At 46.4% G+C, this 112,040-nt stretch overlaps 4 protein-coding genes across 4 annotated transcripts; all 4 read right to left on the bottom strand.

The window, feature by feature from the left end:
• Nucleotides 1-7,051: 7,051 nt before the first annotated feature.
• Nucleotides 7,052-15,650, bottom strand: LOC125353722 (signal-regulatory protein beta-1-like). Its single transcript, XM_048349378.1, has 4 exons — nucleotides 15,578-15,650; nucleotides 9,848-10,205; nucleotides 7,814-8,127; nucleotides 7,052-7,401 (listed from the first exon to the last, which is right to left on the bottom strand). Exons 1-4 carry the CDS (start codon nucleotides 15,648-15,650, stop codon nucleotides 7,052-7,054), a joined length of 1,095 nt encoding a protein of 364 aa, XP_048205335.1.
• A 5,524-nt stretch (nucleotides 15,651-21,174) lies between these two features.
• On the bottom strand, nucleotides 21,175-36,024 carry LOC125353720 (signal-regulatory protein beta-1-like). The gene is made up of 6 exons (XM_048349377.1): nucleotides 35,952-36,024; nucleotides 28,180-28,533; nucleotides 26,124-26,441; nucleotides 25,390-25,707; nucleotides 21,948-22,054; nucleotides 21,175-21,210 (listed from the first exon to the last, which is right to left on the bottom strand). The coding sequence occupies exons 1-6, from the start codon at nucleotides 36,022-36,024 to the stop codon at nucleotides 21,175-21,177; spliced, it is 1,206 nt and encodes a 401-aa protein (XP_048205334.1).
• Nucleotides 36,025-41,846: 5,822 nt separating this feature from the next.
• Nucleotides 41,847-104,005, bottom strand: LOC125353719 (signal-regulatory protein beta-1-like). Its single transcript, XM_048349376.1, has 6 exons — nucleotides 103,844-104,005; nucleotides 73,677-74,030; nucleotides 47,833-48,186; nucleotides 45,796-46,113; nucleotides 45,067-45,384; nucleotides 41,847-41,962 (listed from the first exon to the last, which is right to left on the bottom strand). Exons 1-6 carry the CDS (start codon nucleotides 103,917-103,919, stop codon nucleotides 41,847-41,849), a joined length of 1,536 nt encoding a protein of 511 aa, XP_048205333.1. The 5' UTR covers nucleotides 103,920-104,005.
• Nucleotides 76,409-93,908, bottom strand: LOC125352406 (signal-regulatory protein beta-1-like). Its single transcript, XM_048347492.1, has 9 exons — nucleotides 93,897-93,908; nucleotides 93,472-93,479; nucleotides 93,168-93,189; nucleotides 90,978-91,212; nucleotides 88,918-89,235; nucleotides 88,135-88,452; nucleotides 85,264-85,370; nucleotides 76,621-76,681; nucleotides 76,409-76,494 (listed from the first exon to the last, which is right to left on the bottom strand). Exons 1-9 carry the CDS (start codon nucleotides 93,906-93,908, stop codon nucleotides 76,409-76,411), a joined length of 1,167 nt encoding a protein of 388 aa, XP_048203449.1.
• Nucleotides 104,006-112,040: the final 8,035 nt, after the last annotated feature.

Here is a 112,040-nt window from a genome sequence, read left to right as displayed (position 1 = left end):
CTCCAGAATCTGGTGGTCTCAACACTATTCTGAAAAGACAATAAACTCAATGGACAGGATTGAAACATGAAAAGGAGATCAGGGAAATGGGGTGTGCAAGGAGAATCTACTGTGATCTCGCTTTTCTGGTCAGATGCAAGTCTGAGCACAGCTACCAGGTTGTACTCCTGCTGAGGAAAGGCCTTGCAAGAAAAAAAAGAGTAAGCCAGGCCAAGTTTTAGAAATGCCTGAACGTTGAAAGCATTTTTTGTTTGTTTTTGTTTAGGTTGTTCCTGGAGTCTGATCTCAGGACCAGACTGCTTTCCTTGAGCTTTTTATTCAAGCCTAGTGCTCTACCACTTGGAGCCACAACTCCAATTCCAGTTTTAAGCTAATTCATTGGAGATAGAAATCTCATGGACTTTCATGCCTGGGCTATCTTCAAACCTTGGTGATCAGATCTCAGCCTCCTGAGTAGCTAGGATAACTGGTGGTGGCCACAAACCTGGCTGAAAGCACTTCTTGGACATTCTCAGTCAGAAGTCTTTCTTTGCGCAGTGTTAATTGTGTTGACCGACTTCACATGCTTTCGTCTGACAGCTTTCCTTCCTCTGTTAGAGCTCCAACACAGTACTGGAAATACTTGACAAAGCAATATGATAGGGGGAAAAAAAGGAAAAGGCCTGAAAAGAAATAAAAGTATAACTGCAGATGATTCATAATAGTCTTTGTAGGAATTTCCAAATAAAAAGCTCTCAATTTTCAGGTAAATGACCATCATACACAAATGAAGTACATTTGTGGGTAGAATAAGGAAACTAGTAAAAGCCAAAATTAAAAACCAAGGGAAATTTATTCATTACCTGACTTATGAGACAGTAACCCCTCTATATAACACTTTTATTGTAACTATTAAACTATGAAAAATACTTTTTAAAAAACCTTCATATTTGAATTGCTCAAACAAAGAAATCATAGTCAAAAATCTAAATAAATCTCTATCTCCATAGGTAAAACATGTTAAAACTAATAAGAAAGATGAAGAAATAAAAGAAGAAAAAGAAGACACTTTCCTCAAAGAAGAATCAAATATAATTAATCAGTGTTCTCTAGAGAAACAGAATGAATAGGATGAACAGATAGAAGGCAGACAGATGGATAGCTAGGAATATATAAGTAAATGATAGGCAGTACAGGATTCATGGCACTTGCTCAAGCAATTGCAGAGAATGAGAAATCCCATGATGTGCCATGAGCAGGCCAGAGACATGGGGAAGCTGGTGGCATAACTCTCATTCTGAGGTTGAAGATCTGAGAACCTGGTAGGGAGGGCATGAGATGCTGGTGCAAGTCTGAAAGCACCAAAGGCAGCAGAACCTAGGATTCTAATGTCCAAAGGCAGGAGAATATGGACTCTCAGCACCAGGAGAGAGAACAAGGTTGCCTTTCCTCTGTGTCTTTGGTTCTTTGGTTCTCAGCAACTTGAAGGTTGTCCATCCACATTAGGTGATGCGGTTTTTCCTGATTCAGTTTAGTGATTCCAGTGCTAACTTTTGGAGAAAATTATAGAGGCAGAAAAACACCATTCTCCTGGTGGCCATCTTAGCTTGTCAGTAGCGTGGGATCTGAGAATCATGCTTTAAAGCCGACTGGAGAAGACAAATCTGACAATCTTATCATTTAGCAAACAAGCCAGAAGTGGAAGTATTGATCAAATGGTTAAGCCAAAAAAAGTCAAGGGGGGATGGAAATATGGCCTAGTGGCAAGAGTGCTTGCCTTGTATACATAAAGCCCTAGGTTCGATTCCCCAGCACCACATACATAGAAAATGGCCGGAATTGGCACTGTGGCTCAAGTGGCAGGTGCTAGCCTTAAGGAAAAAAAAAACGCAAGTGAGTAATGGGGCTTTGCCCACAAATCCCAGGACCAGCAATCAACATTAGCAACGACGCAAAACTAGCATGCAACTCTCTTCCTTCCGTCAATCCTGGAATGGGCCCTACCCAGTCACCAAGCTTTTTTTCTTGAGACTCTCATACATAGCGGTGAACCCTTCACTACCCAAGCACTCCTTCCAATCAACTTCCCCACCCATGGCTTCTTTAGGACCAAGGTCCCCAGATCTGGGTCTCACTAGGTTTCAGCGCAAGCAGTCAGAAGAAAGTAAGAAAGGAAAGCAAATTCCATATATACATGCTTTGTGTGATAATGCCCAGATAACCCTCCTTTCTACCTGTGATGTCATTTCTCTATTCCATTTTCTTTTCTGGAGAGCTACATTCTATGCAGAGACACCCAGGCAATCTACTACATCATCCCACATTTCTTTCATGTGCCTCTAAGCTCTTTAGAGAGTGAGTGACAATGGACTAATGAGCAAGAGTACCAGTTTTGTGACCAGACACAACCTAGGTTAACATTCTGTATCCAGGCCTGGCAATGGTGAATCAATGCCTGTAATTCTAGCTCTTCAGAAAGCTGAGATCTGAGGATCACTCTTCCAAAGTGTGTGAGAGTGTTCTCTCCAATTAACCACCACAAAGTCAGAAGTGTAGTTGTGGCTCAAGTAGCAAGGGTGCTAGATTTAAGTAAAAAAAAAAAGAAGCTAAGGGATAGTCTCCAGGCTTTTAGTACAAGCCCCAGAATCAATAGAAACAAAAAAGTTAAATTTTGAATCCACCTGTGTGTAACTGAGTGATTTCAGTTCATGATGTGGATATACATTCTTCTTGATATCTTTATTTGTATACATCAACTATTCCAATATGAATTTTAGCACCTGTTCATATGTAGCCACCATCTCCCGCCTGATTCCTGCTAAGGATGTACTCATGACATTCTCCAGGATTGGTTAAACTCAGAAAAAAATCACTCACTCATCTGATCATGTCTACTGCTTCCCACCCATATTAAATTGACCTCCTCAGTTTCTCCACCACAGATGCATACACACCTTATGTAACATGAGCATTGCCCTACGTACGCAATGGTGCTTCGTGACTGACTGAGATGTGGTGAGGATCACCCAGAAGTGCTGGGTGGGACCCTCCTCAGGTGCACAGGCTGGGCTCATTCCTCACATCCTCAGTTTTGTGAGTCAGTTCTCAGAGCTGCTTTCATAGCTTCAGTTCAGGAGCAGATTGACAGATGTCCTGAGAGGAGAACATCAGGAGCAGAGTCTTTGACAAGTTCCTGTCTGCTTTTTACCCAAGGCTGGATGTCTCCAAGTGTGAAGGCTTCAGTGACAGAGAGTCCTGCGTGGCTGGGCTGGAGGAAGGAGAGCGCTGTGGAGGACACATCACATGAGTCCTGTCCTCCTTCGTGAATTGTCTCCTGAGTGCTCTTAGTTCCTGGTGCTGTCCACTCCTGGGTCCCTGTCCAGAGTGGACAGACAGCCATGGGACAGCACTCTTCCCTTCCCTTAGCTTCCTGCTTGCATCCTGACTTTTTGTGCATTCTGCTAGGTGGAATGGTTCTCACTCATCCATTCAGCCAGAGTAGGGCCTGCCCCACAGTCTCCCCACCTGAGACTTTCAATATTGCTCCACATTGCCTTCTTCTTGTCCCAGGGAGTCCCAGCCATGAAGGAACCTAGCAATGGGCTCCAACGGGACCATGGCTTCCTTTGTCCTTCCTCCCTCTCTTCATTCTACTTCCTCTATGCAGCCCCTCAGACCCTGTGGACACTTGTTCCATCCCCTTGGCCTCAGCCCTCCTGCAGCTCTCGCTCTTGCTCTGGGAACTGGGAACTTCTCAGAAGACTCCATTAGACTTCTGAGGTGGGGAGGGGCGTATGTCCCCTCTGGAGTCCATGGACTCTGACACTGTGTGACAGGTTAACTGGTGGCCTGCTGACCCTTCCTTGGCCTGCCCTCCCTCCCTTTCAGCTTACCATCTGCTTCCTGTGGATGTAGATGGCAGAGACTCCAAATGCCAGCAGCACCTTGGTGCCAAGGAACAGAATTGTGAGGAGCACAGCAGGATCAAAGCACATGGCATCTGAAACATCAAGCAACAAGAGGAGCCATTAGAGAGCCATGTGGAGTCCATTCCCACCCTGAGTCACCACTTGCCCCTCTGGGGTGACCTGGCCTACCACCCTCCGAGGACTTTCAACCTGGGCCCTGTCCTGGCTACCCTGGCTTCAAGCTGGAGGAAAAAGGAAGAGAAAAGTCTACAATCAGCACCTGAGATCTCCTACCTCACAAAACTACAAAAAGAAGAACAAAACCAACAGAATGCTAGAGAATAAAGGGAATAATTTCTTTACGTCAATGCAAGTAGAAGACAGAGAAACAGTAGATAAGATTACTGAAATGCAAAATTGGTGTACTGAAGAACCATAAAATTGAGATCTTCCCATATGACTAATGATGTCCAAGGAAATGGACAGGTGTCCTCCATCAGGATGGAGCCAGGGGATGCACGGCTGATTCTAGAGACGCCACCGGGATCAGAAGGATGCATGTTGAGGATTTCTTCATGCAGAAAGTTGACACCAGAGAAGAGACACACCAAAATTCATCCAACAGCACAACCCAACACATATCCCCAAATACGAAAGTAAGTAATGGGAATGGCTCTACTAATGTCTAAGAAATCCAACTTCAAAAGTTGAAGGATCGACTTTGGTCTGGTTTCAGGTCATGTTTCAGGGCTCTGTTGATTCTGCACACCTGGGGAGATAGACCATCCTGACTCTGGGGCCATGTGAACAGAAGGTGCTCAGGGTGTGTCATGGAGTTCATGAAGGGAGGTGGGGGAAGGAGCGTGGGAAAGGAAGGGGAACTGAGTGAGGGGAAGGGAGAGGCGAGACTGGAATGGAGAAGCTGGGAGAGAAAGAGAGAAGAGCTGAGGACAGGAAGGAGCACCCGGGAAGCTATTACCCAGTGACCTATCTCCTCCTGCTTGGACCCCATTTCCTAAGGCTTCCAGAACTTCCTCAAATGGCACCAGTGTCTATGGGCCATGTGCTTGACATATGGGGGAGCGCTCTGTGAAGTGGAACCTTAAGGGAAGCTGAATTTGTCATTTTAAAATGAAATGATTTGTTAATGCCCAGATGTTTCCACAGGAAACTGTGACAAAGAATTTTGAAGTTGAATTAAGTGGAGCAGCAGTAGTGCTTGCCTGTCACCCTAGCTACTTAGGAGGCTGAGATCTGAGGACCACAGTTTAAAGCGATTCCAGGCAGGAAAATATTGTAAGGCTCTAATTTCCAGTTTACCACAAAAAGCTGGAAGTACAGGTTTGGGTCAAGTGGTAGAGTACAATCCTTGAGCACAAAAGCTCAGTTCCAGCACCCAGGTCCTGAGGTCAATCCCCAGGATGGACACACACATACACTGGAGCACACAAACACACACTCGCACACGTAATAAAGAAATAAAACAAAAATTATTGAACAAAAATTAACATAAAATATAAAACATAAAACAGTAACATAAAGTTATTATTAAAAAATATATGTTCTTGTCTGGGAATGTGGCTTAGTGGTAGAGTGCTTGCCTAGCATACACGTAGCCCTGTCCTTGATTCCTCGGCACCACATAAACAGAAAAAGCTGGAAGTGGTGCTGTGGCTAAAGAGGCAGAGTGCTAGCCTTGAGCAAAAAGAAGCCAGACATAGTGCTCATGCCCTGAGTCCAATCCCCTACACTGCCAAAAAAAAATATATATATATATGCATATATATATCCATACAAACACATACATATATATGTACATTCTCTTTTTTTATTGAGTATTATCTCTGCACTGGGGTTTGCATTCAGGGTTGGGCACTGTCCCTTACCTTTTTGTTCAAGGCTAGCACTCTACTACTTGAGTCACAGCTCCAGTTCTAGTTTTTCACTGATGAATTGAAAACAAGAGTCTCACACCCTTTCCATCCTGGGCTGGCCTCAAACCACAAACCTTAGTCCTCAGGCTCCCAAATCTCTAGTTACAAGTGTGAACCATCAGCACCCTATATTCTCTCTTAGATGTGGAAGAATTAGTATAAAACATTTTCAACTATGATAATGATATTGGTTTTGTAGGATAATGTCCTTAATCACTTGGTCACCCAAATATGGACTTTGATTACACTGGATGTCCAGCCGGGTCATAACTCTTAGTGGACATGTTCATGCAGCGTCTGCTCACTTCTCTGGCAACAAAATTGTCCTCTGCTTCTTATTTTTACTTTTCCCACAGTCAACCCAGACACAGCACTTATGCACCAGGACAGTCCCACAACACGATGTGCGTAGGGAGGACCCTGGATATTTCAAAAAGAGGAAAAGTGTTTTGAATTCCATGACAGGGAAATACACAGATTGGCTCTAGAAAGGACTCTAGCCAGCCGCTGAGCAGTGACCACTGAAGGGGAACATTTCACTCATTGGCACAAATTTGCTTCACAGGCTGCTGGTGGGGAGTCTTCAGGAACTTCAGATGTCCCTTGATAAGCTTATGTAACCCCCTTGTCTAAGGACATCAGCAGCATCCCAACCATTCCCCAGTCCTGATGTCCTCGTGTGTGAAACTCCTAACTCCCAAGGAGTTTGTAGGTGGCAGTAGCTCAAAGAGAAATGTATCTTTCCATGTCGTGGATGCATAGTGAGGGCCCAGGTGGATTTGAGTTCATTCTCACAAATCAGGAGACACTGAGGCCCCGTTCTTGTGACTACCCAGGTTTCTACTTCTACCCCACAACCCCTAGAACGGCTTTTAGATTTAAATCAGCAGGTGCCAGCTTCTGCCAGGTGAGAATTTGGCTGTGTGTGAAAAAGTCTAAGTGGAATGGAGACTGGACAGAGGTGACGAAGACACAGGAACAAGGAGAGGGCCATGAGCAAGGAGAACAGATCGACTGTGGGGGAAGAAGGCAGGAGGCCGATGCCAGGGCAGGATGTCCCTCTCCTTCTCTCTCCTTCAATATCTGTTTATGTCCAAAGCTCCCTGGATCCCTGCACCAAGCTCCTCCCAGTGCCACTCGAGGTGCGAGCTCACTAGTAAACTCTTATGTTCTAGAGTTCTAGATGCATCTGCAATCAGTACTCTACGTTATTTTGGACATGGAGAGAGGTTAAGTGGAAATGACATCTAGTGAGAGCTCACCAGGGGCTGTGTCACCGGCCTGCTCCTCCTCCAGGGTGAGGTTGGCAGTGATGGCGGGCTGGCCCTCATGCTCCGCCTGGCAGGTGAGTGCCACACTCTCCCTTTGCCCAGAGGTGTTCACCAGTAGCCAGCTCGTGTGGTTGTGTGTCCCATCCTTGTTCTCTGAGGTTGTCCAGCCCGCTTCTGTCAGTGACACTTTTCCAATCTCAATCCAGCTCAGCCGCAGGCTCGAGGGGTAGAAGTTGGATGCCAGGCAGGTGACGTTCACCTGCTTTCCTATCATGGTGGGCTGCTGGCTGACCTCCAGGGTGGGTGGCACTGAAACAGCACAGGTAGAGCCTCTGACCTTGTGTCTCAGAGACCCCAGAGGAGGGGCTGGAGCACTGAGCCCCAACACCAGGGCATGGGAATCACCCAGGACAGTGCTGGGCACATGGTAGGGTTTCCAACACAAGGGTATGCACATGGACATAATCACTAAGCACAGCGCCTGCACAGTAGACCCACAGTAGGCTGCAGTGATGGCAGCAAAACCAATGAGAGCCACAGCACACCAGAGCTGGGTGTGCACACTGTGAGTACTTGTGCTGGCACACGTACAGGAAATGCAGCCTCCAACACAGGGCTGGGCACTGGGTTCCAGGCCTTTCAGACTGCAGAGCTAAAGCCCCGGGGAGAGACAGGCGTGGTGGGCAGGAGGGACCTTGGGCTGGGACTTGGGGTCATCTACCTCGGATGGCGTCAGACAAGTAGGCAGTCCCACGAAGAGGGCCCCCGGGCAAGGTGACGTGGGCCACCTCGCAGATGACCTGAGAGTGGACGTCCCCGAGGGCCAGCTGCACCCTGGCTGTGCTGGAAACGCTGTAGGAGACGCTCTCTCCCTTGGGGTCCAGGCTGGTGTGGGAGGCAGAGAGCCACTTCTCATTTTTGAACCATCTCAGGGTGATGTTCCGGGGGGAGAAGCCGTGAGACTTGCAGGTGAAATTCACTGTCTGCCCAGGTGTGGCCCTGGCTGCAGGGCCCACAACCACGGGAGGCGAAGGTCTGGCTACAAAGGAGGATTTACACAGAGATGTGATTGCAGGATGCGCCCTTCCGTGCAGGAGAGACGCCGTGAGCAGCTCTCCCACACGCTACTGTTATTACTACTACTGTACACTATTATCATTACTACTACTACTGTTATGAAAACTGAACCCAGGGCCTCATGAAACTAGACACGTGCTCTCCCACTCAAATTCTCAACCCTAGTTGAGTTTTAGAATCTTCGGTCATAATTGGAAGCTTTACAACAGTACCAGAACAAGTGCCTCTAAATTTCCAGGGTGCAGCCTGGGCCTGGGATTTGCTTCCGGTCCCTTGGTGATTTCAGTGAGGAGCCTGGTGGGGAGCCATTGACTCCCCCTCTGTCCCATTAACACTTGAGGCTCAGAGAGGGAAAGTGAACTGTCCCATGACTGTTCACGTAGATGAGGTCATTTCCTACAAGGCAGGCGATGCTCAAAGTGCCCCAGGCCTTCTGTCCCTCTGTCCTTCCAGACTCTAGGAGGGGCATCAGGGCCAGCTAAGGACACAAGGCCACTGTGTGCAGCACCTTGTTCCAGGTCACAGACTGACACCTGGCTGGACTGGAATGTGGGACCAGACAAGGGATGGGCTTCGTCTCTAGTCATTAATCTTTGTGCTACCGACACCAGTGATGACTCTTACACACTTAGTGTGTATCCCTCCATCCTCTCAGAACCCTGATAGTCTTTAGCAATGACATTGGTCATCTAATGCACATGGCGGTGACAATGGACACTTTGATGGAAGCTAAGTCCCATCAAGAACCATGCTGTCATGGGACAGCAGGCCCCTGTTGTGCTGAGGGCCTTAGCCACCATGGACTTGGCCCCTCCTATAAACATGGGGCTTGAGTTGGGTGATCTGATAGTTCTGTGTGCTGAGGATCATCAGATCAGGAGGTAGAAGGAAGATTGGAGGCCTGCAAGAAACCCAAGGGGAGCATGTCTGCTGCCTCACCTAGATCCCAAAATCCCCCAATCAGGAGAACTGAGCCTGGGTGGATGACCCAGCTCTACCCAGAGCCTCAGCACCCATGAGAGCAAGAACCTAATGCAGGGAGAACACACAGAGCAGGGCAGAGGCCCAACCTCACAGCCCTGACCACCAGGATGGACGCTCAGCCGGGAACCTGAGCCTGGGGAGTCTCCTTAGTGCTGCCTGTGAAGAAGACATCAGGAAATCAGGCCCTGCCCTCCCACCCTAGCCAGGCTGGTCCTCACTGGAGGGGAGAAATAAGAAGGGAGGGAGGAGGCACAGCTGTGAAGGAACAGAGCTTCAGCCTGGGCTGCTCCCTGCTTCCCGATGGTTTAGGGCAGAGCCTGACACACAGTAAATCCTCAGGCCTGTGGCATAGAAACAATTCTGTGCCACCGAGTACAAGTGCTCCCTGGAGACAGCGGGCCTTGCCTGACTGTGATGGGAAAGTCACTCACACTGTCTCATCTTCCTTCTTTGGAACCAAGGGGCTTGAGTGTGGAACAGGGAGACTAGGGGGCAGATGTCCCAACCAGCCGGCTATAGAAACTTGCAGCAGGCCGGGTGCACAGCAAGGCTTCACTGGTCCACATAGGGGAGATGAGAACACGAGCAGGAGCGGCCCAGCACTGCCCCTTCTCCTAGGCTATGGGTCACAAAATTGAGGTTGTTATTCTGCATTTATTGTCATACTCTTGGGGCAAAGGCAGCCACACTGTACTTACTATGCACAGACAGCACAGTGCCTGATCCAGATTTAAACTCCCTGTCCCCAGAGGGCATCTTCTGCAACTTCACACAGTAGTAGGTGCCCGCGTCTGCTGGGGTGACATTCTGGATGCGGATGGAAAAGTCCCTGTTTTCTCTCTGTGTGACATCTGCAACTGGTGTGACGCGGGGAGGGTATGGTTCTTTGAAATTGCAGATCAACTGCTGGCTTGGTCCTTTCCCCCTGAACCACTGGATGGGCCCCAGGGGGCGCAGGGAGGTCGCAGTGCAGCGCAGCATGGCCAACTGTCCTGCGGCAACAGACACCGCTCTGTCTGGCTGTATCACCTGCAGCTCATCTTCAGCTGCTCCTGGAGGAAACACCGCAGTGAATATTATTCATCCTGATGGGACCACGTGAGGGTTCTCAAAGTTACATCAACTGTGACTTTCACTGACTGAGTGTGCAATGTGAGCCCATCACACTGTCTGTGTGGTCAGGTTGAACCACCACATGGACTTGTAATACAAAGGAGAAACTGAGGCACAGCAGTAAATACCCATAGGACAGCTCAGCCTCCAGCCTCCAAATCCTCTGCAGTCCTCATGGTTTCTGTCCACATGGTAGGTTGTACTTCCTGTCTATGGTAGTAGGTGGGTCACGTGACTCCTGGGGCCATGAAGAAATGAGCATGGGTGGCAGCACAGAGAATGGGCCTGGGAGCAGGAGACCCAGGGTCAGCTTCCTTCCTCCCCAGAGCTGCACAGGTCCCAGGGTGGCTTTTCCCATTGGTCTGCAGTGACAGTGCTGCTTAGGACTCCCAATGCAATATCATGCCTGTTATGGAGAGGGAGTCAGAGGGACTAGCCCCCACCCCATGATGTCACAAAAATCGAGCAAAAATAAGTCCAGCACACGAACAAAGTGGGGCGAATTCAAGCTTTATTGCAAGCACAGAAGCTGACTGGCCAGGGACACGGTGCATACTTGGGAGTTAACATTCTGAAGCTCAACAGTCCTCAAGCTGGGGTTTATAAAGGCCAAAACCACACCCAGGTGGTTACAGATGGCTTGGCAGGGTAGGTTACAGTTTCTAAGCAGTATGGAAAAAAGTCTAAATTCTAAGTCTTATCATCAGCTAAGAATAACATATTCATTATAGGATGCAAATAGCAATATGGAGACAGAACATAGCCTTCACACACATGCAATGCAACATTTGCCAGGTAGGCCTGGCGATTACTATCCTTATTGTGACCAATTAAAAATATGGTATAGTCCAAGATCTTGAGCAGGCCTGACAAAGTAAAGTTCAAAGACACATTCCCATGGTTGCGGGTTTTATTTGGGGCCTATACTTTAGGCTGCTTGGCCTCAGGTACTGCATCTCAGATAAGAAGTATGCATCCCATCATCAATGCCAAGTCCATAGACACAAGATGTACAACTAACTCCACGTAGCTCTACTCCGTAATCTGAGAAAAGTCAATGTCTTTAAGCAAGAGGATGAATGTAGCTTTACCTCGTGCAAAATGAAGCAATTATCTCAAAATCAATCAAAGAGTTAATGTAAAATCTAAGATTGAAAAAGCTCCTAATTCTGAGAAAAAACTAAGTAAACTCTATATGACATAAAATTTGGTAATTTTTTCTTATACATGACAACAAAGTCACATACATTAATAGAATAAATTCATATGTTGAGCTTACCACCATATGAGGGATCAGAAAAGAGGAAAATACTTGCAAAGTATGTGTGTCAATAGTGACTATTACCAAGAATACATAACATACATAGAATTTAATGACAAAAATAAACCTCAATTCACTATTTTTTTAATGTGTTGCTTGTGAGCCTTGAACTCAGGGCCTGGGCACTGTCCCTGTGCCTCTTTGTTCTCAATACTAATGAATTATCACTTGAGCCACAGCCCCATTTCTCGTATTTCAGTGGGCAGTTGGAGATAAGAGTCTCATGGGGACTTTTCTGCCTGGGCTAGCTTTGTGCCACGATTCTCAGATCTCCCCAGGCCCATGTTCAAGCTCCGGACCCTCACCAAAACCCCATAACAAAACGAAATAAAAATCCAAAACCCCAAACCCACCACCTCATCTCAGTTTGTTTCACGTCCTGTTCTAGACCATGTGAAGGCTCCCATCTCATGCAGTGTGAAAGCCAAAATGATTGGCTACAGCAGAATGAAATTTACTCTCTGAGAATTACTTGTCTGTGCCCCTGCCGGGAAGCCCCTCCCCCAGGAGGCCAGGACCTTCACCAAGGCACCTGCTCTAAAGTTTTCCTCAGATTTCCCCTCAGTGATGACCACCCAAATGCTTTCCCTTTTGTGCATTTCTCCTGCAGTTACTCTGACCCTTTACTAGCTGTGAATTTGTTCCTTAGTACTCTTCACTTTTCAAGATACTCCACCATTAACCTTTTGGTTTATGCTATGAGAGGGGGCACTGATTCTTCTCATTATCCCTAGTAGAGTCTAAGCTCCACAAAACAATGACTCTGCTTCCTTTAGTCACCAGTGCATCTAAGTTCCCATAATGGTTACTGGCATGTAGTAGGTATGTAGTATACACATATGGTATATAATTTGGTCACTGTGAGATCTCCATGGGCCACTGGACTCTATGTCCAGTAGATATTTTCTGTGGAAATGACCCAGTTACAAAGTGAGTTTTCTATGTAAATACTTTGGCCAAAAGTATTTGGTTATTTGCATATATGCAGGAAGCAGAAGGGTGCTACCAGGAACACCACAAACTCACTTCCCTCTCCATATCATTGACAGAGACTGTTGAAAGATCATGCACCACCCTTGGGCCCAGTGTCTAAGATAAAGAATGCTTAGATCCACTCTCATGGGGTGTGCTGCTCCAGGCTTGTAAGCCCAGCTTACAAAGATCACCAGTCCACAGATCACCAGGGAGAAAGTATAGGACACTACCAGAAAAACAAACTTTAGAACAAATCCTGGGCATGTGGCTGAATTGATAACACACTTGCAACAAAAGCCTGAGACGCACATCTGGTATTAAAAGGAAGAAAAAATTAGCAATAAACACACTCATGATGAGCTCTGATTAGAATAGTTCATTGAGAGGCCTTGGAGCTCTTGGGTTCCTGTGTTCTTTTTGCTGAAATCAGTGGTAGGAACGTAATGGCCACACGAGGTGGAGAGTCATAAAAGAGATTGTCCAGGAAAAGTCACCTTAGATGATATGGGTAAATAGAGGCAGATACAGATAACAAACATGGATGCATTATAGATTGTGTTAGGCAATTTCCCATTATTGTAACAAATGCCTAAGGCAAATCAGCTTCTATAGTAATAAAGGGATGTCTCGGCTTGCATTTTCAGAGGATTGGGGGTGGGATAAGTTGACCATGTGGCTCTGGGGCCCATGGGGAGTCAGCACTTCACAGTGAGGAGGATGTGGGGATCCTGTTCATCTTGAGGCTGGAACTTGACACAGAAAGAGGAGAGGCCAGTGTCCCTCATCCTCCTTCAAGCATGTGTCCCCACCATTATCAAGGACTCCCACTGGGCTTCAAGTCTTAAAGACTCTACAGCCTTCCAGTGGGGCCACTGTGGAGACCAAGCCTTTCACCCAGGGGAGAGGAGAGGAGATTTCACATCCTAAGTATAACACAGAGGTAGGAGCTTCAGGCCAGTGCCTCTGCATCTTTCATGTCTTCCTTTCCTCCTCACCTCTGCCCTGCTAGAAGATGAACAGCAGCACACACACACACACACACACACACACACACACACACACACACACACGCACACTCATGGAGTCACAACTATCTGTAGCAGGGTTTTCTGCTCTGATAGTTTCTAAGGATTATTGGAGGTTAAATGAAACTACATATTGAAAATTGAATGCAGTGTTTGGCAGGAAGAGAAGACATCACATATATCACTGTGACACATGAAAACAACACTGGGTTTACATTTCCTTACTTTCAGAATTGTGCAATGGGCAGTGATCACACTTCAGGTTGCTTCCCTGTCTTCCCCCTGCTATTAGCCTACACTGAAAGGTTGAGGAACAACATGGCTACAAGAAAGAAGTCTAGAAAGGTCCGGGGCTGTGGGTTTAACCAGTGGTAGGATATGGCTTAACAGAGTGAGGCCCTTTCCTCAATGTCCAGCTGTGACAGAGAGAGAAAAAGAGAGAGAGAGAGAGAGAGAGAGAGAGAGAGAGAGAGAGAGAGAGATAGGCAAAGACATAGAGAAACAGACATAGAGAGACACACATAGAGACAGCAACAGGAAAGAATGGGGAGAAAGAAGAAAAATGATCGATAAACAAAACAAGGAAGGGAGGATGAAAAGAAACAAGGAAAGAAGGAACGAAGCAACAAAAGAAATAAACCTGTAATTACAGGCCTGTGTTTCAGTCTCACCATTCCCACTGACCAAGGGAGGTGACAGAGGACAAGTGCTACTCTCTGCTTTAGTTTTCACATCTGCACATGGGAAAACAGGAGGAGCTATCACAGAAATCAGGCAAGAATTCAACAAGTTAATAAAAAACAACAACAATGATCTGTGGCCATGCCAGCCCCCTCATATGGGCTCAGCCAATCACCTCTTACTGATCCCTTGGGTGCACTCCTTGTGTAGTAGACATAACTGTAAATGTCAGCCTCCAGTGAGCTGTATGGAGAAAGAAGGAGACAAAGGCAAAACAGCTTATTGGGGGTACTGTGATCAGGGAACGGGCTCCTGGCCTAGGTAAGAAAAGCTTCCTTCTTGCCTGCCCTGAAAGAGGGAAAACAAAGTTCTCATGAGATAAGCAAGATGAGCAGGGCAGTCTGAGGGGACCCATTCCATGGTGAGCTGTGTGTCCTATATGTTGAAGCTGTGAATCCACTTACCTCAATGTGACTGTACTTAGAGAAGGGTCATTGAAAAGTTACTAAGGTCAAATTAGGTTGTTGGGGAATGGCATCTAGCACGAATGGTGCTGTTAGAAGGAGATACACAGCAACACACAGAGGAAAGACCATGTGTCAGAGACAGAGACAAGACGCCAAGGGCAAGGCAAGAAGAGAAGCAAACCTGCCTACACACTGAGCTTAGACTTCCAGCCCAGGAGCTGTGAGGAAATACAGGCCTATTTCTATCCTCACCCAGCCCAAGGTGGGTTGTTATAGCCAGGCCTGGCAACTGAACACATGCGCTGTGAAGAGAGAAAGTGGGATGTATTAAGGAGGAAGAAGCTGTGGCAGAGTGTGTGTGCAGAGGGCGTCCACCAGGGAATGGTGGTAACTGAGCATCTAAGATCCTCAAACTCTTGAACATGTCACCATGGCTCCTTGACAGGCTTTATAACCTGAGAATGAGCAAAACATTCTGGCCTTGGAGCTAGACAGACTCAAGTGGCAGTTCTTGAGTTTCCTCTATACCATGGGCAGGTTGCTTCGTCCAGAGAGGAAGAATAAAAAGAATTTAAGTAATATTCCTATTGCAAAGCATGCTGTTAGCTGACATATTATACAGGCAACTATTGTTGGAAGCACCCTCTAATTGGAAGCCTCTGTTCACCTGCTGTAGGTGATAGTTCCTCAGACAGTGCTCAAGTGTCTGGCTCTGTAGGCCCTCAGTGCCCTGTTCTTGTGTTCTGAGGTGATGCCTGGGTTTATCTGGAGTTCTCCGAAGTCTAGGGTCAGGGCTGGATTAAGAGCTGGGAGAAGGAATTCTACCCCAGGGCCATGCTCACCTCTGAGTCCCAGTAGGAGGGTCAGTAGTAGGATGGGAGGAGGAGACTGAGGCCAGGAGTCAGGAATGAGCATCATGGAGACCCAGGCAGTCTGCTGCGTCCTGCTGTCTGTGTTGGGGAAAATCTAGACTCTGCTATGAGGCTGGACAAAGGACCCTGCCACTGTCCATGAAACAGGAAGTAGTTGGTCACAGAATCTTTCTCAATATTGGGAAATAGAAATCTGCCAGCCCAGGAAGCTACGCAAGGAGGGGTTGCCTAGTGTACACTCAGAATCATAATAAAATTCATCTCATGGAAGGAATACTTCTTCTACACTGGATTTTGAGCTCCATTCATTAAGACTTTTATACCATCTCAAGGTTTATGACATGTGACATAATCCTGAAATGCCACCCCACTACAACCATGTGCAAGAAAACTGGAGCACACAACCCAAAGTTGGTATAACATGGACCTTAGACATTTGGGTCTCTGTACTCAACAAAAGGCACTGTATTCTAATGGGTTCCAGGAAAGGAAGTGGGCTTAGACGGAGGAGTAGCTACTTGGTTGGATACGCTGGGGATTATGGGTTAAAATGAAAGTCTAGAGCATGCATATTGTGGCCAAGTCCTGGGGCAGGAATATCACCTCTGGGACTCTGTTCTCTTTTGTTCATACCTTATTCATTTGTTCACTGGCTAGTGCTCTACCAATATGAGCCACGCCTCCAAGTCTAGACTCTGTTATCTCCATATAGAAAGCACCAAGACCATTTCCCACAGTGTCAGATGATGCTGGGGAGAAGGGACAGATGAGTAACTGGGGACAAGGACCTGCCAAGGAGCTGAGCCAGTCAGTCCCTGTCATCTCGAAAATGGGGATGAGAAGTTTTCCTTTTCATTTGTTCTCCCTGCATTGTTTTACTAGAGCTTAAAGCCAACTATGTCAAGATTATTCATGACAGAATGAAATAAGCCATAAGTCATTATTGGTACAATTGCTACCAGATGGAGACAGGGAAGATGGGAAGATCAAGTATGGCTTTTCTTGGAGCTCCTATCTGAAAGAACAAGTTGCTCACTAGTGGCCTGAATTCACCTTTCTGAATTCCTATTCTCAGGCTGTGCCATGCCTGCCATGAGCCCTCTGAGATCAATTGTGACCTCCCTGATTTTATTCAGCACCACCATTCCTCATCGGTAAATAGAAGAGGCAGCTGCTTCAACTGAAGACTTGGCTGCCTCCTGGTTCATACTTTGCCAGATCACATGACTTGCATACCTGCAGGCTCAGGGATAGATGTCTGAGGCCTGCATGTGCTTCAACACCTCAGCTTTGCTGGTATTCAGGGTTGTGGGATGCAGTGTCCAGAACTGGGAATTTTCATCATTACTCTGTGGTGTGAACTGAATGGAACTCTCCAGATATTGAGGGGAAACCATGCAGCCTATGCTTCTTTGGCTCTGGCTTACTTCCCTTCATTTATTTTCCCCCAAACCTTTCCATTTCCTTATGAATGGTACAGTACCATTCTTTCTGGTGGATGAGCAGAATTCCCATGTATATATACACCCCATTTTCTTGCTTCATACATCCAATTAGGGGCATCTGAGTTGCTTCCATATCTTGTCTATAGTAACCAATGTTTCTATGAACATGGTTGTGCTGGTGGTTTTAGTGTGGCCTGGTTTGTGTTCAGTTGGATAAATGCTCAGGACTGGGATGGCTGAGACATAGGGAAAGTTGTTGTTTAATCCTTTCAGGATCATCCATACTGCTTTTCAGGATGGTGGGCAAGTTAACATTCCAATCTACAGAGTAATAACGTTCCCTTTGGCAGCATCCTTCCCAATATACATTGTAATTTTCAGTACCAATGAAGAGGTTTTCGTGGGATCAGCTGTAGCTGGACACATAGGAGACTTCCATAGATAACACTGGATACCATCGCCTCAGAAGCAGATAGGGGATAAGAATGAAGTAATCCTACTCTCAGTAGCAAGTACTGAGAGAAGTTCAACATTGCCAAAATCTGGTGGTCTCACACAATTCTGCAAAAGAAAAATAAACTCAATGGACGGGATTGAAACTTGAAAAGGGGAACAGGGAAATGGTGTGTCCAAGGAGAATCTACTGAGATCCCACTTTTCTGGTCAGATGCAAGTCTGTGCACAGGTACCAGGTTGTACTCCTGCTGAGGAAAGGCCTTGCCAGAAAAAAGTGTGAGCCAGGCTGAGTTTTAGAGATGCCTGAACTTTGAATACATTTCTTGTTTTTGTTTTGGTTGTTCCTGGAGTCTGATCTCAGAACCATACTGCTTTCCTTGAGCTTTGTACTCAAGGCTAGTCCTCTACCAGTTGGAGGCACAACTCCAATTCCAGTTTTATGCTAATTCAATGGAGATAGAAATCTCATGGACTTTCATGCCTGGGCTGTCTTCAAACCTTGGTGATCAGATCTCAGCCTCCTGAGTAGCTAGGATAACTGGTGGTGGCCACAAACCTGGCTGAAAGCACTTCTTGGACATTCTCAGTCAGAAGTCTTTCTTTGTGCAGTGCTAACTGTGTTGACATAAGTGGAAATGTAATGAAGTACATTTGCAAAATTTAACCTGGCCCTCCTGCCACTTATTATGATAAGTATATGTCCTGGTCACATGGATGGATGTGTGGAGTAGGACGGGTCTCAACTTCAACTCAGAACTCACTGAGCTCACACCAACTGACCATTTCCTAGACAACCCACAATCATGTCGATATTACAGCATCCCATTGAAATATGTATTGATTTTCCCATGTACTAACTGTCATCCAGAACTGTCATCCAGACTATTTTAAAAATGAAGAACAAAACATATGGCAGTGGCCTTTGAGCTCTCTTGTATGGTAGCTTCTTTGGGCCATTACACTTGCATTTAGATAAGGCTTAGTGTTGAACATAAGGGTTTCCCTTGGCTATGTGTGCTCCAGCCATCTACTGGCAGACCGGCTTCACATACTTTCTTCTCCTGACAGCTTTCCTTCCTCACTTAGAGCTCCAATAGAGTACTAGAAATACTTGACAAAGCAATATGATGGGGAAAGAAGAAAAGAAAGGAAAAGGCCTAAAAAGAAATAAAAGTGTAACTGCAGATGATTCATAATAGTCTTTGTAGGAATTTCCAAATAAAAAGCTATCAATTTTCAGGTAAATGACCATCATATGCAAATGAAGTGCATTTGTGGGTAGAAAAAGCAAACTTGTAAAAGCCACAATTAAAAACCAAGGGAAATTAATTCATTAACTGAATTATGAGACAGTAACCCCTCTATATATCACTTTTCTTGTAACCATTAAACTATGAAGAATACTTTTCAAAAACCTTCATATTTGAATTGCTCAAACAATGCAATCATAGTCAAAAATCTAAATATATTTCTATCTCCATAGGTAAAACATGTTAAAACTAATAAGAAAAATGAAGAAATTAAAGAAGAAAAAGAAGACACTTTCCTCAAAGAAGAATCAAATAAAATTAATCAGTGTTCTCTAGAGAAACAGAATGAATAGGATGAACAGATAGAAGGCAGACAGATGGATAGCTAGGAATAGATAAGTAAATGATAGGTAGGACAGGATTCAAGAGACGTGCTCAAGCAATTGCAGAGAATGAGAAATCCCATGATGTGCCATGAGTAGGCCAGAGACAGGGGGAAGCTGGTGGCCTAACTCTCATTCTGAGGTTGAAGATATGAGAACCTGGTAGGGAGGGCATGAGATGTTGGTGGAAGTCTGAAAGCTCAAAGGCAGAAGAACCAAGGATTCTAATGTCCAAAGGCAGGAGAATATGGAGTCTCCCCACCAGGAGAGAGAGCAAGGTTGCCTTTCCTCTATGTCTTTGGTTCTTTCATTTTCAGCAACTTGAAGGTTGTCCATCCACATTAGGTGATGCGGATTTCCCTGATTCAGTTCAGTGATTACAGTGCTAACTTTTGGAGGAAATTCTAGAGGCAGAAAAACAGCACTCTTCTGGTGGCTATCTTAGCTAGTCAGTAGCAGGGGATCTGAGAATTATGCTTTAAAGCCAACTTGATCAGACAAATCTGGCAATCTTATCATTCAGCACACAAGCAAGAATTGGAGGTATTGATCAAATGGTTAAGCAATCATGCTTGAACCAAAAAAGGCAAGTGGGGGGCTGGGAATATGGCCTAGTGGCAAGAGTGCTTGCCTTGTATACATGAAGCCCTGGTTTGATTCCCCAGCACCACATATACAGAAAAGGCCAGAAGTGGCAGTGTGGCTCAAGTGGCAGAGTGCTAGCCTTGAGCAAAAAGAAAAAAGTATAGAAGAAGAAGCCAGGGATAGTGCTCAGGCCCTGACTCCAAGGCCCAGTACTGACCAAAAAAAAGGCAAGTGAGTAATGAGGCTTTGCCCTCAAATCCCAGTACCAGCAATCAACATTAGCAACAAAGCAAAACCAGCATGCAACTTTCTTCTTTCCCTCAATCCTGGAATGGGCTATACCCAGTCACCAAGCTTATTTCTAGAGACTCTCATACATAGCTGATAACCCTTCAATACCCAAGCATTCCTACCAATCAATTTCCCCACCCTTGGCTTCTTTGGGACCAATGTCTCCAGATCTGGGTCCCACTAGGTTTCAGGGCAAGCAGTTAGAAGAAAGGAAGAAAGGAGAGCAAACGCTATCTATACATGCTTTGTGAGATACTGCCCAGATAACCCTCCTTTCTACCTGTGATGTCATTTCTCTATTCCATTTTATTCTGGAGAGTTACATTCTATGCAGAGACACCCAGCTAATCTCCTACATCATCCCATACTTCTTTCATGTGCCTCTGAGCTGTCAAGAGGGTGAGTGACAATGGACTAATGGGAAAGAGTTTAAGTTTTGGGACCAGACACAACTTAAGATAACATTCTGTATCCAGGCCTGGCAATGGTGAATCAATGCCTGTAATTCTAGCTCTTCAGAAAGCTGAGATCTGAGGATCACTCTTCCAAAGTGTGTGAGAGTGTTCTCTCCAATTAACCACCACAAAGTCAGAAGTGGAGTTGTGGTTCAAGTAGCAAGGGTGCTAGATTTAAGTAAAAAAAAAAGCTAAGGGATAGTCTCCAGGCTTTGAGTACAAGCCCCAGAATCAATAGACACAAAAAAGTAAAATTTTGAATCCACCTGTGTAACTGAGAGATTTCAGTTCATTATGTATATATATATTTTCTTCTTCATGTCTTTATTTGTATACATCAGCTATTCCAATATGAATTTTAGCACCTGTTCATGTGTAGCCACCATCTCCCACCTCATTCCTACTAAGCATGTATTCATTGCATCCTCCATGGTTGATTAAACTCAGAAAAAAATCACTCACTTATCCGATCATGTCTACTGCTTCCCAACCATATTAAATTGACCTCCTCAGTTTCTCCACCACAGATGCACACACACCTCATGTTACATGAGCATTGTCCTACGTACACAGTGGTGCTTCGTGACTGACTGAGATGTGGTGAGGATCACCCAGAAGTGCTGGGTGGGACCCTCCTCAGGTGCACAGGCTTGGCTCATTCCTCACATCTTCAGTGTTGTGAGTCAGTCATAAAAGCTGCTTTCATAGCTTCAGTTCAGGAGCAGATTGACAGATGTCCTGAGAGGAGAACATCAGGAGCAGAGTCCTTGACAAGTTCCTGTCTGCTTCTTACCCCAGGCTGGATGTCTCCAAGTGTGAAGGCTTCAGTGACAGAGAGTCCTGCGTGGCAGGGCTGGAGGAAGGAGAGCGCTGTGGAGGGCATATCACATGAGTCCTGTCCTCCTTCGTGAATTGTCTCCTGAGTGCTCTTAGTTCCTGGTGATGTCCACTCCTGGGTCCCTGTCCAGAGTGGACAGGCAGACGTGGGACAGCACTGTTCCCTTCCCTCAGCTTCCTGCTTGCATCCTGACTCTTTGTGCATTCTGCTAGGTGGAATGGTTCTCACTCATCCATTCAGCCAGATTAGGGCAAGCCCTCTCTCCCCACCTAGAATTTTCAATATTGTTCCACATTGCCTTCTTCTTGTCCCAGGGAGTCCCAGCTCTGAAGGAACCATGAGATGGCCTTCAAGGGGACCATGGCTTCCTTTGTCCTTCCTCCCACTCTTCATTCCACCTCCTCTCTGCAGCCCTTCAGACAATGTGGACACTCATTCCATACCCTTGGCCTCAGCCCTCCTGCAGCTCTCACACTTGCTCTGGGAACTGGGAACTTCTCAGAAGGCTCCATGAGACTTCTAAGGTGGGGAGGGGCCTATGTCCCCTCTGGATTCCATTGACTCTGACACTGTGTGACAGGTTAACTGGTGGCCTGCTGACACTTCCTTGGCCTGCCCTCCCTCCCTCTCAGCTTACCATCTCCTTCCTATGGATGTAGATGGCAGAGACTCCAAATGCCAGCAGCACCTTGGTGCCAAGGAACAGAATTGTGAGGAGCACAGCAGGATCAAAGCACATGACATCTGAAACATCAAGGAACAAGAGGAGCCATTAGAGAGCCATGTGGAGTCCATTCCCACCCAGAGCCACCACGTGCCCTCTGCAGTGACCTGGCCTACCAGGTACCCTCTGAAGACTTTGAACCTGAACCTTGTCCTGGCTACCCTGGCTTCAAGCTAGATGAAATAGGAAGAGGAAAGTTTGTGATCAACACTTGAGATCTCCTACCTCACAAAACTACAGAAAGAATAGCAAAACCAACAGAATGCTACAGAATAAAGGGAACAATTTCTTTAAGTCAGTGCAAGTAGAAAACAGAGAAACAGTTGATAAGATTACTGAAACGCACAATTGGTACACTGAAGAGCCATAAAATTTAGATCTTCCCATTTGACTAATGATGTCCAAGGAAATGGACAGGTGTCCTCCATCAGCATGGAGCCAGGGGATGCACGGCTAATCCTAGAGACATCACGGGGATCAGAAGGATGTGGTAAGGAATTCTTCATGCAGAAAATTGACACCAGAGAAGAGACACACCAAAATTCATCCAACAGCACAACCTACCATATATCCCCAAATAGGAAAGTAAGTAATGGGAATGGCTCTACTCATGACTAAGAAATCCAACTTCAATAGTGGAAGGAGTGACTCTGTTTCTGGTTTCAGGTCGGGTTTCTGGGCTCTGTTGATTCTGCACACCTGGGGAGATGGAACATCCTGGCTCTGGGGCCATGGGACAGAAGGTGCTCAGGCTGAGTCATGGAGTTCATGAAGGGAGATGGGGAAAGGAGAGTGGGAAAGGAAGGGGAAGTGAGTGAGGGGAAGAGAGAAGAGAGAGGAATGGGGAAGCTGGGAGAGAAAGAGAGAAGAGCTGAGGACAGGAAGGAGCACCTGGGAAGCTATTACCCAGTGACCTATCTCCTCCTGCTTGGACCCCATTTCCTAAGGCTTCCAGAGCCTCCTCTAATGGCACCAGTGTCTAGGGACCATGGGTTTGACATATGGGAGAGCACTCTGTGAAGTGGAAGCTTAAGGGAAGCTGAATTTGTCATTTTAGTTCTGAAATGATATTTTAATGCCCAGAAACACCACAGGAAATTGTGACTAATTTTGAAGGTGAATTCAGTGGAGCAGCAGTAGTACATGCCTGTTGTCCTAGCTACTTAAGAGGCTGAATCTGAGGATCACAGTTTAAAGCCATTCCAGGCAGGAAAAATTGTGAGTCTCTAATCTCCAATTTACCACAAAAAGCTGAAAGTACAGGTTTGGGTCAAGTGGTAGAGTACAATCCTTGAGCACAAAAGCTCAGTTCCAGCACCCAGGTCCTGAGGTCAAGCCCTAGGATGGACACACACACACACATACAAGCATACAGACACACACACACACACACACACACACACACACACACACACACACAAACATATCAATGAATTAAAACAAAAATTGTTGAGCAAAAAATTAGCAGTAACATAAAAGTATTTTTAAAAATATATGTTCTTGGCTGGGAATGTGACTTAGTGATAGAGTGCTTGCCTAGCATACACTTAGCCCTGGTCTTGATTCCTCAGCACCACATAAACAGAAAAAGCTGGTAGTGGTGCTGTGGCTAAAGAGGTTGAGTGCTAGCCTTGAGCAAGAAGAAGCCAGACATAGTGTTCATGCCCTGAGTCCAAGCCCCTGACTGAAAAAAATTATATAAGTATTTATATATACATATATATATATATACATAAATATATATGTATGTACATTCTCTTTTTTAATGAGATTTATCTCTGCGCTGGGGTTTGCATTCAGGGTTGGGCGCTGTCCCTTACCTTTTTGTTCAAGGCTAGCACTCTACTACTTGAGTCACAGCTCCAGTTCTAGTTTTTCACTGATGAATTGAAAACAAGAGTCTCACATACTTTTCATCCCACACTGGCCTCAAAACACAAGCCTTAGGGCTGGGAATATGGCCTAGTGGCAAGAGTGCTTGCCTCTAATACATGAAGCCCTGTGTTCGATTCCCCAGCACCACATATACAGAAAACTGCCAGAAGTGGCGCTGTGGCTCAAGTGGCAGAGTGCTAGCCTTGAGCAAAAAGAAGCCAGGGACAGTGCTCAGGCCCTGAGTCCAAGGCCCAGGACTGGCAAAAACAAAAACAAAAACACAAGCCTTAGTCCTCAGACTCCCAAATCTCCAGGATTACAAGAGTGAACCATCAGCACCCTGTATACTCTTTTAGATGTGGAAGAATTATTATAAAACATTTTCAACTATGATAATGATATTGGTTTTGTAGGATAATGTCCTTAATCACTTGGTCACACAAATATGGACTTTGGTTACACTGGATGTCCAGCCGGGTCATAACTTTTAGTGGACATGTTCATGCAGCGTCTGCTCACCGCTCTGGCAACAAAATTGTCCTCGGCTTCTTATTTTTACTTTTCCCACAGTCAACCCAGGCATAGCCCTTACGCCCCAGAAGAGTCCCACAACACGATGTGTGTAGGGAGGACACTGCATATTTCAAAAAGAGGAAAAGTGTTTTGAATTCCATGACAGGGAAATAGCACAGATTGGCTCTAGGAAGGACTCTAGCCAGCCACTGGGCATTGACCACTGAAGGGGAACATTTCACTCATTGGCACAAATTTGCTTCATAGGCTGCTGGTGGGGAGTCTTCAGGAACTTCAGATGTTCCTTGATGAGCTTATGTAACCCCCTTGACTGAGGACATCAGCAGCGTCCCGACTGTTCCCCAGTCCTGATGTCCTCGTGTGTGAAACCCCTAACACCCAAGGAGTTTGTAGGTGGCAGTAACTCAAAGAGAAACTTGTCTTTCCGTGTCGTGGATGCATAGTGAGGGCCCAGGTGGATTTGGGTTCATTCTCACAAATCAGGAGACACTGAGGAACTGTTCTTGTGACTACCCAAGTTCCTACTTCAACCCCACAACCCTAAGAACGTCTTTTAGATTTAAATCAGCAGCAGGTGCCAGCTTCTTCCGGGTGAGAATCTGGCTGTGTGTGGGTAAGGGTATGTGGAATGGAGACTGGACAGAGGTTAAAAAGACACAGAAGCAGGGTGAGGACCATGAGCAAGGAGAACAGAACCACTGTGGGTGAAGAAGGCAGGAGGCCGGATGCCAGGGCAGGACATCCCTCTCCTTCTCTCTCCTTCAATATCTGTTTATGTCCAAAGCTCCCTGGAGCCCTGCACCAAGCTCCTGCCAGTGCCTCTCAGGCTTCCAGCTCACTTGTAAACTCCATGTTCTAGACTTCTAGATTACTCTTTACTCAGGACTATACACTATTTTGAACATGTAAACAGGTTAACTGGAAATGACATCCAGTGAGAGCTCACCAGGGGCTGTGTCGCCTGCCTGCTCCTCCTCCAGGGTGAAGCTGGCAGTGATGGCGGGCTGGCCCTCGTGCTCCGCCTGGCAGGTGAGCACCACGCTCTCCCTGTGCGCAGAGGTGTTCACCAGTAGCCAGCTCATTTGGTTGTATGTCCCATCCTTGTTCTCAGTGAGGGCCCAGCCCGTTTCGGCACGGGACACGTTTCCATTCTCCATCCAGCTCAGCTGCAGCCTCGAGGGGTAGAAGTTGGTCGCCAGGCAGGTGATGTTCCCCTGGTTTTCTGCCATGGTGGGCTGCTGGCTGACCTCCACCGTGGGCGGCACTGAAACAGCACAGGCAGAGCCTGTGACCTTGTGTCTCAGAGACCCAGTAGGAGGGGCTGGAGCACTGAGCCCCAACACCAGGGCATGGGAATCACCCGGGACAGTGCTGGGCACATGGTAAGGGATCCTACATGAGGTTATGCACGTGGACATAATCACTAAGCACAGAACCTGCACAGTGGACCCACAGATGGCTGCAGTGATGGCAGCAAAACCTATGAGAGCCACAGAACACCAGAGCTGGGTGTGCACACAATGAGTACTTGTAGCTGGCACAGGTACAGGAACTACAGCCTAACCACAGGGCTGGGCACCTGGTTCCAGGCTCTACAGACTGCAGAGCTAAAGCCCCAGGAAGGGCAGGCTTGGTGGGTGGGGGGTAGGGGGGCTTGGGCTGGGACTTGGGGTCATTTACCTCGGATGGCGTCAGACAAGTAGGCAGTCCCACGAAGAGGGCCCCCGGGCAAGGTGACATGTGCAACCTCGCAGGTGACCTGAGAGCGGACGTCCCCAAGGGCCAGCTGCACCCTGGCTGTGCTGGAAACGCTGTAGGAAACGCTCTCTCCCTTGGGGTCCAGGCTGGTGTGGGAGGCAGAGAGCTGCTTCTCGTTTTTGAACCATCTCAGGGTGATGTTCCGGGGGGAGAAGCCGTGGGACTTGCAGGTGAAATTCACTGTCTGCCCAGGTGTGGCCCTGGCTACAGGGCCGGCAACCACGGGAGCAGAAGGTCTGGCTACAAAGGAGGATTTACACACAGATGTGATTGCAGGATGGGCCCTTCCGAGCAGGAGAGACGCCGTGAGCAGCTCTCCCACACGCTACTGTTATTACTACTACTGTACACTATTATCATTACTACTACTACTGTTATGAAAACTGAACCCAGGGCCTCATGCAAACTAAACACATGCTCACACTCAAATTCTCAACCCTAGCTGAGTTTTAGAATCTTCGGTCATAATTGGAAGCTTTACAACAGTACCAGAACAAGTGCCTCTAAATTTCCAGAGTGCAGCCTGGGCCTGGGATTTGCTTCAGGTCTCTAGGTGATTTCAGTGAGGAGCCTGGTGGGGAGCCATTGACTCCCCCTCTGTCCCATTCACACTTGAGGCTCAGAGAGGGAAAGTGAACTGTCCCAGGTATCATGGCCTGTGCCCATGACTGTGCACATAGACGGGGACAGTTCCTACAAGGCAGGCGATGCTCAAAGTGCCCCAGGCCTTCTGTCCCTCTGTCCTTCCATGGTCTAGGAGGCGGAATCAGGACCAGCTAAGGACACAAGGCCACTGTGTGCAGCACCTTGTTCCAGGTCACAGACTAACACGTGGCTGGACTGGGATGTGGGACCAGACTAGTGATGGGCTTCATCTCTAGGCATTAATGTTTGTGCTACTGACACCAGGGATAACTCTGACACCCTTAGTGTGTATCCCTCCATCCTCTCAGAACCCTGATAGTCTTTAGCAATGACATTGGTCATCTAATGCACATGGCAGTGGCGATGGACAACTTGAGGGAAGCTAAGTCCCATCAAGAACCATGCTGTCCTGGGACAGCAGGCCCCTGTTGTGCTGAGGGACTTAGCCACCATGGACTTGGCCCCTCCTATACACATGGGGATTGAGTTGGGTGATCTGATGGTTCTGTGTGCTGAGAATCATCAGATCAGGAGGTAGAAGGAAGACTGCAGGCCTGCAAGAAACCCAATGTTTGGGTGTCTGCTGCCTCACCTAGATCCCAAAGTCCCCCAATCAGGAGACTGAGCCTGGGTGGATGACCCAGCTCTACCCAGAGCCTCAGCACCCATGAGAGCAAGAACCTAATGCAGGGAGAACACACAGAGCAGGGCAGAGGCCCAACCTCACAGCCCTGACCACCAGGATGGACGCTCAGCCGGGAACCTGAGCCTGGGGAGTCTCCTCAGTGCTGCCTGTGAAGAAGACATCAGGAAATCAGGCCCTGCCCTCCCACCCTAGCCAGGCTGGTCCTCACTGGAAGGGAGGAATAAGAAGGGAGGGAGGAGGCACAGCTGTGAAGGAACAGAACTTCAGCCTGGGCTGCTCCCTGCTTCCCCATGGTTTAGGGGAGAGCCTGACACACAGTAAATCCTCAGGCCTGTGGCATAGAAACAATTCTGTGCCACCGAGTAGAAGTGCTCCCTGGAGACAGCGGGCCTTGCCTGACTGTGATGGGAAAGTCACTCTCACTGTCTCGTCTTCCTTCTTTGGAACCAAGTGGCTTGAGTGTGGGACAGGGAGACTAGGGGGCAGATGTCCCCCCCAGCCAGCTATAGAAACTTGCAGCAGGCCGGGTGCACACCTGGGCTTTACTGGTCCACATAGGGGAGGTGAGAACACGAGCAGGAGCGCCCAGCACTGCCCCTTCTCCTAGGCTATGGGTCACAGAACTGAGGAGGTTATCCTGCACATACTGTCACACTCTAGGGGCAAAGGCAGCCATACTGTACTCACCACTCACAGACAGCTCAGTGCCTGATCCAGATTTAAACTCCCTCTCCCTAGAGGGCATCTTCTCGAACTTCACACAGTAGTAGGTGCCCGCGTCTGCTGGGGTGACATTCTGGATGCGGATGGAAAAGTCCCTGTTTTCTCTCTGTGTGGGATCTGCAACTGGTGTGACGCGGGGAGGGTATGGTTCTTTGAAATTGCAGATCAACTCCCGGCTTGGTCCTTTCCCCCTGAACCACTGGATGGGCCCCAGGGGGCGCATGGAGGTCGCAGTGCAGCGCAGCATGGCCGACTGTCCTGCGGCGATAGACACCGCCCTGTCTGTCTGTATCACCTGCAGCTCATCTTCAGCTGCTCCTGTTGGAAACACAGCAGTGAATATTATTCCTCCTGATAGGACCACGTGAAGGTTCTGAAAGTTACATCAACCTTGACTTTCACAGACAGAGTGTGCAACATGAGCTGAGCACATTATCACTGTGGTCAGGGTGAACCATCACCTGGGCTTGTAATACAAAGAAGAAACTGAGGCACAGAGCAGAAAATACCCATAGGACAGCTCAGCCTCCAGCCTCCAAATCCTCTGCAGTCCGCACGGTTTTTGTCCACAAGATGGATTGTACTTCCTGTCTATGGTAGTGCGTGGGTCATGTGATTCCTGGGGCCGTGAAGAAATGAGCATGGGTGGCAGCACAGAGAATGGGCCTGGGAGCAGGAGACCCAGGGTCAGCTTCCCTCCTCCCCAGAGCTGCACAGGTCCCAGGGTGGCTTCTCCCAGTCTTCTGGAGTTACAGTGCTGCTTAGAACTCCCAGTTCAATATCGTGCCTGTTATGGAGAAGGGCTCAGAGGGACTAGCCCCCACCCCAAGACTTCACAAAAATCGAGCAAAAATAATCCAGCACACCAACAAAGTGTGGAGAAATCCAGCTTTATTGCAAGCACAGCAGCTGATTGCCCAGGGACACGGTGCATACTTGGGAGCTAACATTCTGATGCTCAACAGTTCTCAAGCTGGGGTTTATAAAGGCCAAAACCACACCCAGTGACTACAGAGGGCTTGGCAGGGTAGGTTACAGTTTCTAAGCAGAATGGAAAATAGTCTAAATTCTAACACTCTTAACCTTCAGCTATAGGATGCAAATAGCAGTACAGAGACAGAACTTAGCCTTGACACAGATGCAATGCAACATTTGCCTAGTAGACCTGGCCATTACTAGCCTTATTGAGACCAATTAAAAATAAGGTATAGTCCAAGACCTTGAGCAGGCCTGAGAAAGTACACTTCAAATACTCATTCCCATGGTTGCGGGTTTTATTTGGGGCCTATACTTTAGGCTGCTTGGCCTCAGGTACTCCATCTTGGATAAGAAATATGCATCCCCTCATCAATGCCAAGTCCACAGACACAGATGTACAACTAACTCCACGTAGTTCTACTCAGTAATCTGGGAAAAGTAAATGTCTTCAAGCAAGAGGATGAATGGAGCTTTACCTTGTACAAAATGAAGCAATTATCTCAAAATGAATCAAAGACCTACATGTAAAATCTAAGGCTGAAAAAGCTCCTCATTCTGAGAAAAAAACAAGTAAAGGATTTATGACATAAAATTTGGTAATTATTTCTTACACATGAAAACAAAGTCACATACATTAATAGACTAAATTCATATGTTGAGCTTACCACCATATGAGAGATCAGAAAAGAGAAAAACACTTGCAAAGTATGTGTGTCAACAGTGACTATTAGCAAGAATGCATAACATACATAGAATTTAATGACAAAATAACCCACAATTCACTATTTTTTAATGTGTTGCTTGTGGGCCTTGAACTCAGGGCCTGGGCACTGTCCCTGTGCCTCTTTGTTCTCAAGACTAATGAATTATCACTTGAGCCACAGCCCCAGCTCTAGCTTTTCAGTGGGCAGTTGGATACAAAAGTCTCATGGGGACTTTTCTGCCTGGGCTAGCTTTGTGCCACGATTCTCAGATCTCCCCGGGCCCTTGTTCAAGCTCAGGATCCTCACCAAAACCCCATAATGAAATGAAACAAAAATCCAAAACCCCAAACCCAACAACCCATCTCAGTTTGTTCCACGTCCTGTTCTAGACCATGTGAAGGCTCCCTTCTCCTGCAGTGTGAAAGCCAAAATGTTTTCTTATAGCTGAATGAAATTTACTCTCTGGGAATTACTTGTCTGTGCCCCTGTCGGGAAGCTCCCCCCCCCCCCCCAGGCGGTCAGGACCTTCATCAAGGCACCTGCTCTAAAGTTTTCCTCAGATTTCCCCTCAGTGATGACCACTCAAATACTTTCAGTTCTATGCATTTCTCTTGCAGTTACTCTGACTCTTTACTAGCTGTGAATTTCTTCCTTAGTACTCTTTACTTTTCAAGATACTCAACCATTAACCTTTTGGTTTTTCCTATGAGAGGGGGCATTGATTCTTCGCATTTTCCCTAGTAGAGTCTAAGCTCCAATGACTCTGCCTCTTTTACTCACCAGTGCATCTAAGTTCCCATAATGGTTACTGGCATGTAGTAGGTATGTAGTATACACGTGTGGTATATAATTTGGTCACTGTGAGATCTCCATGGGCCACTGGACTCTATGTCCAGTAGATATTTTCTGTGGAAATGACCCAGTTACAAAGTGAGTTTTCTATGTAAATACTTTGGCCAAAAGCAATGGTTATTTGCATATATGCAGGAAGCAGAAGGGTGCTACTAGGAACACCACAAACTCACTTCCCACTCCATATCATTGACAGAGACTGTTGAAAGATCATGCACCACCCTTGGGCCCAGTGTCTAAGATAAAGAATGCTTAGATCCACTCTCATAGGGTGTGCTTGTACAGGCTTGTAAGCCCAGCTACTGGGGATGCAGCAAGAGGATTTCAGTCCAAAGATCACCAGGGAGAAAGTATAGGACACTACCAGAAAAACAAACTTTAGAACAAATCCCGGGCATGTGGCTGAATTGATAACACACGTCTGGTGTTAAAAGGAAGAAAATTTAACAATAAACACACTCATGATGAGCTCTGATTAGAATAGTTCACTGGGAGGCCTTGGAGCTCGTGGGTTCCTGTTTCCTTTTTGCTAAAATCAGTGGTAGGAACATAATGGCCACACGAGGTGGAGAGTCATATACCACTTCTTTTTTGTTGTTTTTTTGTTTGTTTTTTGGTTATACTTCCTTAAAGAAGCTTTATCTGTCTTTATTTTTTTATTTTACTTTTTGTCAAATTGATGTACAGAGAGGTAACATTTTCATACGTTAGGCATTGGATACATTTCTTGTACTGTTTGGTACCTCCTCCCTCATCCCCCCTTCCCGTTCCCCCTTTCACTGTCCCCCTATTAGTTGTTCAGTTTGTTACACCCAACAGTTTTGCAAGTCTTGCTTTTGTAGTCGTTTGTCTTTTTATCCTGTGTCTCTCGATTTTGGTATTCCCTTTCACTTTCCTAGTTCTAATGCTAGTATACACAGTTTCCAATGTACTCATATAAGATACAGTGATAGTGGAGGTACAACCACAGGAAGGGGATACAAGAGGATCATCAACAATAGAAGCTACGGTTTCACATGGGATGTTGAAAGTAATTACAACAGTGATGTAACACTCATTTCCATAATATGGAGTTAATTTCACTGAGCATCATCTTATGTGTTCATCAGGGCATAGCTATTGGGCTCTTGTGATCCTCTGCTGTGACTAGCCTAAACCTGTGCTAATTATTCCCTATGAGAACTTAAAAACATGAAAATGAAATTAAGGCAGAACTAAGGAAATGGAAAAACCTCCCATGCTCCTGGATTGGGAGGATTAATATAATCAAAATGGCAATATTGCCAAAGGCTATCTACAAATTCAATGCAATACCCATTAGTATCCCAACACTATTTTTTAATGAAATAGAGGAAGCAATCCAGAAATTCATATGGAACAATAGAAGACCTAGAATAAATAGCAAAAACAATCCTAAGCAGAAAGAACAGTGCTGGAGGAATTACAATACCAAACTTCAAGCTCTATTATAAAGCCATAGTAATAAAAACAGCTTGGTATTGGCACCAGAATAGGCCTGAAGACCAATGGAAGAGAATTGAAGACTCAGAAATGAACCCGCAGAACTATGCCTACTTAATCTTTGATAAAGGAGCTAAAAAAAAAATAGTGTGAAAGAAAGATAGCCTCTTTAACAAATGGTGCTGGCAAAACTGGTTCAACACATGCAACAAACTAAAACTAGATCCTTATATATCACCCTGCACCAAAATAAATTCCAAATGGATCAAAGACCTCAAAATTAAAACAGATACCCTGAAAACACTAAAAGAAGGAATAGGAGAAACACTTGGGTTCCTTGGCACAGGATGGAACTTCCTTAACAAACACCCAGAAATGCTGCAAATCAAAGAAAGGATGGACAAATGGGACTGCATCAAACTGCAGAGCTTCTGCACAGCAAAGGACATAGCTCACAAGATAAACAGAAAGCCCACAGACTGGGAGAAGATCTTTACCGGCCATACAATGGACAAAGGCCTCATATCTAAAATATATGCAGAACTAAAAAAAATTACCTTCCTCCAAAACAAAACCTCAAAGAACCAATAGCCCCCTCAACAAGTGGGTTAAAGACTTAAAAAGAGCCTTCTCTGATGGGGAAATGAGAATGGCAAACAGACATATGAAAAGGTGCTCTACATCACTGGCCATAAGAGAAATGCAAATCAAAACAACATTGAGATTCCATCTCACCCCAGTAAGAATGTCCTATATCAAGAAAACTAACAATGACAAAGGTTGGAGGGGATGTGGCCAAAAGTGAACCCTACTTAATTGTTGGTGGGAATGTAAACTGGTTCAGCCACTCTGGAAAGCAGTATGGAGATTCCTCAGAAGGCTAAACATAGAGCTCCCCCATGACCCAGAAGCCCCACTTTTGGGCATCTACCCGAAAACCACAAACAAGAACACACTAAAGCCACCAGCACAACAATGTTCATCGCAGCACAATTTGTCATAGCTCAAATATGGAACCAACCCAGATGCCCCTCAGTAGATGAGTGGATCAGGAAAACGTGGTACAAATAAACAATGAAATTTTATGCCTCTATCAGAAAGAATGATATTGCCCCATTCGTAAGGAAATGGAAGGACTTGGAAAAAATTATACTAAGTGAAGTGAGCCATACTCAAATAAACCACTTCTGACAGTGTCTGACATTGGAGAGGGGAGTTATCACTCGGGAGATTGTCCAGGACAAGTGACCTTAGATGATATGGGTAAATAGAGGCAGATACAGATAACAAACATGGATGCATTATAGATTGTGTTAGCCAATTTCCCATGATTGTAACAAATGCCTAAGGCAAATCAGCTTCTATAGTAATAAAGGGTTGTCTCAGCTTGCATTTTCAGAGGATTTGGGGTGGGATAAGTTGACCATGTGGCTCTGGGGCCCATGGGGAGTCAGCACTTCACAGTGAGGAGGATGTGGGGATCCTGCTCATCTCAAGGCTGGAACCTGAGACAGAAAGCGGAGAGGCCAGTGTCCCTCATCCTCCTTCAAGCATGTGTCCCCACCAATATCAAGGACTCCCACTGGGCTTCAACTCATAAAGTGTCCACAGCCTTCCAGTGGGGCCACTGTGGAGACCAAGCCTTTCACCCAGGGGAGAGGAGAGGAGATTTCAAATCCTAAGTACAGCACAGAGGTAGATGCTGCAGGCCAGTGCCTCTGCATCTTTCATGTCTTCCTTTCCTCCTCACCTCTGCTCTGCTAGAAGATGAACAGCAGCACACACACACACACACACATATGCACACTCATGGAGTCACAAATATCTGTAGCAGGGTTTCTCTGCTATGCTAGTATCTAAGGTTTATTGGAGGTTAAATGAAACAACATATTGAAAATTGAATGCAGTGTTTGGTAGGAAGAGAAGACATCACATATATCACTGTGACACATGAAAACAACACTGGGTTTACATTTTCTTCCTTTCTGAATTGTTCAATGGGCAGTGATCACACTTCAGGTTGCTTCCCTGTCTTCCTCCTGTGACTAGCCTCCACTGAATGTTTGAAGAACAACATGACTACAAGAAAGAAGTCTAGAAATCTCCGTGGCTGTGGCTTTAACCAGTGGTAGGATATGGCTTAACATGAGTGAGGCCCTTTCTTCAATGTCCAGCTGTGTGTGTGTGTGTGTGTGTGTGTGTATGTGTGTGTGTGCTTGTGTGTGTGTGAGAGAGAGAGAGACAGAGACAGAGAGAAACAGACATAGAGAGAGACACACATAGAGACAGAGAGACAAGAATAGGGAGAAAGGAGAAAAATGAGGGACAAAAGGAAACAAGGAAGGAAAGATGAAAAGGAGAATGAAGCAGGAAGGAAGCAACAAAAGAAATAAACCTATAATTATAGACCTTGGTTTCAGTCTCAGCATTCCCATTGACCAAGGGAGGTGACAGTGGACAAGTGCTACTCTCTGCTTTAGTTTCCACATCTGCACATGGGATAACAGGAGTAGCAATCACAGAAATCAGGCAAGAATTCAACAAGTTAATAAAAACAACAACAACAATGATCTGTGGCCATGCCAGCAGCCTCACATGGGCTCAGCCAATGACCTCTTACTGATCCCTTGAGTGCACTCCTTGTGTAGTAGACATAACTGTAAAAGTCGGCCACCAGTGAGCTGTATGGAGAAAGAAGGGGACAAAGGCAAAACAGCCTGTTGGGGTGCTGTGATTAGGGAAGGGGCTACTGGCCTGGGTAAGAAAGGCTTCCTTCTTGCCTGTCCTGAAAGAGGGAAAACAAAGTTCCCATGAGATAAGCAAGATGAGCAGGGTAGTCTGAGGGGACCCATTCCGGAGTGAGCTGTGTGTCCTATATGTTGAAGCTGTGAATCCCCTTACTTCAATGTGACTGTAGTTAGGGAAGGGTCTTTAAGAAGTCACTGAGGTCCAATTAGGTCATTGGGGAATGCCGTCTAGCACGAATGGTGCTGTTAGAAGGAGAAACACAGGAACACACAGAGGAAAGACCGTGTGTCAGAGACAAGAGACAAGACGCCAAGGGCAAAGCAAATAGTGACACCAACCCTGCTGACACACTGAGCTTATACTTCCAGCCCAGGAGCTGTGAGGAAATATAGGCCTATTTCTATCCTCACCAGGCCCAAGGTACCTTGTTATAGCCAGGCCTGACAACTGAACACATGCACTGTGTAGAGAGAATGTGGGATGTACTACAAGGAAGAGGCTGTGGCAGAGTGTGTGGGCAAAGGGCATCACCAGAGAATGATGGTAACTGAGCATCTGAGATCCTCAAACCTGTGAACAGTCAAGATGGCTCCTTAACAGGCTTTGTAACCCCAGAAAATGAGCAGAACATTCTGGCCTTGGAGCTAGACTCAAGTGCAGCTCCTAGCTTGCTCTATACCATGGGCAGGTTGCTTCTCCCAGAGAGGAAGATGAAAAAGATTTTAAGCAATATTCCTATTGCAAAGCATGCTGTTAGCTGACATATTATACAAGTAACTATTTTTGAAAGCAACCTCTAATTGGAAGCCTCTGTTCACCTGCTGTAGGTGATAGTTCCTCAGACAGTGCTCAGGTGTCTGGCTCTGTAGGCCCTCAGTGCCCCATCCTTGGGTAATGAGGTGATGCCTGGGTTTATCTGGAGTTCCTCATAGTCCAGAGTCAGGGCTGGATTAGGAAATGGGAGCAGGAATTCTATGCCAGGGCCATGCTCACCTCTGAGTCCCAGTAGGAGGGTCAGTAGTAGGATGGGAGGAGGAGACTGAAGCCAGGAGTCAGGAATGAGCATCATGGAGACCGCGGCAGTCTTCTGCGTCCTGTTGTCTGTGTTGGGGAGAATCCAGAATCTGCTGTGTGGAAGGAAGAGGGACCCTGCCACTATCCATGAAAGAGGAAGTCTTTCTCGATATTGGGAAATAGAAATCTGCCAGCCCAGGAAGCTACGCAAAGAGGGGGTGCCTAGTGTACACTCAGAATCATAATCAGATTCATCTCATGGAAGGAATGCTTCTTCTACACTGGATTTTGAGCTCCATTCATTAAGACATGTATACCATCTTGAGGTTTAGGAGATGTGACATGATCCTGAAATGCGACCCCATTGCAAGCCTGTGCTGAGAAAACTGGTTCACACAACCCAAAGTTGGTGTAACGTGGACCTTAGACATTTGTGTCTCTGTATTCAATAAAAGGTATCATATTCTGATGGGTTCCAGGAAAGGAAGTGGGCTTAGATGGAGGAGTAGCTACTTGATTGAACAAGCTGGGCATTATGAGTTAATATGAAAGTCTAGAGCATGCATATTGTAGCCAAGTCCTGGGGCAGGCACGTCACCTCTGGGACTGTGTTCTCTTTTGTTTACACCTGATTCATTTGTTCACTGGCTAGTGCTCTTTCAAAATGAGCCACACCTCCAAGCCTAGACTGTGTTTTCTTCGTATAGAAAGCACCAAGACTATTTCCCAAGTGTCAGATGAAGCTGGGGAAAAGGGACAGATGAGTAACTGGGAACGAGGACCTGCCAAGGAGCTGAGCCAGTCATCCCTTGTCATCTTGAACATGGGGATGAGAAGTTTTCCTTTTCGTTTGTTCTCCCTACATAGTTTTACTAAATCTTAAAGCCAATTATGTCAAGATTATTCATGACAGAATGAAATAAACCATAAGTCATTATTGGTACAATTGCTACCAGATGGAGACAGGGAAGATCAAGTGTGGCTTTTCATAGAGCTCCTATCTGAAAGAACAAGTTGCTCACTAGTGGCCTGAATTCACCTCTCTGAATTCTGATTTTCAGGCTGTGCCATACCTGCCATGACCCCTCTGAGATCAATTGTGACCTCCCTGATTTTATTCAGCAGCACCATTCCTTATTGGTAAATAGAAGAGGCAGCTGCTTCACCTGAAGCCTTGGCTGCCTTCTGGTTCATACCTTGCCAGATCACAATGACTTGCATACCTGCAGGCTCAGGGATAGATGTCTGAGGCCTGCATGTGCTTCACCACCTCAGCTTTGCTAGTATTCAGGGTTGTGGGATGCAGTGTCCAGAAATGGGAATTTGCATCATCACTTACGTGTATGGAACTCTCCAGGAATTGAGGGAAACCATGCAGCCTATATTTCTTTGACTCTGGCTTATGTCCTTTCATTCATTTTTTTCTAAACCTTTCCATTTCCTTATCAATGCTATAGTACCATTCTTTCTGGTGGATGAGCAAAATTCCCTTGTGTATATACACCCCATTTTCTTGCTTCATACATCCAATTAAGGGCATCTGAGTTGCTCCAATATCTTATCTATGGTAACCAATTTTTCTATGAACATGGTTGTGCTGGTGCCTTTAGTGTGGTCTTGTTTGTGTTCAGTAGGATATATGCTCAGGACTGGGCAGGTTGAGTCATAAGGAAACTCGGTGTTTAATCTTTACAGGATCACCCATACTGCTTTCCAGAATGGTAGACAGGTTAACATTCCAATCTACAGTGTAATAACGTTCCCTTTGGCAGCATCCTCCCCAGTATACATTGTAATTTTCAGTGCCAATGAATTGGTTTTCATGGGATCAGCTGTAGCTGGACACATAGGAGACTTCCATAGATCAAACTGGACACCATCTCCTCAGAAGCAGATAGGGGATATGAATGAAGTAATCGTAGTCTCAGTAGGAAGTACTGAGAGAAGTTCAACATCGCCAGAATCTGGTGGTCTCAACAATATTCTGAAAAGAAAATTAACTCAATGGACAGGATTGAAACCTGTAAAGAGGATCAGAGAAATCGGCTGTCCAAGGAAAATCTACTGAGATCCCACTTTTCTGGTCAGATGCAAGTCTGAGCACAGCTACCAGGTTGCACTCCTGCTGAGGAAAGGCCTTGCAAGAAAAAAGTGTGAGCCAGGCCGTGTTTTAGAGATGCCGGCACTTTGAAAGCATTTCTTGTTTGTATTTGTTTTGGTTGTTCCTGGGGTCTGATCTCAGGACCAGACTGCTTTCCTTGAGCTTTGTACTCAAGGCTAGTGCTCTACCACTTGGAGCCACAACTCCAATTCCAGTTTTAAGCTAATTCAATGGAGATAGAAATCTCATGGACTTTCGTGTCTGTGCTGTCTTCAAACCTTGGTGATCAGATCTCAGCCTCCAGAGTAGCTAGGTTTACAGGTGGGGGCCACAAGTTTGGCTGAAAGCACTTCTTGGACATTCTCAGTCACAAGTCTTTCTTTTCCAGTGGTAACAGTGTTGACATAAGTGGAAATGTAGTGAAGTGCATTTGGAAAATTTAACCTGGCCCTCCTGACACCTATTATGATAAGAATATGTCCTGGTCAGATGGGTGGACATGTGGAGTAGGCCTGGCTTCAACTTAAATTCAGAACTCACTGAGCTCACACTAACTGACCATTTCCTAGACAACCCACAATCATGTCAATATTACAGCATCACATTGAAATATGTATTGATTTTTTTCACGTATTAACTGTCATCCTGAACTGGACTATTTCAAAAATGAAGAACAAAACACATGGCAGCGGCGTTGGAGCTCTCTTGTATGGTAGCTTCTTTGGGCCATTACACTTGCATTTAGATAAGGCTTAGTGTTGAACATAAGGGTTTCCCTTGGCTATGTGTGCTCCAGCAGTCTACTGGCAGACCGGCTTCACATGCTTTCTCCTGACAGCTTTCCTTCCTCACTTAGAGCTCCAACAGAGTACTAGAAATACTTGACAAAGCAATATGACGGGGAAAAAAGAAAAGAAAGGAAAAGGCCTGAAAAGAAATAAAAGTGTAACTGCAGATGATTCATAATAGTCTTTGTTGGAATTTCCAAATAAAAAGCTCTCAATTTAAATTTAACTGTATAGTATTTGCATTTAGGTTCTAAGGAAAATAATCTGTAGAGAAATATATGTAACATATAATTTGTCCAGATTCGTTTTCATTTGGGGAAAGGAGTGATTTGCCATGAGCAGGCCAGAGACAGGGGGAAGCTGGTGGCATAACTCTCATTCTGAAGTTGAAGATCTGAGAACCTGGTAGGGAAGGCATGAGATGCTGGTGCAAGTCTGAAAGCACCAAAGGCAGCAGAAAAAGGATTCTAATGTCCAAAGGCAGGAGAATTTGGAGTCTCCCCACCAGGAGAGAGAGCAAGGTTGCCTATCCTCTGTGTCTTTGGTTCTTTGGTTCTCAGCAACTTGAAGGTTGCCCATCCACATTAGGTGATGCGGATTTTCCTAATTCAGTTTAGTGAGTCCCGTGCTAACTTTTGGAGAAAATTATACAGGCAGAGTAAAAGCCCAGAAAAACATCACTCTCCTGGTGGCCATCTTAGCTAGTCAGTAGCATGGGATCTGAAAATCATGCTTTAAAGCCAACTTGATCAGAGAAATCTAAAATCTTATAATTTAGCAAACAAGCCAGAAGTGGAAGTATTGATCAAATGGTTAAGCAATCATCCTTAAACCAAAAAAGGCAAGTGGGGGGCTGGAAATATGGCCTAGTGGCAAGAGTGCTTGCCTTGTGTACATGAAGCCCTAGGTTCGATTCCCCAGCACCACATATATAGAAAATGGCCAGAAGTGGCACTGTGTCTCAAGTGGCATGGTGCTAGCCTTAAGGGAAAAAAACACGCAAGTGAGTAATGAGGCTTTGCCCTCAAATCCCAGTACCAGCAATCAACATTAGCAACAAAGCAAAACTAGCTTGCAACTTTCTTCCTTCCGTCAATCCTGGAATGGGCCCTACCCAGTCACCAAGCTTCTTTCTTGAGATTCTCATACATAGTGGTGAACTCTTCAATACCCAAGCACTCCTCCCAATCAATTTCCCCACTGGTGGCTTCTTTAGGAGATCTGGGTCTCACTAGGTTTCAGCGCAAGCAGTCAGAAGAAAGTAAGAAAGGAAAGCAAATTCCATATACACATGCTTTGTGTGATAATGCCCAGATATCCCTCCTTTCTCCCTGTGATGTCATTTCTCTATTCTATTTTTTTTTCTGGAGAGTTACATTGTATGCAGAGACACCCAGGCAATCTACTACATCATCCCACATTTCTTTCATGTGCCTCTTAGCTCTTTAGAGGGTGAGTGACAATGGACTAATTTGCAAGAGTACCAGTTTTGTGACCAGACATAACCTAGGTTAACATTCTGTATCCAGGCCTGGCAATGGTGAATCAATGCCTGTAATTCTAGCTATTCAGAAAGCTGAGATCTGAGGATCACTCTTCCAAAGTGTGTGAGAGTGTTCTCTCCAATTAACCACCACAAAGTCAGAAGTGGAGTTGTGGCTCAAGTAGCAAGGGTGCTAGATTTAAGTAAAAAAAAAAAAAGCTAAGGGATAGTCTCCAGGCTTTGAGCACAAGCCCCAGAATCAATAGACACAAAAAAGTTAAATTTTGAATCCACCTGTGTGTAACTGAGAAATTTCAGTTCATTATAGATATATATATATATTTTCTTCCTCATGTCTTTATTTGAATACATCAGCTATTCCAATATGAATTTTAGCACCTTTTCATGTGTAGCCACCATCTCCCACCTCATTCCAGCTAAGCATGCATTCATTGAATCCTCCATGGTTGATTAAACTCAGAAAAAAATCACTCACTTATCTGTTCATGTCTACCGCTTCCCAACCATATTAAATTGACCTCCTCAGTTTCTCCACCACAGATGCACACACACCTCATGTTACATGAGCATTGCCCTACGTACACAATGGTGCTTCGTGACTGACTGAGATGTGGTGAGGATCACCCAGAAGTGTTGGGTGGGACCCTCCTCAGGTGCACAGGCTGGGCTCATCCCTCACATCCTCGGTGTTGTCAGTCAGTCCTCAGAGCTGCTTTTATAGCTTCAGTTCAGGAGCAGATTGACACATGTCCTGAGAGAAGGACATCTAGAACAGAGTCCTTGACAAGTTCCTGTTTGCTTTTTACCCCAGGCTGGATGTCTCCAAGTGTGAAGGCTTCAGTGACAGAGAGTCCTGCGTGGCAGGGCTGGAGGAAGGAGAGCACTGTGGACGAGATATCACATGAGTCCTGTCCTCCTTCGTGAATTGTCTCCTGAGTGCTCTTAGTTCCTGGTGCTGTCCACTCCTGGATCCCTGTCCAGAGTGGACAGGCAGCCGTGGGACAGCACTGTTCCCTTCCCTCAGCTTCCTGCTTGCATCCTGACTTTTTGTGCATTCTGCTAGGTGGAATGGTTCTCACTCATCCATTCAGCCAGAGTAGGGCCTGCCCTCAGTCTCCCCACCTGAGACTTTCAAAATTGCTCCCCATTGCCTTCTTCTTGTCCCATGGAGTTCCAGCCCTAAAGAAACCTAGCAATGGGCTCCAACGGGACCATGGCTTCCTTTGTCCTTCCTCTCACTCTTCATTCTACTTCCTCTCTGCAGCCGCTCAGACCCTGTGGAAACTTGTTCCATCCCCTTGGCCTCAGCCCTTCTGCAGCTCTCACACTTGCTCTGGGAACTGGGAACTTCTCAGAAGGCTCCATGAGACTTTTGAGGTGGGGTGTGGCCTATGTCCCCTCTGGACTCCATTGACTCTGACACTGTGTGACAGGTTAACTGGTGGCCTGCTGACCCTTCCTACGCCTGTCCTTCCTCCCTTTCAGCTTACCATCTGCTTCCTGTGGATGTAGATGGCAGAGACTCCAAATGCCAGCAGCACCTTGGTGCCAAGGAACAGAATTGTGAAGAGCACAGCAGGATTAAAGCACATGACATCTGAAACATCAAGGAACAAGAGGAGCCATTAGAGAGCCATGTGGAGTCCATTCCCACCCTGAGTCACCACTTGTCCCTCTGGGGTGACCTGGCCTACCACACTCTGAGAACTTTCAACCTCGGACCTCTCCTGGCTACCCTGGCTTCAAGCTGGAGGACAAAGGAAGAGGAAAGTCTATAATCAGCACCTGAGATCTCCTACCTCACAAAACTACAAAAAGAAGAACAAAACCAACAGAATGCTAGAGCATAAAGGGAATAATTTCTTTACGTTAATGCAAGTAGAAGACAGAGAAACAGTAAATAAGATTACTGAAACACAAAATTGGTGTACTGAAGAACCATAAAATTGAGATCTTCCCATTTGACTAATGATGTCCAAGGAAATGGACAGGTGTCCTCCATCAGGATGGAGCCAGGGGATGCACGGCTGATTCTAGAGACGCCACTGGGATCAGAAGGATGCATGTTGAGGAATTCTTCATGCAGAAAGTTGACACCAGAGAAGAGACACACCAAAATTCATCCAACAGCACAACCCACCACATATCCCCAAATACGAAAGTAAGTAATGAGAATGGCTCTACTAATGTCTAAGAAATCCAACTTCAGTAGTGGAAGGAGTGACTTTGGTCTGGTTTCAGGTCATGTTTCTGGGCTCTGTTGATTCTGCACACCTGGGGAGATAGACCATCCTGACTCTGGGGCCATGGGACAGAAGGTGCTCAGGCTGAGTCATGGAGTTCATGAAGGGAGGTGAGGGAGGGAGCGTGGGAGAGGAAGGGGAACTGAGTGAGGGGAAGGGAGAGGAGAGACTGGAATGGAGAAGCTGGGAGAGAAAGAGAGAAGAGCTGAGGACAGGAAGGAGCACCGGGAAGCTATTACCCAGTGACCTATCTCCTCCTGCTTGGACCCCATTTCCTAAGGCTTCCAGAACTTCCTCAAATGGCACCAGTGTCTATGGGCCATATGCTTGACATATGGGGGAGCGCTCTGTGAAGTGGAACCTTAAGGGAAGCTGAATTTGTCATTTTAAAATGAAATGATTTGTTAATGCCCAGATGTTTCCACAGGAAACTGTGACAAAGAATTTTGAAGTTGAATTAAATGGAGCAGCAGTAGTGCTTGCCTGTCACCCTAGCTACTTAGGAGGCTGAGATCTGAGGACCACAGTTTAAAGCCATTCCAGGCAGGAAAATATTGTGAGGCTCTAATTTCCAGTTTACCACAAAAAGCTGGAAGTACAGGTTTGGGTCAAGTGGTAGAGTACAATCCTTGAGCACAAAAGCTCAGTTCCAGCACCCAGGTCCTCAGGTCAATCCCCAGAATGGACACACACACACACAGAAGCGCACAAACACACACTCGCACACGTAATAAAGAAATAAAACAAAAATTATTGAGCAAAAAATTAACATAAAATATAAAACATAAAACAGTAACATAAAGGTATTATTAAAAAATATATGTTCTTGGCTGGGAATGTGGTTTAGTGGTAGAGTGCTTGCCTAGCATACACGTAGCCCTGGCCTTGATTCCTCAGCAACACATAAACAGAAAAAGCTGGAAGTGGTCCTGTGGCTAAAGAGGCAGAGTGCTAGCCTTGAGCAAAAAGAAGCCAGACATAGTGCTCATACCCTGAGTCCAATCCCCTACACTGCCAAAAAAAAAAAATATATATATATATGCATATATATATCCATACAAACACATACATATATATGTACATTCTCTTTTTTTTATTGAGTTTTATCTCTGCGCTGGGGTTTGCATTCAGGGTTGGGCACTGTCCCTTACCTTTTTGTTCAAGGCTAGCACTCTACTACTTGAGTCACAGCTCCAGTTCTAGTTTTTCACTGATGAATTGAAAACAAGAGTCTCACACACTTTTCATCCTGGGCTGGCCTCAAACCACAAACCTTAGTCCTCAGGCTCCCAAATCTCTAGTTACAAGTGTGAACCATCAGCACCCTGTATTCTCTCTTAGATATGGAAGAATTACTATAAAACATTTTCAACTATGCTAAGGATATTGGTTTTGTAGGATAATGTCCTTAATCACTTGGTCACCCAAATGTGGACTTTGATTACACTGGATGTCCAGCCTGGACATAACTCAGTGGACATGTTCATGCAGCGTCTGCTCACCTCTCTGGCAACAAAATTGTCCTCTGCTTCTTATTTTTACTTTTCCCACAGTCAACCCAGACACAGCACTTATGCACCAGAAGAGTCCCACAACACGATGTGCGTAGGGAGGACCCTGGATATTTCAAAAAGAGGAAAAGTGTTTTGAATTCCATGACAGGGAAATACACAGATTGGCTCTAGGAAGGACTCTAGCCAGCCGCTGAGCAGTGACCACTGAAGGGGAACATTTCACTCATTGGCACAAATTTGCTTCACAGGCTGCTGGTGGGGAGTCTTCAGGAACTTCAGATGTCCCTTGATAAGCTTATGTAACCCCCTTGTCTAAGGACATCAGCAGCATCCCAACCATTCCCCAGTCCTGATGTCCTCCTGTGTGAAACCCCTAACACTCAAGGAGTTTGTAGGTGGCAGTAGCTCAAAGAGAAACTTGTCTTTCCGTGTCGTGGATGCATAGTGAGGGCCCAGGTGGATTTGAGTTCATTCTCACAAATCAGGAGACACTGAGGCCCCGTTCTTGTGACTACCCAGGTTCCTACTTCAACCCCACAACCCCTAGAACGTCTTTTAGATTTAAATCAGCAGGTGCCAGCTTCTGCCAGGTGAGAATTTGGCTGTGTGTGAAAAAGTCTAAGTGGAATGGAGACTGGACAGAGGTGACGAAGACACAGGAACAAGGAGAGGGCCATGAGCAAGGAGAACAGATCGACTGTGGGGGAAGAAGGCAGGAGGCCGATGCCAGGGCAGGATGTCCCTCTCCTTCTCTCTCCTTCAATATCTGTTTATGTCCAAAGCTCCCTGGATCCCTGCACCAAGCTCCTCCCAGTGCCACTCGAGGTGCGAGCTCACTAGTAAACTCTATGTTCTAGAGTTCTAGATGCATCTGCAATCAGTACTCTACGTTATTTTGGACATGGAGAGAGGTTAAGTGGAAATGACATCTAGTGAGAGCTCACCAGGGGCTGTGTCACCGGCCTGCTCCTCCTCCAGGGTGAGGTTGGCAGTGATGGCGGGCTGGCCCTCATGCTCCGCCTGGCAGGTGAGTGCCACACTCTCCCTTTGCCCAGAGGTGTTCACCAGTAGCCAGCTCGTGTGGTTGTGTGTCCCATCCTTGTTCTCAGAGGTTGTCCAGCCCGCTTCTGTCAGTGACACTTTTCCAATCTCAATCCAGCTCAGCCGCAGGCTCGAGGGGTAGAAGTTGAATGCCAGGCAGGTGACGTTCACCTGCTTTCCTACCATGGTGGGCTGCTGGCTGACCTCCAGGGTGGGTGGCACTGAAACAGCACAGGTAGAGCCTCTGACCTTGTGTCTCAGAGACTCCAGAGGAGGGGCTGGAGCACTGAGCCCCAACACCAGGGCATGGGAATCACCCAGGACAGTGCTGGGCACATGGTAGGGTTCCAACATGAGGGTATTCAGGTGGACATAATCACTAAGCACAGCGCCTGCACAGTAGACCCACAGTAGGCTGCAGTGATGGCAGCAAAACCAATGAGAGCCACAGCACACCAGAGCTGGGTGTGCACACTGTGAGTACTTGTGCTGGCACACGTACAGGAAATGCAGCCTCCAACACAGGGCTGGGCACCGGGTTCCAGGCCTTTCAGACTGCAGAGCTAAAGCCCCGGGGAGAGACAGGCGTGGTGGGCAGGGGGGACCTTGGGCTGGGACTTGGGGTCATCTACCTCGGATGGCATCAGACAAGTAGGCAGTCCCACGAAGAGGGCCCCCGGGCAAGGTGACGTGGGCCACCTCGCAGATGACCTGAGAGTGGACGTCCCCGAGGGCCAGCTGCACCCTGGCTGTGCTGGAAACGCTGTAGGAGACGCTCTCTCCCTTGGGGTCCAGGCTGGTGTGGGAGGCAGAGAGCCACTTCTCATTTTTGAACCATCTCAGGGTGATGTTCCGGGGGGAGAAGCCGTGAGACTTGCAGGTGAAATTCACTGTCTGCCCAGGTGTGGCCCTGGCTGCAGGGCCCACAACCACGGGAGGCGAAGGTCTGGCTACAAAGGAGGATTTACACAGAGATGTGATTGCAGGATGCGCCCTTCCGTGCAGGAGAGACGCCGTGAGCAGCTCTCCCACACGCTACTGTTATTACTACTACTGTACACTATTATCATTACTACTACTACTGTTATGAAAACTGAACCCAGGGCCTCATGAAACTAGACACGTGCTCTCCCACTCAAATTCTCAACCCTAGCTGAGTTTTAGAATCTTCGGTCATAATTGGAAGCTTTACAACAGTACCAGAACAAGTGCCTCTAAATTTCCAGGGTGCAGCCTGGGCCTGGGATTTGCTTCCGGTCCCTTGGTGATTTCAGTGAGGAGCCTGGTGGGGAGCCATTGACTCCCCCTCTGTCCCATTAACACTTGAGGCTCAGAGAGGGAAAGTGAACTGTCCCATGACTGTTCACGTAGATGAGGTCATTTCCTACAAGGCAGGCCCTGCTCAAAGTGCCCCAGGCCTTCTGTCCCTCTGTCCTTCCAGACTCTAGGAGGGGCATCAGGGCCAGCTAAGGACAAAAGGCCACTGTGTGCAGCACCTTGTTCCAGGTCACAGACTGACACCTGGCTGGACTGGAATGTGGGACCAGACTAGGGATGGGCTTCGTCTCTAGTCATTAATCTTTGTGCTACCGACACCAGTGATGACTCTTACACACTTAGTGTGTATCCCTCCATCCTCTCAGAACCCTGATAGTCTTTAGCAATGACATTGGTCATCTAATGCACATGGCGGTGACAATGGACACCTTGATGGAAGCTAAGTCCCATCAAGAACCATGCTGTCCTGGGACAGCAGGCCCCTGTTGTGCTGAGGGCCTTAGCCACCATGGACTTGGCCCCTCCTATAAACATGGGGCTTGAGTTGGGTGATCTGATAGTTCTGTGTGCTGAGGATCATCAGATCAGGAGGTAGAAGGAAGATTGGAGGCCTGCAAGAAACCCAATGGGAGCATGTCTGCTACCTCACCTAGATCCCCAAATCCCCCAATCAGGAGAACTGAGCCTGGGTGGATGACCCAGCTCTACCCAGAGCCTCAGCACCCATGAGAGCAAGAACCTAATGCAGGGAGAACACACAGAGCAGGGCAGAGGCCCAACCTCACAGCCCTGACCACCAGGATGGACGCTCAGCAGGGAACCTGAGCCTGGGGAGTCTCCTCAGTGCTGCCTGTGAAGAAGACATCAGGAAATCAGGCCCTGCCCTCCCACCCTAGCCAGGCTGGTCCTCACTGGAGGGGAGAAATAAGAAGGGAGGGAGGAGGCACAGCTGTGAAGGAACAGAGCTTCAGCCTGGGCTGCTCCCTGCTTCCCGATGGTTTAGGGCAGAGCCTGATACACAGTAAATCCTCAGGCCTGTGGCATAGAAACAATTCTGTGCCACCGAGTACAAGTGCTCCCTGGAGACAGCGGGCCTTGCCTGACTGTGATGGGAAAGTCACTCACACTGTCTCATCTTCCTTCTTTGGAACCAAGGGGCTTGAGTGTGGAACAGGGAGACTAGGGGGCAGATGTCCCAACCAGCCGGCTATAGAAACTTGCAGCAGGCCGGGTGCACAGCAAGGCTTCACTGGTCCACATAGGGGAGATGAGAACACGAGCAGGAGCGCCCAGCACTGCCCCTTCTCCTAGGCTATGGGTCACAAAATTGAGGTTGTTATTCTGCTTTTATTGTCATACTCTTGGGGCAAAGGCAGCCACACTGTACTTACTATGCACAGACAGCTCAGTGCCTGATCCAGATTTAAACTCCCTGTCCCCAGAGGGCATCTTCTCGAACTTCACACAGTAGTAGGTGCCCGCGTCTGCTGGGGTGACATTCTGGATGCGGATGGAAAAGTCCCTGTTTTCTCTCTGTGTGGGATCTGCAACTGGTGTGATGCGGGGAGGGTATGGTTCTTTGAAATTGCAGATCAACTCCCAGCTTGGTCCTTTCCCCCTGAACCACTGGATGGGCCCCAGGGGGCGCAGGGAGGTCGCAGTGCAGCGCAGCATGGCCGACTGTCCAGCGGTGACAGACACCGCTCTGTCTGGCTGTATCACCTGCAGCTCATCTTCAGCTGCTCCTGGAGGAAACACAGTATTTATTCATTCTAACAAGACCCTGTGAGGATTCTCGTAGTTTCATCAACAGTGACTTTCACTGACCGAGTGTGCAACATGAGCCCAGCACACTGCTTGTGTGTATAGGTTGGGTCCTCACCTGTGCTTTAATACAAAGGAGAAACTGAGGCACAGAGTAGAAAATATCCATGGGAGAGCTCAACCTCCAGCCCCTGAATCCTCTGCAGTCCTCAGTTTCTGTCCACATGGTAGGTTGTACTTGCTGTCTATGGTAGTGGGTGGGTCATGTGACTCCTGGGGCCATGAAGAAATGAGCATGGGTGGCAGTACAGAGAATGGGCCTGGGAGCAGGAGACTCAGGGTCAGCTTCCCTCCTCCCCAAGCTGCACAGGTCCCAGGGTGGCTTTCCCCATCAGTCTGCTGTGACAGTGCAGCTTAGAACTTCCAGTGCAATATCATGCCTATTACAAAGAGGGAGTCAGAGTGACTAGCCCCTACCCCAAGACTTCACAAAATCCGAGCAAAAATAAGCACAGCACATGAACAAAGAGGGGAGAATTCCAGCTTTATTGCAGGAACAGAAGCTGACTGGCCCGGGACACGGTGCATACTTGGGAGCTAACATTCTGACGCTCAACAGGCTTCAAGCTGGGGTTTATAAAGGCCAAAACCACACCCAGGTGGCTACAGATGGCTTGGCAGGGCAGTTTCTAAGCAGTATGGAAAAAAATCTAAATACTATCAGTCTTAACCTTCAGCTAAGAATAACATCTTCAGTATAGGATTCAAATAGCAGCATGGAGACAGATCTTGACACAGATGCAGCGCAACATTTGCTAGGTAGGCCTGCCCATTACTATCCTTATTGTGATCAATTAAAAATACGGTATAGTCCAAGACCTTGAGCAGGCCTGAAAAAGTAAAGTTCAAAGACTCATTCCCATGTTTGGGGGTTTTATTTGGGGCCTATACTTTAGGCTGCTTGGCCTCAGTTACTCCATTTTGGATAAGAAATATGTATCCCCTCATCAATGCCAAGTCCACAGACCCAAGATGTACAACTAACTCCATGTAGTTCTACTCAGTAATCTGGGAAAAGTCAATGTCTTTAAGCAAGAGGATGAATGGAGCTTTACCTTGTACAAAATGAAGCAATTAGCTCATATGAATCCAAGACCTAAATGTAAAATCTAAGACTGAAAAAGCTCCTAATTCTGAGAAAAAAATAAGTAAACTATTTATGACATAACATTTGGTAATTACTTCTCACACATGACAACAATGTCACATACACTAATAGAATAAATTCATAGGGTGAGCTTACCACCATTTGAGAGTTCAGAAAACAATACATGCAAAGTATGTGTCAACAGTGACTATTGCCAAGAATACATAGCATACATAGAACTTATTGACAAAATAACCCACAATTCACTATTTTTTAATGTGTTGCTTGTGGGCCTTGAATTCAGGGCCAGGGCACTGTCCCTGTGCCTCTTTGTTCTCAATACTAATGAATTATCACTTGAGCCACAGCCCCACTTCTCGTATTTCAGTGGGCAGTTGGATACAAAAGTCTCATGGGGACTTTTCTGCCTGGGCTAGCTTTGTGCCACGATCCTCAAATCTCCCAAGGCCCTTGTTCAAGCTCAGGACCCTCACCAAAACCCCATAACCAACCAAACAAACTAAAAAAATCCATAACCCCAAACCCACCACCGCATTTCAGTTTGTTCCATGTCCTGTTCCAGACCATGTGAGGGCTCCCATCTCATGCAGTGTGAAAGCCAAATTGATTGACTATAGCACAATGAAATTTATTCTCTGGGAATTACTTGTCTGTGCCCCTGTCGGGAAGCCCCTCCCCCAGGTGGCCAGGATCTTCACCAAGGCACCTGCTCTAAAGTTTTCCTCAGATTTCCCCTCAGTGTTGACCACCCAAATGCTTTCCTTTTTGTGCATTTCTAATGCAGTTACTCTGACCCTTTACTAGCTGTGAATTTGTTCCTTAGTACTCTTCACTTTTCAAGGCACTCCACCATTATCCTTCTGGTTTTGCTATGAGAGGAGGCACTGATTCTTCTCATTATCCCTACTACAATCTAAGCTCCACAGAACAATGACTCTGCCTCCTTTACTCACCAGTGCATCTAAGTTCCCATAATGGTTACTGGCATGTAGTAGGTATGTAGTATACACATATGGTGTATAATTTGGTCACTGTGAGATCCCCATGGGCCACTGGACTCTATGTCCAGCAGATATTTTTTGTGGAAATGACCCAGACACAAAGTGAGTTAAGTATGGAAATAGTTTGGCCAAAAGCAATGGTTATTTGCATATATGCAGGAAGCAGAAGGGTGCTACCAGGAACACCACAAACTCACTTCCCACTCCATATCATTGACAGAATTTGTTGAAAGATCATGCACCACCCTTGGGCCCAGTGTCTAAGATAAAGAATGCTTAGATCCACTCTCACGGGGTGTGCTTGTACAGGCTTGTAAGCCCAGCTACTGGGGATGCAGCAAGAGGATGTCAGTCCAAAGATCGCCAGGGAGAAAGTATAGGACACTACCAGAAAAACAAACTTTAGAACAAATCCTGGGCATGTGTTGGGGATTATTATGGCCTTGGGAAGGCTGCCCTCCCACCAGCCTTGGGACAATGGAAGTCCCTCCCACCTTCTGGCCTCCACCCCCTGGGAGGTGAACACGTGCGTGCCACCATGATGGGGTTTTCCCGCCCACAAAGGGAAGTTTCGTGATGTCACTTGATGAACGTGGTCCCTAGCCTATGACTGGCCCTTTGGCCAGCCCCCTTTCTTTCCCGCCATTACTTCTATATAAATGCCCTTCCATATTAAAGTCTTTGAGACGCTTCCCACCACCGCAGCGTGTCCCTGATGCCTTCCTTTTCGCCTCCGCCCTTGGTAACATGTGAGGGGACTGGGGGGAGGGGAGGCTTCAGCAACCCTTCCTCAACTTAGCGCTTGCCCATGTGAGCACGCCTTTGGCCTTCCGCTGGCGGAGGGCCAGGCTGAGTGCTCTTTCATAGAGTTTGTGGTTACCATTCTCCCCGTGGGGGGAGAAAGGGGTTGTCCAAACCCCAACAGGCATGTGGCTGAATTGATAACACACTTGCCTCAGAAGCCTGAGGCCCATGTCTGGTATCAAAAGGAAGAAAAATTAACAATAAATACACTCATGATGAGCTCTGATTAGAATAGTTCATTGAGAGGTCTTGGAGCTCTTGGGTTCCTGTGTTCTTTTTTCTGAAATCAGTGGTGGGAACATAATGGCCACACGAGGTGGAGAGTCATAAGCCACTTCTGACAGTGACATATGGAGAGGGGAGTTATCACTCAAAAGATTGCCCAGAAAAAGTGACTTTAGATGATATGGGTAAATAGAGGCAGATACAGATAACAAACATGGATGCATTATAGATTGTGTTAGCCAATTTCCCATGATTGTAACAAATGCCTAAGGCAAATCAGCTTCTATAGTAATAAAGGGGTCTCACCTTGCATTTTCAGAGGTTTTGGAGTGTGATAAGTTGACAATGTAGCTCTGTGGCTTGTCGGGAATCATTACCTCACAGTGAGCAGGATGTGGGGATCCTGTTCATCTTAAGGCTGGAACCTGACACAGAAAGTGGAGAGGCCAGTGTCCCTCATCCTCCTTCAAGCATGTTTCCCCACCATTATCAAGGACTCCCACTGGGCTTCAACTCATAAAGTGTCCACAGCCTTCCAGTGGGGCCACTGTGGAGTCCAAGCCTTTCACCCATGGGAGAAGAGAGGAGATTTCAGATCCTAAGTATAGCACAGAGGAAGGAGCTGCAGGCCAGTGCCTCTGCATCTTTCATGTCTTCCTTTCCTCCTCACCTCTGCCCTGATAGAAGATGAACAGCAGCACACACACACACACACACACACACACACACACATATGCACACTCATGGAGTCACAACTATCTGTAGCAGGGTTTTCTGCTCTGATAGTTTCTAAGGTTTATTGGAAGTTAAATGAAACTACATATGAAAGTTGAATGCACTATTTGGCAAGAAGAGAAAACATCACATATATCACTGCGACACATGAACACAACACTGGGTTTACATTTCCTTACTTTCTGAATTGTGCAATGGGCAGTGATCATACTTCAGGTTGCTTCAGTGTCTTCCCACTGTGATTAGTCATCACTGAAAGGTTGAGGAACAACATGGCTACCAGAAAGAAGTCTGGAAATCTTTGGGGCTGTGGGTATAACCAGTGGTAGAATATGGCTTAACATGAGTGAGGCCCTTTCCTCAATGTCTAGCTGTGACAGAGAAAGAGAGAGAGAGAGAGAGAGAGAGAGAGAGAGAGAGGCAAATACAGACAGACAAAGAAAGAGAGAAACAGACATATAGAGACACACAGAGAGACAGAGACAGAGCAAGAATGGGGAGAAAGAAGAAAAATGATTGATAAACGAAACAAGGAAGGGAGGATGAAAAGAAACAAGGAAAGAAGGAACGAAGCAACAAAAGAAATAAACCTATAATTATAGACCTGGGTTTCAGGCTCAGCATTCCCATTGACCAAGGGAGGTGACAGTGGACAAGTGCTACTCTCTGCTTTAGTTTCCACATCTGCACCTGGGAAAACATGAGTAGCTTTCACAGAAATCAGGCAATAATTCAACAAGTTAATAAAAACAAACAAACAATGATCTGTGGCCATGCCAGTAGCCTCACATGGGCTCAGCCAATCACCTCTTACTGATCCCTTGGGTGCATTCCTTGTGTAGTAGACATAACTGTAAAAGTCGGCCTCCAGTCAGCTGTATGGAGAAAGAAGGGGACAAAGGCAAAGCAGCTTATTGGGGGTGCTGTAATCAGAGAAGGGGCTCCTGGCCTAGGTAAGAAAAGCTTCCTTCTTGCCTACCCTGAAAGAGGGAAAACAAAGTTCGCATGAGATAGGCAAGATGAGCCAGGCAGTCTGGGGGACCCATTCCGTGGTGAGCTGTGTGTCCTATATGTTGAAGCTGTGAATCCACTTACCTCAATGTGACTGTACTTAGGGAAGGGTCGTTGAAAAGTTACTAAAGTCAAATTAGGTCGTTGGGGAATGCCATCTAGTACGAATGGTGCTGTTAGAAGGAGATACACAGCAACACACAGAGGAAAGACCGTGTGTCAGAGACAGAGACAAGACGCCAGGGGCAAGGCAAGAAGAAAAGCAAACCCTGACAACACACTGAGCTTAGTCTTCCAGCCCAGGAGCTGTGAGGAAATACAGGCCTATCCTCACCCAGCCCAAGGTGCATTGTTATAGCCAGGCCTGAGAACTGAACACATGCACTGTGGAGAGAGAAAGTGGGATGTATTAAGGAGGAAGAAGCTGTGGCAAAGGGTATGTATTTGCAGATGGCGTCCACCAGGGAATGATGGTAACTGAGCATGTGAGATCCTCATACCATTGAACATGTCACCATGGCTCCTTGACAGGCTTTATAACCTGAGAATGAGCAAAATATTCTGGCCTTGTAGTTAGACAGACTCAAATGGCAGTCCTTGAGTTTCCTCTATACCATGAGCAGGTTGCTTCACCCAGAGAGGAAGAATAAAAAGAATTTAAGTAATATTCCTATTGCAAAGCATGCTGTTAGCTGACATATTACAGGCAACTATATTAAGCACTCTCTAATTGGAAGCCTCTGTTCACCTGCTATAGGTGATGGCTCCATAGACAGTGCTCAGGTGTCTGGCTCTGTAGGCCCTTAGTGCCCTGTCCTTGTGTTTGGAGGGGATGCCTGAGTTTCTCTGGAGTTCTCCGAAGTCCAGGGTCAGGGCCGGATTAGGAGCTGGGAGAAGGAATTCTATGCCAGGGCCATGCTTACCTCTGAGTCCCAGTAGGAGGGTCAGTAGTAGGATGGGAGGAGGAGACTGAGGCCAGGAGTCAGGAATGAGCATCATGGAGACCCAGGCAGTCTGCTGTGTCCTGCTGTCTGTGTTGGGGAGAATCCAGAATCTGCTGTGTGGAAGGGAGAGGGACCCTGCCACTGTCCATGAAAGAGGAAGTAGTTGGTCACAGAGTCTTTCTCGATATTGGGAAATAGAAATCTTCCAGCCCAGGAAGCTATGCAAGGAGGGGTTACCTAATGTACACTCAGAATCTTAACCAGATTCATCTCATGGAAGGAATGATACTGGTATTAGAACTAGGAAATTGAAAGGGAATACCAAAATTGAGAGACACAGGGTTAAAAAAAGACAAACTACAAAAGCAATACTTGCAAAACTGTTTGGTGTAAGTGAACTGAATACCTCATGGGGGGAAAGGGAAAGGGAGAGGAGGGAGCGGGGTATGAGGGACGAGGTAACAGTACAAGAAATGTATCCAGTGCCTAACATATGAAACTGTAACCTCTCTGTACATCAGTTTGATAATAAAAATTTGAAGAAAAAAAATAAGGGATAGTCCAAGACCTTGAGCAGGCCTGAGAAAGTAAAGTTCAAAGACTCATTCCCATGGTGGGGGTTTTTATTTGGGGCCTATACTTTAGGCTGCTTGGCCTCAGGTACTCCATTTTGGATAAGAAATATGCATCCCCTCATCAATGCCAAGTCCACAGACCCAAGATGTACAACTAACTCCATGTAGTTCTACTCAGTAATCTGGGAAAAGTCAATGTCTTTAAGCAAGAGGATGAATGGAGCTTTACCTTGTACAAAATGAAGCAATTAGCTCATATGAATTCAAGACCTAAATGTAAAATCTAAGACTGAAAAAGCTCCTAATTCTGAGAAAAAAATAAGTAAACTATTTATGACATAACATTTGGTAATTACTTCTCACACATGACAACAATGTCACATACACTAATAGAATAAATTCATAGGGTGAGCTTACCACCATTTGAGAGTTCAGAAAACAATACATGCAAAGTATGTGTCAACAGTGACTATTGCCAAGAATATATAGCATACATAGAACTTAATGACAAAATAACCCACAATTCACTATTTTTTAATGTGTTGCTTGTGAGCCTTGAATTCAGGGCCAGGGCACTGTCCCTGTGCCTCTTTGTTCTCAATACTAATGAATTATCACTTGAGCCACAGCCCCACTTCTAGTTTTTCAGTGGGCAGTTGGAGATAAGAGTCTCATGGGGACTTTTCTGCCTGGGGTAGCTTTGTGCCATGATCCTCAGATCTCCCCGGACCCTTGTTCAAACTCATGACCCTCACCAAAACCCCATAACGAAACAAACAAAAAAACCCAAAAAACCAAAACCCTAAACCTACCACCTCATCTCAGTTTGTTCCATGTCCTATTCCAGACCATGTGAGGGCTCCCATCTCATGCAGTGTGGAAGCCAAAATGATTGGCTATAGCAGAATGAATTTTACTCTCTGAGAATTACTTGTCTGTGCCCCTGTCGGGAAGCCCCTCCCCCAGGCGGTCAGGACCTTCACCAAGGCACCTGCTCTAAATTTTTCCTCAGATTTCCCCTCAGTGATGACCACTCAAATACTTTCAGTTCTGGGGCTGGGGATATAGCCTAGTGGCAAGAGTGCCTGCCTCGGATACACGAGGCCCTAGGTTCGGTTCCCCAGCACCACATATACAGAAAACGGCCAGAAGCGGCGCTGTGGCTCAAGTGGCAGAGTGCTAGCCTTGAGTGGGAAGAAGCCAGGGACAGTGCTCAGGCCCTGAGTCCAAGGCCCAGGACTGGCCAAAAAAAAAAAACTTTCAGTTCTATGCATTTCTCCTGCAGTTACTCTGACCCTTTACTAGCTGTGAATTTCTTCCTTAGTACTCTTCACTTTTCAAGATATTCCACCATTAACCTTTTGGTTTTTGCTATGAGAGGGGGCACTGATTCTTCTCATTTTCCCCGGTAGAGTCGAAGCTCCAATGACTCTACCTCTTTTCTCACCAGTGCATCCAAGTTCCCATAATGGTTACTGGCATGTAGTATGTATGTAGTATACATGTGTGATGTATAATTTGGTCACTGTGAGATCTCCATGGGCCACTGGACTCTATGTCCAGTAGATATTTTCTGTGGAAATGACCCAGCCACAAAGTGAGTTAAGTATGGAAATAGTTTGGCCAAAAGCAATGGTTATTTGCATATATGCAGGAAGCAGAAGGGTGCTACTAGGAACACCACAAACTTACTTCCCACTCCATATCATTGACAGAATTTGTTGAAAGATCATGCACCACCCTGGGGCCCAGTGTCTGAGATAAAGAATGCTTAGAACCACTCTCACGGGGTTTGCTTGTACAGGCTCGTAAGCCCAGCTACTGGGGATGCAGCAAGAGGATTTCAGTCCAAAGATCACCAGGGAGAAAGTATAGGACACTACCAGAAAAACAAACTTTAGAACAAATCCTGGGCATGTGGCTGAATTGATAACACACGTTTGTTATCAAAAGGAAGAAAAATTAACAATAAACACACTCATGATGAGCTCTGATTAGAATAGTTCATTGGGAGGCCTTGGAGCTCTTGGGTTCCTGTTTCCTTTTTTCTGAACTCAGTGGTAGGAACATAATAGCCACATGAGGTGGAAAGTCATATACCACTTCTTTTTTGTTGTTTTTTGTTTGTTTTTTGGTTATACTTCCTTAAAGAAGCTTTATTTGTCTTTTTTTATTTTACTTTTTGTCAAATTGATTTACAGAGAGGTTACATTTTCATACGTTAGGCATTAGATACATTTCTTGTACTGTTTGTTACCTCCTCCCTCATCCCTCCTTCCCGTTCCCCTTTCACTGTCCCCCCATTAGTTGTTCAGCTTGTTACACCCAACAGTTTTGCAAGTATTGCTTTTGTAGTCGTTTGTCTTTTTATCCTGTGTCTCTCGATTTTGGTATTCCCTTTCACTTTCCTAGTTCTAATACTAGTATACACAGTTTCCAATATCCTCAGATAAGATACAGTGATAGTGGAGGTACAACCACAGGAAGGGGATACAAGAGGATAACCAATATTAGAAGCTACGGTTTCACATGGGATGTTGAAAGTAATTACAACAGTGATATAACACTCATTTTCATAATATGGAGCTCATTTTACTAATCATCATCTTATGTGTTCATAAGGGCATTGCTATTGGGCTCTTGTGATCCTCTGCTGTGACTAGCCTAAACCTGTGCTAATTATTCCCTATGAGAACTTAAAAACATGAAAAACAAAATTAAGGCAGATCTAAGGAAATGGAAAAACCTCCCATGCTCCTGCATTGGGAGGATTAATATAATCAAAATGGCAATATTGCCAAAGGCTATCTACAAATTCAATGCAATACCCATTAATATCCCAACACCACTTTTTAATGAAATAGAGGAAGCAATCCAGAAATTCATATGGAACAATAAAGACCTAGAATAGCAAAAACCCATCATAAGCAGAAAGAACAGTGCTAGAGGAATTACAATACCAAACTTCAAGCAGTATTATAAAGCTATAGTAATAAAAACAGCTTGGTATTGGCACTGGAACAGGCCTGAAGACCAATGGAAGCGAATTGAAGACCCAGAAATGAACCCACAGAACTATGCTACTTAATCTTTCATAAAGGAGCTAAACTGGTTCAACACATGCAACAAACTAAAACTAGATCCTTATATATCACCATGCACCCAAATCAATTCCAAATGGGTCAAAGACCTCAAAATTAAAACAGATACCCTGAAAACACTAAAAGAAAGAATAGGAAAAACACTTGGGCTCCTTGGCACAGGACGGAACTTCCTTAACAAACGCCTAGAAATGCTGCAAATCAAAGAAAGAATGGACAAAAGGGACTGCATCAAACTGCAGAGCTTCTGCAGGGCAAAGAACATAGCTCGCAAGATAAACAGAAGGCCCACAGATTGGGAAAAGATCTTTACCAGCCATACAATGGACAGAGGCCTCATAGCTAAAATATATGCAGAAATAAAAAAAAATTACCTTCCTCCAAAACAAAACCTCAAAGAACCAATAGCCCCCTCAACAAGTGGGCTAAAGACTTAAAAAGAGACTTCTCTGATGGGGGAATGAGAACGGCCAACAGACCTATGAAAAGGTGCTCTACATCACTGGCCATAAAAGAAATGTAAATCAAAACAACATTGATTCCATCTCACCCCAGTTAGAATGTCCTATATCAAGAAAACTAACAATAACAACTGTTGGATGGGATGTGGCCAAAAGGGAACCCTGCTTCATTGTTGGTGGGAATGTAAACTGGTTCAGCCACTCTGGCAAGCAGTATGGAGATTCCTCAGAAGGCTAAACATAGAGCTCCCCTATGACCCAGCAGCCCCACTTTGAGCATCTACCCCAAAACCACAAACAAGAACACACTAAAGCCACCAGCACAACAATGTTCATCGCAGTACAATTTGCCATAGCTCAAATATGGAACCAACCCAGATGGCCTTCAGTAGATGAGTGGATCAGGAAAACGTGGTACACATAAACAATGGAATTTTATGCCTCTATCAGAAAGAATGACATTGCCCCATTCATAAGGAAATGGAAGGACTTGGTAAAAATTATACTAAGTGAAGTGAGCCCGACCCAAATAAACCACTTCTGACAGTGTCTGACATGTGGAGAGGGGAGTTATATCACTCAGGAGATTGTCCAGGAAAAGTGACCTTAGATGATATGGGTAAATAGAGGCAGATACAGAAAACAAACATGGATGCATTATAGATTGTTTTAGCCAATTTCCCATGATTGTAACAAATGCCTAAGGCAAATCAGCTTCGATAGTAATAAAGGGTTGTCTCAGCTTGCATTTTCAGAGGATTTGGGGTGGGATAAGTTGAACATGTGGCTCTGGGGCCCGTGGGGAGTCAGCACCTCACAGTCAGGAGGATGTGGGGATCCTGTTCATCTCAAGGCTGGAACCTGAGACAGAAAGGGGAGAGGCCAGTGTCCCTCATCCTCCTTCAAGCATGTGTCCCCACCATTATCAAGTACTCCCACTGGGCTTCAAGTCTTAAAGACTCCACAGCCTTCCAGTGGGGCCACTGTGGAGACCAAGCCTTTAACCCAGGGGAGAGGAGAGGAGATTTCAGATTCTAAGTATAGCACAAAGGGAGGAGCTGCCGGACGGTGCCTCTGCATCTTTCATGTCTTCCTTTCCTCCTCACATTTGGTCTGGTAGAAGATGAAAATTTGCACATACACACACACTTAAGCACACTCATGGAGTCACAAATATCTGTAGCAGGGTTTTCTGCTCTGATAGTATCTAAGGCTTATTGGAGGTTAAATGAAACTACATATTGAAAATTGAATGTGGTGTTTGGCAGGAAGAGAGGACATCACAGGCATAACTGTGACACATGAAGACAACACTGGGTTTACATTTCCTTACTTTCTGAATTGTGCAACTGGCAGTGATCATACAGGTTGCTTCCCTGTCTTCCCACTGTGATTAGTCATCACTGAAAGGTTGAGGAACAACATGGCTACCAGAAAGAAGTCTAGAAATCTTTGGGGCTGTGGATATAACCAGTGGTAGGATATGGCTTAACATGAGTGAGGCCCTTTCTTCAATGTCCAGCTTTGTTTGTGTGTGTGTGTGTGTGTGTGTGTGTGTGTGTGTGTGAGACAGAGAGAGAGAAACAGAGAGAGACAGAGAGAGACAGAGAGACAAAGACAGAAAGAAACAGAGAGACACACAGAGAGACGGAAAGACAGAGCAAGAATGGGGAGAAAGATGAAAAATGAGCTACATACCAAACAAGGATGGGAGGATGAAAAGAAACAAGGAAAGAAGGAAGGAAGCAACAAAAGAAATAAACCTAAAATTATAGACCTGGGATTTAGTCTCAGCATTACCACTGACCAAGGGAGATGACAGAGGACAAGTGCTACTCTCCGCCTTAGTTTCCACATCTGCACATGGGAAAACAGGAGTAGCAATCACAGAAATCAGGCAAGAATTCAACAAGTTAATAAAAACCAAACAACAAAGATCTGAGGCCCCCTCACATGGGCTCAGTCAGTCACCTCTTACTGATTCCTTGGGTGCACTGTTTGTGTAGTAGACATTACTGTAAAAGTCGACCTCCAGTCAGCTGTATGGAGAAAGAAGGGAACAAAGGCAAAACAGCCTATTGGGGTGTTGTGATTAGGGCAGAGGCTCCTGGCCTAGGTAAGAAAGGGTACCATCTTACCTGCCCTGAAAGAATGGAAAACAAGGTTCCTATGAGATAAGCAAGATGAGCAGGGCAATCTGTGGGGACCCATTCCGTGGTGAGCTGTGTGTCTTATATGTTGAAGCTGTAAATCTCCTTACCTCAATGTGACTGTAGTTAGGGAAGGGTCGTTGAAAAGTCACTGAGGTCAAATTAGATCACTGGGGAATGCCATCTAGCACGACTGGTGCTGTTAGAAAGAGAAACACAGGAACACACATAAGAAATACCGTGTATCAGAGACAGAGACAAGACACCAAGGGCAAGGCAAGAAAAGAAGCAAACCATGCCGACACACTGAGATTAGACTTCCAGCCCAGGAGCTGTGAGGAAATACAGGCCTATTTCTATCCTCACCAAGCCCAAGGTGCATTGTTATAGCCAGGACTGACAACTGAACACATGCCCAGTGAAGAGAGAACGTGGGAAGTATTAACGAGGAAGAGGCTGTGGCAGAGTGTGTGGGCAGAGGGCGTCCAACAGGGAATGATGGTAACTGAGCATCTGAGATCCTCAAACCCTTGAACACTTCAAGATGGGTCCTTGACAGGATTTATAACCCCAGAAAATGTGCAGAACATTCTGGTCTTGGAGCTAGACAGACTGAAGTAGCAGCCCCTAGCTTGCTCTCTACCATGGGCAGGTTGCTTCACCCAGAGAGGAAGACTAAAAAGCATTTAAATAATAACCCTATTGCAAAGCATGTTGTCAGCTGACATATTATACAGGCAACTGTTGTTGGAAGCACCCTCTGATTGGAATCCTCTGTTCACCTGCTGTAGGTGATGGCTCCACAGACAGTGCTCAGGTGTCTGGCTCTGTAGGCTCTCAGTGCCCTGTCCTTGTGTTCTGAGGCGATGCCTGGATTTATCTGGACTTCTCCGAAGTCCAGGATCAGGCCTGGATTAGGAGCTGGGAGAAGGAATTCTACGCCAGGGCCATGCTCACCTCTGAGTCCCAGTAGGAGGGTCAGTAGTAGGATGGGAGGAGGAGAATGGGGCCAGGAGTCATGAATGAGCATCATGGAGACCCAGGCAGTCTTCTGTGTCCTGTTGTCTGTGTTGGGGAGAATCCAGAATCTGCTGTGTGGAAAGAGGAGGGACCCTGCCACTCTCCATGAAAGAGGAAGTAGTTTGTTACAGAGTCTTTCTCAATATGGGGAAATAGAAATCTGTCAGCCCAGGAAGCTATGCAAGGAGGGGGTGCCTAGTGTACACTCAGAATCATAACCAGATTCATATCATGGAAGGAATGCTTCTTCTACACTGGATTTTGAGCTCCATTCATTAAGACATTTATAACATCTTGAGGTTTATGAGATGTGACATGATCCTGAAATGCGACCCCATTGCAAGCCTGTGCTGAGAAAACTGGTGCACACAACCCAAAGTTGGTGTAACGTGGACCTTAGACATTGGTGTCTCTGTACTCAACAACAGGTACCATATTCTGATGGGTTCCAGGAAAGGAAGTGTGCTTAGATGGATGAGTAGCTACTTGGTTGGATAAGCTGGGGATTATGGGTTAAAATGAAAGGCTAGAGCATGCATATTGTGGCCAAGTCCTGGGTTAGGCACTTCACCTTGGGGACTCTGTTCTCTTTTCTTTACACCTGATTTATTTGTTCACTGACTAGTGCTCTTTCAAAATGAGCCACCCTTCCAAGCCTAGACTGTGTTTTCTCCATATAGAAAGCACCAAGACCATTTCCCACAGTGTTAGGTGAAGCAGGGGAGAAGGGACAGATGAGTAACTGGGGACGAGGACCTGCCAAGGAGCTGAGCCAGTCAGTCCCTGTCATCTCGAAAATGGGGATGAGAAGTTTTTCTTTTCGTTTGTTTTCCCTACATTGCTTTACTAGAGAGTAAAGCCATCTAGGTTAAGATTATTCATGACAGAATGAAATAAACCATAAGTCATTATTGGTACAATTGCTACCAGATGGAGACAGGGAAGATGGGAAGATCAAGTATGGCTTTTCTTGGAGCTCCTATCTGAAAGAACAAGTTGCTCACTAGTGGCCTGAATTCACCTCTCTGAATTCCTATTCTCAGGCTGTGCCATGCCTGCCATGCCTCCTCAGAGATGAGTTTTGACCACCCTGATTTTATTTAGTAGCACCATTCCTTATTGTTAAATACAAGAGGCAGCTGCTTCACCTGAAGCCTTGGCTACTTTCTGGTCCATACCTTGCCATATGACATGACTAGCAGGGTACAGGCTCAGGGATAGATGTCTGAGGCCTGCATGTGCTTCACCACCTCAGCTTTGCTGGTATTTAGGGTTGTGGGATGCAGTGACCAGAAATGGGAATTTGCAATATCACTCTGTGGTATGAACTGTATGGAGCTCTCCAGGAATTGAGAGAAATCATGCTGCCTATGCTTCTTTGGCTCTGGCTTACTTCCCTTCATTTATTTTTTCCCCAAACCTTTCCATTTCCTTATGAATAGTACAGTACCATTCTTTCTGGTGGATGAGCAGAATTCCTATGTATATACACATCCCATTTCCTTGCATCATACATCCTATTAGGGGCATCTGAGTTGCTTCCATATCTTGTCTATGGTAACCAATGCTTCTACGAACATGGTTGTGCTGGTGGCTTTAGTGCGGCATGGTTTGTCTTCAGTAGGATAAATGCTCAGGACCGGGATGCTTGAGTCATAGGGAAACTCAGGGATTAATCTTTTCAGGATCATCCATACTGTTTTTCAGAATGGTGGACAAGTTAACATTCCAATCTACAGTGTAATAGCATTCCCTTTGGCAGCATCCTTCCCAGTATAGATTGTAATTTTCAGTGCCAATAAAGAGGTTTCCTTGGGATCAACTGTACCTAGAAACACAGGAGACTTCCATAGATCACACTGGATACCATCTCCTCAGAAGCAGATAGGGGATAAGAATGAAGAAATCGTAGTCTCAGTAGCAAGTACTTATTTGGGTCAGTTGCACCTTTAAGGGGCCACAGCTGACCTCAGCCTGTCCCTCCCCTTCCTGTCTTTAACAGGAAGAGAAGGAAGTCTGACATCACTTGAGGGACAGCTTCTTGGGACCAATCAGGGGCCCCTCTCTTGTGCCCGGTGTTGGGGTATATTTGGGAGGCTTCTCATTTGAATAAACAGAAGCCCTAGAGGTTTTCTCCAGGGTCCTATGTATCCGTGTCATTCTTGGTGGTTTTGGGGCACCCTGCAACCACATGCCACCGAGGCTACCTGTGGCCATCGCTCCCGCGTGAGCGATAATGGACCACCCAGGAAGGGGCAGACAAGCCCCTTCCCCCCCAAATGAGGGGAAGTAGAGAGAGAGAGAGAGACGAGGCTACCTGTGGCCATTGCTCCCACGTGAGAGCGATAGAGGACTATCCAGGAAGGGGCGGACAAGTCCCTTCCCCTCCCAATCGAGGGGAAGTCGAGAGAGAGAGAGCCCACAAGTATTGAGATAAGTTCAACATCTCCAGAATCTGGTGGTCTCAACACTATTCTGAAAAGACAATAAACTCAATGGACAGGATTGAAACATGAAAAGGAGATCAGGGAAATGGGGTGTGCAAGGAGAATCTACTGTGATCTCGCTTTTCTGGTCAGATGCAAGTCTGAGCACAGCTACCAGGTTGTACTCCTGCTGAGGAAAGGCCTTGCAAGAAAAAAAAGAGTAAGCCAGGCCAAGTTTTAGAAATGCCTGAACGTTGAAAGCATTTTTTGTTTGTTTTTGTTTAGGTTGTTCCTGGAGTCTGATCTCAGGACCAGACTGCTTTCCTTGAGCTTTTTACTCAAGGCTAGTGCTCTACCACTTGGAGCCACAACTCCAATTCCAGTTTTAAGCTAATTCATTGGAGATAGAAATCTCATGGACTTTCATGCCTGGGCTATCTTCAAACCTTGGTGATCAGATCTCAGCCTCCTGAGTAGCTAGGATAACTGGTGGTGGCCACAAACCTGGCTGAAAGCACTTCTTGGACATTCTCAGTCAGAAGTCTTTCTTTGCGCAGTGTTAATTGTGTTGACCGACTTCACATGCTTTCGTCTGACAGCTTTCCTTCCTCTGTTAGAGCTCCAACACAGTACTGGAAATACTTGACAAAGCAATATGATAGGGGGAAAAAAAGGAAAAGGCCTGAAAAGAAATAAAAGTATAACTGCAGATGATTCATAATAGTCTTTGTAGGAATTTCCAAATAAAAAGCTCTCAATTTTCAGGTAAATGACCATCATACACAAATGAAGTACATTTGTGGGTAGAATAAGGAAACTAGTAAAAGCCAAAATTAAAAACCAAGGGAAATTTATTCATTACCTGACTTATGAGACAGTAACCCCTCTATATAACACTTTTATTGTAACTATTAAACTATGAAAAATACTTTTTAAAAAACCTTCATATTTGAATTGCTCAAACAAAGAAATCATAGTCAAAAATCTAAATATATCTCTATCTCCATAGGTAAAACATGTTAAAACTAATAAGAAAGATGAAGAAATAAAAGAAGAAAAAGAAGACACTTTCCTCAAAGAAGAATCAAATATAATTAATCAGTGTTCTCTAGAGAAACAGAATGAATAGGATGAACAGATAGAAGGCAGACAGATGGATAGCTAGGAATATATAAGTAAATGATAGGCAGTACAGGATTCATGGCACTTGCTCAAGCAATTGCAGAGAATGAGAAATCCCATGATGTGCCATGAGCAGGCCAGAGACATGGGGAAGCTGGTGGCATAACTCTCATTCTGAGGTTGAAGATCTGTGAACCTGGTAGGGAGGGCATGAGCTGCTGGTGCAAGTCTGAAAGCACCAAAGGCAGCAGAACCTAGGATTCTAATGTCCAAAGGCAGGAGAATATGGACTCTCAGCACCAGGAGAGAGAACAAGGTTGCCTTTCCTCTGTGTCTTTGGTTCTTTGGTTCTCAGCAACTTGAAGGTTGTCCATCCACATTAGGTGATGCGGTTTTTCCTGATTCAGTTTAGTGATTCCAGTGCTAACTTTTGGAGAAAATTATAGAGGCAGAAAAACACTACTCTCCTGGTGGCCATCTTAGCTTGTCAGTAGGGTAGGATCTCAGAATCATGCTTTAAAGCCGACTGGAGAAGACAAATCGGACAATCTTATCATTTAGCAAACAAGCCAGAAGTGGAAGTATTGATCAAATGGTTAAGCAATCATCCTGAACAAAAAAAGTCAAGTGAGGGCTGGAAATATGGCCTAGTGGCAAGAGTGCTTGCCTTGTATACATAAAGCCCTAGGTTCGATTCCCCAGCACCACATACATAGAAAATGGCCGGAAGTGGCACTGTGGCTCAAGTGGCAGGTGCTAGCCTTAAGGAAAAAAAAAAACGCAAGTGAGTAATGGGGCTTTGCCCTCAAATCCCAGGACCAGCAATCAATATTAGCAACAAAGCAAAACTAGCATGCAACTCTCTTCCTTCAGTCAATCCTGGAATGGGCCCTACCCAGTCACCAAGCTTTTTTTCTTGAGACTCTCATATATAGCGGTGAACCCTTCAATACCCAAGCACTCCTTCCAATCAACTTCCCCACCTGTGGCTTCTTTAGGACCAAGGTCCCCAGATCTGAGTCTCACTAGGTTTCAGCGCAAGCAGTCAGAAGAAAGTAAGAAAGGAAAGCAAATTCCATATATACATGCTTTGTGTGATAATGCCCAGATAACCCTCCTTTCTACCTGTGATGTCATTTCTCTATTCCATTTTCTTTTCTGGAGAGCTACATTCTATGCAGAGACACCCAGGCAATCTACTACATCATCCCACATTTCTTTCATGTGCCTCTAAGCACTTTAGAGAGTGAGTGACAATGGACTAATGAGCAAGAGTATCCGTTTTGTGACCAGACACAACCTAGGTTAACATTCTGTATCCAGGCCTGGCAATGGTGAATCAATGCCTGTAATTCTAGCTCTTCAGAAAGCTGAGATCTGAGGATCACTCTTCCAAAGTGTGTGAGAGTGTTCTCTCCAATTAACCACCACAAAGTCAGAAGTGGAGTTGTGGCTCAAGTAGCAAGGGTGCTAGATTTAAGTAAAAAAAAAAAAAAAAAAAAAAAAAAGCTAAGGGATAGTCTCCAGGCTTTGAGTACAAGCCCCAGAATCAATAGACACAAAAAAGTTAAATTTTGAATCCACCTGTGTAACTGAGAGATTTCAGTTCATGATGTAGATATATATTTTCTTCTTCATGTCTTTATTTGTATACATCAGCTATTCCAATATGAATTTTAGCACCTGTTCATGTGTAGCCACCATCTCCCACCTCATCCTGCTAAGGATGTACTCATGACATTCTCCAGGGTTGGTTAAACTCAGAAAAAAATCACTCACTCATCTGATCATGTCTACTGCTTCCCAACCATATTAAATTGACTTCTTCAGTTTCTCCACCACAGATGCACACACACCTTATGTAACATGAGCATTGCCCTACGTACGCAATGGTGCTTCGTGACTGACTGAGATGTGGTGAGGATCACCCAGAAGTCCTGGGTGAGACCCTCCTCAGGTGCACAGGCTGGGCTCATTCCTCACATCCTCAGTTTTGTGAGTCAGTTCTCAGAGCTGCTTTCATAGCTTCAGTTCAGGAGCAGATTGACAGATGTCCTGAGAGGAGAACATCAGGAGCAGAGTCTTTGACAAGTTCCTGTCTGCTTTTTACCCCAGGCTGGATGTCTCCAAGTGTGAAGGCTTCAGTGACAGAGAGTCCTGCGTGGCTGGGCTGGAGGAAGGAGAGCGCTGTGGAGGAGATATCACATGAGTCCTGTTCTCCTTCGTGAATTGTCTCCTGAGTGCTCTTAGTTCCTGGTGCTGTCCACTTCTGGGTCCCTGTCCAGAGTGGAGAGGCAGCCATGGGACAGCACTCTTCCCTTCCCTTAGCTTCCGGCTTGCATCCTGACTTTTTGTGCATTCTGCTAGGTGGAATGGTTCTCACTCATCCATTCAGCCAGAGTAGGGCCTGCCCCACAGTCTCCCCACCTGAGACTTTCAATATTGCTCCACATTGCCTTCTTCTTGTCCCAGGGAGTCCCAGCCCTGAAGGAACCTAGCAATGGGCTCCAACGGGACCATGGCTTCCTTTGTCCTTCCTCCCTCTCTTCATTCTACTTCCTCTATGCAGCCCCTCAGACCCTGTGGACACTCGTTCCATCCCCTTGGCCTCAGCCCTCCTGCAGCTCTCACTCTTGCTCTGGGAACTGGGACCTTCTCAGAAGACTCCATTAGACGTCTGAGGTGGGGAGGGGCGTATGTCCCCTCTGGAGTCCATGGACTCTGACACTGTGTGACAGGTTAACTGGTGGCCTGCTGACCCTTCCTTGGCCTGCCCTTCCTCCCTCTCAGCTTACCATCTGCTTCCTGTGGATATAGATGGCAGAGACTGCAAATGCCACCAGCACCTTTGTGCCAAGGAACAGAATTGTGAGGAGCACAGCAGGATCAAAGCACATGGCATCTGAAACATCAAGGAACAAGAGGAGCCATTAGAGAGCCATGTGGAGTCCATTCCCACCCAGAGCCACCACGTGCCCTCTGCAGTGACCCGGCCTACCAGGTACCCTCTGACGACTTTGAACCTGAACCTTGTCCTGGCTACCCTAGCTTCAAGCTAGACAAAATAGGAAGAGGAAAGTTTGTGATCAACACTTGAGATCTCCTACCTCACAAAACTACAAAAAGAATAGCAAAACCAACAGAATGCTACAGAATAAAGGGAACAATTTCTTTAAGTCAATGCAAGTAGAAAACAGAGAAACAGTTGATAAGATTACTGAAATGCACAATTGGTGCACTGAAGAGCCATAAAATTGAGATCTTCCCATTTGACTAATGATATCCAAGGAAATGGACAGGTGTCCTCCATCAGCATGGAGCCAGGGGATGCACGGCTAATCCTAGAGACATCACGGGGATCAGAAGGATGTGGTAAGGAATTCTTCATGCAGAAAATTGACACCAGAGAAGAGACACACCAAAATTCATCCAACAGCACAACCTACCACATATCCCCAAATATGAAAGTAAGTAATGGGAATGGCTCTACTCATGACTAAGAAATCCAACTTCAAAGGTGGAAGGAGTGACTTTGTTTCTGGTTTCAGGTCATGTTTCTGGGCTCTGTTGATTCTGCACACCTGGGGAGATGGAACATCCTGGCTCTGGGGCCATGGGACAGAAGGTGCTCAGGCTGAGTCATGGAGTTCATGAAGGGAGGTGGGGAAAGGAGAGTGGGAAAGGAAGGGGAAGTGAGTGAGGGGAAGAGAGAAGAGAGGGGAATGGGGAAGCTGGGGGAGAAAGAGAGAAGAGCTGAGGACAGGAAGGAGCACCTGGGAAGCTATTACCCAGTGACCTATCTCCTCCTGTTTGGACCCCATTTCCTAAGGCTTCCAGAGCCGCCTCTAATGGCACCAGTGTCTAGGGACCATGCATTTGACATATGGGAGAGCACTCTGTGAAGTGGAAGCTTAAGGGAAGCTGAATTTGTCATTTTAGTTTTGAAATGATATTTTAATGCCCAGAAACACCACAGGAAATTGTGACTAATAATTTTGAAGGTGAATTCAGTGGAGCAGCAGTAGTGCATGCCTGTCACCCTAGCTACTTAGGAGGCTGAGATCTGAGGACCACAGTTTAAAGCCATTCCAGGCAGGAAAAATTGTGTCTCTAATCTCCAGTTTACCACAAAAAGCTGAAAGTACAGGTTTGGGTCAAGTGGTAGAGTACAATCCTTGAGCACAAAAGCTCAGTTCCAGCACCCAGGTCCTGAGGTCAAGCCCTAGAATGGACACACGCACACATACAAGCATACAGACACACACACACACACACACACACACGAACACACACACACAAACATATTAATGAACTAAAACAAAAATTGTTGAACAAAAAATTAGCAGTAACATAAAAGTATTTTTAAAAATATATGTTCTTGGCTGGGAATGTGGCTTAGTGGTAGAGTGCTTGCCTAGCATACACGTAGCCCTGGTCTTGATTCCTCAGCACCACATAAACAGAAAAAGCTGGTAGTGGTGCTGTGGCTAAAGAGGTTGAGTGCTAGCCTTGAGCAAAAAGAAGCCAGACATAGTGCTCATGCCCTGAGTCCAAACCCCTGGATTGGAAAAAATTATATAAGTATTTATATATACATATATATACAAACATAAACATATATGTATGTACATTCTCTTTTTTAATGAGATTTATCTCTGCGCTGGGATTTGCATTCAGGGTTGGGCACTGTCCCTTACCTTTTTGTTCAAGGCTAGCACTCTACTACTTGAGTCACAGCTCCAGTTCTAGTTTTTCACTGATGAATTGAAAACAAGAGTCTCACATACTTTTCATTCCACACTGGCCTCAAAACATAAGCCTTAGTCCTCAGACTCCCAAATCTCCAGGATTACAAGTGTGAACCATCAGCACCCTGTATTCTCTTTTAGATGTGGAAGAATTACTATAAAACATTTTCAACTATGATAATGATATTGGTTTTGTAGGATAATGTCCTTAATCACTTGGTCACACAAATATGGACTTTGGTTACACTGGATGTCCAGCCGGGTCATAACTCTTAGTGGACATGTTCATGCAGCGTCTGCTCACCTCTCTGGCAACAAAATTGTCCTCGGCTTCTTATTTTTACTTTTCCCACAGTCAACCCAGGCATAGCAGTTACTCACCAGAAGAGTCCCACAACACTATGTGTGTAGGGAGGACACTGCATATTTCAAAAAGAGGAAAAGTGTTTTGAATTCCATGACAGGGAAATAGCACAGATTGGCTCTAGGAAGGACTCTAGCCAGCCACTGGGCATTGACCACTGAAGGGGAACATTTCACTCATTGGCACAAATTTGCTTCATAGGCTGCTGATGGGGAGTCTTCAGGAACTTCAGATGTTCCTTGATAAGCTTATGTAACCCCCTTGACTAAGGACATCAGCAGCGTCCCGACTGTTCCTCAGTCCTGATGTCCTCGTGTGTGAAACTCCTAACTCCCAAGGAGTTTGTAGGTGGCAGTAACTCAAAGAGAAACTTGTCTTTCCGTGTCGTGGATGCATAGTGAGGGCCCAGGTGGATTTGGGTTCATTCTCACAAATCAGGAGACACTGAGGAACTGTTCTTGTGACTACCCAAGTTCCTACTTCAACCCCACGACCCTAAGAACGTCTTTTAGATTTAAATCAGCAGGTGCCAGCTTCTGCTGGGTGAGAATCTGGTTGTGTGTGGCTAAGTGTATGTGGAATGGAGACTGGACAGAGGTTAAAAAGACACAGAAGCGGGGAGAGGGCCATGAGCAAGGAGAACAGAACCACTGTGGGTGAAGAAGGCAGGAGGCCGATGCCAGGGCAGGAAGTCCCTCTCCTTCTCTCTCCTTCAATATCTGTTCATGTCCAAAGCTACCTGGAGCCCTGCACCAAGCTACTGCCAGTGCCTCTCAGGCTTTCAGCTCACTTGTAAACTCCATGTTCTAGACTTCCAGATTACTCTGTACTCAGGAGTATACACTCTTTTGGACATGTAAACAGGTTAACTGGAAATGACATCCAGTGAGAGCTCACCAGGGGCCCTGTCGCCTGCCTGCTCCTCCTCCATGGTGAAGCTGGCAGTGATGGCGGGCTGGCCCTCGTGCTCCGCCTGGCAGGTGAGCACCACACTCTCTCTGTGCCCAGAGGTGTTCACCAGCAGCCAGCTCGTGTGGTTGTACGTCCCATCCTTGTTCTCGGTGCGGGCCCAGCCCGTTTCAGCCCGGGACACCTTTCCATTCTCCATCCAGCTCAGCCGCAGGCTCAAGGGGTAGAAGTTGGACGCCAGGCAGGTGACGTTCACCTGGTTTCCTGCCATGGTGGGCTGCTGGCTGACCTCCAGGGTGGGCGGCACTGAAACAGCACAGGCAGAGCCTGTGACCTTGTGTCTCAGAGACCCTGGAGGAGGGGCTGGAGCACTGAGCCCCAACACCAGTGCATGGGAATCACCCGGGACAGTGCTGGGCACATGGTAGGGGATCCTACATGAGGATATGCACGTGGACATAATCACTAAGCACAGAACCTGCACAGTGGACCCACAGATGGCTGCAGTGATGTCCGCAAAACCAATGAGAGCCACAGAACACCAGAGCTGGGTGTGCACACGATGAGTACTTGTAGCTGGCACAGGTATCGGAAGTACAGCCTCCAGCACAGGGCTGGGCACCCACCGGGTCCCAGGCCCTACAGACTGCAGAGCTAAAGTCCCAGGAAGGCTTGGTGGGTGGGGGGAAAGGGGGGCTTGGGCTGGGACTTGGGGTCATCTACCTCGGATGGCTTCAGACACATTGGCAGTCCCACGAAGAGGGCCCCCAGGCAAGGTGACATGTGCAACCTCGCAGATGACCTGAGAGCGGACATCCCCGAGGGCCAGCTGCACCCTGGCTGTGCTGGAAACGCTGTAGGAGACGCTCTCTACCTTGGGGTCCAGGCTGGTGTGGGAGGCAGAGAGCTGCTTCTCGTTTTTGAACCATCTCAGGGTGATGTTCCGGGGGGAGAAGCCGTGGGACTTGCAGGTGAAATTCACTGTCTGCCCAGGTGTGGCCCTGGCTGCAGGGCCCGCAACCACGGGAGGAGAAGGTCTGGCTACAAAGGAGGATTTACACAGAGATGTGACTGCAGGATGTGCCCTGCCTTGCAGGAGAGACACTGCAGCTGCCCTCCCACATGTTACTGTTATTTCTACTACTGTACACTATTATCATTACTACTACTACTGTTATGAAAACTGAACCCAGGGCCTCATGCAAACTAAACACATGCTCACACTCAAATTCTCAACCCTAGCTGAGTTTTAGAATCTTCGGTCATAATTGGAAGCTTTACAACAGTACCAGAACAAGTGCCTCTAAATTTCCAGAGTGCAGCCTGGGCCTGGGATTTGCTTCAGGTCCCTAGGTGATTTCAGTGAGGAGCCTGGTGGGGAGCCATTGACTCCCCCTCTGTCCCATTCACACTTGAGGCTCAGAGAGGGAAAGTGAACTGTCCCAGGTATCATGGCCTGTGCCCATGACTGTTCACATAGATGGGCACATTTCCTACAAGGCAGGCGCTGCTCAAAGTGCCCCGTGTGCAGCACCTTGTTCCAGGTCACAGACTGACACCTGGCTGGACTGGAATGTGGGACCAGACAAGGGATGGGCTTCATCTGAAGTCATTAATCTTTGTGCTACTGACACCAGCAATGACTCTGACACCCTTAGTATGTGTCCCTCCATCCTCTCAGAACCCTGATAGTTTTGGCAATGACATTGGTCATCTTATGCACATGGCGGTGGCAATGGACACCTTGAGGGAAGCTAAGTCCCATCAAGATCCATGCTGTCCTGGGAAAGCAGGCCCCTGTTGTGCTGAGGGCCTTAGCCCCCATAGACTTGGACCCTCCTACAAACATGGGGCTTGAGTTAGATGATCTGATAATTCTGTGTGCTGAGAATCATCAGATCAGGAGGTGGAAGGAAGATTGGAGGCCTGCAAGAAACCCAATGTTTGGGTGTCTGCTGCCTCACCTAGATACCAAAGTCTTCCAGTCAGGAGAACTGAGCCTGGGTGGATGACTCAGCTCTACCCAGAGCCTCAGCACCCATGAGAGCAATTATCTAATGCAAAGAACACACACAGAGCAGGGCAGAGGCCCAACCTCACAGCCCTGCCCACCAGGATGGACGCTCAGCAGGGAACCTGAGCCTGGGGAGTCTCCTCAGTGCTGCCTGTGAAGAAGACATCAGGAAATCAGGCCCTGCCCTCCCACCCTAGCCAGGCTGGTCCTCACTGGAAGGGAGGAGTAAGAAGGGAGGGAGGAGGCACAGCTGTGAAGGAACAGAGCTTCAGCCTGGTCTGCTCCCTGCTTCCCCATGGCTTTAGGGCAGAGCCTGACACACAGTAAATCCTCAGACCTGTGGCATAGAAACAATCCTGTGCCACCGAGTACAAGTGCTCCCTGGAGACAGTGGGCCTTGCCTGACTGTGATGGGAAAGTCACTCTCACTGTCTCATCTTCCTTCTTTGGAACCAAGGGGCTTGAGTGTGGAACAGGGAGACTAGGGGGCAGATGTCCCAACCAGCCGGCTATAGAAACTTGCAGCAGGCCGGTTGCACACCCGGGCTACACTGGTCCACATAGGGGAGATGAGAACACGAGCAGGAGTACCCAGCACTGCCCCTGCTCCTAGGCTATGGCTCACAGAACTGAGGAGGTTATTCTGCACATACTGTCACACTCTAGGGGCAAAGGCAGCCACACTGTACTCACCACTCACAGACAGCTCAGTGCCTGATCCAGATTTAAACTCCCTGTCCCCAGAGGGCATCTTCTCAAACTTCACACAGTAGTAGGTGCCCGCGTCTGCTGGGGTGACGTTCTGGATGCGGATGGAAAAGTCCCTGTTTTCTCTCCGTGTGATATCTGCAACTGGTGTGACGCGGGGAGGGTATGGTTCTTTGAAATTGCAGATCAACTCCCGGCTTGGTCCTTTCCCCCTGAACCACTGGATGGGCCCCAGGGGGCGCAGGGAGGTCGCAGTGCAGCGCAGCATGGCCGACTGTCCAGCGGCAACAGACACGGCCCTGTCTGGCTGTATCACCTGCAGCTCATCTTCAGCTGCTCCTGGAGGAAACACCGCAGTGAATATTATTCATCCTGATGGGACCACGTGAGGGTTCTCAAAGTTACATCAACTGTGACTTTCACTGACCAAGTGTGCAACGTGAGCCCATCACACTGTCTGTGTGGTAAGGTTGAACCACCACGTGGACTTGTAATATAAAGGAGAAACTGAGGCTCAGCAAAATTACCCATAGGATAGCTCAGCCTCCAGCCTCCAAATCCTCTGCAGTCCTCACGGTTTCTGTCCACATGGTAGGTTGTACTTCCTGTCTTTGGTAGTGGGTGGGTCATATGACTCCTGGGGCTATGAAGAAATGAGCATGGGTGGCAGCACAGAGAATGGGCCTGGGAGCAGGAGACCCAGGGTCAGCTTCCCTCCTCCTCAAGCTGCACAGGTCCCAGGGTGACTTTTTCCCATTGGTCTGCAGTGACAGTGCTGCTTAGGACTCCCAATGCAATATCATGCTTGTTATAGAGAGGGGGTCAGAGGTACTAGCCCCCACCCCAAAATGTCACAAAATCCATGCAAAAATAAGTCAAGCACACGGACAAAGTGGGGAGAATTCAAGCTTTATTGCAAGCACAGAAACTGACTGGCCAGGGACACGGTGCATACTTGGGAGCTAACATTCTGATGCTCAGCAGTCCTCAAGCTGGGGTTTATAAAGGCCAAAACCACACCCAGGTGGCTACAGATGGCTTGGCAGGGTCGGTTACAGTTTCTAAGCAGTATGGAAAAAAGTCTAAATTCTAAGTCTTAATGTCAGCTACGAATAACATCTTCATTAAAGGTGCAAATAGCAGTATGGAGACAGAACATAGCCTTGACGCAGATGCAACACAACATTTGCCAGGTAGGCCTGCCCCTTACTATCCTTATTGAGACCAATTAAAAATAACGTATAGTCCAAGACCTTGAGTAGGACTGAGAAAGTAAAATACAAAGACACATTCCCATGGTTGGGGTTTTTATTTGGGGCCTATACTTTAGGTTGCTTGGCCTCAGGTACTCCATCTTGGATAAGAAATATGCATCCCCTCATCAATGCCAAGTCCACAGACACAAGATGTACAACTAACGCCATGTAGTTCTACTCAGTAATCTGGAGTTGGAAAGTCATAAAGCACTTCTGACAGTGTCTAACATTGGAGAGGGGAGTTATCACTCAGGAGATTGCCCAGGACAAGTGACCTTAGATGATATAGGTAAATAAAGGCAGATACAGATAACAAACATGGATGCATTATAGATTGTGTTAGCCAATTTCCCATGATTGTAACAAATGCCTAAGGCAAATCAGCTTCTATAGTAATAAAGGGTTGTCTCGGCTTGCATTTTTAGAGGATTGGGGGTGTGGTAAGTTGACCATGTGGCTCTGGGGCCCATGGGGAGTCAGCACTTCACAGTGAGGAGGATGTGGGGTTCCTGTTCATCTCAAGGCTGGAGCCTGACACAGAAAGTGGAGAGGCCAGTCAGTGTCCCTCATTCTCCTTCAAGTATGTGTCCCCACCATTATCAAGGACTCCCACTGGGCTTCAACTCATAAAGTGTCCACAGCCTTCCAGTGGGGCCACTGTGGAGATCAAGGATTTCACCCAGGGGAGAAGAGAGGAGATTTCAGATCCTAAGTACAGCCCAGAGGTAGGAGCTTCAGGCCAGTGCCTCTGCATCTTTCATGTCTTCCTTTCCTCCTCACCTCTGCCCTGCTAGAAGATAAACAGCATCACACACACACACACACACACACACACACACACACACATATGCACACTCATGGAGTCACAAATATCTGTAGCAGGGTTTCTCTGCTATGCTAGTATCTAAGGTTTATTGGAGGTTAAATGAAACTACATATTGAAAATTGAATGCAGTGTTTGGCAGGAAGAGAAGACATCACATATATCACTGTGACACATGAAAACAACACTGGTTTTACATTTCCTTACTTTCTGAATTGTTCAATGGGCAGTGATCACACTTCAGGTTGCTTCCCTGTATTCCTCCTGTGACCAGCCTCCACTGAATGTTTGAAGAACAACATGACTACAAGAAAGAAGTCTAGAAAGGTCCGGGGCTGTGGGTTTAACCAGTGGTAGGGCATGGCTTAACATGAGTGAGGCCCTTTATTCGATATCCAGCTGTGTGTGTGTGTGTGTGTGTGTGTGTGTGTGTGTGTGTGTGTGTGAGAGAGAGAGAGAGAGAGAGAGAGAGAAAGACAGAGAGAAATAGACATAGAAAGAGACACACATAGAGACAGAGAGACAAGAACAGGGAGAAAGGAGAAAAATGAGGGACAAAGGAAACAAGGAAGGAAGGAGGAAACAAAGAAGGAAAGAAGGAAGGAAGCAACAAAAGAAATAAACCTGTAATTATAGACCTAGATTTCAGTCTCAGCATTCCCATTGACCAAGGGAGGTGACAGTGGACAAGTGCTACTCTCTGCTTTAGTTTCCACATCTGCACCTGGGAAAACAGGAGTAGCAATCACAGAAATCAGGCAAGAATTCAACAAGTTAATAAAAAAAAACAACAACAATGATCTGTGGCCATGCTAGCAGCCTCACATGGGCTCAGTCAATCACCTCTTACTGATCCCTTGGGTGCACTCCTTGTGTAGTAGACATAACTGCAAAAGTTGGCCTCCAGTCAGCTGTATGGAGAAAGAAGGGGACAAAGGCAAAACAGCCTGTTGGGGTGCTGTGATTAGGGGATGGGCTACGGGCCTGGGTAAGAAAGGCTTCCATCTTGCCTGTCCTGAAAGAAGGAATACAAAGTTCCTATGAGATAAGCAAGATGAGCAGGGTAGTCTGAGGGGATCCATTCTGTGGTGAGCTGTGTGTCCTATATGTTGAAGCTGTGAATACCCTTACTTCAATGTGACTGTAGTTAGGGAAGGGTCTTTAAGAAGTCACTGAGGTCCAATTAGGTCATTGGGGAATGCCATCTAGCATGAATGGTGCTGTTAGAAGGAGATACACAGGAACACACAGAGGAAAGACCATGTGTCAGAGACAGAGACAAGACGCCAAGGGCAAGGCAAGTAGTGATACCAACCCTGCTGACACACTGAGCTTAGACTTCCAGCCCAGGAGCTGTGAGGAAATATAGGCCTATTTCTATCCTCACCAGGCCCAAGGTACCTTGTTATAGCCAGGCCTGACAACTGAACACATGCACTGTGTAGAGAGAATGTGGGATGTACTACAAGGAAGAGGATGTGGCAGAGTGTGTGGGCAAAGGGCATCACCAGATAATGATGGTAACTGAGCATCTGAGATCCTCATACCCTTGAACATGTCAAGATGGCTCCTTAACAGTCTTTGTAACCCCAGAAAATAAGCAGAACATTCTGGCCTTGGAGCTAGACTCAAGTGCAGCTCCTAGCTTGCTCTATACCATGGGCAGGTTGCTTCTCCCAGAGAGGAAGAATAAAAAGAATTTAAGCAATATTCCTATTGCAAAGCATGCTGTTAGCTGACTATTATACAGGCAACTATTTTTGAAAGCAACCTCTAATTGGAAGCCTCTGTTCGCCTGCTGTAGGTGATAGTTCCTCAGACAGTGCTCAGGTGTCTGGCTCTGTAGGCCCTCAGTGCCCCGTCCTTGTGTAATGAGGCGATGCCTGGGTTTATCTGGAGTTCCTCGAAGTCCAGCCTCAGGGCTGGATTAGGAGATGGAAGCAGGAATTCTATGCCAGGGCCATGCTCACCTCTGAGTCCCAGTAGGAGGGTCAGTAGTAGGATGGGAGGAGGAGACTGAGGCCAAGAGTCAGGAACGAGCATCATGGAGACCCAGGCAGTCTTCTGCGTCCTGTTGTTTGTGTCGGGGAGAATCCAGAATCTGCCACTGTCCATGAAAGAGGAAGTAGTTGGTCACAGAGTCTTTCTCGATATTGGGAAATAGAAATCTGCCAGCCCAGGAAGCTACGCAAGGAGGAGTTGCCTAGTGTACACTCAGAATCATAACCAGATTCATCTCATGGAAGGAATGCTTCTTCCACACTGGATTTTGAGCTCCATTCATTAAGACATTTATACCATCTTGAGGTTTAGGAGATGTGACATGATCCTGAAATGCGACCCCATTGCAAGCCTGTGCTGAGAAAACTGGTTCACACAACCCAAAGTTGGTGTAATGTGGACCTTAGACATTAGTGTATATGTACTCAACAAAAGGTACCATATTCTGATGGGTTCCAGGAATGGAAGTGGGCTTAGATGGAGGAGTAGCTACTTGGTTGAACAAGCTGGAGATTATGGGTTAATATGAAAGTCTAGAGCATGTACATTGTAGCCAAGTCCTGGGGCAGGCACATCACCACTGGAACTCTGTTCTCTTTTGTTTACACCTGATTCATTTGTTCACTGGCTAGTGCTCTATCAAAATGAGCCACACCTCGAAGCCTAGACTGTGTTTTCTCCATATAGAAAACACCAAGACTATTTCCCACAGTGTCAGATGAAGCTGGGGGGAAGGGACAGATGAGTAACTGGGGACGAGGACCTGCCAAGGAGCTGAGCCAGTCATCCCTTGTCATCTCGAAAATGGGGATGCGAAGTTTTTCTTTTCATTATTTCTCCCTACAATGTTTTACTAGAGCTTAAAGCCAATTATGTCAAGATTATTCATGACAGAATGAAATAAACCATAAGTCATTATTGGTACAATTGCTACCAGATGGAGACAGGGAAGATCAAGTGTGGCTTTTCATAGAGCTCCTATCTGAAAGAACAAGTTGCTCACTAGTGGCCTGAATTCACCTCTCTGAATTCCTATTCTCAGGCTGTGCTATACCTGCCAGCCCCCTCTGAGATCAATTGAGACCTCCCTGATTTTATTCAGCAGCACCATTCCTTATTGGTAAATAGAAGAGGCAGCTGCTTCACCTGAAGCCTTGGCTGCCTTCTGGTTCATACCTTGCCAGATCACAATGACTTACATACCTGCAGGCTCAGGGATAGATGTCTGAGGCCTGCATGTGCTTCACCACCTCAGCTTTGCTGGTATTCAGGGTTGTAGGATGCAGTGTCCAGAACTGGGAATTTGCATCATCACTACGTGTATGGAACTCTCCAGGAATTGAGGGAAACCATGCAGCCTATGCTTCTTTGACTCTGGCTTACTTCCCTTCATTTATTTTTTTCCCAAACCTTTCTATTTCCTTATCAATGGTATAGTACCATTCTTTCTGGTGGATGAGCAGAATTCCCTTGTGTATATACACCCCATTTTCTTGCTTCATACATCCTATTAGGGGCATCTGAGTTGCTCCCATATCTTGTCTATGGTAACCAATATTTCTATGAACATGGTTGTGCTGGTACCATTAGTGTGGCCTAGTTTGTGTTCAGTTGGATAAATGTTCAGGACTGGGAGGGCTGAGACATAGGGAAATTTGTTGTTTAATCCTTTCAGGATCATCCATACTGCTTTTCAGAATGGTGGACAAGTTAACATTCCAATCTACAGAGTAATAACGTTCCCTTTGGCAGCATCCTCCCCAGTATACATTGTAATTTTCAGTGCCAATGAAGAGATTTTCATGGGATCAGCTGTAGCTGGACACAAAGGAGACTTTCATAAATCACACTGGATACCATCTCCTCAGAAGCAGATAGGGGATAAGAATGAAGTAATCGTAGTCTCAGCAGCAAGTACTGAGAGAAGTTCAACATCACGAGAATCTGGTGGTCTCAACAATATTCTGAAAAGAAAATAAACTCAATGGACAGGATTGAAACCTGTAATGGGGATCAGGGAAGGGAAATGGTGTGTCCAAGGAGAATCTACTGAGATCTCACTTTTCTGGTCAGATGCAAGTCTGTGCACAGCTACCTGGTGGTACTCCTACTGAGGAAAAGCCTTGCAAGAAAAAAGTGTGAGCCAGGCCGAGTTTTAGAGATGCCTGCACTTTGAAAACATTTCTTGTTTGTATTTGTTTTGATTGTTCCTGGAGTCTGATCTCAGGACCAGACTGCTTTCCTTGAGCTTTGTACTCAAGGCTAGTGCTCTACCACTTGGAGCCACAACTCCAATTCCAGTTTTAAGCTAATTCAATGGAGATAGAAATCTCATGGACTTTCATGCCTGGGCTGTCTTCCAACCTTGGTGATCAGATCTCAGCCTCCTGAGTAGCTCGGTTTACAGGTGGGGGCCACAAGTCTGGCTGAAAGCACTTCTTGGACATTCTCATTCAGAAGTCTTTCTTTACCAGTGGTAAAAGTGTCGACATAAGTGGAAACGTAGTGAAGTGCATTTGCAAAATTTAACCTAGCCCTCCTGACACTTATTATGATAAGAATATGTCCTGGTCACATGGATGGATGTGTGGAGTAGGACTGGTCTCAACTTAAATCAGAACTCACTGAGCTCACACCAACTGACCATTTCCTAGACAACCCACAATCATGTCGATATTACAGCATCCCATTGAAATATGTATTGATTTTTTCATGTATTAACTGTCATCCAGAACTGGACTATTTTAAAAATGAAGAACAAAACACATGGCAGTGGCCTTTGAGCTCTCTTGTATGGTAGCTTCTTTGGGCCATTACACTTGCATTTAGATAAGGCTTAGAGTTGAACATAAGGGTTTCCCTTGGCTATGTGTGCTCCAGCCGTCTACTGGCAGACCGGCTTCACATGCTTTCTCCTGACAGCTTTCCTTCCTCACTTAGAGCTCCAACAGAGTACTAGAAATACTTGACAAAGCAATATGACAGGGAAAAAAGAAAAGAAAGGAAAAGGCCTGAAAAGAAATAAAAGTGTAACTGCAGATGATTCATAATAGTCTTTGTAGGAATTTCCAAATAAAAAGCTCTCAATTTAAATTTAACTGTATAGTATTTGCATTTAGGTTCTAAGGAAAAGAATCTGTAGATAAACATATGAATACATAATTTGTCCAGATTCGTTTTCATTTGGGGAAAGGAGTTCTGAAGTATCTCTAAAGCAGTCTTTACTCTTCAATTGAAAGTCCTCCAAACAGAACAATTGGGAAACTATGGTGTGTGGTGTTGGAAAAGAAAAGGTCCCTCAGTTTTTGGAGGGAATAACTTTAAAAAATACTTCTATGGCTAAGTTTACAGTTTACTTGGTGCAGTTACAAATTAAATTTGTCAAGTTTCACATTTCTGTTACATCTGAAATAAACTTATGTGCTGCTCTGGTAAAAAAAAAAAAAGCTCTCAATTTTCAGGTAAATGACCATCATACACAAATAAAGTACATTTGTGGGTAGAATAAGAATAAGCAAACTTGTGAAAGCCAAAATTAGAAACCAAGGGATATTTATTCATTACCTGACTTATGAGACAGTAACCCCTCTATATAACACTTTTATTGTAACTATTAAACTATGAAAAATACTTTTTAAAAAACTTTCATATTAAAAAACAAAAATAAAATAAAATAAAATAAAAAACCTTCATATTTGAATTGCTCAAACAATGAAATCATAGTCAAAAATCTAAATATATCTCTATCTCCATAGGTAAAACATGTTAAAACTAATAAGAAAGATGAAGAAATAAAAGAAGAAAAAGAAGACACTTTCCTCAAAGAAGAATCAAATATAATTAATCAGTGATCTCTAGAGAAACAGAATGAATAGTGTGGGGCACACTGACTTGCCCCGCCTGTCCGCGCCCTGGAGGTGTGTGGTTGTTGCGCCTTGGGAGTGAGGCCTGAAGAGACCCGCCTGCCTCAGTCCCAAGGGGCGTGCTTGCTTGCACCACCTCCCGGAAGAGGGATCCCGGTTAGCCCCGCCTGCCTTCTGGGTCCAGAACTAGAAAGGCGGCTCTAGCTGACCACGCCTCCCAGCCTTAAGACCATGTGTAGCAAGATGGCTGCCGGCAGTAACCTGGGGGTGGTCCTGCTAGTACTTAGGCCGCCCCTTAGGGAGGTCCCATGGCCTTCCGCCCTTGACTGACAGCTTGGACCACCAATCATCGCCCCTGGCTAGGTATGTTACATCCTCCTCTTCCTGCTGCCATTGCCCATACTTAAGATCGGGTCCACCCCACTAAAACTGAGAACAGTCTTGAACTTCTCCCGAGTCCTCTGATTGTCCAACTGCCGACGGAAGGTTGGGTTGGGCTGGGTGCGGGCGACTCGCGGCTTGTTACCTATTCTGGGTTCACATTCAGCAGGGGGCGCTTCCTTGCCTCTCCCGCTGGCTAGTAGAGCACCCTGGGTGCAGGGATCCCTGCAAATAGGATGAACATATAGAAGGCAGACAGATGGATAGATAGGAATAGATAAGTAAATGATAGGTAGGACAGGATTCATGGCACTTGCTCAAGCAATTGCAGAGAATGAGAAAGCCCATGATGTGCCATGAACAAGCCAGAGACAGGGGGAAGCTGTTGGCCTAACTCTCATTCTGAGGTTGAAGATCTGAGAACCTGGTAGGGAGGGCATGAGATGCTGGTGCAAGTCTGAAAGCACCAAAGGCAGCAGAAACAAGGATTCTAATGTCCAAAGGCAGGAGAATTTGGAGTCTCACCACCAGGAGAGAGAGCAAGGTTGCCTTTCCTCTGTGTCTTTGGTTCTTTGGTTCTCAGCAACTTGAAGGTTGCCCATCCACATTAGGTAATGCGGATTTTCCTGATTCAGTTCAGTGATTCCAGTGCTAACTTTTGGAGAAAATTATACAGGCAGAGTAAAAGCCCAGAAAAACATCACTCTCCTGGTGGCCATCTTAGCTAGTCAGTAGCATGGGATCTGAGAATCATGCTTTAAAGCCAACTGGAGAAGACAAATCTGTCAATCTTATCATTTAGCAAAGAAGCCAGAAGTGGAAGTATTGATCAAATGGTTAAGCAATCATCCTTGAACAAAAAAAGTCAAGTGGGAGGCTGGAAATATGGCCTAGTGGCAAGAGTGCTTGTCTTTTTTTTTTTTTTTTTTTTGCCAGTCCTGGGGCTTGGACTCAGGGCCTGAGCACTACCCCTGGCTTCTTTTTGCTCAAGGCTAGCACTCTGCCACTTGAGCCACAGCGCCACTTCTGGCCATTTTCTGTATATGTGGTGCTGGGGAATCGAACCCAGGACCTCATGTATATGAGGCAGACACTCATGCCACTAGGCCATATCCCCAGCCCAAGAGTGCTTGTCTTGTATACATGAAGCCCTAGGTTCGATTCCCCAGCACCACATACATAGAAAATGGCCGGAAGTGGCACTGTGGCTCAAGTGGCATGGTGCTAGCCTTAAGGGAAAAAAAAGGCAAGCGAGTAATGAGGCTTTGCCCTCAAATCCCAGGACCAGCAATCAACATTAGCAACAAAACATAACTAGCATGCAACTTTCTTCCTTCCGTCAATCCTGGAATGGGCCCTACCCAGTCACCAAGCTTCTTTCTTGAGACTCTCATACATAGCAGTGAACCCTTCAATACCCAAGCACTCCTCCCAATCAATTTCCCCACCGGTGGCTTCTTTAAGACCAAGGTCCCCAGATCTGGGTCTCACTAGGTTTCAGCGCAAGCAGTCAGAAGAAAGTAAGAAAGGAAAGCAAATTCCATATATACATTCTTTGTGTGATAATGCCCAGATAACCCTCCTTTCTACCTGTGATGTCATTTCTCTGTTCCATTTTTTTTTCTGGAGAGCTACATTCTATGCAGAGACACCCAGGCAATCTACTACATCATCCACATTTCTTTCATGTGCCTCTAAGCTCTTTAGAGAGTGAGTGACAATGGACTAATGAGCAAGAGTACAGTTTTGTGACCAGACACAACCTAGGTTAACATTCTGTATCCAGGCCTGGCAATGGTGAATCAATGCCTGTAATTCTAGCTATTCAGAAAGCTGAGATCTGAGGATCACGGTTCCAAAGTGTGTGAGAGTGTTCTCTCCAATTAACCACCACAAAGTCAGAAGTGGAGTTGTGGCTCAAGTAGCAAGGGTGCTAGATTTAAGTAAAAAAAAAAAAAAAAAAAAAAAGCTAAGGGATAGTCTCCAGGCTTTGAGTACAAGCCCCAGAATCAATAGAAACAAAAAAGTTAAATTTTGAATCGACCTGTGTGTAACTGACTGATTTCAGTTCATGATGTAGATATATATTTTCTTCTTGATATATTTATTTGTATACATCAGCTATTCCAATATGAATTTTAGCACCTGTTCATGTGTAGCCACCATCTCCCACCTCATTCCTGCTAAGCATGTATTCATTGCATCTTCCATGGTTGATTAAACAAAAAAAAAAAAGCACTCACTTATCCGTTCATGTCTACTGCTTCCCAACCATATTAAATTGACCTCCTCAGTTTCGCCACCACAGATGCACACACACCTCATGTTACATGAGCATTGCCCTGTGTACACAATGGTGCTTCGTGACTGACTGAGATGTGGTGAAGATCACCCAGAAGTCCTGGGTGAGACCCTCCTCAGGTGCACAGGCTGGGCTCATTCCTCACATCCTCAGTGTTGTCAGTCAGTTCTCAGAGCTGCTTTCATAGCTTCAGTTCAGCAGCAGATTAACAGATGTCCTGAGAGGAGAACATCAGGAGCAGAGTCCTTGACAAGTTCCTGTCTGCTTTTTACCCCAGGCTGGATGTCTCCAAGTGTGAAGGCTTCAGTGACAGAGAGTCCTGCATGGCAGGGTTGGAGGAAGGAGAGCACTGTGGAGGAGATATCACATGAGTCCTGTCCTCCTTCGTGAATTGTCTCCTGAGTGCTCTTAGGTCCTGATGCTGTCCACTCCTGGGTCCCTGTTCAGAGTGGACAGGCAGCCGTGGGACAGCACTCTTCCCTTCCCTCAGCTTCCTGCTTGCATCCTGACTCTTTGTGCATTCTGCTTGGTCGAATGGTTCTCACTTGTTATTTAGCCAGAGTAGGGCCTGCCCTCAGTCTCCCCACCTGAGACTTTCAATATTGCTCCCCATCGCCTTCTTGTCCCAGGGAGTCCCAGCACTGAAGGAACCAACAGCTCCAACAGGACAATGGCTTTCTTTGTCCTTCTTCTCACTCTTTATTCCACCTCCTCTCTGCAGCCCCTCAGACCCTGTGGACACTCTTTCCATCCCCTTGGCCTCAGTCCTCCTGCAGCTCTCACACTTGCTCTGGGAACTGGAAACTTTTCAGAAGGCTCCATGAGACTTCTGAGGTGGGGTGGGGTGTATGTCCCCCTGGACTCCATTGACTCTGACACTGTGTGACAGGTTAACTGGTGGCCTGCTGACCCTTCCTTGGCCTGCCCTCCCTCCCTCTCAGCTTACCATCTGCTTCCTGTGGATGTAGATGGCAGAGACTCCAAATGCCAGCAGCACCTTGTTGTTGAGGAGCAGAACTATGAGGAGCAGAGCAGGATTAAAGCACATGACATCTGTAACATCAAGGAACAGGAGGTGCCCTTAGAGAGCCATGTGGAGTCCATTCCTCCCCAGAGCCACCACTTGCCCCTCTGCAGTGACCTGGCTTACCACCCTCTGAAGACTTTGAACCTCGGCCCTATCCTGGCTACCCTGCTTCAAGCTGGAGGAAAGAGGAATAGGAAAGTCTACAATCAGCACCTGAGATCTCCTACCTCACAAAACTCCAAAAAGAAGAACAAAACCAACAGAAAGCAAGAGAACACAGGGAACAATCTTTTTAAAGTCAATGCAAGTCGAAAACAGAATCAGTGGGCAAGATCACTGAAACACAAAATTGGTGCACTGAAGAGCCATAAAATTGAGATCTTCTCATATGACTAATGACCTCCAAGGAAATGGACAAGAGTCCTCCATTAGGATGGAGACAGGGCACCTTGGGCTGTCCCTAGAGACATCACAGGGATCTGAAGGGTGTGTGGTGAGGAATTCTTCATGCAGAAAGTTGACAATGAAGGGGTGACACACCAAAATTCATCAAACAGCTCAATCTACCACAAATCTACAATACAAAAATAGTCAATGGGATTGTTAATTAAATTATTAATTAAAAGTTGGAAGGATTGACTTTGCTTCTGGTTTCACTGGTTTCAGGTCATGTTTCAGGGCTCTGTTGATTCTGGACACCTGGGGAGAGGGAACATCCTGACCCTGGGACCTTGTGACACAGGGTGATCAGCATGTGTCATGGGGTTCATGAAGGGAGTTGGGGGCAGGGACAAGGGGGGAGGAAGGGGAACTGAGTGAGAGGAAGAGAGAGGAGAGAGAGGAAAAGAGAAGGAGGGAGAGAGAGGGTGAGAGAGGGAGAGAGAGAGAAAGAAGCTGAGGACAAGGAGGAACCACCTGAAGTTTACCCCAGTGATGAATCTCCTTTAGCTTGGGCTGCCTTTTCTAAAGTCTCCAGAACCTCCTCAAATGGCATTAGCCGCTAGGGACAATGCATTCGACATCAGAAGGAGCACTCTGTGGCCTGGAACCTTAACAGAAGCTGAATTTGTCATTTTAATAGTTCTGAAAAGATTTTTGAATGCCCAGAAGTTTTCCCAGGAAACTATGACCAAGCATTAAAAGATGAATCAAGTTGAGCGTCAGTGCCTTACACATGTAATCCTAGCTCCGCAGGAGGCTGAGATCTGAGATTCCAGGTTTGAAGCCAACCAGCAGAAAAATTTGTGAGACTCTTATCTCCAGTTAATCACCAAATGGCAGAAATGGTGCTCTGGTTCTAGAGGCAGCATACTAGCTTTAAGCACACACACACACACACACACACACACACACACACACACACGAAGTGAAACAAATATTGGTGCACAAAAATATAAATAATTTTTGAAAAACATGTTCTCTATTTGAATATTCAGTTTTTTCTCCATGCTGGGGCTTGAACTCAGGGTCTGGGCACTGTCCCTTAGGCTCCTCCCACGGCCCTCCCATCTCCCGCTCAGGGCTAGCACTCTACTACTTGAGTTACAGCTCTACTTCTAGCTTTTGCTGATTCAATGAAAACTAGAATATCACACACTTTTCAGCCAAGGCTGGCTGCAAACCACAGTCTGTGCATCTCAGCCTCCTGAGCATCTAGGATTACATTGTGAGTCATCAGCATCCTGTAATCTCTTTCAGAAGTGGAGAATTATTGTAAATTTCATTAGCTATGACAATGATGTTGGTTTTGTAGGACAATGTCCAAATCACTTGGTCACCCAGTTATGGACTCTGATTGCACTGGGTGCCCAGCCAGGCCTGAACTCTTAGTGGATGTGATTATGCAGCTTCTGTTCTTCTCTCTAGCAATGAAACTGTCCTTGGCTTCTTATCTTTACTTTTCCCACAGACAAACCATGGATCCAGCATTGACCCAGCAGATTAGTCCCATAACACAGGGTGTGCTAGGACGACCCTGGGCCTTTCAAAATGAGGAAAAGGGTTCCTGTATTCCACCACAGGGGAATAAATCAGGTTGGTTCTAGGAAGGACTCTAGCTAGCCACTGGGAAGTGAGCCCTGGAGAGGAGCATTTCATTCATCCCAACACATTTGCTTTACAGGGGAATGGGGGCTGTCTTCAGGTACCTCGGTGTTCCTTGATAAGCTCATGTAACTCCTTGGTCTAAGGGCAAGGAGTCATCAACAGCACCCCATCTGTTCCCCAGTGCTGGTTTCCTTCTCTGTGATACCTCTAACTCCCAAGGAGTTTCAAGGTGGCAGCTGATCAAACAAAAACTAATCTTTGCATACTGTGGATGTATAGTCAGGGTCCAGGTGGATTTTGTCCATTATGACAAATCAGGAGAAACTGAGGCCCTGTGGTTGTGACCACTCCTGGTCGTGTTGAAGCCTGATTCCCAACCCAATCCCATGTTTTCAGTTTTTGATTTGAATCAGAAGGCGCCAGGGTCTGCTGGGTGAGGATCCAGCTGTGTGTGGACAAGTCTAAGATGGAATGGAGACTGGGCAGAGGTTATAAAGACACAGGAGCAAGGAGAGAGCCATGAGCAAGGAGAACAGAACGACTGTGGGGGAAGAAGGCAGGAGGCCAGATGCCAGGGCTGGACGTCCTCTCTTTCCTTTCCTTTTTATGTCCAAACATCCACTAAGCCAGCCTTTCAGTTTGCAAACTGCATTTAAGTTTCTATTTTCTAGACTTCTAGATTACTCTGTGCTATTTTGGACATGTAAACAGGTTAACTGGAAATGACATCCAGTGAGAGCTCACCAGGGGCTGTGTCGCCCGCCTGCTCCTCCTCCAGGGTGAGGTTGGCAGTGACGGCGGGCTGGCCCTCATGCTCCGCCTGGCAGGTGAGCACCACACTCTCTCTGTGCGCAGAGGTGTTCACCAGCAGCCAGCTCGTGTGGTTGTACGTCCCATCCTTGTTCTCGGTGTGGGCCCAGCCCGTTTCAGCCCGTGACACGTTTCCATTCTCCATCCAGCTCAGCCGCAGGCTCGAGGGGTAGAAGTTGGACGCCAGGCAGGTGACATTCACCTGGTTCCCTGCCATGGTGGGCTGCTGGCTGACCTCCAGGGTGGGCGGCACTGAAACAGCACAGGCAGAGCCTCTGACCTTGTGTCTCAGAGAACCTGGAGGAGGGGCTGGAGCACTGAGCCCCAACACCAGTGCATGGGAATCACCCAGGACAGTGCTGGGCACACGGTAGGGGTTCCAACATGAGGGTATGCACATGGACATAATCACTAAGCACAGCACCTGCACAGTAGACCCACAGTACTCATGGCTGTTGTTAAATGAATACATGAGACCAACATGTGCAGCCCTGGCCTGCAGATGGATGTAGTGATGGCAGCATGAGGGGTCTGGGCATGCAAGGGGGGGCGGGGAAGGGGGGGTACTTGTAGCTGCCACAGGTACAGGAAGTGCAGCCTCCAGCAACAGGGCTGGGCACCAGGTTCCAGGCCCTTCAGACTGCAGAGCTAAAGCCCCAGGGAGGGACAGACTTGGTGGGCAGGCAAGGGCTTGGGCTGGGACTTGGGGTCATCTACCTCGGATGGCGTCAGACAAGTTGACAGTCCCACAAAGAGGGCCACCGGGCAAGGTGACATGGGCCACCTGGCAGATGATCTTAGAGTAGATGTCCTCGAGGGCCAGCTGCACCCTGGCTGTGCTGGAGACACTGTAGAAGGCGTTCTCTCCCTTGGGGTCCAGGCTGATGCGGGAGTTGGAGAGCTGCTTCTCGTTTTTAAACCATCTCAGGTTGACGTTCCGGGGGGAGAAGCTGTGGTACTTGCAGTGGAAATTCACTGTCTGCCCAGGTGTGGCCCTGGCCATAGGGCCTGTAACCACGGGAGCAGAAGGTCTGGCTACAAAGGAGGATTTACAGAGAGATGTGACTGCAGGATGGGCCCTTCCGTGCAGGAGAGACGCCGTGAGCAACCTTTCCCACACACTACTGTTATTAGTATTATTACTCAGGAAATTGAACCCAGGACTTCATGCATTCTAAACACATAGATGCTCTACCACTGAGATTCTCAACCCTGACTGTGTATTAGAATCTTCTGTCATCACTGGAAACTTCACACCCACAGCAGATTGAGTGCAGCTGAATTTCCAGGGTGCAGCCTGGGCTTGGGATTTGCTTCAGGTCCCCAGGTGGTTCCAGTAAGGATCACCTGGAGGGCCACTGAGCTCACCTTGTCCTGTTGACATGTGAGGCTCAGAGAGGTTGAGTAACCTGTCCAAGTTCACATGGCCTCTGCCCTCCACAGCTCACATAGACCAGACATCACCTACAAGGCAGGCACTGCTCCAAGTGCCCCAGGCCTTCTGTTCTTCTGTCCTGTCATGGTCTAGGAAGGACATCAGGGCTAGGTGAGGACACAGGGCCACTGTGTACAGCACCTTGTCCCAGGTCACAGGCTGACAATGGCTGCATTGGGATGTGGGACCAGCCCATAGTGCTCTATCTCTCCTCCTCTTGACCAATATGCTACCAACACCAGTGATGACCTTGCCAACCTTGTTGTGTGACCCTCCATCCTCCCAGAACCCTGATGGTCCTGGGCAATTATATTCATCATCATTAGATGAGAGGGGCTGTAGATTGATGATTCGAGGAAAGCTAAGGTCCACCTGAAACCATGCTATCCTGGGCCAGCAGCCCCCTGGCGCACTGAAGGTTTGAGCCACCATGGACTTGTTCCCTTCCTATAAACTTTGGATTTGGTTGGGGATCTTACAGTTCTGTGTGCTAAGAATCATGGGGTCAGGGAGTAGAAAGAAGAAGATGGGCCTATCAGAACACCCAACGGGAGTCATCTCTGCTGCCTTACTTGGATACCTAAGTTACCCACAGGAAACTGAGCCTGAGTGGATGACCCAACTCTGCCCAGAGCCTCAGCACCTGGGATAGCAAGTACCTAATGCAGGGAGCCACACACAGAACCAGGGCAGAGGCCCAACCTCAGAACCCCTCCCACCAGGCAGATGCTCAGCAAGGAACCAGAGCCCTTGGGAATCTCCTCAGTGCTGCCTGTGAAGAAGCCATCAGGAAAACAAGCCCTGACCCTCACTGCCCTGGTACAACTAGTATTCACTGGAGGGGGTGGATGGGAAGGTAGGGAGGAGGCACAACATGGTCTGAGCAGAGCCTCAGCCTGGGCTGCTCCCTGCTTCCCCATGGCTTTCAGAGCTGAGCCTGGAACACAGTCCTCAGGGATGAGGCATAAAAAGGAACATCTAGCACCCAGAAGTGCACACAAGAGACAGCAGGCACTCTCTAAGCTGTGATACAAAAATCTCATACAGGATCTCATCTTGTTCTTTGGAACCAAGGGAGCGGGTATGGAGCAGGAAGAAAAGTGAGAGATGTCCCCACCGGCCACCTGTGGAGCAGTGAGACCAGGGAACAGATGTCCCCACTGGCCCACCTTGCAGCAGGCCCTGTGCACACCCAGGCCTCCCTAACACATGGAGGATGGAGCAGAGCATGAACTCCAGCTCCCATCACCCCCGCTCCTAGTTTCTGGCTCACAGAACTGAGGAGGTTATTCTGCACATACTGTCACACTCTAGGGGACAAAGGCACCCATACTGTACTCACCACTCACAGACAGCTCAGTGCCTGATCCAGATTTAACCTCCTTGTCCCCAGAGGCAGTCTTCTCGAACTTCACACAATAGTAGGTGCCCGCGTCTGCTGGGGTGACATTCTGGATGCGGATAGAAAAGTCCCTGTTTTCTCTCTGTGTTGTATCTGCAACTGGTGTGACACGGGGAGGATATGGTTCTTTGAAATTGCAGATCAACTCCCAGCTTGGTCCTTTCCCCCTGAACCACTGGGTCAGCCCTACTATATCAACTGTTAGCCACTCCCTTATTAAATCATATTTGCTCTTGAAGCTGTCTCCGAGACTCCGCGTATGCCTCTGGCTTCCTTCATGGTAAGGAGGGAGGATAAGCGATCTCGTATGGCCGCGTGCACCTGAGGTCTTTCCTGAGCCCCCCACTCCACTCTGGCCTTACCTGTGGGTTGGGTGACCAGGGGAGAGGGTGAGAAAGGGAGCGATTAGAGTAGAGTAGAGCCTGACCCCCGTGCCAAGGGAGGCGACCCGAGCCCGGCATTTTGGCACCCAACATGAGGCACAGAACCCACTCGAGGAAGTCCGTGGCTCCCGTTAGACCCTCAGGGAAATTGGAGTGGAAACTCCGGGAAGCGCGGTCCTCCCATCCAGGTCATCAAAGACTATGGGACAGATTCAAAGTAGGCGAAGTAATTCACCCTTTAAAATCCTGAGGTTCACCCTCCAAAACGCGGGGATGAGTATTTCGGAACCCTGTGCTATACGAATTTGGGAGGAGTTGACCCATAGGGTCCCATGGTTTGCTGAGGCCAACCCACTCTCGTGGGAAACTTGGGACCGGCTAGAGCGGGAGCTAGAGGAGACAGAATGGGGAGAAGAACTCCCACTTGTGGCCCTGCAAGCTATTAAGACCCTCAAGGCTTGCTTCTCCTCGGACCCAGGGGAGAGTCCCTGGACTCGGGAGAGGGCAGCCGGAAGGAATTTTGGTCCGGAGGGGGCCCCAACGCCCGGCTCCGAGAGGCCCAGGGACGAGCGTGAGCTTGATACCCAGGACCCCAATCCAGACGCTGCTCCCTCGGCGGCCAAGAGGCGCGCACCGCTGCCGGCCCGCTACCCCTCCCCCACCGGAGGCCCGGCTCGGCTCCATACATATGCAGATTCAAGGATCCCGGCTGAGGGGCAGCAGCAGCCCAGTGGCTGCAGCAGCACACATTCACCGAGCTCAGACGATTCAGCAAATCTCAACCTGGTAGCCATCTCAGCCTCGTGGCGGCCCCAGGAGATACAAGATTTCAGAGAATTCAGGAGAATAGTTCTCGAGGGAGGGGGACCGAACACCCGCTGGGGGGAGAGCCTACTCGAGGGCGTGGCTCACCGGTTTTCACTACTCAGGAGTGGAGAAGCCTGGCCCAGTCACTGCTTGATAGAACAATGTATGAGGAGTGGTGTTCCCTTTTCAGATATAAGTGCTATGCTCAGGTGGAGAGAAATCAGGCCACCAATCCGCCAATCCCCATAACCTTTGGTATGCTGTTTGGATCCACCCACCCCCAATGGGCTGCCTTCCCTTCCCCCTACCGGGAGCAGGTACAGGCTGTGGGACTGGCCGCATGGCGTGGCTTGGGAGAGGGGTCCCTACAGTCCCCGGCAATAAAAGCTACCGAAGGAACCAATGAGAGTCTTGCTGCCTTCGTTGGCCGAGTGAGGGACAATCTTCATCGACAGTTTCGTGGGTCCCAGGTAAATCAATTTCTAAGGACCCTGGTGTGGGAAGGGATGACATCAGAATGCAGATTGGCTTGTGCAGGAGAAAAGGAGAGATCTGTGGACAGCTGGATTTACACTTGTCGGGGCATCAGCGCGTGAGCCCGCCAGGCGCAGCTGCTGACCACTCTGCTTAATAAGGAGCCTGCCCCTGCCCCCACCGGTGAGGCAGGCAGGGAGCGCTGCTACATATGCAGCAGCTGGGGTCACACTAAGAGGGTCTGTCCTTCTAACCCTGTAAGATCTAGCCCTGTAAGATCTGGCACCTTGAGGGGACAGTCCCCAAGCTGGAGGGCTAAGGAGGTACCCAAAAGACTTTGCCCCTGCTGCCAAAAGGGATTTCATTGGCAAAGAGAGCGTAGGTCCAGATTTGATGCTAAGGGAAGGCCTTTAAACGATTAATGGGGCGCCCTCCAGCCCCATCACCTGAAGGAGGTGATCAATACCAGGACAGGCCCAATAAACAGCCTGAGGCCAAGGCCCTCTGGGCAGTCCCAATTGTCCCGGAAATGAGGCCAAAGACAGAAATTATTATAGCTGAAAAGAAGTTCCAAGTCTTAATTGATACCGGAGCAGACCAGACTATATTAAAGAAGGAACTAGTGCCTCCATGGTGGGACCTAATCCCCGGCCCCCAGACCTTGGGGATGGGAGGCACAGCTGAAAGTGAGACAACCAGGGACTGGTTTCCCTGGGATGACATGAACAGTGGAAAGGGGGTAGTGCGTCTGTTAATAATGACAAACTCACCAGATAACCTGTTGGGACGGGATATCTTGGGAAAGATTAAGGCCGCGGTCATCACAGGCCAGGACCTGTCAGGCGGCCCTAGTGGCTGCCAAAAAGCGCCTCCCTCTGAGGCCTCGGGGCAGGAGGCTCCTGATTCTTCTACAGGGCCTCACCCCCAATCCTAAGGACCACTGTTCCTACTGTCCCCGCCATTCGATGGCACCCGGGCGCCCCAATTTGGGTGGAACAGTGCCCTATTCCTTCAAACAAATTAGAAAAGTTAAAGGAAATAGTATCAGAACAACTGTCCCTCGGGCATATTAGACCTTCACTGAGCCCTTGGAACAGCCCTGTATTTGTTGTACAAAAGGCCTCAGGTAAATGGAGGATGGTACAGGACCTAAGAAAGATTAATGAGCGGATAATCCCCACTGGCACTCCTTTACGGGGGCTGCCATGGATCCCCTCTATTCCTCGGGATCTTAATTTCATTATAATTGACATCAAGGACTGTTTCTTTTCCATTCCCCTTGACCCACAGGATTGTGAGAAGTTTGCTTTCTCTGTGCCCTCGGTTAACTATCTGGGGCCAGACCAGAAGTATGAGTGGGTAGTCTTACCTCAGGGCATGGTTAATAGTCCTGCCTTCTGCCAACATTATGTGTCACAAGTTCTTCAACCTCTTCAGAACCAGTCAGATATTATTTTATATGTTTATATGGATGACATTATTATTGGAGCAGCAGATGTCCAAGTGCTAAACTCTGCCTATAACAAGGTGCAAACCCTCCTACAAGGAGGAGGACTGCATATCGCCAGTGACAAGGTTCAGAAAGTATACCCCTTAAAGATCTTGGGGGAAGAACTTAAACTAGACTCTGTGTGCCCCCTTAAGCCCCAGTTATCCTTCCAGTCATCTTATACTCTGGTGGAGATGCAAAGACTGTTGGGGGAGATTAACTGGCTAAGACCCTAGCTTCACCTGCCTACAGAGGAGCTGCTTCCGCTCCATGACTCTTTGAAGGGCAAAGCACCCACTGATGTTATTACAATAACTCCATCACTTCAAACAGCCTTCCAGAAAATCCAAATGGCCCTAAATATGGCACAGCTGACACGCTACAAGCCTGAATGTCCTCTTTGCCTTTGGATCCTCCCTGGATCTGAACTCTCCTCAGCTGCTATTACCCAGTCAGGCAAGCCCCTTCAGTGGGTGCACACCTCAGTGGGAGGAGCTCCCAGAGTTTATTCCCAGCTAGACCAGCTAGCTGACTTGGTAATTAAGGGCAGGGATACTTCCCTGAGACATTATGGGAGAGATCCCGATGTGCTAACCATTCCCTACCGGTTGTCAGATTTTGAATGGGTCAGAAGGAATAATGCACATGTGTCCAGTGCCCTGGAGGGCTTTATGGGAAAGGTAGATTGCCACTATGGCACCTCGAGGTGGGTGACCTCATTTTCTAGGCTACAATGGACCCCTCCTGTACTTTTCTCTACCAGACCTCTTGTCAAGGCTGCCAATGTTTTTACAGATGGGGGAAGAGCAGGGGCTGCCGTTGTGGTACGCTCCGCCTCGCCCCCTGCCGGTGGGAAAGAAAACACCCATTACTTTGAAGCAGTTACTGGATCTGCGGAGTTTAAGGAACTGTACGCAGTTGCCCTGGCACTGACCCATGTCAAACAGCCAATGAACTTGTTTTCTGATAGTCTGTATGTGGTTAATTTGCTACCCAACCTGGTATTCTCATACATTAAATTAGATGAAAACCCAATCACCCCTCTGATGATCCAAGTCAGGTCTCTGTTAAAAGAGCGGGGTGAGCCTATATTTTTACAGCACCTTCATGGACACCAAGGATTGCCTGGGGACCTGGCACAAGGTAATCGTATGGCAGACCAGCTGGCCACTAATGGGACCATTATAGCTCTGGCCATTGTACAACCTCAAAACCTTCAAATGGCCCAAGGACTCCATGAGCATACTCACTTAAATTGGAGAGGGTTACATCAGAGATTTCCTTCAATTCCTATAAAAGACTTAAAAAAGATTATAAGGACTTGCAAATCATGTATGCCCTTCCTGCAAGTCCCTCCCCTGCAATCTCCTGGGGTTAACCCCAGAGGCCTAAAGCCCAATGTTATCTGGCAGACTGATGTAACCCACTACACTCCTTTTGGAAGGCCAAAATACATATTTATGTCTATTGATACACATTCTCATGCCGGCTGGGCCTCTGTGCATGCGGGGGAAAGAGCACGGCATGCTGAAAGCCACTTTTTACATTGTTTTGCTATCCTAGGGCTTCCTTTACAGGTGAAGACAGATAATGGACCTTGATTCACCAGTAAGCCTTTACAGGCCTTTTTCCAAATGTGGAATATTAAACATACCACTGGAATACCATACAACCCAAAGGGTCAGGCCATAATTGAGAGGCGTAATAAGACCCTGAAGGATCAATTATTAAAACAAAAATGGGGGAAGCCCCCATGACCAGCTGAGGACAGCATGTTTACATTGAATATTTTAAATTTCTCTAAGGACCAACCTCTGTCGGCTTTCCAGAGACACTGGTCAAGCCAAAAACCCTACTTAAAGGTGGAAGTCCGTTGGAAGGACCCCCTCACAGGGGCATGGCGAGGCCCAGACCCACTTATCAGTGTGGGAAGTGGCTTTGCATGCGTTTTCCCAACTGGGGAACCGAATCCAATCTGGATACCAGCTAGAGCCTTAAAATATTTCTCATCAGAATGACCACCCAAGGGCACCTGCCCTTGAGGGATGTCTCTCCTTGTTTCCTCTCAGGAAAGCAAAGACTGTGGTGGATTTTTCTATGGAGAAACGGGAAAGCCTGCCTGTACCGGCGATGGACCCAGTGTCGGCCCTGTTTCTTCCCTGGACCTTGCCTGGTGCCCTTTGGAGTAATGTTTGCTGTGGCAGCGTGGCCCACAGCGTTGCACAAGAACCAAAGGGAAATTTTGCACACTGTTGTTCCTCCCTTTGCTCCCCCCTTTGCTGCTTATCTTAGGGGCCCCCATTGGAGGGAAATAGGAGCTAAAGGATTTGGACACCTTAATGTTTTATGATAAATGTTTACAATAAGCAAGGGATTGGCACCTTGCTGCAATGTTTACTATAAAGTGTTTACTAACCTCAACCGTTAAGTTACCAGCACCCTGGCTGCCAAATCGCCAGGGCCTGAACCTACCTCTACCTCACCATCAAGGAAAGGGAGAGCCATCTACACTACCTTGAGTGACACCAGAATGGACCAGGACTCCTCTATTTCCTATGGACTAAGCCAGATAAGAGACCCTCCATTGCTTTGTGCCTGTGTTGTAATTGCTCATGTGTTACAGTTGCTCATGTTTGCATTTGCCTTGTATTACAATTGCTTATGCTCATGTCTGCTTTATGCTCCCATTTACATTATGTTTACATTGCCCTGTGCTAGACACATGGGTCTCTTATATTGTAAGCGATAGGCCAGAGCTGTCTAGATAACAAGTGGCCTTTGGCCTTTTAGCCATCTAGGAACCCCATGAGGCTCGTCACATGACCATTATGACCTGCTGCTCACTGAGGTCCACTAGCACGAGAGAAAAATTATCAGGGCTTTCTTTCAAGTGCCAATCCCACTCTCCCTGAGTCCTCTCATCGGGCTGGCCACCCCGGCAGGCAGGTTAGCCTGAAGAGCAAGGGCGTTAGCCCAGGACAGGTAAGACCCCCCATGGGGGGGCAACCTGAGACATGGCGCGTCCTCAAGTAGGGCGCCTCCTGCTGTTCAAAGAAAAATTAAAAAATAAAAGTAAAAGGGGCAGATTTTGGGGTTCAGCTTTGGCCTTGAGGGGGAAGGGCAGAGGAGAGCGCTCCCGAGATGCCGCCCTTCCCCCAGCACTGGGGAAATGCGGAAGCAAGCCACAATTCTCTGGGTCCGGAACCAGAAGAACTGGCTTTGCAACCAGCCCTCAACTTTCTTGCTGGCCCATGTGCTCCCCATTCTCACGGGCTTTGCCCATGGGGTGGTGCTATCCAGGTGACGTTAGCTCATGAGGGGGGTCTTATGACAAGCTCGCCAGCCTATCGCCAGCTCTTGGTCAATCACCCCTTTTCTCGTCACCCCTGCTATATCAACTGTTAGCCACTCCCTTATTAAATCAGATTTGCTCTTGAAGCTGCCTCCGAGACTCCGCATAAGCCTCTGGCTTCCTTCATGGGTAAGGAGGGAGGATAAGCGACCTCGTTCGGCTGCGTGCACCTGAGGTCTTTCCTGAGCCCCCCACTCCACTCTGGCCTTACCTGCGGGTCGGGTGACCAGGGTTGAGGGTGAGAAAGGGAGCGTTTAGAGTAGAGTAGAGCCTGACCCCCCGTGCCAGGGGAGGCGACCCGAGCCCGGCAAACCGTGACTTTCACTGACGGAGTGTGCAATAGGAGCTGAGCATACTGCCTGTGTGGTCAGGGTGAACCATCACCTGGGCTTGTAATATAAAGGAGAAACTGAGGCACAGTGCAGAAAATACACATGGGAGAGCTCAGCTTCTAGCCCCTGAGTCTTCTGCAGTACTCATGGTTTCTGTCCACATGGTAGGTTGTACTTCCTGTCTATGGTAGTTGGTAGGTCCGTGACTCCTGGGCCCATGAAGAAATGAGCATGTGTGGCAGCACAGAGAATGGGCCTGGGAGCAGGAGACCCAGGGTCAGCTTCCCTCCTCCCCAAGCTGCACAGGTCCCATCAGTCTGGAGTGACAGTGCTGCTCAGCACTCCCAATACAACATTATGCCAAGTCCACAGACCCAAGATGTACAACTAACTCCATGTGGTTCAACTCAGTAATCTGGGACATGTAAATGTCTACAAGCAAAAGGATGAATTTGGAGCTTTACCTTGTTCTAAATGCAGCAATTATCTCAAAATGAATCAAAGACCTAAATGTATACTAAAATTGAGAAAGCTCCTAATTCCAAGCAAAAAAGTAAGTAAACTTTTTATGACATAAAATTTGGCAATTATTTCTTCCACATGGCAGCAAATTTATGTGCATTAATAGAATAAATTCATATGTTGAGCTTATCGCCATATAAGAGATCATAAGAGCAAAAAATATTTTCAAAGTATGTATGTCAACAGTGACTATTACCAAGAATACATAAAGAATTTGTACAACTTAATGAAAAACAACCTACAATTCACTATTTTTTAATGTGTTGCTTGTGGGTCTTGAACACAGGGCCTGGGCACTGTCCCTGTACCTCTTTGTTCTCAAGACTAATGATTTATCATTTGAGCCACAGCCCCACTTCTAGTTTTTCAGTGGACAGTTGAAAATAAGAGTCTCATGGGGCCTTTTCTGCCTCATTACCTTCCCACCTCAATCCTCAGGTCTCAGTCTCCTGAGTAGCTAGGATTACAGACATGAGCCAGCATCAACCAGCTTCACAAATCACTTTTCAAAGAACAAAGCACAGGAGCACACATTTCTCTACAAAGCTGACAATGAACACAGGAAAGACGCCAGACATCTACTCACTGGGACAGAGCACAGCAAGATCACAATAAAATTCCCTTCCCATTTCTTAGGATGATTATTAATAAGACAAAAGCAAAATCAAACACACAACAACAAACCGAAAATAATAAGCGTTGGCGAGGGTGTGGAGCAACTAGAACATTTTTGCCTTTGGGAAAATAAAGAAATCAGTGTGGCAGTGCTGTGAAACTCTAAACATAGAATTATTCGGTGATCCAATAATTCTACTCTTAGGCATATATCCACAAGTTAAAAGTAGGGATGTGAAATAATATTCACAATTGCCAAAAGGTAGAAACAGCTCAAATGTTTCTCTACGGGTGAATAGATGAACATTTACAATGGAATATTACTCAGGACCAACAAGCAAAATACTTATAATACATCCTTCATGGATGAACATTGAAAATATCATGGCAAGTAAATAAACCAGACACAGAAGCACAATATGTCTGGTTTTATGAAGCATTTCTCAGAGACAAATTCACAGAGACTGAATGCACAGAGGCTAACAGTGCCCGAGAGGAAGTGGGCACAAAAGTGTACAGAGCTCAGATAATTGTTGAGAAATGGACAATGGTGATGGTTAAGCAGCAAAGTGACTGTGATAAATGCTGTTGAACTGAAACCCTAAAATGGCAAGTTTTGGGTGCTGCGCATATTTAAAAGATTTTATATCAGCACACACTAATGGTACAAAAGGAGTTTCATTATGACATGTCCCTACCCACATACAACATGCCCAACAAAATCTTGGAATCTCTTCAAATAATCAGAGCTCTTTCTCCTTTCTCTCCTTTCTGTTGTCCTTTGCAAAACCACCCTTGTGTATGGACACCTGCCATGGCCACCTCCTCTCCTCCTCCATGTTCTGGTGGCTTCTGTGTGTCCTATGATAGTCTGTGTCCCACCAAGGGCTATAATAATCATTTAAAACCCCATCTCAACCAGGCCCTGTGGATCACATGGCTAATCCTAGGATCCCAGTTCAAAGCCAGCACACAGGGAAGTCCATGAGACTCTGACAGACAATAAGACACCCAACACTCCCCCTTACCCCCCGGAATTAGAACTGTTACTCAGGTGGTAAAGACTTAACCAGAAAAGCTCAGGGACAGTACTCCAGGCCCTTGTTCAAGCTCAGGACTTACCAAAAAGCCATAACAACAACAACAAAAAAAAACTACCACCTCATCTCTGTTCCACATCCTGTTGTTCCAAGCCATGTCTCCCGCCTCATGCATGAGGCTCCTGTCTCATGCAGTGTGAAAGCCAAAATGATTGGCTATAGCAGAATGAAATTTACTCTCTGAAAATTACTTGTCTGTGCCCCTGTTAGGAAGCCCCTCCCCCAGGAGGCCAGGACCTTCACCAAGGCACCTGCTCTAAATTTTTCCTCAGATTTCACATTCAGTGATGACCACCCAAATGCTTCTGGTTTTGTGCATTTCTCCTTCAGATTCTCTGAGCCCTTTACCAGCTGTGAATTTCTTCCTTAGCACTCTTCACTTTTCGGAATACTCCACCATTGAGCCTTGTGGTTGTTGTTATAGTAGTGGGCACTGATTCTTCACATTTTCCCTATTAGAGTCTAAGCTCCATGGGACAATAACTCTGCCTCTTTTACTCACCAGTGCATCCAAGTTCCCAGAAGAGTGACTGGCATGTAATAAGTATCTAGTATACAAGTATATTGCATATATTTTGTCACTGTGAGATCTCCATGGGTCACTGGACTCTATGACCAGTAGATATTTTCTGTGGAAATGACCCAGGTACAAAGTGAGTTTCCTATGTAAACAGTTTGGACAAAAGCAATGGTTATTTGCAGATAGGCAGGAAGCAGAAGTGTGCTACTAGGAACATCGCAAACTTACTTCCCACTCCATGTCATTGACAGAGACTGTTGAAAGATCATGCATCATCCTTGGGCACAGTGTCTAAGAAAAGAACGCTTAAAACCACTCTTATTGGGTGTGGTTGTACAGGCTTGTAAGCCCAACTACTGGGGATGCAGCAAGAGGATTTCGATCACCAGGAAGAAAGTATAGGACACTACCAGAAAAACAAACTTTAGAACAAATCCTGGGCATGTGGCTCAACTGATAGCCCACTTGCCTCAAAAGCATGAGGCTCTACATCTGGTAACAAAAGGAAGAAAATTTAACAATAAACACACTCATGATGAGCTCTGATTAGAATAGTTCATTGAGAGGCCTTGGAGCTCTTGGGTTCCCATTTCCTTTTTGCTGAAATCAGTGGTAAGAACATAATGGCCACAGGTGGTGGAGAGTCATAAACCACTTCTGACAGTGGCTGACATGTGGAGAGGGGAGTTATCACTCAGGAGATTGCCCAGGACAAGTGACCTTAGATGATATCAAGAGGTATGGGCAAATAGAGGCAGATACAGATAACAGACATGGGCGCAGTATAGATTGTGTTAGGCAATTTCCCATTATTGTAACAAATGCCTAAGGCAAATCAGCTTCTATAGTAATAAAGGGTTGCCTCGGCTTGCATTTTCAGAGGATTGGGGGTGTGGTAAGTTGACCATGTGGCTCTGGGGCCTTTGGGGGGTCAGCACCTCACAGTGAGGAGGATGTGGGGATCCTATTCATCTCAAGACTGGGGCCTGAGAGAAAGGGAAGAGACGAGCACCCCTCATCCTTCTTCAAGCATTTGTCCCCACCATTATCAAGGACTCCCACTGGGCTTCAACTCTTGAAGGGTCCACAGCGTTCCAGTGGGATCACAGTGGAGACCAAGCCTTTCACCCAGGGGAGAGGAGAGGAGATTTCACATCCTAAGTATAGCAGCACAGAGGTAGGAGCTTAAGGGAGATGCTGCTCTGTCTTTCATTTCTTCCTTTCCTCCTCACCTCTACCCTGCTAGAAGATAAACACCAGCACACACACACACACACACACACACACACACACACACACACACACACACACACAGTCACAAATATCTGTACCAGGTTTATCTGCTCTGCTAGTATGTAAGGTTTATTGGAGATTAAATGAAACTACAATACATATCACTGTGACACATGAGAACAACACTGGTTTTACATTTTCTTCCTTTCTGAAGCAGTGATCACACTTCCGGTTGCTTCCCTGTCTTCCCCCTGCAATTAGTCATCACTGAGATGTTGAGGAACAACATGGCTAGAAGAAGTCTATAAATCTTCTGGGTTGTTGTTATAACCAGGTAGGATATGACCTAACTTGAATGAGGCCCTTTCTTCAATGTCCAACTGAGAGAGAGCAAGACAGAGACTGAGACAAAGACCAAGAGAAACAGACATAGAGAGACACACAGAGAGACAGAGCAAGAATGGAGAGAAAGGAGAAAAATGAGGGACAAAGGAAACAAGGAAGGAAGGAGGAAACAAAGAAGGAAAGAAGGAAGGAAGCAACAAAAGAAATAAACCTATAATTATAGACCTAGATTTCAGTCTCAGCATTCCCATTGACCAAGGGAGGTGACAGTGGACAAGTGCTACTCTCTGCCTTAGTTTCCACATCTGCACATGGGATAACAGGAGTAGCTATTACAGAAATCAGGCAACGACTCAGCAAGTAAATAGAAAACAAAGATGTGAGGCCCATGGCAGCCCTGTCAGATGGGCTCAGCCAATCACCTCTTACGGCTCTCTTGGGCACCGTGTAAGTGTAGTTGAAATAATTCTAAAAATCGGCCCCCAGCCATATAGGAACTGTGGGTTCACATTACCACAGGTGTAGCCAAGGGAGCCAGAAAGCCTGGTACGCCAGGTCCCTGGGGTCAGCTTTATGGACAAAGAAGGGGACAAAGGCTAAACAACGTGTTGGGGTGCTATGATTAGGGGAGGGGCTCCTGGCCTGCACTATGACCGGCCTCCATCTTGCCTGTCCTGAAAGAAGGAAATCAAAGTTCCCTAAGAAAAACAAGGTGCGCAGGGCAATCTGAGGGGACCCATTCCGTGGTGAGCTGTGTGCCCTATATGTTGAAGCTGTGAATCCCCTTACCCTAATAATGGGACTGTACTTAGGGAAGGGTCGTTGAGAAGTCACTGAGGTCAAATTAGGTTGTTGGGGAATGCCATCTAGCACGACTGGTGCTATTAGAAGGAGATACACAGCAACACACAGAGGAAAGACCGTGTGTCAGAGACAGAGACAAGACACCAAGGGCAAGGCAAGAAGAGAAACCAACCCTGCCGACACACTGAGCTTAGACTTCCTGCCCAGGAGCTGTGAGGAAATACAGGCCTATTTCTATCTTCACCCAGCCCAAGGTGTGTTGTTATAGCCAGGCCTGACAACTGAACACATGCCCTGTGAAGAGAGAACGTGGGATGTACTAACAAGGAAGAGACTATGGCAGAGTGTGTGGGCAGAGGGCGTACACCAAGGAATGATGGTAACTGAGTATCTGGGTCCCCAAACCCTTGAACACGTCAAGATGGCTCCTTGACAGACTTCATATCCTCAGAGGATGAGCAGAACATTCTGGCCTTGTAGCTAAACAGACTCAAGTGGCAGTCCCTGAGCTTGCTCTATACCATGGGCAGGTTGTTTCACCCAGTGAGAAGGAATAAAAAGGATTTAAATAATATTCCCATTGCAAAGTGTGTTACCAGCTGAAACATTATACATGCAATTACTGTTGGAAGCACCCTCTGACTGGAAGCCTCTGTTCACCTGCTTTAGGTGAGGGCTCCACAGACAGTGCTCAGGTGTCTGGCTCTGTAGGGCCTCAGTGCCCTGTGTGTTCTGAGGCAGTGCCTATGTTAATCTGGAGTTCTGGGAAGACCTGATCAGGGCTGGGTTAGGATCTGGGAGAAGGAATTCTACCCCAGGGCCAAGCTCACCTGTGAGTCCCAGTAGGAGGGTCAGTAGTAGGACGGGAGGAGGAGACTGGGGCCAGGAGTCAGGAATGAGCATCATGGAGACCCAGGCAGTCTTCTGCGTCCTGCTGTCTGTGTTGGGGAGAATCCAGACTCTGCTATGAGGCTGGACGAGGGACCCTGCCTCTCTCCATGAAAGAGGAAGTAGTTTATCTTGATATTGGGAAATAGAAATCTGCCAGCACAGGAAGCTAAGCAAGGGGGGAGTTTCCCAGAGTTCAGATCCTTAATCAGATTCATCTCATGGAAACAATACTTCTTCTTCCTTGGGGCTTGAGTTCCATTCACTAAGAGCTTCATACCACCTTAAGGTCTATGAGCTCTTGCTTGTCCCCGAATAATTTGCCCTTAAGTCTTAAGACTGAGCCTCAGAGGTGGCTGCCTTTTGATTTTGTTCTTCACCTGCTTCACCTAAAGCCCCTCAGCTCAAGGCAAGAGGAACATTCACAAGACCCACTCAGTGTTGGAGCAGATGTGACAGGGTCCTGAAATGCCACCCCATTGCAACCCTGTGCTGAGATAACTGGTGCACACAACACAAAGTTGGTGTGATGTGGACCTTATGGAGTTGTGTCCAAAAGGCACCATATTCTGAATTGTTGCAAGGGAGAGAGTGGGCTTTGATGTATGAGTCACTGCTTGGTGGGGACTATGGGTTAAAATGAAAGGCTAGAGCATGCATATTGTGGCCAAGTCCTGGAGCTGGAGTATCGCCTCAAGGACTCTGTTCTCTCCTCTCCTCTCCTCTCCTCTCCTCTCCTCTCCTCTCCTCTCCTCTCCTCTCCTCTCCTCTCCTCTCCTCTCCTCTCCTCTCCTCTCCTCTCCTCTCCTCTCCTCTCCCTCTCTCTCTGTGTCTCTCTTCCTTAGTTCCAAGATTGGGATTCAAACTCAGTACTGCATTTGCTCATTGGCTAGCACTCTACCAACTGAGCCACACCTCCAACCACAGACTGCATTCTCCGTATAGAAAGCACAGAGGCCATTCCCCACTGTGCCAGATGGCACTGTGGAGAAAGGACGGATGAGTGACTGGATGAGGACCTGCCACGGAGCTGGGCCAGTCGGCCCTGACTTCATCTTGTCATCTCTAATCTGAGGATAAGAATTTTTTTTCAAGTGTTTATCTTTATACCCCTACAGTGTTTCGCAGATTATAAAAGCATTCTTGTCTGGAATAATCTTTAAGGAAGAAAAACAAAAAACCACCATGGGTCATGATGGATACTGTTGGTTCCAGATGGAGACAGGAATATCAAATACAGCTTTTCAATGAACCTCTATCTCTAAGACCCAGTTGCTCACCAGTGCCCTGAATCCACCCCTCTGAATTTCCTATGCCAAGTTTGTGTGCCATCCCTGCCCCTCTGCTTTCTGAGACCAGTTGCCCAGTCTTGGGTTCTGGTGCATGTACTGGTTAAGGGATAGAAGCCTGAAGCATGCACGTGCTTCTATGCCCCTGCTTTGTTTCTGTTTGGGATTGGGGGAGGCAGAGTGCAGAAGGAGAGGAATGCATCATCCCTCCATGTGGTGTGAACTGCACAGAGCTCTCCAGACCAGCCCTGCTCCTCCTGGAAACTTTCCCACATCCTGCCCCTGCCTGGCTCTGTTCATCAGCTCTATCTGGGACATGTTTCCCCCTTTAAGGACTTGTAGACTCCTACGTGTTCAACGTAAGAGAGTATTTTACCCAAGCTTAACCTGTGGGCTCCACCAGACTTGGATTTACTTGGAGGAAAGGGAACACCCAATTCCAGCTGCCTTTGGTCTTCCATGTAGAGAAAGGGGGTGTTCAGCTCCGGCGCCTCCCAAGTGTTCTGTTCCACCGAAGAGCAGAGACTTCATGGAGGCCAGGCACCAGTGGATCACACGGTAATCCTAGCTACGCAAGAAGCTGAGATCTGGGGATTGGGGTTTAAAGTTAGTCTCTGGAAAGTCTGTTAGACTCTTTTATTTTTTTAATCGATCACAAGGCTTGAACTCAGGGCTAGGCACCACTCATAAGCTCTTTTACTCAAGGTTAGTGCTCTACTACCTATAGCTCCACTTCCAGTTTTGTGGTAGTTAATTGGAGATAAGAGTCTCATGACGTTTCCTGCCCAGATTGTCTTTGAACCATGATTCTGGGATTTCAGCCTCCTGATTAGCTAGGATTATAGGCATGAGCCACTGGCCCCCAGCTTGTGAGACTCTTATTTTCAATTAATTACCAAAAAGATGGAAGTGGGGCTATGGTTCAAGTGGTAGAGCATTAGCCTTGAGCAGAAAAGCACAGGAACATCATTCAGGTCCTGATTTCAAGCCCCAGGATCAGCACAAAAGGAAGAAAGTAAAGAAAGAAGGAAAAAAAGAAAACGGAACTGGAGCTGTGGCTCAAAGCAGTAGAGCACTAGCTTTAAGCAAAAGATCTTAGGGACAGCACCAGGCCCTGAGTTCAAGTCCCAAGACTGACAATTAGATAATTAACTGGAGATAGGAATCTCATGAACTTTCCTGCCTGGGCAGTGTTCAAACCTTGATCATCGGATCTCAGCCTCCTGAGTAGCTAGAATTATAGGGGTGAGTCACCAGTACCTGGCTCAATCTACTTACATCCACAGAAAGTCATACTTGCCTACTTTATTTTATTGAACTCATCCACGTTACACTTGGCATTAGGACAAAGCTTAGTGTTGAACACATGGTTTTCCCTTGGCTCCCATGTGCTCCAGGAATGCAGTAGTAGCTCAGCTTCACATGACTTCTCAATATGACAGTTTTCCTTCTTATCTTACCACTTGGACACAGTACTGGAAGCACTTGACAAAGCAATAAGACATGAAAAAAGAAAGGCCTAGAAAGAAATAAAACTATAACTGAAAATGATGCATAATAATCTTTGTAGGAAGTTCCAAATAAAAAGCTCTTGATTTCCAGGCACATGACCAACATACAAATGAAGTCCATTTGTGGATAGCATGAGAAAACTTGTGAAAACCAAAATTAAAAACTTCACACACACCAAAAGAAAAGTATCTGACTTATGAGACAGTAACCCCTCTGTACATCAGTTTTATAATAACAATGAAAAATTAAAAATACTTTTTAAAAAACCTTTACACTATTTGAATTGCTCAAAAAAGTGAAATCTTGGTCATGAATTGAAATATATCTATATCTAGATATGTAAAACCTATATTAAAACCTACACACACCAATAAAGAAATCAAAGAAGAAATAGAAGACATTTTCCTCAAAGAAGACTCAAATATAATAATCATTGTCTTGTAGAGAAACAGAATGAATAGGATAGATAGAAGAATGAATAGGATAGACAGAAAACGGATGGATGGATGGGTAGAGATAGATAGACAGACAGACAGACAGACAGACAGACAGACAGACAGATAGATAGATAGGACAGGGTTCATGGGACTTGCTCAAGCAATTACAGAGAATGAGAAATCCCACGATGTGCTATAAGCAAGCCACAGATATGGGGAAGTTGGTGGCATAACCCTCATTCTGAGGTTGAACGTCTGAGAACCTCTTTGGGGAAGGGGCGGGGAATGAGGTGCTGGTGAAGTCTCAAAGTGCAAAGGCAGCAGAACCAAGGCTTCTAATGTCAAAGGCAGGAGAACACGGAGTCTCAGCACCCGAAGAGAGAGCAAGGTTGCCTTTCCTCTGTGTCTTTTTTTCTTTACTTCTCAGCCACTTGATGGCTGCCCGTCCACACTGGGTGATGGAGATTTTCCCGATTCGGTTTACTTATTCCAGTGCCCTCACAGATGAACCCAGACATAATGGTTTACCAACTGTGTGGGTCCTTTCATCTGGTCAAGCTGACACTGAAAATTCACCATCACAGGGACACATGAGGAACTCTTGGCTTGGAGGAGTAAACACAGTAAAAAAAAAGAAAGGAAAAAAACCCATGTGCATACAAAATCATCTGCTTGAATATCCATAGTGAGTTTATTTGTAACAACAAAGCACAAAAAACAACCAACCAAATTACATTCACTTACAAGTGAATGGTTACGCAAACTGTGTGTCCATACAATGAAATACTACTCAGTAATAAAAATAAATGAATTATTATTAATTTTTTTGTGCTGCTCCTGAGGCTTGAATTCAGAGCCTAGGAGCTATCACTGGGCTATTTTGCTAAAAGCTAATGCTCTACCACTTGCGCCACAGCTGCACTTCTGACTTTTTTTCCCATGGTTAATTAGAGATCAGATCGCATGGATTTTCCTGCCTGGACTGGTTTCAAATTATGATCCTCAGATCTCAGTCTCTTGAATAGCTAGGATTACTAATAAGCACAAGTACTGCCAAACTGAAGCTTACAAAAAAAAAAGAAAGAAAGAAAAGAAAAGCCAAAAAATAAAATTAAAGTTCATCACTAGACAACAAGATAAGCTCCATATTATCTTCCACTCATACACCAGAAAAATATAGCTAAAGAAAAAATAGGAAGGACATAATTTGAACAAAAACTGAAAACTTGTTTTGTGTATAACAACAAAAACCAGCTAGTGCACAATAGTGCCACCCGGGGGGGGCTACTTGGGAAATAAGGAAGACAGCTATAAAAATGTCACAAAGCTAGCAGAGATGTTGAATAAATAGCATAACATTCATAATGAGATGCATTCATGAAACACGATGGATTTTTACTGTAGAAGACCTATGAAGGGCTGGGAATGTGGCCTAGCGGTAGAGTGCTCACCTTGCATGCATGAAGCCCTGGATTTGATTCCTCAGCACCACATAAACAGAAAAGGCAGGAAGTGGAGCTGTGGCTCAAGTAGTAGAGTGCTAGCCTTGAGCAAAAAGGAAGCCAGGGACAGTGCTCAGATCTTGAGTCCAAGCCCCAGGACTGGCAAAAAAAAAAAAAGAAGAAGAAGAAGAAGAAGAAGAAGAAGAAGAAGAAGAAGAAGAAGAAGAAGAAGAAGAAGAAGAAGAAGAAGAAGACGACCCATGGAGAAGGGGAAAAGTAACAAAGCAGAGCTACAAATATCAGCCTGATACAATTTGTGTTTCAGTATGAAATGGAAAATAAGGTTCCAAAATGCTATGTCCAACATAAGAGCATAGAGGAGAGTGCAACATTAAAACAAGAAACATAATATACATGTTGTAAAAGGACACAATCCTGCAGAAGGAGGATTAACACCAAATTCAGGACAAAACTTTTAAAATGGAAACTGAAGAAGACAACGATGCAATGTCAATATTTTGCAAATCTAAAATCGTACATCCAGGGATATTTTTGTCTATTTCAGGAATTTTTTTAAAGATGCTTACCCGGCAGGCCTGTAATTTCAAAACATCTGTATGTACACATGTAATTGTACTTGCAGGAACCCTGAATAATAGTGAACAGGGCTGTGAAAAACTAAGGCTGTTCAAATCAGGGACAGGGTTCACATCTGTCTACTGCATTGATTTTTGAGTTGTTTTTAATTTGGTGCCAATACTGGGGTTTGAACTCAAGGCCTGGGTACTGTTCTTTGACTTTTTTTTTTAATTTTTTTATTATTAATTAAGCAAAAAAAATTTTTTTACAAAGTGTTGTGCAACGAGGGTACAGTTACATAGTAGGGCAGTGTGTACATTTCTTGTGATATCTTATGACCTGTTTTTCCATCCCTTGTCTAGGTCAGGTAGACCCATATGCAATTTACAATGTATCAAGCACATATACAGTGTTCACAGACTTGGTCTCTACTGTCTCTCCTTCTCCCTTTGTTAACAGTCATATATCAGGGAGATCATGCCCCTTTGTTTTCTGTGTTCTAGGCTTGTCTCGCTCAACATTATTTGTTCGAGTTCTGACCATTTCCCTGCGAATAACAATATTTCACCATTCCTAATCGCTATGTAGTATTCCATTGTGTATAAGTACCATATTTTTTGGATCCATTCATCTGTGGAGGGGCATCTGGGTTGTTTCCAAATTTTGGCTATTGTGAATTGTGCCGCAATAAACATGGAAGTACAAATGTCCTTTTGATATCTTGGGTTTTGCTGTTTAGGATAGATGCCTAGGAGTGGTATGGCTGGGTCATAGGGTAGGTCTATATTGAGCTTTTTGAGAAACCTCCATACTGTTCTCCAAAGTGGTTGTACTAATTTGCACTCCCACCAACAATGGAGAAGGGTTCCTCTTTCCCCACAGCCCCTCCAGCATTTGTTGTTTCCTGAGTTCAGAGTATAGGCCATTCTAACTGGGGTGAGGTGGTATCTCAGGGTTGTTTTTATTTGCATTTCCTTTACTAGCAGGGATGTTGAGCATTTCCTCATGTGTTTCTTTGCCATTTTTATATCTTCTCTTGTGAAGTCTCTCTTTAGCTCTTTTGCCCATTTCCTAATAGGTTTATTGGGCTTGGAGGGGCTTAGTTTTTTGAGTTCTCTGTAGATGACAGATATCAGGCCTTTGTCTGTTGCTGTGCTGGTAAATATCCTTTCCCATATCGTTGGCTGTCTTTCTATTTTGGTGGCTATGACCTTAGCTGTGCAGAAACTTTTTAATTTGTAGTAGTCCCATTTGTTGAGTCTTTCCCCTATTTGTTGTGCCCCTGGGACTCTATTCAGGAAGTTCCTTCCTGTGCCTATAAGTTCTAGTGTCTTTCCTACTCTGTCCTTCAGTAGTTTCAAGGATTCAGGTCTGATGTTGAGGTCCTTGATCCATTTTGAGTTGATCTTGGTGCATGGTGATAGGCTTGGGTCTACTTTGAGTTTTCTGCATATGGCTGCCCAGTTCTCCCAGCACCAGTAGTTGAAGAGGCTATGTTTATTCCATTGTATGTCTTTAGCTCCTTTGTCGAATATCAGTTGGCTGTAAGAGTGCGGTTTTATTTCTGGGTCTTCAATTCTAATCCACTGGTCTTCCGATCTGTTTTTATACCAATACCATGCTGTTTTTGTTATGATGGCCTTGTAGTAGAGCTTGAAGTCTGGTATGGTGATACCTCCTGCACTATGTTTTTTGCCTAGAATTGCTTTGGCTATTCTAGGTTTTTTGCTGTTCCATATGAATTTATGGACTGGTTTCTCTATTTCAGTGAAGAATGTGGCTGGGATTTTGATTGGTATTGCATTGAATTTGTATAACAATTTGGGCAATATGGCCATTTTCACTATATTGATTCTGCCTACCCATGAGCATGGGAGGTCTTTCCATCTCCTTGTGTCTTCTTTGATTTCCCTTATTAGATTTTTGTAGTTTTCATTGAATAGGTCCGTCACGTCCTTGGTTAAGTTGATCCCTAGGTACTTTATTCTTTTTTTGGCTACTGTAAATGGAATTGTTTCCATAATTTCCTTTTCTGTTTGTCTATTGCTGGTGTACAGAAAAGCTGCTGACTTTTGTGGATTGATTTTGTATCCTGCTACTTTGCCAAATTGGTTTATTAGATGTAGGAGTTTGGGTACTGAGTTTTTTGGGTCCTTGAGATATAAGATCATGTCGTCTGCGAATAGGGATAACTTGATTTCTTCCTTGCCGACGTGGATCCCTTTGATGTCCTCCTCTTGCCTTATTGCTATGGCTAGGGATTCCAGCACTATGTTGAACAGAAGTGGGGAGAGTGGGCATCCTTGTCTTGTTCCTGTGTTTAGGGGGAATGATTTAAGTTTCTCTCCATTTAATATGATATTAGCAGTTGGTCTGTTGTATATGGCTTTTATTGTTTTGAGGAATGTTCCATCTATTCCTGTTCTCTCCAAAGCTTTTAATAGGTATGGATGTTGTATTTTGTCGAAGGCTTTTTGGGCATCAACTGAGATAGCAATGTGATTCTTGATTTTAGTTCTGTTTATGTGGTGAATTACATTGATTGATTTACGGATGTTGAACCATCCTTGTGACTGAGGGATGAAGCCTACTTGGTCATGATGTATGATATTCTTAATCAGTTTCTGGATCCTGTTAGCTAATATTTTATTGAGAAGCTTTGCATCTGTGTTCATTAGTGATATTGGTCTGTAGTTCTCTTTTTTTGTTGGATCTTTGCCTGGTTTGGGGATGAGTATGATATTAGCTTCATAGAATGAGTTTGGTATTTCTCCCTCCATTTCTATTTCACGGAAGAGTTTGAGGAGTATTGGAATTAGCTCCTCACTAAAGGTTTTGTAGAATTCATTGGTGAATCCATCTGGGCCTGGGCTTTTCTTA

Source organism: Perognathus longimembris, chromosome 6 (genome assembly GCF_023159225.1).
Source record: "Perognathus longimembris pacificus isolate PPM17 chromosome 6, ASM2315922v1, whole genome shotgun sequence".
Taxonomy (NCBI): Eukaryota; Metazoa; Chordata; class Mammalia; order Rodentia; family Heteromyidae; genus Perognathus; species Perognathus longimembris.
The sequence above is the reverse complement of the archived record's forward strand: the minus strand, read 5'-3'. Positions and strand labels throughout refer to the sequence as shown.

Coding starts and splice junctions, on each gene's coding strand:
- LOC125353720 (XM_048349377.1), bottom strand. CDS start 36,024: ATGCTCATTCCTGACTCCTGGCTTCAGTCTCCTCCTCCCATCCTACTA. Junction 26,442..28,179: donor CACTGAGCTGTCTGTGAGTG/GTGAGTACAGTA, acceptor CCTCCTTTGTAG/CCAGACCTTCTGCTCCCGTG. Junction 22,055..25,389: donor GGCAGGCGACACAGCCCCTG/GTGAGCTCTCAC, acceptor TTGATGTTTCAG/ATGTCATGTGCTTTGATCCT.
- LOC125353719 (XM_048349376.1), bottom strand. CDS start 103,919: ATGATGCTCATTCCTGACTCCTGGCCCCAGTCTCCTCCTCCCGTCCTA. Junction 48,187..73,676: donor CACTGAGCTGTCTGTGAGTG/GTGAGTACAGTG, acceptor TGTTTCCTCCAG/GAGCAGCTGAAGATGAGCTG. Junction 45,385..45,795: donor CTTGTCTGATGCCATCCGAG/GTAGATGACCCC, acceptor GTGCTGTTTCAG/TGCCACCCACCCTGGAGGTC.
- LOC125353722 (XM_048349378.1), bottom strand. CDS start 15,650: ATGCTCATTCCTGACTCCTGGCCTCAGTCTCCTCCTCCCATCCTACTA. Junction 10,206..15,577: donor CCTCCTACTGGGACTCAGAG/GTGAGCATGGCC, acceptor TGTTTCCTCCAG/GAGCAGCTGAAGATGAGCTG. Junction 8,128..9,847: donor GTGCTGTCTGTGCATAGTAA/GTACAGTGTGGC, acceptor CTTTGTAGCCAG/ACCTTCGCCTCCCGTGGTTG.
- LOC125352406 (XM_048347492.1), bottom strand. Junction 91,213..93,167: donor TGTTTATTGGGCCTGTCCTG/GTATTGATCACC, acceptor GGGCTGACCCAG/TGGTTCAGGGGGAAAGGACC. Junction 85,371..88,134: donor GGCGGGCGACACAGCCCCTG/GTGAGCTCTCAC, acceptor TTGATGTTACAG/ATGTCATGTGCTTTAATCCT.